General features: G+C 36.4%; 8 protein-coding genes, 2 long non-coding RNA genes and 1 other non-coding gene across 14 annotated transcripts; 8 read left to right on the top strand and 3 right to left on the bottom strand.

Annotated features, from left to right (window-relative positions):
* The first annotated feature begins 470 nt into the window (after window positions 1–470).
* LOC119993506 (receptor-like protein 13) lies at window positions 471–51,847 on the top strand. The gene is made up of 8 exons (XM_038840663.1): window positions 471–820; window positions 972–1,130; window positions 1,223–1,297; window positions 1,578–1,736; window positions 48,558–48,632; window positions 48,860–49,009; window positions 49,107–49,253; window positions 49,431–51,847. The coding sequence occupies exons 1-8, from the start codon at window positions 478–480 to the stop codon at window positions 51,545–51,547; spliced, it is 3,225 nt and encodes a 1,074-aa protein (XP_038696591.1). The 5' UTR covers window positions 471–477; the 3' UTR covers window positions 51,548–51,847.
* Window positions 10,800–17,534, top strand: LOC119993511. The gene is made up of 3 exons (XR_005466541.1): window positions 10,800–10,893; window positions 15,829–15,948; window positions 17,520–17,534. It is a non-coding gene; the product is annotated as an uncharacterized LOC119993511 (long non-coding RNA).
* On the bottom strand, window positions 22,481–23,900 carry LOC119993510 (DNA-directed RNA polymerase 3, chloroplastic-like). The gene is made up of 4 exons (XM_038840669.1): window positions 23,482–23,900; window positions 23,214–23,347; window positions 23,046–23,119; window positions 22,481–22,543 (listed from the first exon to the last, which is right to left on the bottom strand). The coding sequence occupies exons 1-4, from the start codon at window positions 23,599–23,601 to the stop codon at window positions 22,539–22,541; spliced, it is 333 nt and encodes a 110-aa protein (XP_038696597.1). The 5' UTR covers window positions 23,602–23,900; the 3' UTR covers window positions 22,481–22,538.
* A 1,721-nt stretch (window positions 51,848–53,568) lies between the features above and the next one.
* On the top strand, window positions 53,569–60,721 carry LOC119993508 (AUGMIN subunit 8-like). 4 transcript variants are annotated; one of them, XR_005466539.1, is made up of 7 exons: window positions 53,569–55,390; window positions 56,562–56,797; window positions 57,506–57,625; window positions 58,681–58,856; window positions 59,189–59,300; window positions 59,382–59,470; window positions 59,710–59,726. XR_005466539.1 is itself a non-coding variant. In XM_038840667.1 (7 exons), exons 1-7 carry the CDS (start codon window positions 54,307–54,309, stop codon window positions 60,700–60,702), a joined length of 1,803 nt encoding a protein of 600 aa, XP_038696595.1. In that variant the 5' UTR covers window positions 53,571–54,306; the 3' UTR covers window positions 60,703–60,721. The 4 variants fall into 4 exon arrangements, 2 of the variants coding, with proteins under 2 accessions (XP_038696595.1, XP_038696596.1); XM_038840667.1 differs by lacking the exons at window positions 58,681–58,856; window positions 59,710–59,726 and adding exons at window positions 59,760–59,865; window positions 60,652–60,721 and having other exon boundaries at window positions 53,571–55,390; window positions 59,184–59,300; XR_005466540.1 differs by lacking the exon at window positions 58,681–58,856.
* A 2,239-nt stretch (window positions 60,722–62,960) lies between these two features.
* LOC119992985 (cellulose synthase A catalytic subunit 7 [UDP-forming]) lies at window positions 62,961–67,727 on the bottom strand. Its single transcript, XM_038839846.1, has 13 exons — window positions 67,598–67,727; window positions 67,310–67,505; window positions 67,015–67,214; window positions 66,805–66,904; window positions 66,516–66,636; window positions 66,167–66,433; window positions 65,727–66,072; window positions 65,363–65,626; window positions 65,069–65,281; window positions 64,755–64,968; window positions 64,470–64,666; window positions 63,930–64,283; window positions 62,961–63,545 (listed from the first exon to the last, which is right to left on the bottom strand). Exons 1-13 carry the CDS (start codon window positions 67,670–67,672, stop codon window positions 62,961–62,963), a joined length of 3,132 nt encoding a protein of 1,043 aa, XP_038695774.1. The 5' UTR covers window positions 67,673–67,727.
* On the top strand, window positions 67,311–67,981 carry LOC119992987. The gene is made up of 2 exons (XR_005466468.1): window positions 67,311–67,440; window positions 67,583–67,981. It is a non-coding gene; the product is annotated as an uncharacterized LOC119992987 (long non-coding RNA).
* Window positions 67,982–69,917: 1,936 nt separating this feature from the next.
* On the bottom strand, window positions 69,918–72,180 carry LOC119992986 (heat shock 70 kDa protein-like). Its single transcript, XM_038839848.1, has one exon. It carries the CDS (start codon window positions 72,078–72,080, stop codon window positions 70,119–70,121), a length of 1,962 nt encoding a protein of 653 aa, XP_038695776.1. The 5' UTR covers window positions 72,081–72,180; the 3' UTR covers window positions 69,918–70,118.
* A 7,407-nt stretch (window positions 72,181–79,587) lies between these two features.
* Window positions 79,588–86,347, top strand: LOC119993277 (eukaryotic translation initiation factor-like). Its single transcript, XM_038840330.1, has 9 exons — window positions 79,588–80,006; window positions 81,170–81,241; window positions 81,484–81,579; window positions 81,838–82,029; window positions 83,122–83,219; window positions 83,949–84,036; window positions 84,136–84,486; window positions 84,580–84,822; window positions 84,919–86,347. The coding sequence occupies exons 1-9, from the start codon at window positions 79,818–79,820 to the stop codon at window positions 85,951–85,953; spliced, it is 2,364 nt and encodes a 787-aa protein (XP_038696258.1). The 5' UTR covers window positions 79,588–79,817; the 3' UTR covers window positions 85,954–86,347.
* LOC119993912 lies at window positions 80,639–80,744 on the top strand. The gene has a single exon (XR_005466606.1). It is a non-coding gene; the product is annotated as a small nucleolar RNA snoR103 (small nucleolar RNA).
* Window positions 86,348–90,048: 3,701 nt separating the features above from the next.
* LOC119993572 (MLP-like protein 329) lies at window positions 90,049–90,890 on the top strand. Its single transcript, XM_038840757.1, has 2 exons — window positions 90,049–90,307; window positions 90,427–90,890. Exons 1-2 carry the CDS (start codon window positions 90,124–90,126, stop codon window positions 90,684–90,686), a joined length of 444 nt encoding a protein of 147 aa, XP_038696685.1. The 5' UTR covers window positions 90,049–90,123; the 3' UTR covers window positions 90,687–90,890.
* A 12,304-nt stretch (window positions 90,891–103,194) lies between these two features.
* LOC119993055 (shikimate O-hydroxycinnamoyltransferase-like) lies at window positions 103,195–104,834 on the top strand. The gene is made up of 2 exons (XM_038839964.1): window positions 103,195–103,696; window positions 103,818–104,834. The coding sequence occupies exons 1-2, from the start codon at window positions 103,274–103,276 to the stop codon at window positions 104,706–104,708; spliced, it is 1,314 nt and encodes a 437-aa protein (XP_038695892.1). The 5' UTR covers window positions 103,195–103,273; the 3' UTR covers window positions 104,709–104,834.
* Window positions 104,835–110,932: the final 6,098 nt, after the last annotated feature.

Genomic DNA, 110,932 nt, shown 5'->3' with positions numbered 1-110,932 from the left:
TTATCCCACAATACAATTTTAACAAAAATAAAAAAAAAATCGGCCAAAATAAATAACAGTATTGATATTTAATATTGATTATTGCAATTTTTATTTAGTAAAATAACAAATCTTATCATAAAGATAATATTAATTTTAAATAAATTTTAATGAAAATAAAAATCAGCCAAAATAAAATAAAATAAAATTTAAAATCAATTACATTTAGCGCTTTTCATGTTTTAAACATTAAATGCTCTATTTGCATTAGCGCATTATGATATATTTGTAAAAGGAAAATAAAACAATGTTATTCGTACAATTAAAATTTTCAAATAAGTTAGTAAAGAAAAAAGCTCCTTGTATTTAATTTTTATTGGACACAAGTCAAAGTCATGGTCTTCTTAAATTAAAGTAATGAATAATAATTAGAATTCGGCACCTCTAATCAGTATAAATGAATGGATGAGCTTGTGTGGTCGATCAACATACAAAGAAATGGGACCAAAGTGGCTATGTATTTTGGTAATCATGTGGGTATCAATAGATGGTGGGTGGTGCCATGGGTGTTGGGAGCAAGAGAGAGTTGCTCTCTTGCAACTCAAACCTTCATTCAATCAGCTAAATTGGTTGGAGGGTGAGAAGACTTCAAACTGTTGTGAGTGGGAAATGGTTGAGTGTAGTTCTGACACAGGGCGAGTAATGACACTCGTCCTAGAAGGAAGTAGAGAATTGGACTCGCCGGTGTTGTATATCAATGCCTCTTTGTTTCTCCCGTTTGAAGAACTGAAAGAACTTCACTTGGAGTCCAATAATATAGTTGGTTGCACTGAGAATGAAGGTTCTCAAATGCGTATTTGGTGAAATTAATTTGATTCACTTTTACTATGTTATTTGCTTTAATTATTTTAGAATGTGCTCTAATTTTTGTTCCATTTTTTTATTTTTTATTTCTACAAAAGGTATTTTTGTGACTAACAACTTATTTACAGGATTTGAAATATTGTCAGCAAGGTTGAAAAATCTGGAGGTGCTTGGCTTGAGCGATAATGAGTTCGAGAACAATATCTTATTATCTCTGCGTGACCTTTCTTCCTTAAAAATTTTATATCTGGACTATAACCAATTGAAGGGAACAATCCACACCGATGGTGCGTATTCAATCATATGCTTTTTTATTGTGGAGGCTTCTGGTTTTCGTTCAATCATTTGTAGATTGAAAAGTGCTTCACTTTGTTGACAGAACTCAACAGTCTGAACAACTTGGAGGAATTAAATATGTACGGGAATAAGATTGAAGGCTTTGGATCTCTTCAAGGTATTAATTGAGAATGACTACTGAATATCGTGTTTTTTTCTAACGAAAGGCAATTAGTCACATGATTCTTCATCTGTGAATTCTTATGTACTGTTTCCATGCATGAGCTCTGGAAGAGCACTTTTACTAAATAACTTGGCGTACAATAATATAGATTGTTGCATTGGGGTCCAATAATGCATTTTCGGTGAAATTAATTGGATTTTCTTTTACTCTGTTATTTTCTTTAATTATTTTGGTTTACTAAATTACTTGGCGTACAATAACTACTTGCTTGCAGGATCTGAAATATTGTCATCAAAGTTGAGCAATCTGGAGGTGCTTCGCTTGGGCTCTAACAAGTTCAATAACAGCATCCTATCATTTTTGCGTGGTCTTTCTTCCTTAAAAGCCCTATATCTGGATTTCAATCAATTGAAGGGAACAATTCATAGCCATGGTCCGTGTTCAATAGGTTTCCATTAATCAAAAAGCATACAATTGTGGAGGCTTTTGGTTTTTGTTGAATACCATTTATACATTGAAAAGTACTTCACTTTCTTGACAGAATTTGAGGGTCTGAACAACTTGGAGGAGTTAGATATGAGTGGGAATCAGATTGAAGGCTTTGAATATGTTCAAGGTATAAATTGAGAATGGTTACTGTCTTACTAAATATTGTGCTTTTCCTAAAGAAAGCCAATATACTTTCCATGCATGGGTGCTGGAAGAGCACTTTTATTACATATGTGAATAAATTGGGCATTCCTAATTTGAGTGAATTTCTAATTAATATGTTAATAATTGCCTAACATTCTAATTAATGTTAATTGTTAATTTGATAGTTTTACATTTTCTCTTTCTTTGCAGGCAAACCAACTTTGAACAAGTTGAAATTTCTTCATCTAGGATTCCAACAGATCAATACAAGCATTCGACTGCAATCATTAGGGTCAATCCCAAACCTCAGGACACTTGATCTTTCAGGAAACTACTTAAATGGAACAACAACTACTCAAGGTATGTAAGCAAATCTTTGGTTACCTATATATTCTGTAATTAATTAAAGATTGATGTGTTTAATAAATTGGTGGTCTACCTACATGTGTATGCATAGAGTTGGGTAATTTGAGCGCGCTGGAAGAATTGTACTTGGATCGTTCTATTCTACGCACAGACTTTCTTCAAAGCATTGGATCATTGATTTATCTCAAAGTTTTGAGTTTGGAAAGTTGTGGACTCAAGGGAATCCTGCCTAATGAAGGTTTGTTTCTTTTATATATCAATTTCACATTTTTCTCCCTCAATTAATTAATCTTATTTCTTCTCCCACAATTAACATTTACAATGTTAAAATTTTTATTATAAGAAGCGAATGAATTCTTTAATCTGCAGGCTCAAATTTTTATTATAAGAAGTGAATGAATTCTTTAATCTGCAGGCTGGTGCGAATTGAAGAACTTGCAAGAGCTTCATCTCTTTTATAATAAACTTGAAGGGACACTCCCACCATGTTTAGGAAACTTGTCATCTCTTCGATATATGTCTATCTCTTCCAATCAATTCAATGGAAATCTTGCCTCCACTCCCATACCCAATCTCATTTCTCTTGAAAGCCTCTATCTTAGAGGTAATGACATTGAAGTCCCGATGTCATTAAAGCCATTGGCAAATCTCTCAAATCTTAAGGATTTCGATGCTGATAACATTGTTCAAGATCTTGATAGCCAATTCTGGATTTCAAGATTTCAACTACAGTCATTGAGTTTTTGGAGTTCTCTATTCAACAAATCAAAACCACATCTTCCCAATTTCCTCTATTATCAAAATGATTTGAGAAGTATTGATCTAATGGGTTGTGAGTTTGGAGGTGTGTTCCCAAATTGGTTGCTTGAGAATAACACGTCATTAGAAGAAATTGATTTGAGACGTAACTACTTTACGGGTCCATTGTTATTGCCATCACATTCCAATCTAAATCTCTCTTGGATAGATATATCTGACAACCAGCTACAAGGTCAAATTCCTACAAATCTAAGTGTAATTTTTCCAAATGTGAATTCCTTAGATATGTCTGGAAATTTTTTCCACGGAGAGATCCCTGCTAGCTTGGGTGAGATGGAGTCATTAACATATTTGGACTTATCTAACAATCAATTTTCTGGAGGAATACCATGGCAGTCTTACAAGCAGAGCTCCTCTTTGAGTTATATTAAGCTATCAAACAACAGATTGCATGGGCATATACTGCCTATCGATTTGAACTCTACCACATTACGGAGTCTTGAGTTGGATGGCAACAACTTTGCGGGAGAGATACCTCAGCCTAATATCTCAGCCTTTTCCTCTTTGGAACTATTGGACTTTAGCAATAACTTGCTATCTGGCAGGCTTCCAAGATGGTTATCAAACATCTCGTATTTATCCGGTATCGGAATGTCCAATAATTACTTTGAGGGAACTATTCCGTCGGATTTCTGCAAGATTCAGGGACTTCATTTTCTGGATCTGTCTAAGAATTATTTGTCTGACTCTATACCACCTTGCTTCAGCCAGTTACAGTCTCTCGGCCATGTCCATTTAAATAATAACAGGCTACGAGGTCGATTACCACATGATTTTCTTAACAAGTCTTCTATTTTGGTGGTAGACCTTAGATATAACAACTTCAGTGGCATCATTCCAAGTTGGATCGGCAATCTCTCAAGTTTGGGCATTCTTCTTTTGCGAGCAAACCAATTCCATGGTGAGATTCCCATTGGCTTATGCAATCTAAACCAATTAAGCATCTTGGATCTTTCGGTGAATAATTTATCGGGTCGTCTGCCTTCCTGTTTGAGTAATTTCAATTTTGAAACTAGAGAGGACAACCATTTGATATATGATTTTACGTCCTACAAGAAAGAAGTTGTGGAGTTTATGGTAAAGAGTAGCCCCCTTGAGTACTCGGGAAAGATCCTCAATTACATGTTCGGAATTGATCTGTCTTGCAACAAATTCTCCGGTGAAATCCCACCTGAATATGGAAACTTAAGCAATATCAAATCTCTGAATCTATCACACAACAATCTGACGGGACGAATCCCCGCAACTTTCGCAAACTTGAACCAGATTGAGAGTTTGGATCTTTCTTACAACTACTTAATTGGTCTAATCCCTCCTCAGCTTACAGAGTTGAACTTTCTAGCAGTTTTCATAGTGGCACACAACAATTTGTCAGGTCCACTTCCGGACAGGAAAGGCCAGTTCATAACATTTGATGAAAGTAGTTATGAGGGAAACCCTTTTCTCTGTGGACCTCCATTGACTGAAAGTTGCAAAAAAAGGGTTTCAACATTACCATCTCCAAATGCCTTTCTTGGTGAGGATGAAGATGATGGTTTCATTGATGCCAATGTTTTCTATGTGAGTTTTGTGGTGTCTTATGTTATGGTACTATTGGCAATAGCGGCAATTCTATACATAAATCCATATTGGCGACGAGCATGGTTTTATCGAATAGAAGTGTGCATCACCGCTTGCAATTATTTCATGGAGGACAATTTCTGGAATGTGTAGCTTCTTTTGATAGGATTTGATGAAGATTGGGTGGATCTCATTGGTTTCATCTTTTAGCTCATCGTCGATATGTTGAGTTGTGAAGTTCGCTTTTGATGGATTGAAAGATGGGATTTCGTCTATTTGTTTGGGCCTTCATCTATTTGTTTGGGCTTTAAACTTTTGTTGTCGGTCTTTATAGTTATAGGGCTACTTATTAAGATTCAAATATTTTAGTCCTTAAGCCCATTTGTCCATTGTATCAGTATTCAAAATTTTGTACCGTTCTTCTTTACAGGTCATCTTGTATTAGTATTAAAAAAATATTTATATGATAATCACTAGTGTGTATTTATGGGATTTGGAGCTCTGCAATTCGTTTAAAATTATATAATTTACAATTTGAATCCAATAGTTTAAGAGGTGTGTCACATTACACCACATGTTTATTTTTTTATTTTTAAACTTGTGTTACTTTTTATCCACCATTAGATCTGAATTATAGATTTTAGTGAATTGTGGAGCTTCTAAATTCGTATTATGCACATGGACACTCCCTGATCATATCTCTCCAACACACATCAAGATGGAAAGTAATGAAATCGGACAAGTTTAGGTGCAGATGTAATAATGATTATCATATAAATGTTTTTGAGACTACAACTAACAATATTGTAAGTAATCATTTCAGGTCTTTATAACAAAAAATTAATCTTTTTAGGTGGCGATTTTGATTGATCGCTTGTATGTGTAACTACCTTTGACTAGCAATGAAAGCAATAAATACCAACAATTCAATCACCTAGCTAGTTCATACATAAATTTTTCATGAATTTGTTTAACATGCGTGGTTTATGTGTGTTATTATGTATTGTTGACGAGTTTATTTAGTGCACACCTAAAGGATAATGATGACTTCGGGTTCCAAAAAAAATTGAGGAAATATTTGTAATTCTTCATAAATACTTAAAATAAGTATCGTGCTTATATCGAGTGATTGGAGATAAGCATCTAAAATATGCTTAGGCATATGGGTACATTTTTTCCACGTTTGTAACTCTAATTATTACTATTAAAATGTAAATTATGATTCCTAAATTGTAATGAAGATAAGTGCTAGATAAAAAAAGAAAAGAAAAGAAGGTAAGTGCACCTAGTCGTAAGAAAAATAAAATCATATTTTAAATTATCAATCAATTCACACTAGCGACGTCAAAAATACTCGTACGTGATGATACTCATCCCAAATTAGATGGGTACATCCAGTTAGTTAACGGGTGAAGACGGATTAGTGTATTTTTATGGGAAAATAACATGTACGGGTATGCTGTTGGAGTGAAGATTCAAATACCCAACGAGCATTTTAATGGGAACATGTAAAGATTTGTCTAAGAGATCCCCACCCGTTGACATCCATACTTCAAACTTATTTTAAGTAATTATAAATACTTGCCAAATCATACTATTAACCACACATTTTAATAGCACTAATTAGAGCTATAATCGCCAAACCTATATACACCCACATAAATATGAAATATGAAAAAAAATAAAATAAAAAATTATTGCAAAATAAAAATAAAGGAATAAAAGGGTGGGAGACGGGAACAAATCAGTCATTAAGATGGAATTTAGCAATAAAAGGTAGAAAAGCAAAAGTAATCACATGGGGGCTTCTTGAAGTAGGTGGCGCCAAAACAACGACCTCCTTATTTGTCTTTTGTCTACTGAAAAACCGCCTCTTTCCCTCAAAATCCCTTTCAACTCTTTAATTTCTTTTTTGATCTCTTACTAAAATTCTCTCCATTTAAATCCCTCTCTCTCTCTCTAATCGCGACCACCAGTATCGCTTGATCTTGGAGTCTTCTTCCATCCGATCATCGGCGATTGCTCATTAAACCTTATCTTCATCTGTGTTTGGATAGAAAGGTCTTTCGTTCGTTGAATTTTAAGATTCTTGATTTTTAATTGAAACAAGATAGTTTGGTTTGTGCGCGTGATTGGTGGAAGGTGAGAAATCCTAGGGTCTTCTGTATGTTTAGGTTAAAATTTTATTGACATTGATTTTTCATTTCTTTTGTTGCGAAGAATTGTGAATTGTTTTCTTAAATCAAATTTCCGATCCTATCTTTCCTTATGAACCACTGTACCTATATGGATAAAACAAAAGGGGATTTTCTTGGGATTGATTTTTCTTTTACTTGTTTTAGGGAGTTGAATTTATGAATTACTACCAAGTATTTCCAGATTCAAAGATTCAATGAATCGTATACTCTGTCTGCTTTTCTCGTCTTGTTATTTTTGAAAAGAGATTTACTTGAATAGTAAGATTACTCTCTCTATATATGTCCTCGAAATCAGAGACATGGCCCTGTCAAACACAGACATCGTGTAGGGTTTTGGATTCTTCATTAAAACCCTTATTCATTGGATTTTGGTATTCAAACCTCCTTTTTTGATAGATGCACCCACTCTCCTCTCAAATAACCATTATGACGTTTTATTTTTACAGACATTTTTTTTATTTTAAAATTTTTTTTCCCGTTTGAATGACAGACCAGGTCATTTTTTCCTTTGTTTATCAATGGGCCCATGTCTAATAACATGGATTGATAAATGCAAATTCGAAATTATTTGGTAAATAAAATTCTCTAAAATTTATTTACTATAATAAAGTAAAATAATTATTTTATTGAATCACATTAATACATGTTACATCCCTAATCTTCTAACACAATGTTTCAGGAGGGAACCTAAAACGAGTATGCTACATGTACGCATCAAGTTGTTTCATATAAGTCGTAGCCCATGTAGCTGCACAATCATACCAAAAGTGTTTCCATTGATACATAGTGGGAGGCATCGGGTAACCCTCTGTCAACGCAACCCAGATGTAATGATTATTATTTACGTGCCAAATAACTATAGCAACATGTTGATATAGAGGTGGAGGAGTTGATCGAAGTGGCAAATATGTCAAGCTCTGTAACTGACTAAGAATGTGCAGTATGACATTATACCTCGAAACAATCAAGAGACTCATGTCTGGCATTGTCATCCAGTGCTCAACCGGTGCTCCTCTGGAGGAGTTGATTGAAGTGGAAAATATGTCAAGCTCTGTAACTGACTAAGAACGTGTAGTATGACATTATACCTCGAAGCAATCAAAAGACCCATGTTTGGCATTGTCATCCAGTGCTCAACCGGTGCTCCTCTATCTGTTGCAAAGAAGTTCAATGAGTTTTGAATATGATATGCTCGCTCTTCACTGCCAAATATTGTAACATATTGATCCCAGAATGTGTTCAACTCTTCTATCAAGTTATATCGGATGGTGGCCCATGCATCTTCGCCAAGACAAAGACAGACAGCTATTGCTCGAAAGCCGCAATTTCCATCAGGTATTACATCTTCTACTTGTTAGATGTAATCTTGCAATATAAGTGGAAATTGAACATAGCCATCTACGGAGTAGTTTATCCTTTCAGACCTTGAACTCATTTGTGTAGGAAGCGATGATGTATTATAGAGAGAGCAGCTACTGTGTCTCGCTGGTTCCTGGCTATGGAGAAAATCATGCTCAATGAATCCGTATGAAGACAAATTTCCCTGACTCGATGTGCCTAACTTTAAGTTCGAGATAAGGCGTTCGTATGTATAACTATGTCTACCTGGTTCTTTATCTTGAATAACTGCCTTTTGCTTTGAGATGGGGTGTCCGTATGAATAACTGTGTCTATTTGGCTCTTGATCATGAATAACTGTCTTTTGCTTGGAATTCACCACCTTGTTCTTCATTGGTGGGCGTCCACGAGTATTTGTCTTAACAGTTAGTTCTTGAACAGAAGTTGTAGACGGTTTGATTATCTCCCTCAGCTTCCTTAGTAGACTGAATTTACCCTGCCTGGACTGCTTCTTAAATTGTTCTGTGAACATTTGTACCTCGATGGCACAATCAATGTCATCATTGAGTAGAGAAACACATGGCGACAAGTCAAGTTTCCTCCAAAATGCATCAATGGAAGCTAGTGGTATAAGTCGACCATCATTCACATGTTGCAGAGACAAACATCTCTTTATATGGTGTCAACCATACAGTTTCGATGTAATTAACCACAGCTGGATGGTTTTGTAAAATTACCTGCATATATGACAAGTTGCAGAGATACACTGACTCATTTTCTGATTCCAACAACGTTTTCCACATGGAGTAGAAAGAATTCCACAATTGCTTTTCTCCTAGCAATGACTTGCAGTTCTTGACGATGCTATTATAAATATGCCAGGTACAAAGTAGTTTCGTAGCATTTGGAAATACCAATGCACATGAGTTCATAAGCGCCAACTCCCTATCCCTGACAATAACTCTTAGATCAGTGCACTCTTCCATTGTTGACTGTAAACACCTTAAAATCCATGTGTAGTTCTCCTCTTTTTCTGAGTTCAAGTACACGAACGCTATGCAATATGTCATATTTATGGAAGTCACACCAACAATCTCAAGGAGAGGCATCCTAAATCAGTTTGTCTTGTACGTTGCATCCATCAATAACACATGCGGGAATGCGTGCAACTATTCCAACGAGCTTGGATATGCAAAGAACAAATTTTCGAGGTCATTAGTTAAAGCATTGGTACGATGATAGAAAATGTACCCATACTCGTGTAGGAAGCTCATGAGAATCTGCATTTCAGATCTATCAGCTTTCTCTGCCGTCTGAATCTTCTTGCGTGCATTGTATATAGGATCAATTGTGGATGCATTGTCGGGATCACTGTTCTTCAACGAATTCAAGATATTTCGGGGCATCACGAAATTTTTTGACATATCTACTAGTATCTCATTTTCAACAGCAGATAATCGACCGGTATACGGGTGTCCCTCCATAAATAATGTCACATCATGGTTATGCTTTCCACATATCACCTTTAACATCCAATCGTCATCTGTTTTCAATTTCACTCCTTTCAGTTTGAAAGGACAATCTATTTTTTTGGTGCCAATAAATTTCGTCGACGACGTCTTATTTTTGTATGTGCCACCACGATCATAATGTAACTGCAATTTGGGTCTCTTACCGAAGTATTGAGAATTCATCTAATAAATATAAAAATCATGAGAACAATATTGTATTTTGAAGAATATGCCACAATATATGCTTGCACCGTAATCCATACAGATAAATATAAAAATAAAAAACAAAAAGTCAAGAACCACATATAACACCAAAACCCAGATAGCTCACCGATCCAAAACCCATACAAAGAAGAAGATAAATACCATATCTAGAATAACAAAGCAGATCTGTTTAATGGAGACACAAAGAAGAAGATAAAGACATACAAGATCAAAATCAAGAATTAAAAAGCCTTGGAGAAAGAAACAAATAGTCGTTAGAGACAAATACCAGATCCAGATCTTCAGAGCCTTGGAGAAAGAAACAAATGTGTATTCTCAAAGGAAGAGATAGAGAGAGGATGAACTGACATATTTTTCAAGTTTGGAAAACTATTTAAAGATTTGAATAGAGTCGTTGAAAGAAAAAATAGCCGTTGATGAGAGCCGTTGGTGACCCGCCACAAATTTGATGTCTCTGATTTTCTCTCTCATTTGGAGGTATATTTGCATCCAGAAGCTTGAAGCATCAAATTGATGTCTCAATTTGATGTTTGCGTTGGAGACCTTAAAAAGCATATTAAGGCATCAAATTGGCAGTTAGCCAATTTGATGTCTCATTTGATGCTTCCGTTGGAGCTGCTCTTAGAGTAGGTGTATTTGCATGCACCCTTCTTCATTTTGAATGTGAAAAGTTCATTTCATATAATAATCTCTCTAGGAGTTATTGATTTTTGTTCCCAATAAAAAATGCCCTCCCAAACAAACAAAAAAAAATTCATTATTGTCTACCTATCTGGGAATCACTTTTTTTTAATGCAAAGGGTTGTACTTTAATCAACGTATTGATTGATTTAATTATGTGTTTATAGGGATGGACAATGATCTTCGTTGCACATGGTCTTCCATGTCTGTTCCATTATCCCCTTGTTGAATTCACTAGGTGACAAAAGAGAAAACAGAGGTAAGCATATGAGATCAACTTTCTGTTTAACCCAAAGATTATCTGCATTTCATTAATCACTAGTGGGACTCAAGTTGACATTTGAGAATTGAGATAACAATAAATTATTATTTTGTCGAGTGTTTTTGGGCATCAGTCAGTGTTCATTGAATTCCCTGTAAAAGGTAAAAGAGGGAGAGATGGAACGGGACAGAGTGGTGCGGTGTTATGATTTTGTACCAGCCGACCATGGCACTCTCGTGAGAAGGGACATAAGGGTGAATAGCCATAAAATTAAAGGCAACCCAGTTTCCATCTTCCATGTCCGTATCCTATGCACCCTTTTTTAACATGTACTATCTTATCCTACGGTCCTCCTCCCTCCCAGTCCACTCTGTATTTGCAACCAAAATCACAACCTTCACTAATGACCGTTAATACAAGTTGTGGCAGTCTCCGGAATTGCCTGTGACCCATCTTGTCCCATATGGTGTTTTATCACCCCTAAACCTGGTTGTCGCCTGATCTTCTTGGAGTTGGGCTTTCCCTTGATGAAATTATGACTCCCATTTGCGTTTACTCGTTGTAATTCTCAAATCAGATCTGAGTCTCTGTAAAGATGGGTTTTTTTTCGGTTTTCTTTTTATTTTTTTTTCACGGGTGTATATTTTACTTTTTTTGCGCTGCCGTGGTAATCTACTTTGTGGTTGTTGCGCATCTGTGGCAGATATATTGCATGGAAAAGGATCTTCTTTTTGAACGACTGGTTTTGTTATTTGAATGTGGGATGCATGAGAGTCAAGGCTGTCAAATGTTGCTTTATGGATGTGAAAAAATCCATCAATGTGGCCTGAGTTCAATAGTTTTAAGGGTTTAGTGCATATAGGTCATTGAAAGATACATCCGTTTACAATTAGGTCATGCAAAGATAAAAATTTCAATTTAAGTCACTCAATGTTCTAATTTTAAGCAATTCGGTCACTCGGGTTTAATTTCGGCCAATTTCTTACCGGAATTTGCTTACATGTCAATTATGTTACACATGTCAAACATTTTGATGATGTGGCTAATCCATATCATTTTCAAAATTTTTAAAAAAATAAAAATAAAAATGCCATGAGGCAAATTCTCCAAAAAACAAAAAATGTAGGAAAGGAAGAAAAAGAGAAGACCACCATCACCATCTTCCTCCAGAAACACCACCACCCCGTTGGTCCACCTCTGCAACCTTCCTCCATAGCCAGATCCGGAGCCACCACCACCCCTCTCGTCCACCACCACCATCTTCCTCCGGAAACACCACCACCCCATGGTCCACCTCTGCAACCTTCCTCCAGAGCCAGATCCGGAGCCACCACCATCGCCATCTTCCTCCGAAAAGACCACCACTACTGCCATCTTCCCGCCACGCCATAGTCGAGCAAACTTAGTCCAAACTAAAGTGAATCAAAACCACCTACTCCCTGAAAAGTGAAAACACAACCATTTTCGACAAAAACCCAAAAATCACAGCACCTTTTCTTGTTCAACACTGATCCTATGTTCACCGGGAAAACCAAGTCCAACGTCGACCCAGATGCCAAAACCACGTCATTACACTAACCATAAACTCAGTTTTCACCTTGGGGATTCGTTGAGTTCGAGTTCTATGGATCAAAAAGCGACGCTGGGAGAGGCGAAGAAGGAGAGAAGTCGAAAGAAATGTTTTTATAATAAAAATAAAAGAAAATTAAGGATTGCAGTTAGACTTTTGACCAATAATTCAGTGTTATTTAATAAAAAATCAGATTTTTTTATTAAAAAATCCACATCATTTTGGTCCACATAAGACAAAATCAGACATGTCAGTAAATTCCGGCGATCAATTGAACGGAATTGAAGCCTCATGACCTAATTGCTTAAAATTGGAACATTGAGTGACCCAATTTGAAATTTTTTTCTTTGAGTGACCTAATTGCAAACGAAGGTATCTTTCAGTGACCTATATGCACTAAACTCATAGTTTAAATGGATGTATGTGAACCAGAGAAGCACGCAGCAGTGGATACCCCAAGACCTCCCTTGTCTCCAAAGGAACAATGCAGTCACTACGCGGCGCCCTCGAACGAGGGAAGTTAGTTCCAGGTACAAATCTCCTTCTCCTTCAACCGCTTCAAATATCAGGCGTATCCCCTCTCCTAACCTCACCACGACAGTGCCTTCAAATCTCCTATTAAGGAGGAAATTAAGGAGGATATTAAGGAGGATATCAAGGAGCATGTTAAGGAGGATATCAAGGAGGATATCAAGGTGAATATATTATTGATTCCATTACCTTAAATGCATGCATAAATTAGGCAATGTTTCTAGTTGTTTGCCATTGTTTAGGCTTGACTTAGTGCTTTCTTCTCCTATATATATCACTAACATAGATGTAAATGAACATACAATTTTCTCAACACCATACACAATTCTTTTTCTCTGTTTTCTTGACATGGTATCGGAGCTTAGGCTTTCACCCTTGTTTACTCAAGACATTTCACATCTCAACCTCGAAGCAACTGGCAGACATTTTCACGAAGGCTGTAGGTGTCCCACAATTTTCCATCTTACTTAGCAAGTTGGGCATAGTCAACATCTATTCCAACTTGAGGGGGAGTATTAAGGAGGAAATTAAGGAGGATATTAAGGAGGATATCAAGGAGCATGTTAAGGAGGATATCAAGGAGAATATATTATTGATTCAATTACCTTAAATGCATGCATAAATTAGGCAATGTTTCTAGTTGTTTGCCATTGTTTAGGCTTGACTTAGTGTTTTCTTCTCCTATATATATCACTAACATAGATGTAAATGAACATACAATTTTCTCAACACCATACACAATTCTTTTTCTCTGTTTTCTTGACAGTGCCAAAGAGAGCCGTATCAGCCGAAAGGAAGCGGCCCTCCACACCACCCTCACCGCAGAGGCCGTCGACGCCAAATCGTGATTCATCTGTAGATTCCCAATTGTCATCACGAAGGATCTCAATTGGCGGTGGCCGGTTACCTGAGAGCTTGTGGCCCTCCACAATGCGAAGTCTTAGTGTTTCCTTTCAATCTGATAGCATTTCTATTCCTGTCAGTGGTATGAGCCAGCAATTGGAAATAGAAAATAAATGAAAATTGGCAATTCGAGGAGCCAATGCCTCCAGAGCTCTCCATAATTTGCTGATAAAATATGCCCCTTTCATTCCATAACTGCATAGCATATATACATGAAAGCAACAACTGAATTCCCTAAAGAAAAGCCACGTACAACTGAACCTCCAAGACACGTTGCACTATAGGCTGACCCATCCCACTATTAACAGAAACTACAACTAAATAAAACAACATTAAAAGATTTAAACAATAAACATCACACGTGCACATAACAGTCAGCAAGAAGGAAAAATCAGTTAACATTGCTTCCTCAGATCGCACTTTGAGGACATCTTCAAATGTAGGGCATAAGCAGGCTGAAACACCTTCCCGGGCACGCAAGCCTACTCCAGAGAGAAAGAGGAGTCCTCTTAAAGGGAGAAATTCACATGATCAGTCTGAGAATGCTAAACCAGTTGATGAATTACATTCTCGCTTGATAGATCAGCAACGATGGCCGAGTAGAATAGGTGGTAAGGTATCCTCTAGTTTTTTGAATAAAAGTGTTGATTTTACCGAAAAATCAGTTGGAAATTCAGCCATCCCCGGCCTGGGAATTGGGTTGTCTTCATTGAGGCGAACCCCCAAAACTGACAGTTTGGGGAACCCATTAAAAAAATCTGTTAGTGATGCTGGTGCGAGGTTATTATCGCTTCATGATATTGGTAGAGTAGGGTCTCAGGCGAAATCAATTGATGACAGTTCATTGCGGTTATCTGGACTTCACAAGTTTGTTTCTCCTAGTTTGTCAGATAGAACAATATTAGCTACCCCTGCTGCGAAATCTCAGTCATTGCCTACTACACGGTCTCAACCTGCATCCCCAAAAAGGACATCCGGAGTTTCATCCTCTGTTGTGAAAGGTGTCAGTCCATCTAGGGCAAGACCATCAGATCCTCCCTCTAGAGGAGTCAGTCCATCTCGGATAAGGCCATCTAGTTCTTCTGGTCAGGCCCCCAATTCAACTTCTGTGCTCAGTTTCATAGCAGATTTGAAGAAAGGAAAAAAGGGTGTGAGCTACAACAGATATTTGCAATGGAGGTTTGCTAATGCTCGAACAGAGGCAGTTCTTTACGTTCAGAAGATTAATGCAGAGGTAGGATTATAGAAAACCTTCTTCAGAAGTGGGCCATCTAATTTGTTAAGGATAAATCTGTTTACCTAGTATTTTACTACATGTGGTGTCTTTGTTGTTAGCATCTTCTACCTAAATGAACATACAGTGTATTTTCGCAACAATGCCAAAAAATTTGGGATGTTACAATTGCTTGCAAGCTGCATCCGTTGGCTTTATTTATGTGATGTGGTGGGTTTGTTTCATACGGTGGTTTTGAAAAAATAGGAAGTACTGGTGAAGAAGATAGCATATGATAAGCGTTTTTCAAAAGTACTGATACACATCCTATTGATTCTTCATCAATTAGGTTTCTCTTATTTCATCAACTTGAATTTCGGTTCCATTCCGAAGAATTTTAATATCATATATGTAAACCTAACAGGCGAACATGTGACCTAGTGGGAGTTCCGGAGGTGTAACCTAGAGGTCACAGGTGCAATTCTTGGAAACAACCTCTCCACATATTATGTGGGGCTAAGGTTTGCACACAACCTGTCTGTCTTGACCCTGCCCACTGCTCGGGAGTTGTTTATCTTTTTACCTATATGTAAACCTACTTTGCACTTCGCTCTTAGGAAAGGTATTGAGATAGAACTTCTACCAAAAGAAGAATTTCTCTGTTTGATTTTAAACCCATTTGATTATTTTTCTTATGGTATTTCTTATTTTGCAGGAAACTCTGTACAACGTTTGGAACACTACTCTAACTCTATGGGATTCAATAATCAGGAAAATAATCAACCTCCAACAGCTGAAGCTAGAGCTTAAGTTGAATTCGGTTTTGAATCATCAAGTAATACTTCTTCTTAATCAATGTTTTGTTGTTTTACATTTGATTAATTGCGCCTGTGAGTTATTTGGTGTTATGGATTTGCTTCTGCGACCTTCACCTCCCGCAGGTCGTACGGAGTTTTTTTTTTTTCCTTCTTCTGTTTTCCTTGTTGAAGAAATTATGTTGTTTTCCCTGAAAACAAAATAAGTCTGTTGCAGAATTATTTATAGGTGCAGATTCCCTATTTATATACACAATTGAATCGAGTATGGTGGGAGGCTCTTTAGGTTCTCATTGGGAGAAGCTTGCTTTGTTGAAACTTTACCTGATTTATTGCTGAAACAGAAAAAAGAAAATAAAAGTTCACCTTATTTTGCACGTATCCTTCCTTGCCGGCCAGAGTCTAGCTAGACATATTAACCTGCTTGAGCATGTTGGAGCCTGTAAGTCAATTATTTGGAGGTAAATTTTCCTGTAACGTAATTACAAAATTATATGTCACGTCTCAGATGAATACTGCAATATTTAAGGAAAGTTGTTTAATCGTATGAAGAATCCGAAAAGAAAAAAGGGATGAAGAAAGAAGCTCTAGTATACATTGTGATTGTTTGTTATTGATGACATAGTGAAGTGATAGCTAATCATTCTAGAGAGGGAGAAACCATTTTAGAACACGGGAAAAAGTGGTTATGGTATGTGTAAATGTGCAGCATCCACAAGGAAGGAGAAACTGAATCAGGTTGAAGTCGGTGTAAGAACTGGATCCATAGGAGCATAGATCATGGGTTTGAGGAAGTAAGAACGATTGGCAAATAATTTTGACAGGGATTGCATTTGATTGAGCTAATTAGCTAAATTACATACACGATTTCTCTGGCCCACTATAATAATGCTATCATGTTACTGTAAGAATAATTGCAAATTCGCTGTCATAATGAGGCCATTTATGGACTCTTTAGAAGGAGGGATGCGTTTTGCTATCTTTGAACTTCTTTCTTATTTAGTAAAAGTGAGAACACATACAATGCTTGCATCATGTCTAAAATGCAAATCCATAGGCTTATTCTTTTTAAAGGGTTTTATTTACAAGTGGCATCGATGCAAAGATTTTGTTTAGGATTTTAACTTCTTTGAAAAGGGCAATGAATTTATATATGTGAAGTTCCTTCATGCCGTTTTATGATCTGGACACGTGGCGAAAGCAATTCTCTTTTGGTCATTATTTAAGCATTGGAGACATGGAAGATTTTGGTCTACAAAATCAGGTTGTGGCTTAATTTAGTTACTTTTGGATGGTCGAAAATTGTCTTGTTGATTTCAAAAATATGAATTGTTGTTAAGAGCATCCTGGGACCTAGATCTCTTGCAAGGAAGATGCTGACGTAGTTCAGATCCACTGATGTTTTCTTAATTCTTGTTTTAATCTGGAAATGTTCACATGGATATGGGAACATGTTCCCTGGAAAGTTCGAATTATTGCTTAGATTGCTATTTTGATAGAGTGTCACACATCCTATTTATGTCCTGTTATTTCAATTTGAATTTCTAGTTGCAATACTTCTGTCATTATCTAAGTGTGGATGTGCAATCAGATCAGCTACCTTGATGACTGGGGCTTGCTTGAAAGAGAGCATATTAAGTCTTTATCTGGGGCTGTGGATGACTTGGACGCAAGCACCCTAAGACTTCCAGTGACTGAAGGAGCAACGGTATGCTCGGTTGTAAAGTCTTGTCGGCCTAATTTTGAAGAGCTAAGTTTTGGCATCATTTATAGATTTAAAATTTTACAGGCTGATATTGAATATTTGAAGATTGCTATCTGCTCAGCCGTTGATGTCATGCAGGCTATGGGGTCTTCCATTTGCTCATTACTTTCAAGGGTACGGTTATGTTTCAGTTTAATTTGGATTTCATTGTGGTGAGTGAATAATGCGTAATGTTATTTTAACTTTTCTTCATGCTTTGTTTAATTTAATCCTCAAGCCAGTATTTAATGAAAAGTCTATATTTTTTTTTTCCCTGGAATACATGTTACACCACAATGCTTTGACATCTTGCGCAATATTTTCATTTTATTGCCTTGTGAAGGTGTCATGTTCATCATATCAATGTGCACTTGTAGATACATTGCATGGTCGTGTTGACTCTGTTATTTATACATTGTGTGTGCAGGTGGAGGGAATCAACACTCTTGTCTCTGAACTCGCTGTTGTAGCTGCACAAGAGAAAGCCATGCTCGATGCGTGTGAAGCACTTTTGGCTTCAACTGCAGCCAAGCAGGTAATAATTGTTCATAACTGGTTGCAAAGCATAGAAGAAAAGTTCTTTCATTTGGTTCCTTATTCTGCATTAATTTTTTGAGGACCTTTACTTAGAATTGACTTAGAAAAGTCATTTAATTTAGAAAAGTTAATCTGCATTGATTTTCAGTGTCCGCTTCCAGACAATGAAAGGCCAGTCTGTAACCATTGATGAACGTAGTTACGAGGAAAACCCTTTTCTTTGTGGACCTCCATTAACTGAAAGTTGCAAAGAAATTGTTTCTGCATTACCATCTCCAAATGCCTTTCTTGGTGAAGATGAAGATGATGGTTTGATGGATACCAGTGTTTTCTATGTGAGTTTTGTGGTGTCTTATGTTATGATACTATTGGGAATAGTGGCAATTCCATACATAAACCCGTATTGGCGACAAGCCTGGTTTTATCGAATAGAAGTGTGCATCACTGCTTGCTATTATTTCATGGTGGACAATTTCCAGAATGTGTAGCTTTTCCTGCGGATTGTGGTGGTGAAGGTTCCCTGTTAGCCTATTGATGTTCCAACTTTGATTTTGGATCAATCAATCTGTATGAAACTTTGTCTACTGAATATCTTTCCTCTATAACAGCTAGTTAAGAAATTGTTTCAGTTCATGCAATATTGTATAGTTTATTTCTTGAAATTACCTAATGATACGCATTTCATCTTCGTAGACTGTTCAAGACTTCTCATTAGCAGAATGTCTTAAAAACACTTGAAAATATAGTTTGAGAAGCTAAACACTTGTTCTTTCTACCTGAGTTGATGAAAATTAATTCAAAGATGGATATTGCAACTTTTGGTGAAAAGAAGAAACATGAAGGAAGAAAGAAGTTATAACAAGTAAATTTTTTTTACGTCCTCCATTGGCTTATTTACACCCTGTTTTCCAAATATGACTGCCCTGAATCTTAACGATGCAGATAAGCACCCATAAATCTAACCGAATATTTTCTGCTCAGACTAACCCTCTCTCTGGAACGCAAATCCTCAAAATCCATCTCGGATTGATGGTGGGTCTCTCTGTGTGATATTGAAGGCATGGTTGGTGGCAAGAGAAGGCCAAGCAACAAAACAAAAGCGACAACAGAAGGATTAGCGGCCGCAGAAGCGGTGGACGCGAACCGGAGCAGAGGGAAAATATCCTCTAATCGTAGCAAAAACTCTCTTCGTTGTCAGTTGTTTATTGTCCGATTGGGCTCTTAAACCCTCTCTGGGTCCTGTACCCTCTTCTCTCTAGATATGATATGTGACTGTATACATGAGGTTACATAGTCTCTGTTTGGTTGCTTAGAAAAATGGAATGAGTGGGGAGTTTCAGCTATAATAAGCTTAATTTAGATAATTGCTGGAGATGGGTTGCTTGGGTTTCTGGGAAGCCAAATGCAGAGGGACATAGTATTTCATAATACCTTTCGCAAATAAGCTGGTGGAGATTTGTAATGTAAGGGACACATATCGTAAAGGAGCCTAGGGTACTAGCTAGGGAAGATTCGCTTGAAGGTGAGTGACACTAAAACCATATTTCCTCAATAACAGCTTAGCATATCTATATTTATATGTATCAACCTGGAATTTTACACTTGATATATGTTCTATATTTACTAGGTACTCTGGCAGGAAGTTTTTACTAGAGAAAGGTTTGATTTTGAACTGTGTATGGATCTTGTTGCAAATGGATATAGCAAGCTTTATACAAGCTGGTTTTATATCCTGGTATGGATTTCATATAAATGAATACTTTAGTAGAAAGAATTAACTGAAAAGGGCATGAAGTTTGAGATTGAAAGACTTTGCTCAAAACTGATTTCATATCCAGTATTTGAATATGTTTTCTTGACAAGTATTGACATGGATTTTAGAGGCCTATGTGATATTTATATTCAAGTACGACATTTTATGATGGAGTATGGGTCACAGAGATCAAGCAAGCCTCATAATAGAACATATAAACCGATTTAGATAAGGAAGTCCATCCCATTTATATGTCCAAAACATCATCGGACTTATTGGCCATAAATACAAGAAGTGCCCTAACCGTGTTTAAACGGAGCATCTAATTTCAGAGATGAACATGAGATCCAAAAGACACAGATATAAAATACTCATACAACAGACGTGGGGCTCACCAAAACAATGGAACAGTCCAATAAACTGAGGACAATCCTAGTCCTGCCGGATTAATACTATTTGAAAAAAAATATCAACAAAGGAGGCTTTAGTCACAAGACTCTGTGAATGAATAGTGACCTAAACAATACAAAGGGGACAAGTTGACTAAAGGAAATGGGTAATCATATGCCATACAAGTTAAGCGGATAATCAAATCATATGAGTCAAGCTAATATTCAAGTCATACAAATCAAACGGATGTCCAAATCATACTAGTCGAGCGGGTACAATGCATGTATTGGATAAGTGCCTATTCACTCACCTGGTTTGTGCAAATTCACTGATGCAGCTACCTCCCCGCATGACTGTGGATGTAAAATGGTGTCTCAAATTATTAAACAAACATTCATTGCCTCGTGCTGGACATTTCTTCCATGGCTTCAATGGAAATACTCTATTGTTCTCCGTAGTGAGTGTGTCAGTGGAGTTGGGAGTGCAAAAGCATGTCATGACAGTGCAAATTATGCTCAAAAAACTTTCTTCAATCCTCTTGATTCATACTGCCATAGCCATATAGCCAACGGGTGTCTTTGGATTTTTTTTTTTTAAAAAATGAAAATGTGTGTATTCAGAAACATGTGAATTTTTCATGGAATTTTCTAGTAATGGGATTTAAATGGGAAAATGTGGAGTGGAACTAGTCCCCACCAAAATTTTTACACTGATAAATTCAAAAGTTTTAAATTAAACAACTCAATTTTACTAATTAATTATTAAACAAATGGGTACTATAGAATAAATAAATAAATGGGTATGTCTACTCCAAAATGAGTTGCTCCTGGCTCGCTATGAACAAATGTCCTAAAATGAAGACCGAAACCGATCAATATTGTTGAAGACATAATGATGATGGGTGTTAGAGAATTTAAGAAATATTGAAATGATGGAGAGAAATTAGAGAGCTATGATAGATTGTAAAATTTGTGGTAAAAAATAGTATAGGTGAATGTCTACTCCAAAATGAGTTGCTCTTGGCTCGCTATGAACAAATGTCCTAAAATGAAGACCCAAACCGATCAATATTGTTGATGACATAATGATGATGGGTGTTAGAGAATTTAAGAAATATTGAAATGATGGAGAGAAATTAAAGAGTTATGATAGATTGTAAAATTTATGGTAAAAAATAGTATAGGTGAATGTAGGGGTGTACACCACGCTTTGAAACCCGGCCCAACCCAGTGTTTATCCGGCTGACCCGAAAATGTTTTTTTCGGACTGGGTCTAACCCGGACCAATAAGTTCTTAACAGGGCCAGGTCCTGGGTGTGATTTCTGGTAAAAAAATAAATATTAAAAATAAATGATAAATATATACTAGTTAGGGCTTCTATTTGTTGTTCTTCATCACTTTTATCGCCCTACCTGAAATCCTACTCTGGTGGGCTTCCCTCAACTCAAGGTGACATCGAATGTGCACCTCCTTTCCTGCGTTGTTGTCAATCTTTCTATTATGCATGTCAAGTCACCAAGTCTCGAGGGCAATTGCCTTGATTTGAGGAAGAAAGATTGTACGCCTCGTCAACATCTATATCTAAAAAATACTTGGCTTGTAAAGAAGACACATGAGCATCTATATTAATCCGTAGCATTAATATTTAAGACGTATTTCTTACACGACTAGAACTGCATTTGTGAGTTCAAGAAATTTTGGTCACGAATGATTTGGATGAAGCAAAAGTTGGTGTTAAGTTTCTGAGAAGGCACTCCAATTTTTCTTATGCCGTGATAATTGATTTTCTAATTAATGGGGCTCGGTTTTTATAAGAACAAGTTGTGTTATCAATTCCATTATCTAGATGTTGACAATTTGTATCCGAGTTATTTTCAAAGAGCTTTTGGTACATTTATAATTAAATTTCAATTATTATTTATCACTAATTTTTAAACTTTCGATTTTAGTGTTTTCTGTTCAACAGGGAAAAAAAGGAGAAGAAGATTCAAAAAAGCATTATCACTGATGCTTGCAAATAAGTTATTTTTTAACTACATTTGATTTTACAGCCACCCATTACATTCCCAAGGCAGACTTTGCTGAAAGAAATATGAAATTTATATCACTTCCAACTTCTATACCATACATACCCTCTCCATTTCTTAGGAGGCACCAGCATCGGCACATAAGGAATCAACATATGCTTAGCCTGCTTTAGAGGAAAGATATCAAACATAACTTCATTAGCAAAATGTCAAGACACAAAGAATATAATATTGATCTAAATATTTGGAACACAAACAACATTTTATCCATCTCACATCTTCAGCAGCACTTCCCTGCTCTAACAATTATCCGAGAATCAGGGAATAGCTACAGTACAAATCAATTCGCATCACAAATAAAAGATCAACTATTTTTGAATGAAAAATCACTTCACTTTACTCGAATAAGGACACCAGAAATAAAGGTAGCCTATGGCAAAGTCCTTTGAATTATTTGTTAAAGATAGGATACCTAAATGTTGTATTATAAGCTGAGGCAACTAAGAAACATTTTCATTGAAAATTGATTATTAATGGATAACTTTTTTGACAATTAGGTTCCAGGTGATTCCACAAAAAGTATCATAATTGAAACTACTTGAGCAACAAGTCAATGGTGCAATTTTATCATAAGGCAACTACATGGGAAAGAAAGAGATTCTTAACTCACAGATCTATCAAGCCCAGTAAGAATAAGGGGATCACATTCTATAACTCCATACTTCTTTGCCATTCCCTGCCTGCAAGGACAAAAAGATGATTCAGCAGACAGACGTGCAAGGTATTAAAAAGTAAGTAAGATATTTTCTTTCATGGAAAGAATATAAGTCTCACCCAGTATTCTTCCCCAAGGTTTTCAATTTGTGCCTAAATGCAGGTCGAACATCAGGTGGAGTATCTGCTGACTGATTAACTGGAGGTTGTACAAAAGCTGTGTCAATCAACAGTTCAATCGGACGGCTCCCGAGCTGCACAATTGCATTAGGCAGGGCCGAGGAGGGGAGTCGGAGGAAGATATTTTCATTATTGAGAACAAAAAAAAAATCTATAGAAATAAATGAAAAAATCCATTCCAAAAGGTAGAAATGCGGAAACTGCATACCTTAGCTTGTGTATCTCTACCCCAAGGTTTAGTTTCATCATTTTTCACTAGCTTTTGCACTTCAGTGAGTCTTTTCCTTTTGATTAAGCTTTTCACGCTTTTCACACGTTTCCTGACCATCTCCTTGTCCTTTTCCAGACCATCTTGAGAATTGATTATTGTATTCTTCTTTAGGTAATCCTTAGTTTTATCCAGGAAACTATGAATCCTAACCTGAGATAAGAAATTAAAAAGAGAGAAAAGTCTTTAGAAAAAAGAGACATTCTACACAGTCCCTAAAAGCAGCTGGCGCTAGTTGGCATATAACTTCACCTTCTTCAACACTTAATTCAGTACTGGTTCAGTAAAGTCAACTTCGACTACCGAACTTAAAATTGAGTTAGGCATTGCTTATTTTCACTTGCTTTGCCTATTTGCTAAGCCAAAACAGTGTTTTTTAAAAAAAAATAGGTAAAAATAAGCAATGAAGAATTCAACCATGGTAAGTAAAACTCATTGGGCATGTTTATAATTATTACTCGGTGCAAAGACGAGGAATTAGTACATCATTCAAGGTAGAATAGATGAGCATTCATCCCAAGAAAGAATCCACCCATCTAGTAGAGTACTATTTACTACAAACAAACAAAAAAAACAGACAGGTATACATACATTTATCACATCTGCATAATCAAGGAACTAATAGCAGAAGTTGGATTGAGACAAAATTCTATGTATTTTCCCAATTATGACAATCCCATAGATAAGACAATGGATGAATGGTACTAGGAAGGAATCTTAGAAATAGGTATCTTAAAAAATGAGACAACCTTAAAAAATAGCGTTGATTATGTGCAACAACTCATGTACCCATTAGGCCCATGGCTTAGTTGGTAGCATATGGTGCCTTTGGCCCTATGTTAAAGGGTGTGTGAGATCGGGGGGTCGAGTCTCACCATCAACAACCCGCCTGGGGAAAAGGAGAGGGGTTGGGGGTAGCGGCCCATGGGTCCGGCTTGGAGATGGGCTGTTACATTCCATGAAGTTCAGTCAATCTCTCTCCTATATAAAAAATATAGTGGTGTGGATATATTCCATTATTATGAAAATAAAAGCATAAACACACATGCTTTCAGTTTTTGTTTTCAATTTTTGTTTTCAGTTTTAAGTGTTCAACCAAACAAGTTTCAATTTTATGTTTTATGTTTTTGTTTTTTATTTTTGTTTTCAAAATTTATAGAAGTGATATCAAACACAACCTAAGAGATTCATTACTAATTACAATTTACAAAGGTGGGCATTAGTTGCAATTACAAACCTAGTAAATGTAAGAGCAAAAAATTGCCCTGGCCCAACAATTGTCAGGAGCCCATCAAGGGCCCAAACCGAAATTGGGCCAGACAATTTGGGTTGAAGACTCGTGTCTTTGACTGTCGAAGAGTCGGAATAATAATTGTTGAAGTCGAACAATCTAGCCATGACAGTATTATTTTCTTGGTTACAAAGTCCCATTGTTTTGGTTCCTGATCTTTTGACGTCTGTAAATCCTGCAGGACGTACTGCAGGGATCAACCAAATCAACCCACTTCTGACACAATAAGATATCCTCAACTTTCCTCCTGTCACGCAAGGGCATAATTGGGATAATTCTTTACACACAGAATTGTCTTACGTCTTGTCATAGGTAACACGTGGATAACTTGGCAACATGTCTCCAAGGATAACTTGGCTCGAGATCGAACAAAACACAAGAGGACACATGTCCCAATGACTACAAGATAAATAGCATAAATTAACCAAAGGCAAGGATCTTTTCCCCCCCCTCTCTCTTGAAAGCTCTCTCTTTCTATAGAACTATGCTCTACTGACTCTCGTCGACCTAAACTCTACGACAGAACCATCCTAAGAATTATCTTCATTGCTCACTTGAATTCTTTACTATTTGCTATTGCTTACTTCCATCTTCAATTAATTGTCATTGAAAGCCTTCGATCACCATACTAACTTCAGCGTTGGAGTGTCTTTGGTACGTACCCCATCGATGCTCAAATCTTACTTCGATCCTTCTATCTGATTTGCAGGTTGCTAGTGGCCCAATGATACAAATCTTTGATTGTATATTTTACCCTCGACAAAGCCCTAAAATATATAAACCAGTAAAAAAATTCAACTCAAACTCATACGCACATATAGATAAGCACCAACATAAGAAATGCATATTAAAACTCATAAAACAACTCTTTGAACCTACGTTTAGGTCACTTGTAAGGATTAACTAAAAACTTACCAATTTAGTTGTTATCAACATATATATATTCTTTGTCTTACAATTTAGGTCATGAATTGTTGGGCTAGATTTTAGCTACATTAGGAATTCGTTCGACGTTACAATTGAAGTATATGGCATTTTCGTTCACCAAAATATTTTCAAAATTTTTACAAAAATTATAAATAAATTTATTTTAATATTGTGAATATAATAATTATTTGGGTCATTTTGGTAAATTCATATAATTACGGGGAGGAAAAGGAGAACCTGGATGGCAAGACCAAGAAGTCTTGCCACTTGTTTGGTGCAACGGAATCAAAAGCGGTTCCACTAAGGCCATCGTTGTGCTGTTCCGCTACACCAAACAGTGTAGGGAACCGCTTGCAGCGGTTCCGCTGCAATATGAGAAGGCGGATCCGCCTAGTATTTTTTAATTATGGGGCCCACGTAATGATTATATTTTAAATTTTTATAATAATTAATGTGAGCCCCACAATTTTAATAATATATATACAGTTTTCTACTTAATATTATATATTTTGCTACTTAATAAAATTATTTTCAGTTTTGATATAAAAAATTTCTAATATACTCAATTTTTTTAATAATAATAATATTTATTAAATTAAATTTAATGATAAAATTATAAATTATTGATACAAAAACAATTTTAATAAAAATTATATTTATTAGATGAATTATTAAAATCATAAAATCTAATATTATAATACTTTAATTCAACAGTTTTTCTGCTAGCGTCAGTTTTTACTTCACCAAACACCTCACAACATATTTGACAGCTTAAAGCTCAGCTATTTTTTTTACAACTTTTCCGCTAACATTGAAAATAATCTTTTTGCACCACCAAACGGACCAGTGATCTTTGAATTAAGAGTCCTTGAATACCCAATTGACGAATTGGGATGGAGCGTACCCTGTCATCACTTCCAGAGACAAAATCAGTACTGCAAATCCTTCACCTGTAAGACTTGAGTTCTTGAGCTTCTGTTTCTCTCCCTTCTTTTTTTCTTTGTTTGGACTAGCGTCTTCAAGAGGTCTGGGGTTTAGGCTTGGGCATTCTTCAGCGTTATCGGCGTTCCCATCGCTGCCGTCATTCTTGCTCTATATCGACATTAATAACCCCAAGTGAGTGATTTTTAAGTTCGCATGGTATATAGGCTTCGTTAGAACTCTCTTACCTTGCATTCAATCGTATACACACCATATTCATTTGATTTAGTTTATGTTCTTCTTCCAGTATTTGTTGAGATTTGTTCGAGTTTTTGTTTATTGATGTTCTAGTATTTTTGTAGATCTGTTCGAGTATGTACTGATAGATGTTCGAGTGAGATATGTTCGAGTATATACCGATATATCTGTTCGAGTATTAGTTGAGATATGTTCGAGTATTTACCGATAGATGTTCGAGTTTTTGTTTATTGATGTTCGAGTATTTTTGTAGATATGTTCGAGTGAGATCTGTTCGGGTATTTACCGATATATCTGTTCGAGTATTTGTTGAGATCTGTTCGAGTATTTACCGATATATCTGTTCGAGTATTTATCGATATATCTGTTCGAGTTTTTATTTATTGATGTTCGAGTATTTGTTGACTTCACAGAATGATAAAGGAAATATTTGATAAAAATTGACATTAGGTGAAATAAACTCTAACGTGCCCATGTAAGGATTACATCGTTTATGTCATTCATTGCAGTTCCAACATGGGCTGCAAGGTCCAAAAGGGACTCTTGTAGCCGATAAGCATTTTGGCCTCGAGCGTGACCCCATGCATTGTCACGAATTCTGATCAATGCATCCCTCACAGAACGGAGCACGTCCGTGTAGGACTGGTTACGTTCATATTCGTTCTGAAGGTTGCTTTCGGCTTCCTTCAGTAGTTCTTTCAACCCTTCAATGGAGTTCTCAGGATTTTCTCTATATAACTCCTCAGATACAGTGAATATGTCGACGATAGGGTCTTGAGGCTCCTCGGTGTTCGTCGAAGTGGAACCTTTCTCTTGGACCCCTGTCTTCTTTGAAGAAAACGGGTCTTCAGTCTTTGCTCTCTTTGGAGGAATGGGGTCTTCCTCTTCATTTATTGCTCTCTTTGAAGAAGTTGGATGAGAAGAACTCATTTTAGATCGAGATGGGTGATCTTTGATTTAAGAGGATAAAGGATGACCTTAAACAGTTTCTTCCTATGTCCTATTTATAGTTGAAGGAACAACGTTCTAATAAGTGGGTAGTTATTTTAAAAGAACGTGGGGAAGCTAAAACGGTTACTACTCGAACTCTTCAAATTCTATGAATTAAATTTGAACCTAAATGATTCGAGTAATATGTGATATGTGTTCGAGTATTTTGTTACACATGTTCGAGTAATATGTGATATGTGTTCGAGTAAATTGTTACACATGTTCGAGTATCTTTCATATGTGTTCGAGTATTTTGTTACATATGTTCGAGTATTATTTGATATATGTTCGAGTTTTATGTGATATATGCTCGAGTATTATGGATGTGTGTTCGAGTAAATATTTCAACAGGTTAAATATTGCAACAGATATTAAATGAAACAAATAATGTAACGGAAATATAAATTTTATTTATAAAATTTTTTATTACAACCTAACTCCAGATGTTCAATTTTTCACTTATTTTATCTAAAACCTCGTTGATCAAAACAGATAGATCAAGGAGGGAGTCCTGGAGTTTATGGGTGTCCTGCTCCATAGCTCGCTTCTCAGCTAGCTCATGGAGCTGGGACAATGAACTCCCAGCAGATTGGAGAGCTTTAGTAAGCTCTGCAATCTTAGCTTCGTGATCTTCCAGGTCTTCATATGCCTCCTCCAGTTCCTTCCTCAAGGTGTTGACAGCAGTCCGAGAGGATGTCATATTATACAAAAAGGAGATTTCTCTTTTCGGTTGATGTATATCTTTCCCGTAGATAGTGCTATATATATAGGAATAATCCTAAGTATTAACTCCACTGTATTTAATGCTATATATATAGGAACATATCTTTTAATTCCTTGTGTTCTCCGTACTATACGAATGAGGCCCTAATGTTAGCTTATGCTGAAGCTATATACCCAGTAACTATTGAGGATCAACGCAAAGTTAGCGAGGACAACGTATTGCTCCCACCGGCGACTAGACGTCAAGGGGGGAGGCCAAGACAACGAAGGATCCCATCATCTGGTGAAACTATAGCAGTGAGGATATGTTCCCGGTGTCGACAGCGAGGTCATAATCGTCAAACATGCAAAGAGCCAATCGCATTGACTCCAACATCATAGATGTAACATGCATTGACTCCAACATCATAGATGTAACATGCATTGACTCCAACATCATTAATGTTATGATTTTTGATAAATTCATTAATCAGTTAACTGTATTACTCGAACAGAATCAATGTATTACTCCAACAGTTAAATGTTTTACTCGAATAGCCTGGACAATTACTCGAAATGGGCCATCATTTACTCGAATAGACTCAACAAATACTCGAACATGTGCCACCAATTACTCGAATAGAACCAAGAAATACGCTAAATGGTACACCTATATACTCGAATATACTCAACAAATGCTCGAACATGTGAATTACTCGATCATTTAATAGGTTACTCGAACATGTGAATATTATATTACTCGATCAAATAAGAAAAGTACTCGAACAAATATACATTATAGTATATTACTCGATGATAATAGGTAATTACTCGAACAAATGTACCTTGCATTACTCGAACCAATATTTGTATTACACTGAGTTATATACAATTTAATAGGATGAAAATAAATATTTACAAAAGTAAGTTAAAAATGTTGTCCGTATGACTCGATTGCGAATTTCCTCCTGTAAAACATCATGTCTGTCTGATTAATAAGTTGTATTGGCATTCCTGCACTCAATACCTCTATAAATTTTATTGTGAACATCCCACAATCTCCCCTGTAAAACATAAGATAGCATATATGTTACAAAAATATATAAACATTAACCACCATGAAAAATTTATCTAACACTGGAAACATTTACCCGGTCTCTTGCTGAGGAACAACTTGCAATCTATGAGCAGGCCATGGGGCGACTCCTGCATCAATCCCACCCAAACGAAGGATGTATGGCAACATAGTCCTCAACGGTTTCATATGATTATTGCAATCCTCCTTGCTGGTGATTGAAATTTTGGGATCATATACATTGATCCATTTGTTGCCAGCTTCAACCTCAATTGCAACCCAATGGATATTTCTCCAGTTCATGGGAAAGTAAATGTAATCTACACCATTCAATGGTATGGACCCTTCAGGGTTTTTTCCAGAAATATAGTGCTCAAAGACTTCATGTTTGTCCCATTCTCCAACATTATGAGGATCTTTAGTGAACTCATTAAAGTGAGATTCAACTGATACCTGTAAAATGTACTATATTATTTTTTCTCAAATACTCGAACATCCGACTAAACTACTCGAACATGTGAATTAAAATACTCGAACAACTGACTAAAAAACTCGAACATGTATCTTAAAAAACTCGAACATGTGAAATAAAATACTCGAACATATGAAATAAAAATACTCGAACATCCGACTAGAATACTCGAACATGTGAATTAAAATACTCGAACAACTGACTAAAAAACTCGATCATGTATCTTAAAAAACTCAAACATGTGAAATAAAATACTCGAACATATGAAATAAAAATACTCGAACATCCGACTAAACTACTCGAACATGTGAATTAAAATACTCGAACAACTGACTAAAAAACTCGATCATGTATCTTAAAAAACTCGAACATGTGAAATAAAATACTCGAACATCCGACTAAAATACTCGAACATATGAAATAAAATACTCGAACATCCGACTAAAATACTCGAACATGTGAACTAATATACTCGAACATCAAGTTCAACAACTCGAACATCTAACAAACATACTCGAACACACATATAAAATACTTACAGTGAATATAGTGTCCAGCAGCACAACCTTCTTCTTGAATATGGCAGGGTATTGCTTGATCCTCTTCATGAGGAGGTACATTGCGACGTCCATATGCTTCAAAATCAAAGATAACTATAAGTAACTATTACGAATAATTTTTTTTTTAAATATGGTTATATATATGTTACCTGGTCTGTCAACCAGTAATCGGGTGTCATTGCGTTGATAAACCAATTTTTGTATAACTTCTTTCCACCAACAACCAAATAAGATGTATCCTCAGCCCTGTTTCTTACCCATGCTTCCAATCCTTGTTTCCAAAGAGTCGAATACGACCTCTTTAAATTGATTGGCCAAGGACCATCAATATTTTGGTTGGTGCTTCTCTCTTGTGATTGACACTCTGTTCGCATTGGATTATATATATTTACACGTCTCGATGTGGAACCTCTTTTTCTTCCCCGTGTAAATGTGTACTTGGCTTTTGGAATCTCTTCAACTCCAATTGAACTTTTGTCTGTCATTGGCTGTTCAAACACTTGTTCTGTGAGATCCATCAATCCAGCAACTACGGCTGCATCCTCAACATCATCGGCATGTCTAACAGGGGAAACTGTCTTTCCCTCATTGTCCTCCTCCTCTTTATCCGCATCATGCGTTTCCTCCTGGTCCTCTTTTTTATCCTCATCATGCGTTCCCTCATCATTCTTTTCACCCTCATCATCCTTTCCCTCATCATCCTTTTCACCCTCATCATCCTTTCCCTCATCCTCATTCTCATCCTTTTCATCCTGATTTCCATCCTTATCCTCCTTTTTCTCCCAATTTCCTTTTAACACTGCCAGACCTTCGTAAATTGCCTTGGTAGTCTCAAAAAAACCAGTAATGCTTTCAACAATTTCTTTTTTCATGTCCAAAAGTTGACCACCATGCTCTCCCAACTTCTGCTCTATAGCATCGAACTTGGCCTTCAATATCAAATTCCCTCCAGCTTTATGTGCATGTGCATGCTCGATGTGATCATCCCTTCTCTTTGTTCTTTTCTCTTTTCTCATTTTTTCTTCAACATTAACATTATAATCCCTCCTTCTCTTAGTTCTTCTCTCTTTTCTCTGTTTCTCTTCTTCATCTTCTTCAGACTTATCTCTGCTTCTTTTAATTTCTCTTTTCTTAATTCTCTTCATAACCTCCCTAACATAATCCTTCTCCAGCTCAGCCTCCGTTGGCACTAGAGCATCATGAACCTCAATCTGAGAAGATTAAAACAAAGTGATGAGTGAAATTAGAACACCAAAATACAAATACTCGAACATCAACCTACAACTACTCGAACATGTTACTATAAATACTCAACTATAAAACTACAAATACTCGAACATAAGACTAAAACTACCCGAACAACAAATTTTATTAAACATTTTAACTTCACTGACCTTTATCAGTTCAAATACATCTGACACGATGTCATCTGAAGTAGGGGTTTGATTCCCTGAGTACTTGAGGATTCTGGGGTGTGTTTCACCACATTTGGTGGCATACCTCTGGGCTATAATGGGTACAATTTCATACGCCCAAATCTTCAAATAATCAAAAAAAATATTGGTAAACTATTATTACAATAAATAATAAACAGAACACAAATAGAATGATCTATTTTTTTTTTACCTGGAGTACTATTGGCATTCCATAAAGGCTGTATGTCTCCTTTGCCTTACCCTTACTCAAGTATTTTTCAGCCCTTCCAATCATGGCACATGCAAGAGAGGTAGCAGTACGTTCGTAGCAAACGCTTCCCCATGGATATTGGTTGAAGGCATCCAAATCATCCACAAGTTGGAGCCACTTAATATTAATGGCATTTCTTCTCTCTCTAGGCATCAATACAGACTCAACAAAATACACCAAAGCTAACTTCAAAGCATCATGAGCATTATCACATTTATCGAATGCCTCTTCCAGCTCAGCTCTGCTTACATTGGTCCCCTTCCCCTTACCCTTGCCCTTTCCACATTTTTCTTCAAAATAAAGGGATTTTAGCCTATTAACAGATGTATCAACCAGACTTGACACATCGGGCACAGATTCTGTACATAATAGTCCGGTGATAATCGTAAAATCTTCAATACCAAATGTGCACTTCTTTCCACCAATATTGAAATGCAATCTTTCTCCAAAATCACCCTGGGGAGAAACAATTTGACGTAGTAGAAGCTGGTGTATCAGTTGTGAAGAACAACTGATGTCATGTACATCCAGCATCATGCCAAAGCATGATTGCCTAAAAACCTCAAGTTGCTCCTCATTCAACTTCAATTTAATTGAAGTGGTAACAACTGATATGTTTGAAAAGGTGGTTACCCGGGCGGGGAAATGTTGCTCCTCACTTATCAGATAGTCTGCATGGGACAATTAATTAAAACACAAAATTAATAATACTCGAACAGCCAAACTAAAATACTCGAACAATAAATCATATATACTCGAATAGTCAAACTAAAATACTCGAACAGTAAATCATATTTACTCGAACAATCAAACTCAAATACTCGAACAACAAACCATATTTACCCGAACAATCAAACCAATATTTACTCGAACAATCAAACCATATTTACCCGAACAATCAAACCAATATTTACCCGAACAATCAAACCAATATTTACTCGAACAGTCAGTCAAATAAAAATACTCGAACAGTAAACCATATTTACTCGAACAGAACAGTCAAACCCAAATCCCCAAACAGGATAATCTATTTACCCGAACAGTCAACCCAGAAAACTCGAACATCAACCAGAAAACTCGAATAGTAAACCATATTTACTCGAACAGAACAGCCAAATACTCGAACAGTCAACCATATTTACTCGAACAGAACAGTCAAACCCAAATCCTCAAACAGGATAATCTATTTACCCGAACAGTCAACCCAGAAAACTCGAACATCAACCAGAAAACTCGAACAGTAAACCATATTTACTCGAACAGATCATTCAAATCCAAATATATAAACAGGATAATCTATTTACCCGAACAGTCAACCCAGAAAACTCGAACATCAACCAATAAAACTCGAACAGTAAACCAAATTTACTCGAACAGAACAGTCAAACCCAAATCCTCAAACAGGATAATCTATTTACCCGAACATCAAATCATAAAACTCGAACACCAACCTATCATACCCAAATCCACTAACAACATACTGGAAACCTAAACCCATAAACGCTAATGAAATATGGAAACCCTATAGCAGGAAAAACTAAAACCCTAAGCACCCACCACTGATAAAATCAAAAACACAAACCGTGATCACTGCTTACTGGAACGAAACACAAATACAACACTAAATAATACATAACATACCCATGCTGTACCAGGTCGAATGTGGCAGAAATCGTATATGACAGTGTATTCGAGAATGGAGACTATCGGAAATCGTCGAAAAAGAACGTTAAAGAAGAAAGAAGAAGGTGAAGGATGTCGCGGGAAGTGGAGGCCGGCCTTTGAACCAAAACTATGTCGTTCCAATGTGGAATAAGGGTATTTGGGACAATTCCTTTAAAAAAAGTGTTAGATTTCATGTTTTTAAAAAAGTGGGTTAGTTTTCAAAATTTGGTTTAAAAAAGTGTTACTTTTCCGAAAAACCCCTATTATTATAGGATTTCACCTTCATGAAGATGCCAAATCCTAAGGGGAAATAAGTTCAATGGTATGGATTTATAACTGATAAAATTATGGAATATGGAATAGTGGGTTTTGTCTGATGTTGTGTCTTCCCAGCACTTCTTTAGACACTATCTCATGATAGGTTCAAATGGCAGTAGCCTTGCTCAATTTTGTGAGTCTTTTTTGTCTTCCTAATGATATTTCTTGTTTTAGTTGTAGCCAGACCTGTTTTCGGTATGTTTTGTTTTAGCTTCAAATGATTTTTCTGAGTGGTAGTCAGATTCAAATTGTAATAACCTTCCTAATTTGTTTTCTGATTGATTTCTATTTCAAGTTACAGCAAAATTGGTTTCTAATGCGCTTTTTCAGGAGTATGTGCTTGCTTATGTTTTAATTGGCTTGACTTGCAGGATTCTTAGTTCTTGATAGATTTAATGTTAATGAGACCCAATTTGCAATGCACTTTTATATGGTTGAGTTCTTGGCAACTCATGCTTAGAAATTCTGATAAGAAGTTGGTTGTTGTTTTGAGTCATTGATTTGCAAGTTTTTCTGAGTTCAGGTTGGTTTGCCGTTACCCGTTAGTGCTTGGATTACCACTTAAGTGAAACAAAGTTGTGCAGAGATTAGTTTTCCTTTATAGGTTTTTGATGAATCACTGATTATTAGCTCTCAAATTTTGTTGCAAATTTGAAAATTTTTGTTTTTTTCATTTATTATTTTGCTCGATGGCAATTCTGTCGTTAATTTTCCATCGTAAATTCGATGGAAATTATGTAGCTAAAATTCGGTCATAATTTTTTTTTGTCGTAGATATTTTTTGCGGTGGAATGTCCTTACTTTATGATAGAAAATTCTTTCGCAAATTAAGTGTTTTTTGGTAATGAACAATCATCTTGAATGTAATATGTGTGGGTGTGAAAAGCGACGGTCATAAAGTTATCGGGCATGCTACTAAATTACTCATATTTTAACAAATAGATCATCTGTGAACTTTCAATACAGATTAAAAAAGACTCTAGATAGATTGTCATTTATTCATTTTAACTGATCATATTCCTTTTCATTGGCGATAAACCATCGCTTCAAATATCAATATAGATCCATGAATCAATCTTAGTGTAATAACCTCGAGTGGACGGGCCCAAGCCTCCAACCTTACAAGCTAGCTTTTGGGGTGTGGTTCTGTGATGCTCTGCTCTGCGCCGATTGAGGGGCGGGTGGTGGGGGTTACTGTTCTAGATGAAATCCCACATCGGCCAGGAAAGGTCATTGGGTGCAGAATATAACACGCTACAGACTTAAACCATTGTCCAATCTTTTCTGGTATGGGCCGGAAGGGGTTGGGAACTGCCAAGCTGGGCTTGGTATGGGCCAAGTCCAGTGGTTGGTGGGGAGATTGGGTCGTGGTGGGTCGGGCTGTTACAGTTGGTATCGAAGCCAACCTTGGTGTGTATGTGGGTTTCGTCCCCCGCGTCTATCCAGGGTGAGGTGCCCGTGTCTGGCTCGACCCACGGGGACGTGGGCTCCTAAGGGGGGGACTGTGATGCTCTGCTCTACACCGATTGAGGGGTGGGTAGTGGGGGTTACTGTTATGGATGAAATCCCACATCGGCCAAGGAAGGTCACTGGGTGCAGAATATAACACGCTGCAGACCTTAAACCATTGCCCAATCTTTTCTGGTATGGGCGGGAAGTGGTTGGGAACTGCCAGGTTAGGCTTGGTATGGGCCAAGTCCAGTGGTTGGTGGGGAGATTGGGTCATCGTGGGTCGGGCTGTTACAGTTGGTATCGAAGCCAACCTTGGTGTGTATGTGGGTTTCGTCCCCCGCGTCTATCTGGGGCGAGGTGCCCGTGTCTGGCTCGACCCATGGGGACGTGGGCTCCTAAGGGGGGTGGACTGTGATGCTCTGCTCTGCGCCGATTGAGGGGCGGGTAGTGGGGGTTACTGTTCTGGATGTAATCCCACATCGGCCAGGGAAGGTCACTGGGTGTAGAATATAACACGCTGCAGACCTTAAACCATTGCCCAATCTTTTCTGGTATGGGCCAGAAGTGGTTGGGAACTGCCAGGCTGGGCTTGGTATGGGCCAAGTCCAGTGGTTGGTGGGGAGATTGGGTCATGGTGGGTCGGGCTGTTACAGTTGGTATCGAAGCCAACCTTGGTGTGTATGTGGGTTTCGTCCCTCGCGTCTATCCGGGGCGAGGTGCCCGTGTCCGGCTCGACCCACGGGGACATGGGCTCCTAAGGGGGGTGGACTGTGATGCTCTACTCTGGGCTGATTGAGGGGCGGGTAGTGGGGGTTACTGTTCTGGATGTAATCTCACATCGGCCAGGGAAGGTCACTGGGTGCAGAATATAAGACGCTACAGACGTTAAACCACTGCCCAATCTTTTCTGGTATGGGTCGAAAGGGGTTGGGAACTGCCAGGCTGGGCTTGCTATGGGCCAAGTCCAGTGGTTGGTGGAGAGATTGGGTCGTGGTGGGTCAGGCCGTTACAGGTTCTCCTAAGGTTCATATCAACAATTATATGTTGTAACTTCAGTAGGTAACAATTATATGGTGAACACTGAAACATTTTGTTGTCAGAAGGGTTTCCTTCAAGATTCACTTGTCAGAAAAAAATTGTAGACAAATATTTGGATGAGTCATGCCCCATTGTTCTAGTTGATTCCGACGAGAACCAAATTGTTGCTTATTTGGACCAAACACCGCAATCAAAACCTCAAATTGTGGAATTTTCTTATGATTATGGTTCAAGTTTTGTAATGGGTACTATCGGATCAGGAGAATTCAATAATAGCCACCTGTTGATATTCCAGCCCTCCTTCTCCTTTCAAGACTTATTTGAAAGAGAATTCAATATTTCTGCGTCATGAATAGGTCGAATCATCTCGTGAATATCTTTGCTTCAGAACAAAACATTTACAATTAGACCCAATCAATTAGAATGTGTATTATCCATATAGGGGATCCTCCACTTGAGAAGATCCATCGTGATAGCTTGGCTCGGGGATTGGGGTTCACATTATTAAAAATTAACAATGTTGAATAGAGTTTGTATTGATTTTCTTGGATGGTTAATCAACGACAAAATGCTCCAAAATTATATAATTGTTGGGGGAATTATGACCATTTCAAAACAAAAAAGCAAGTACCAAACCAAGCAAGCGGGGCTGGTCCTTTTCGAGACAACCTATGCGTCAGGCCTAGTGGGCCAAAAATCCCAACCCAACCTGTTAAGGAATATTGGGCTAGGTCGGGCCGTTTATGACTAACAGGCCTTCCATGCCTTTGACACCTCTAAATGCAAATATGATTGACAGCAATTAGAATGTACTAACAAATATGATAAAACGAAGCAACACGACACATTGTCAAAGGTTGGTAAAATACTAGCACTTTGGACCCGAACGAGAGTCCCACCCCCATATCCATAATAGACCAGTTGACGTACAGTCTTAATTATGACAATCAAGTCATTTTAACAAACACGACAGGTTGACAAAGTCAATGCTTTGAATAAACAAGTCGTTACATGCTAAACAAAAGAATACCAAGAAAATAATGTATGGCTTGTAAAGAAGACACATGTGCCTCTTCAACATTTATATTAATCAACATCATTAATATCTAAGACATATTTCTTACATGACTTTAGAAGTCAAGAACTGAATTTGTGAGTTCAAGAAATTTTTTGCCATGAATGATTTGGATGAAACAAAAGTTGGTGTCAAGTTTCTGAGAAGGCACTCCAATTTTTCTTATGCCATGATAATTGGTTTTCTTATATTTGGTGCTTTGTTTGTGTATGACTCATTTGTCTTACCAACTCCGTTATCCAGACATTGACAACTTGTATATGATTTATCTTTATAGAGCTTTTGGTACATTTATACTTAAATTTCAATATAACTTATCAATCACCAATTTTAACCTTTTTTTTTTTTAGTGTTATTTTTTGTACTTTCAAATGTATAATTAATAAATAACTCAAAAACAAATAAAATCATGCATCTGCACCTAGTAAAAAAAAAACCGCGGTAACCGTGAAAGCAGTTGGGAGCTACTTATGCTTTAACACACCATTGACAGTATAAAATATTTTATTTTGAATATTGTAAATGTTAAGCTATAACTCAAGATAATTTTAAACTAAACATGTCAGATAAAGGTAGTTTCTTTTGCCGTGATAATTGATTTTGTAGCCAATCATTTTTTATTTATATTTACATTCTCCACAATTATTTATACCTATAATTATGACCAAGTCAAATTTGTGGAATACATACAGCAAATCTGGAGAATGCAAATATGAGTGACAACAATTAGAATGTCCAACAAATAATATGACAAAACCAAACAACACGACACATTGATAAAGGTTGGAAAATGACTAGAACTTTGAACCCAAAGAAAAGTCATTTTAAGTAACACGGCATGTTGACAAAGTCGTTGGTTGCTAAACAAAGGAAGACCAAGAAGAAAATGCATGGCTTGTAAAGAAGATCCATGTGCCTTTCAACATCTATATTTATCCACAACATTGATGGAGCAACTAATTTTCAATATATTATGGGCAATAGCCTAAGACCTATCTCTTTCATTCATTACTTTAAAAGTTAATAACTACATTTGTGGAGATAGATCATTTCCATTAATCCATGTGTGAACCAAGAAAAAAAAACATCAAATTAAAATAAATAAAGAGAAAATACTTCCAAAGCCTGAACTATAAGTTTAAGAATTTCAATGTCATTCTGGACGTCACACTCGAACCCAGTGTGGAAAATTGAGTAAAGTCAGTATGGAAAATTTTGTAACCCAGTATGGAAAATTAATTTCAAAAGAATCACAATTTAGGATATTTTGCTTTGGATGCCATATATGTTAATTATAAATTCGAATAAAGGAGTGTTGGATGTTAAATGAGTCATACATTTGTATTTGTAATCAACATTTATTTCACTTGTCACATAAAATTGGAGGTAAAATTGGGGTCTTAGTTTGGATGGATGTAGCATTACTCTTATAATTCAACACAATATATTAGGTGAGGGTAGTTATTTTTGCCATGAGGATTGATTTTGTAGTTTCTTCAAATTTACGTTCCTCACAATTATTTGTACCAATAATAAATGTGACCAAGCCAAATTTGTGGAATACATACAATAAATCTGGAGCACGCAAATATGATCGACACCCATTAGAATATCTAACAAATAATATCAAAGGGATAAAGAGGGGGTAATGGGTTAGAAGGGCTTTCATCAAAGGATTAAAGAATATGAGTAAGAGTAAAAGATTTCTCACTTGTTGGGCTTTCAGAGAGTTTTTTTTATAGAGTTTTTGGTACATTTATACTTAAATTTCAATTATTACTTATCAATCACTAATTTTAAACTTTTGATTTTTAGTACTGTTTTAGTACTTTCAAATGTATACTTAATAAATAACTCAAAAATAATTTTGAGGCCCCTAGTTGCCTTTGCACACCTTAACATAAAATCATACATCTGCACCTAGTAAAAAAAAACCGCGGTAGGCATGAAAGCATCTATGAGCTGCTTATGCTTTAACACACCATTGACACTATAAAATATTTTATTTTGAATACCATAAATGTTAAGCTATAACTCAAGACAATTTTAAACTAAACATGTTAGGTAAAGCTAGTTTCTTTTGTCGTGATGATTGATTTGTAGTCAATGATTTTTTTCTTTATATTTACATTCTCCACAATTATTTATATCAATAGTTGTGACCAAGTCATTTGTGGAATACATACAACAAATCTGGAGAATGCAAATATGAGTGACAACCATTAGATTGTCCAACAAATAATATGACAAAACCAAACAACACGACACATTGATGGAGGTTGGAAAATGACTAGAACTTTGAACCCAAAGAAAAGTCATTTTAAGTCACACGGCATGTTGACAAAGTCGTTGGTTGCTAAACATAGGAAGACCAAGAAGAAAATGCATGGCTTGTAAAGAGGATACATGTGCCTTTCAACATCTATATTTATCCACAACATTGATGGAGCAACTAATTTTCAATATATTATGGGCAATCGCCTTAGACCTATCTCTTTCATTCATTACTTTAAAAGTTAATAACTACATTTGTGGAGATAGATCATTTCCATTAATCCATGTGTAAACCAAGAAAAAAAAACCAAATTAAAATAAATAAAGAGAAAATATTTCCAAAGCCTGAACTATAAGTTTAAGAATTTCAACATCGTTCTGGACGCCACACTCGAACCCAGTGTGGAAAATTGAGTAAAGTCAGTGTGGACAATTTTGTAACCCAGTATGGAAAATTAATTTTAAAAAATCACAATTTAAGATATTTTGCTATGGATGCCATATATGTTAATTATAAATTCGAATAATGGAGTGTTGGATGTTAAGTGAGTCATACTTTTGTATTTGTAATCAATGTCTATTTCTGTCACATAAAATTGATGGTAAAATTGAGGTCTTAGTTTGTATTGATGTAGCATTACTCTTATAATTCAACGCAATATATTGGGTGAGGGTAGTTATTTTTGCCATGAGGATTGATTTTGTAGTTTCTTCAAATTTACGTTCTCCACAATTATTTGTACCAATAATAAATGTGACCAAGTCAAATTTGTGGAATACATATAATAAATCTGGAGCACGCAAATATGATCGACACCCATTAGAATATCTCACAAATAATATCAAAGGGATAAAGACGGGGTAATGGGTTAGAAGGGCTTTCATCAAAGGGTTAAAGAATATGAGTAAGAGTAAAGGATTTCTCACTTGTTGGGCTTTCAGAGAGTTATTTTTATAGAGTTTTTGGTACATTTATACTTAAATTTCAATTTTTACTTATCAATCACTAATTTTAAACTTTTGATTTTTAGTACTGTTTTAGTACTTTCAAATGTATACTTAATAAATAACTCAAAAATAATTTTGAGGCCCTTAGTTGCCTTTGCACACCTTAACATAAAATCATGCATCTGCACTTAGTAAAAAAAAACCGCGGTAGGCATGAAAGCATCTAGGAGCTGCTTATGCTTTAACACACCATTAACACTATAAAATATTTTATTTTGAATACCGTACATGTTAAGCTATAACTCAAGACAATTTTAAACTAAACATGTTAGGTAAAGGTAGTTTCTTTTGTCGTGATGATTGATTTTGTAGTCAATGATTTTTTTTTCTTGATATTTACATTCTCCACAATTATTTATACCAATAATTGTGACCAAGTCAAATTTGTGGAATACATACAACAAATCTGGAGAATGCAAATATGAGTGACAACCATTAGAATGTCCAACAAATAATATGACAAAACCAAACAACACGACACAGTGATAAAGGTTGGAAAATGACTAGAACTTTGAACCCAAAGAAAACTCATTTTAAGTATCACGACATGTTGACAAAATCGTTGATTGCTAAACAAAGGAAGACCAAGAAGAAAATGCATGGCTTGTAAAGAAGATACAAGTGCCTTTCAACATCTATATCTATCCACAACATTGATGGAGCAACTAACTTTCAATATATTATGGGCAATAAGCCTAAGACCTATCTCTTTCATTCATTACTTTAAAAGTTAATAACTACATTTGTGGAGATAGATCATTTCCATTACTCGATGTGTGAACCAAGAAAAAAAACACCAAATTAAAATAAATAAAAAGAAAATATTTCAAAAGCTTGAATTATAAGTTTAAGAATTTCAACGTCGTTCTGGACGTCACACTCGAACCCAGTGTGGAAAATTGAGTAAAGTCGGTGTGGAAAATTTTGTAACCCAGTATGGAAAATTAATTTCAAAAAAATCCCAATTTAAGATATTTTGCTTTGGATACCATATATTTTAATTATAAATTCAAATAATGAAGTGTTGGATGTTAAGTGAGTCATACTTTTGTATTTGTAATCAATGTCTATTTCACCTGTCACATAAAATTGAAGGTAAAATTGAGGTCTTAGTTTGGATTGATGTAGCATTACTCTTATAATTCAACACAAGATATTAGGTGAGAGTATTTATTTTTGCCATGAGGACTGATTTTGTAGTTTCTTCAAATTTACGTTCTCCATAATTATTTGTACCATTAATAAATGTGACCAAGTCAAATTTGTGGAATACATACAATAAATATGGAGCATGTAAATATGATCGACACCCATTAGAACATCTAACAAACAATATCAAAGGGATAAGGACAGGGTAGTGGGTTAGAAGGGCTTTCTTCAAAGGGTTGAAGAATATGAGTAAGAGTAAAGGATTTCTCACTTGTTAGGCTTTCAGGGAGTTATTTTTGTAGAGCTTTTGGTACATTTATACTTAAATTTCAATTATTACTTAGCAATCACTAATTTTAAATTTTTGATTTTTAGTACTTTCAAATGTATACTTAATAAATAACTCAAAAATAATTTCGCGGCCCTTAGTTGCCTTTGCACACCTTGACATAAAATCATGCATCTGCACCTAGTAAAAAAAATACCGCGGTAGCCGTGAAAGCAGCTGGGAGCTACTTATGCTTTAACACACCATTGATAGTATAAAATATTTTATTTTGAATATTGTAAATGTTAAGCTATAACTCAAGATAATTTTAAACTAAACATGTCAGATAAAGGTAGTTTCTTTTGCCGTGATGATTGATTTTGTAGCCAATCATTTTTTATTTATATTTACATTCTCCACAATTATTTATACCAATAATTGTGACCAAGTCAAATTTGTGGAATACATACAGCAAATCTGGAGAATGCAAATATGAGTGACAACAATTAGAATGTCCAACAAATAATATGACAAAACCAAACAACACGACACATTGATAAAGATTGGGAAAAGACTAGCACTGTAAACCCAAGGAAAAGTCATTTTAACCAACATGGCATGTTGACAAAGTCATTAGCTGCTAAACAAAGGAAGACCAAGAAGAAAATGCATGGCTTGTAAAGAAGACACATGTGCCTTTCAACATCTATATTTATCCGCGGCATTGATGGAGAAACTAATTTTCAATATATTGTGGGAAACAGCCTAAGACCTATCTATTTCATTCATGACTTTATAAGTCAAGAACACATTTGTGAAGATAGATTATTTCCATCAATTCATATCTGAACGAAGAAACAAAAAAAATCGAAAAAAATAACACTAATTTATAATAAAGAGGAACTATTTCCAAAGCCTGAATTGTACGTTTGAGAATTTCAAAGTCATTTTTGACTGTCACACTCGAACCTAGTGTGGAAAATTGAGCAAGGTCAGTGTGGAAAATTTTGTAACCCACTATGAAAAATTAATTTAAAAAAAATCACAATTTAAGATATTTTGCTTTGGATATTCGAATAATGGAGTGTTAGATGTTAAGTAAGTCCTACATTTGTATTTGTAATCAATGACTATTTACCTATTTCACTTGCCACATAAAATTGGAGGTAAAATTCATGTCTTATTTTGGACTAATATATAGCATTACTTTTATAATTCAACACAACATAGTAGGTGAAGGTAGTTATTTTTGTCGTGACGATTGATTTCGTAGCCAACTGATTTTTCTTCATATTTACGTTCTCCACAATTATTTGTACCAATAATAAGTGTGACCAAGTCAAATTTGTGCAATACATACAACAGATCTGGAGCATACAAATATGATTGACAACCATTAGATTGTCCAACAAATTATCAAAGGGAGAAAGACAAGGTGGTGGGTTAAAAGGGCTTTCATCAAATGGTTGAGGAATATGAGTAAAGGTAAAGGATTACTCGCTTGTTGGGTTTACATGAAGTAATTGAAGGGGTTGTTCAAGGATTGGGTGATTGTCATAGAAATCGTCCCACCAGAACATGTGAACGCTGTCTCCTTTGACTATCTGTTTGTAATGCTTCATTCTTTGATGAAATGCTTCTGGATTGTACCTCACACGACTTTCTAGGCCTTTCTCTTTCCGAATGGATTCAGTAACACGGCACATTCAAAAATATTGAGAAAAAGACGAGGACTTTGAACCCAAAGGAGAGTCCCACTCTCATATCCAGAATAGACCAACTAACATGCATTCTTATTTACTGCAACCAAGTCATTGTAACCAATACGACACATTGATAAAATCTATGGCGTGTAGAAGGAAGTCATTAGCTGCTAAACAAAGAAAGACCATGAAAAAATGAAAATGCTAAACTTCCACACAACTATTTATCAATAAGTATCCATAATCCTGACAACTAGATATATATGAAAATAATAAGAGTCTGCAACAATGTAATAAAGGCTGAAACAACATAATAAAGGTCTGTGCACAGCTGTCGAATTCGTCTGAAAATCCCCGACTTGGATCTTGCTGAATTTTTATTTTCCGACGACACTGAGAGTAGATTTCGACTTGTCTCACTACCTTGAGCTTGATTCCAATGAGTTTAGCTTGCCACAGACAATTTGGACGCTCCTATAAAGACAATATAAAAGAAGTCTGGTTCATTGAGAAACTAATGTAATAGGTGACCGAGATAATGTAATAAGAGTGTGAAACAATGTAATAAGAGACCGAAATAATGTAATAAATGTTCATGTTTTTATTATTTCAGTACGTAATAAAGTACGATCAGACAAAAAATATTGACAATGGATCTTGTTAAAAAATGTTTTACAATTTAAGAACAGTATTTGTGAGATCAAGAAATTTTTGTCAAGAATGATTTGGATGAAGTAAAAGTTTCTCAGAAAGCACTCTTTTTTCTTCTGCCATGATAATCGGTTATCCTTCTCGTCACAATCTTTCAAATATTGTCATTTCTAGCTTTAGGGAAAATGTCTCTGCAAATTTCCCGGTCCACTAAGCTTTTATAAAAGCTTATCCAAACATTGACAACTTGTATACGAATTTCTTTAGTACTAAAATATTGAAAATTTTAAGTGCCAAAATAATATAGTTTTAATTTTTTTTCATTAATATGACATAATACACTACTCGATTGGTTCATTTCAACAGGACTCTATAAATAATATTAATTAAATTAATTTCAATCAATTAAATATATTTTTTTAATTAATCAATTTCTTGAATTTATATTTGAAAATAACTACCAATTAGATAAGATTAAAGAATTTTAGACAATTAAAGCCTTTATTTTTCTATTCAGTTCCTTTCATAACTTCGTTATTTTTAATAATAAAAAATATCTAAACCATTATTTTTTAATTAAATTAGGTTAAATTTTTTAAAAAGAGTTTATTAGATGCAAAATTTTAAAGATTATATTTAACATTTATAACTTTATAATTATAATTATTATTTAGTAAAACAATAAACATTATCACAAAGATAATACTAATTTCAACATTTATCCCACAATACAATTTTAACAAAAATAAAAAAAAAAAATCGGCTAAAATAAATAACAGTATTGATATTTAATATTGATTATTGCAATTTTTATTTAGTAAAATAACAAATCTTATCATAAAGATAATATTAATTTTAAATAAATTTTAATAAAAATAAAAATCAGCCAAAATAAAATAAAATTAAATTTAAAATCAATTACATTTAGCGCTTTTCATGTTTTTAACATTAAATGCTCTATTTGCATTAGCGCATTATGACATATTGGTAAAAGGAAAATAAAACAATGTTATTTGTATAATTAAAATTTTCAAACAAGTTAGTAAGAAAAAAGCTCCTTGTATTTAATTTTTATTGGACACAAGTCAAAGTCATGGTCTTCTTAAATTAAAGTAATGAATAATAATTATAATTCGGCACCTCAAATCAGTATAAATGAATGGATGAGCATGTGTGGTCGATCATCATACAAAGAAATGGGACCAAAGTGGATATGTATTTTGGTAATCATGTGGGCATCAATAGATGGTGGGTGGTGCCATGGGTGTTGGGAGCAAGAGAGAGTTGCTCTCTTGCAACTCAAACCTTCATTCAATCAGCTAAATTGGTTGGAGGGTGAGAAGACTTCTAACTGTTGTACGTGGGAAAGGGTTGAGTGTAGTCCTGACACAGGGCGAGTAATTACACTCTCCCTAAGCGTAAGTAGAGGATTGGACTCGCCGATGTTGTATATCAATGCCTCTTTGTTTCTCCCGTTTGAAGAACTGAAAGAACTCTACTTGAGGTCCAATAATATAGTTGGTTGTACTGAGAATGAAGGTTCTCAAATGCGTATTTGCTGAAATTAGTTTGATTCACTTTTACTCTGTTATTTGCTTTAATTATTTTGGAATGTGCTCTAATTTTTGTTTCATTTTTTTTATTTTTTATTTCTACAAAAGGTATTTTTGTGACTAACTACGTGTTTACAGGATTTGAAATATTGTCAGCAAGGTTGAAAAATCTGGAGGTGCTTTACTTGGATGATAATGAGTTCGATAACAGCATCTTATTATCTCTGCGTGGCCTTTCTTCTTTAAAATTTTTATATCTGGGAAATAACCAATTGAAGGGAACAATCCACACTGATGGTGCGTATTCAATCATATGCTTTTTTATTGTGGAGGCTTCTGGTTTTCGGTCAATCATTTGTAGATTGAAAAGTGCTTCACTTTGTTGATAGAACTCGACGGTCTGAACAACTTGGAGGAATTATATATGTACGTGAATAAGATTGAAGGCTTTGGATCTCTTCAAGGTATTAATTGAGAATGGCTACTGAATATCGTGTTTTTTTCTAACGAAAGGCAATTAGTCACATGATTCTTCATCTGTGAATTCTTATGTACTGTTTCCATGCATGGGCTCTGGAAGAGCACTTTTACTAAATAACTTGGCGTACAATAATATAGATTGTTGCATTGGGGTCCAATAATGCCTTTTTGGTGAAATTAATTGGATTTTCTTTTACTCTGTTATTTGCTTTAATTATTTTGGTTTACCAATAACTTGGCGCACAATAACACTTTTATTACATATGTTAATAAATTGGGCAATCCTAATTTGAGTGAATTTCTAATTAGTATGTTAATAATTGCCTAACATTCTAATTAATGTTGAATGTTAATTTGATAGTTTTCCATTTTCTCTTTCTTTGCAGGCAAACGAACTTTGAACAAGTTAAAAGTTCTTCATCTAGAAGACCAACAGATCAATACAAGCATTCGACTGCAATCATTAGGGTCAATCCCAAACCTCAGGACACTTTATCTTTCATATAACTACTTAAATGGAACAACAACTACTCAAGGTATGTGAGCAAATCCTTCGTTACCTATATATTCTGTAATTAATTAATTAAAGATTGATATGTTTAATAAATTGGTGGTCTACCTACATGTGTATGCATAGAGTTGGGTAATTTGACCACGCTGGAAGAATTGTACCTGGATGGTTCTATTCTACGCACAGACTTTCTCCAAAGCATTGGATCATTGACTTCTCTCAAAGTTTTAAGTTTGAGAGATGTGGACTCAAGGGAATCCTGCCTAATCAAGGTTTGTTTCTTTTATATATCAATTTCACATTTTTCTCCCTCGATTAATTCAACTTATTTCTGTGACTAACTACTTGTTTATAGGATTTGAGATATTGTCAGCAAGGTTGAGAAATCTAGAGGTGCTTAACATGGGCCATAATGAGTTCGATAACAGCATTCTATCATCTCCGCGTGGTCTTTCTTCCTTGAAAGTTTTAAATCTGCGTGTTTTTTTTCTAACGAAAGGCAATTAGTTACATGATTCTTCAGCTGTGAATACTATTTCCATGCATGAGCTCTGGAAGAGCACTTTTACTAAATAACTTGGCTTACAATAATATAGATTGTTGCATTGGGGTCCAATAATGCCTTTTTGGTGAAATTAATTGGATTTTCTTTTACTCTGTTATTTGCTTTAATTATTTTGGTTTACTAAATAACTTGGCGTACAATAACTAATTGCTTGCAGGATCTGAAATATTGTCATCAAAGTTGAGCAATCTGGAGGTGCTTCGCTTGGGCTCTAACAAGTTCAATAACAGCATCCTATCATTTTTGCGTGGTCTTTCTTCCTTAAAAGTCTTATCTCTGTATGACAATCAATTGAAGGGAACAATTCATAGCCATGGTCCGTGTTCAATAGGTTTCCATTAATCAAAAAGCATACAATTGTGGAGGCTTTTGGTTTTTGTTGAATACCATTTATACATTGAAAAGTACTTCACTTTCTTGACAGAATTTGACGGTCTGAACAACTTGGAGGAGTTAGATATGAGTGGGAATCAGATTGAAGGCTTTGAATATGTTCAAGGTATAAATTGAGAATGGTTACTGTCTTACTAAATATTGTGCTTTTCCTAAAGAAAGCCAATATACTTTCCATGCATGGGTGCTGGAAGAGCACTTTTATTACATATGTTAATAAATTGGGCAATCCTAATTTGAGTGAATTTCTAATAAATATGTTAATAATTGCCTAACATTCTAATTAATGTTAAATGTTAATTTGATAGTTTTACATTTTCTCTTTCTTTGCAGACAAAAGAACTTTGAAAAAGTTGAAAGTTCTTGATCTAGGATACCAACAGATCACTACAAGCATTCGACTGCAATCATTAGGGTCAATCCCAAACCTCAGGACACTTTATCTTTCAAATAACTACTTAAATGGAACAACAACTACTCAAGGTATGTAAGCAAATCTTTGGTTACCTATATATTCTGTAATTAATTAAAGATTGATATGTTTAATAAATTGGTGCTCTACCTACATGTGTATGCATAGAGTTGGGTAATTTGACCACGCTAGAAGAATTGTACTTGGATCGTTCTATTCTACGCACAGACTTTCTTCGAAGCATTGGATCATTGATTTATCTCAAAGTTTTGAGTTTGGAAAGTTGTGGACTCAAGGGAATCCTGCCTAATCAAGGTTTGTTTCTTTTATACATCAATTTCACATTTTTCTCCCTCAATTAATTAATCTTATTTCTTCTCCCACAATTAACATTTACAATGTTAAAATTTTTATTATAAGAAGCGAATGAATTCTTTAATCTGCAGGCTCAAATTTTTATTATAAGAAGTGAATGAATTCTTTAATCTGCAGGCTGGTGCGAATTGAAGAACTTGCAAGAGCTTCATCTCTTTTATAATAAACTTGAAGGGACACTCCCACCATGTTTAGGAAACTTGTCATCTCTTCGATATATGGATATCTCTTCCAATCAATTCAATGGAAATCTTGCCTCCACTCCCATACCCAATCTCATTTCCCTTGAAAGCCTCCATCTTGGAGGTAATGACATTGAAGTCCCGATGTCATTAAAGCCATTGGCAAATCTCTCAAATCTTACGGATTTCTCTGCTGATAACATTGTTCTAGATCTTGATAGCCAATTCTGGACTCCAAGATTTCGACTACGGTCATTGAGGTTTTGGAGCTCTCTATTCAAGAAATCAAAACCACATCTTCCCAATTTCCTCTATTATCAAAATGATTTGGAGAGGATTTATCTATACGGTTGTGAGTTTGGAGGTGTGTTCCCAAATTGGTTGCTTGAGAATAACACATCATTAGATGATTTTATTTTGAGTGGTAACTACTTTATGGGCCCATTGTTATTGCCATCACATTCCAATCTAAATCTCTCTGAGATATATATATCTGACAACCAGCTACAAGGTCCAATTCCTACAAATCTAAGTGTCATTTTTCCAAATGTGGAGTACTTAGATATGTCTGGAAATTTTTTCCACGGAGAGATCCCTGCTAGCTTGGGTGAGATGGAGTCATTAACATATTTGGACTTATCTAACAATCAATTTTCTGGAGGAATACCATGGCAGTCTTACAAGCAGAGCTCCTCTTTGAAGAATATTAAGCTATCAAACAACAGATTGCATGGGCATATACTGCCTATCGATTTGAACTCTACCACATTACGGAGTCTTGAGTTGGATGGCAACAACTTTGCAGGAGAGATACCTCAGCCTAATATCTCAGCCTTTTCCTCTTTGGAACTATTGGACTTTAGCAATAACTTGCTATCTGGCAGGCTTCCAAGATGGTTATCAAACATCTCGTATTTATCCGGTATCGGAATGTCCAATAATTACTTTAAGGGAACTATTCCGTCGGATTTCTGCAACATTCAAGGACTTCAATTTCTGGATCTGTCTAAGAATGATTTGTCTGACTCTATACCACCTTGCTTCAGCCAGTTACAGTCTCTCGGCCATGTCCATTTAAATAATAACAGGCTGCGAGGTCGATTACCACATGATTTTCTTAACAACTCTTCTATTTTGGTGGTAGACCTTAGCTATAACAACTTCAGTGGCATCATTCCAAGTTGGATCGGCAATCTCTCAAGTTTGGGCGTTCTTCTTTTGCGAGCGAACGAGTTCCATGGTGAGATTCCCATTGGCTTATGCAGTCTAAACCAATCAAGCTTCTTGGATCTTTCCTCGAATAATTTATCGGGTCGTCTGCCTCCCTGTTTGAGTAATTTCAATTTTGAAGCTGGAGAGAACCACCATTTGGCATATGATTTTACGTCCTACAAGAAAGAAGTTGTGGAGTTTATGGTAAAGGGTAACCCCCTCAAGTACTCGGGAGAGATCCTCGATGAAATGTTCGGAATTGATCTGTCTTGCAACAAATTCTCCGGTGAAATCCCACCTGAGTTTGGAAACTTAAGCAATATCAAATCTCTGAATCTATCACACAACAATCTGACGGGACGAATCCCCGCAACTTTCGCAAACTTGAAGCAGATTGAGAGTTTGGATCTTTCTTACAACTACTTCATTGGTCTAATCCCTCCTCAACTTACAGAGTTGAACTTTCTAGCAGTTTTCAGAGTGGCACACAACAATTTGTCAGGTCCACTTCCGGATAGGAAAGGCCAATTTATAACATTTGATGAAAGTTGTTATGAGGGAAACCCTTTTCTCTGTGGACCTCCATTGACTAAAAGTTGCAAAGAAAATGTTTCTGCATTACCATCTCCAAATGCCTTTCTTGATGAGGATGAAGATGATGGTTTCATGGACAATGGTGTTTTCTATGTGACTTTTGTGGTGTCTTATGTTATGGTACTATTGGCAATAGCGGCAACTCTATACATAAATCCATATTGGCGACGAGCATGGTTTTATCGAATAGAAGTGTGCATCACCGCTTGCTATTATTTCATGGAGGATAATTTTTGGAATGTGTAGCTTCTTTTGATAGGATTTGATGAAGATTGGGTGGATTTCGTTGATTTCATCTTTTAGCTCATCGTCTATATGTTGAGCTGGGAAGTTCGCTTCTGATATTCATCCGTTTGTTTGGGCCTTCATCTATTTGTTTGGGCTTTAAACTTTTGTTGTCGGTCTTTATGGTTATTGGGCGCTAGTTATTAAGATTCAAATATTTTAGTCCTTAAGCCCATTTGTCCATTGTGTCAGTATTCAAAATTTTGTACCGTTCTTCTTTGTGGGTCATCTTGTATTAGTATAAAAAAAACATTTATATGATAATCACAGGTTTAAATGGGATTTGGAGCTCTGCAATTCGTTTAAAATTGTGTAGTCTACAATTTGAATTCAATAGTTTAAGAGGTGTGCCACATTACACCATATTTTTCTCTTTTCATTTGTAAACTTGTGTTACTTTTTATCCACCATTAGATCTGAATTATAGATTTTAGTGAATTGTGGAGCTCCCAAATTCGTATTATGACACTCTCAATCATACCTCTCCAACACACATCAAGACGGAAAGTAATGAAATTGTACAAGTTTAGGTGCATGGTAATAATGATTATCATATAAATGTTTTGCAGACTACAACTAACAATATTGTAAGTAATCATTTCAGGTCTTTATAAACAAAAATTAATCTTTTTAGGTGGCGATTGTGATTGCTCGCTTGTATGTGTGACTACCTTTGATTAGCATTGAAAGCAATAAATACCAACAATTCAATCACCTACCTAGTTCATACATAAATTTTTCATGAGTCTCTTTGACATGCGTGGTTTATGTGTGTTATTATGCATAGTTGATGAGTTTACCTAGAACACACCTAAAGGATAATGACTTCGGATTCCAGCAAAAAAAATTGAGGACATATTTGTAATTCTTCATAAATACTTAAAATAAGTAGCGTGCTTATATTGAGTGATTGGAGATAAGCACCTAAAATATGCTTAAGGTTTGTGTAACAGGTACGGAGATGGACAAAGAGATCCCCATCCCGTTGACATCCATACTTCAAACTTATTTTAAGTAATTATAAATACTTGCCAAATCATACTACTAACCACACATTTTAATAGCACTAATTAGAGTTATAATCGCCAAACCTATATACACCCACATAAATATGAAATATGGAAAAAATAAAATAAAATAAAAAATTATTGCAAAATAAAAATAAAGGAATAGAAGGATGGGAGACGGGAACAGATTAGTCATTAAGATGGAATTTAGCAATAAAAGGTAGAAAAGCAAAAGTAATCACATGGGGGCTTCTTGAAGTAGGTGGCGCCAAAATAACGACCTCCTCATTTGTCTTTTTGTCTACTGAAAAACCGCCTCTTTACCTCAACATCCCTTTGAACTCTTTAATTTCTTTTTTGATCTCTTACTAAAATTCTATCCATATAGATCTCCCTCTCTTTCTAATCACGACCAGTATCACTTGATCCCGGCGTCTTCTTCCATCCGATCACCGGCGATTGCTGATTAAGCCCCATCTTCATCCGTGTCAAACTGTCAAACACAGACATCAAGTAGTGTTTTGGATTCTTCATTAAAACCTTTCTTCATTTTTATTGTGAAAAATTCATTTCATATAATAATCTCTCTAGGAGTTACTGATTTTTGTTCCCAATAAAAAATGCCCTCCCAAACAAACAAAAAAAATTCATTAATGTCTACCTATCTGGGAATCACTCTTTTTTAATGCAAAGTGTCGTACTTTAATCAACGTATTGATTGATTTAATTATGTGTTTATAGGGATGGACAATGATCTCCGTTGCACATGGTCTTCCATGTCTGTTCCATTATCCCCTTGTTGAATTCACTAGGTGACAACAGAGAAAACAGAGGTAAGCACATGAGATCAACTTTCTGCATTTTCATTAATCACTAGTGGGACTCAAGTTGACATTTGAGAATTGAGATAACAATAAATTATTATTTTATCGAGTGTTTTAGGGCATCGTGTTCATTGAATTCCCTGCAAAAGGTAGAAGAGGGAGAGATGGAACGGGACAGAGCGGAGCAGTGTTATGATTGAACCCCAATTGTACCAGCCGACCATGGCACTCTCGTGAGAATGGACATAAGGGTGAATGGCCATAAAATTAAAGGCAACCCAGTTTCCATCTTCCATGTCCGTATCCTATGCACCCTTTTTTAACATGTACTATCTTATCCTACGCTCCTCCTCCCTCCCAGTCCACTCTCTAGTCTCCCCCTCGTAGGGGACCCCCCACTCTGTTTTTGCAACCAAAATCACAACCTTCACTAATGACCGTTAATACACGTTGTGGCAGTCTCCGGAATTGCCTGTGACCCATCTTGTCCCATATGGTGTTTTTATCACCCCTAGACCTGGTTGTCGCCCCCTGATCTTCTTGGAGTTGGGCTTTCCCTTGATGAAATTTCGACTCCCATTTGCGTTTACTCGTTGTAATTCTCAAATTCATTCTCAAATCAGATCTGGGTCTCTGTAAAGATGTGTTTTTTTTCGGTTTTCTTTTTATTTTTTTTCATGGGTGTATATTTTACCTTTTTTGTGCTGCCGTGGTAATCTACTTTGTGGTTGTTGCGCATCTGTGGCAGATGTATTGCAGAGAAAAGGATCTTCTTTTTGAACGACTGGTTTTGTTCTTTGAATGTGGGATACATGAGAGTCAAGGCTGTCAAATGTTGCTTTATGGATGTGAAAAAATCCATCAATGTGGCCTGAGTTCGATAGTTTGAATGGATGTATGTGAACCAGAGAAGCACGCAGCAGTGGACACCCCAAGACCTCCCTTGTCTCCAACTGAAAGGAACAATGCAGTCACTACGCGGCGCCCTCGAACGAGGGAAGTTAGTTCCAGGTACAAATCTCCTTCTCCTTCAACCGCTTCAAATAGCAGGCGTAGCCCCTCTCCTAACCTCACAACAATAGTGCCTTCAAATCCCCGATTGGTGCCAAAGAGAGCCGTATCAGCCGAAAGGAAGCGGCCCTCCACACCACCCTCACCGCAGAGGCCGTCGACACCAATTCGTGATTCATCTGTAGATTCCCAATTGTCATCACGAAGGATGTCAATTGGCGATGGCCGGTTACCTGAGAGCTTATGGCCCTCCACAATGCAAAGTCTTAGTTTTTCCTTCCAATCTGATTGCATTTCTATTCCTGTCAGCAAGAAGGAAAAATCAGTTAACAGTGCTTCCTCAGATCGCACTTTGAGGTCATCTTCAAATGTAGGGCATAAGCAGGCTGAAACACCTTCCCGGGCACGCAAGCCTACTCCAGAGAGAAAGAGGAGTCCTCTTAAAGGGAGAAATTCACATGATCAGTCTGAGAATGCCAAACCAGTTTATGGATTACATTCTCGATTGATAGATCAGCAACGATGGCCGAGTAGAATAGGTGGTAAGGTATCCTCTAGTTTTTTGAATAAAAGTGTTGATTTTACCGAAAAATCAGTTGGAAATTCAGCCATCCCCGGCCTGGGAATTGGGTTGTCTTCATTGAGGCGAACCCCCACAACTGACAGTTTGGGGAACCCATTAAAAAAATCTGTCAGTGATGCTGGTGCGAGGTTATTATCGCTTCATGATATTGGTAGAGTAGGGTCTCAGGCGAAATCAATTGATGACAGTTCATTGCGGTTATCTGGACTTCACAAGTTTGTTTCTCCTAGTTTGTCAGATAGAACAATATTAGCTACCCCTGCTGCGAAATCTCAGTCATTGCCTACTACACGGTCTCGACCTGTATCCCCAAGTAGGACATCCGGAGTTTCATCCTCTGTTGTGAAAGGTGTTAGTCCATCTAGGGCAAGACCATCAGATTGTTACGTGCACGTCCCACATCGCCCAGATGTGGGAGTGAAGTGCAGAATATAAGGGGGAAGTATGGGCCTCCCCTTGCAACCAAGGTTTTCTTGGGTTCAGGGCAATGGGCTTAGGGCTCCCTGGGCTCCGGAAGGCCTTGGCTACAGCCGGCCCATTAGGTGGGTGTCGGTTGGGCTTTGGTTGTAAGGAGATCCTTATCATTTGGTATCGGAGCCACCCAGCTGGGCGGCTGTGGGATGTGTACGTGCTCCTCTGTCCTGGTATGGGCCGGGCGGGGCTGCGTTCACGGAAGGGGCGACCTGTCTTAGGGACAGCGTGGGCCAACGTGGGCGTTGGCCTTGTAAGAGCGGTGGTATGTTACGTGCACGTCCCACATCGCCCAGATGTGGGAGTGAAGTGCAGAATATAAGGGGGAAGTATGGGCCTCCCCTTGCAACCAAGGTTTTCTTGGGTTCAGGGCAATGGGCTTAGGGCTCCCTGGGCTCCGGAAGGCCTTGGCTACAGCCGGCCCATTAGGTGGGTGTCGGTTGGGCTTTGGTTGTAAGGAGATCCTTATCATTGCTCCGATACCAAATGATAAGGATCTCCTTACAACCAAAGCCCAACCGACATCCACGGCCCGCAGGCACACATGGACCGGCTGTGGCCAGAGTCTCCAGGGAGCCCAGGCCCTAAGCCCAAGCCCAATGCCCTGAAAACTCTGGTTGCAAGGGGAGGCCCATACCTCCCCCTTATATTCTGCACTTCACTCCCACATCTGGACGATGTGGGATTTATGCACGTAACATACCCCCGCTCTTACAAGGCCAACGCCCACGTTGGCCCACGCTGTCCCTAAGACAGGTCGCCCCTTCCGTGAACGCGCCCCTTCCGTGAACGCAGCCCCGCCCGGCCCATACCGGGACAGAGGAGCACAATGCATAACCCACAGCCGCCCAGCTGGGTGGCTTCGATACCAAATGATAAGGATCTCCTTACAACCAAAGCCCAACCGACACCCACCTAATGGGCCGGCTGTAGCCAAGGCCTTCCGGAGCCCAGGGAGCCCTAAGCCCATTGCCCTGAACCCAAGAAAACCTTGGTTGCAAGGGGAGGCCCATACTTCCCCCTTATATTCTGCACTTCACTCCCACATCTGGGCGATGTGGGACGTGCACGTAACACAGATCCTCCATCTAGAGGAGTTAGTCCATCTCGGATAAGACCATCTAGTTCTTCTGGTAAGGCCCCAAATTCAACTGCTGTGCTCAGTTTCATAGCAGATTTGAAGAAAGGAAAAAAGTGTGCGAGCTACATAGAAGATGCCCATCATCTACGGCTGATGTACAATAGATATTTGCAATGGAGGTTTGCTAATGCTCGAACAGAGGCAGTTCTTTACGTTCAGAAGATTAATGTAGAGGTAGGATTATAGAAAACCTTTTTCAGAAGTGGGCCATCTAATTTGTTAAGGATAAATCTGTTTACCTAGTATTTTACTACATGTGGTGTCTTTGTTGTTAGCATCTTCTACCTAAATGAACATACAGTGTATTTTCGCAACAATGCCAAAAAATTTGGGATGTTACAATTGCTTGCAAGCTGCATCCATTGGCTTTATTTATGTGATGTGGTGGGTTTGTTTCATATGGTGGTTTTGAAAAAATAGGAAGTACTGGTGAAGAAGATAGCATACGATAAGCGTTTTTCAAAAATACTGATACTCATCCTACTGATTCTTCATCAATTAGGTTTTTCTTATTTCATCAACTTGAATTTCGGTTCCATTCCGAAGAATTTTAATATCATATATGTAAACCTAACAGGCGAACATGTGACCTAGCGGCAGAGTTGCGAAGGTGTAACCTAAAGGTCAGAGGTTCAATTCATGAAAACAACCTCTTCACATATTATGTGGGGCTAAGGTCTGCATACATTCTGTCCGTCTTGACCCTGCCCACTGTGGGAGTTTGTGCTCAGAGTTGTTTATCTTTTTACCTATATGTAAACCTCCTACTTTGCACTTCGCTGTTAGGAAAGGTATTGAGATAGAACTTCTATCAAAAGAAGGATTTCTCTGTTTGATTTTAAACCCATTTGAATTTTTCTTATGGTATTTCTTATTTTGCAGGAAACTCTGTACAACGTTTGGAACACTACTCTAACTCTATGGGATTCAATAATCAGGAAAAGAATCAACCTCCAAGAGCTGAAGCTAGGGCTTAAGTTGAATTCGGTTTTGAATGATCAAGTAATACTTCTTCTTAGTCAACGTTTTGTTGTTTTATATTTGATTAATTGCGCCCGTGAGTTATTTGGTGTTATGGATTTGCTTCTGCGACCTTCACCTCCCACAGGTCTTACGGAGTTTTTTTTCCTTCTTCTGATTTCCTTTTTGAAGAAATTATGTTGTTTTCCCTGAAAACAGAATAAGTCTGTTGCAGAATTAGTTATAGGTGCAGATTCCCTATTTATCTACACAATTATATCGAGTATGGTGGGAGGCTCTTTAGGTTCTCATTGGGAGAAGCTTGCTTTGTTGAAACTTTATCTGATTTATTGCTCAAACAGAAAAAAGAAAATAAAAGTTCACCTTATTTTGCACGTATCCTTGCTTGCCAGCCAGAGTCTAGCTAGACATATTAACCTGCATGAGCATGTCGGAGCCTGAAAGTCAATTATTTAGAGGTAAATTTTCCTGTAACGTAATTATAAAATTATATGTCACGTCTCAGATGAATACTGCAATATTTAAGGTAAGTTGTTTAATCGTGTGAAGAATCCGAAAAAAAAAAAAGGGATGAAGAAAGAAGCTCTAGTATACATTGTGTGTTTGTTATTGATGACATAGTGAAGTGATAGCTAATCATTCTAGAGAGGGAGAAACCATTTTAGAACACAGGAAAAAGTGGTTATGGTATGTGTAAATGTGCAGCATCCATAAGGAAGGAGAAACTGAATCAGGTTGAAGTCGGTGTAAGAACTGGATCCATAGGAGCATAGATCATGGGTTTGAGGAAGTAAGAACGATTGGCAAATAATTTTGACAGGGATTGCATTTGATTGAGCTAAATTACATACACGATTTCTCTGGCCCACTATAATAATGCTATCATGTTACTGTAAGAATAATTGCAAATTCGCTGTCATAATGAGGCCATTTATGGACTCTTTAGAAGGAGGGATGCGTTTTGCTATCTTTGAACTTCTTTCTTATTTAGTAAAAGTGAGAACACATACAATGCTTGCATCATGTCTAAAATGCAAATCCATAGGCTTATTCTTTTTAAAGGGTTTTATTTACAAGTGGCATCGATGCAAAGATTTTGTTTAGGATTTTAACTTCTTTGAAAAGGGCAATGAATTTATATATGTGAAGTTCCTTCATGCCGTTTTATGATCTGGACACGTGGTGAAAGCAATTCTCTTTTGGTCATTATTTAAGCATTGGAGACATGGAAGATTTTGGTCTACAAAATCAGGTTGTGGCTTAATTTAGTTACTTTTGGATGGTCGAAAATTGTCTTGTTGATTTCAAAAATATGAATTGTTGTTAAGAGCATCCTGGGACCTAGATCTCTTGCAAGGAAGATGCTGACATAGTTCAGATCCACTGATGTTTTCTTAATTCTTGTTTTAATCTGGAAATATTCACATGGATATGGGAACATGTTCCCTTGAAAGTTCGAATTATTGCTTAGCTTGCTATTTTGATAGAGTGTCACACATCCTATTTATGTCCTGTTATTTGAATTTGAATTTCTAGTTGCAATACTTCTGTCATTATCTAAGTGTGGATGTGCAATCAGATCAGCTACCTTGATGACTGGGGCTTGCTTGAAAGAGAGCATATTAAGTCTTTATCTGGGGCTGTGGATGACTTGGAAGCAATCACCCTAAGACTTCCAGTGACTGGAGGAGCAACGGTATGCTCGGTTGTAAAGTCTATTCGGCCTAATTTCGAAAAGCTAAGTTTTGGCTTCATTTATAGATTTATAATTTTACAGGCTGATATTGAATCTTTGAAGATTGCTTCTGCTCAGCTGTTGATGTCATGCAGACTATGGGGTCTTCAATTCGCTCATTACTTTCAAGGGTATGGTTATGTTTCTGTTTAATTTTGATTTGATTGTGGTGAGTGAATAATGCGTAATGTTATTTTAACTTTTCTTCATGCTTCGTTTAATTTAAGCCTCAAGCCAGTATTTAATGAAAAGTCTATATTTTTTTCCCTGGAATACATGTTACACCACAATGCTTTGACATCTTGTGCAATATTTTCATTTTATTGCCTTGTAAAGGTGTCATGTTCATCATATTAATGTGCACTTGTAGATACATTGCATGGTCGTGTTGACTCTGTTATTTATACATTGTGTGTGCAGGTGGAGGGAATCAACACTTGTCTCTGAACTTGCTGTTGTAGCTGCAGAAGAGAAAGCCATGCTCGATGCGTGTGAAGCACTTTTGGCTTCAACTGCAGCCAAGCAGGTAATAATTGTTCATAACTGGTTGCAAAGCATAGAAGAAAAGTTCTTTCATTTGGTTCCTTATTCTGCATTGATTTTTTGAGGACCTTTACTTAGAATGGACTTAGACAAGTCATTTAATTTAGCAGAATTCAGTTCTCTCTCTCCTTTTTTTCTCCGTCTTTCATAACACAAACACCAAAAATCGTTGCTGATGCGGCATCTTAACCTAATTGAACAAGTCTGTTATTCTGTGGCATTGGGTTTGTCTGTCTGCTCTGGCTTCTTGTTTGACCCTCTCTCATGAAAGATCCAATCAATGACTTTCTATGTAATAAATCCGAGAGTGCCTCTGCTACAACAGTCTTGTTTTTACAGTCTCTTGTTTGTATTGGGTCCATGAAGGAAATAACTAGTTTAGTTGGTTGTTCAATGCAGTGCCAACATTCTTAGATATTAAGGTGGTTGAGGTCAAATTAATGCCCTGTTTGTCTATGGCAGTCATTATTCTCTTCTCATGTGCATGGTGGGGCTTTGTCATGTATCAATTGAAACACATATGAGCAGTCTAATGTGTCTTGTTTTCAAATTGGCTGGCCAAAAGCAGGCCATCACTGCCCACATGGCCTCAAAGGAACTTCATCGGTCTGTAAAATTGTCCCTTTTGCACTTTGCGAATTATGGGCTCACTCAACAAAATCAGAATTGTCATTTTGAGATGCAGTCTTTCTTGTTACAGACAATTTTTTATCTGTTACCGGTTTCTTTGTCGTGCATTCATGGACTTTACATTGATTGCTTTGAGCAGGTAGAGGAGTACAGCCTTAGGACTCATCTGATACAGACGAAACAAGCTTGACACTAACTAGCTGCTGCTAAGCTAAGGTAACAATTCACCATGTCTGTCACTTAGAAAGCGGAGATGAGTGACCGGTCTTCTCGGCGAAGTAAATGTAAATTGTTTCTCCTTTTTTTCCTTCTTTAATTCCTTTTCTTTTCCTACTTTTATTTGCTTTGTCTTTCTATGATGTAATTTTTACAGCATTCAACTGGAAAGAAAAATGCAGCAGCAGCAAAGCATATTGAAATTGGAAGTAGAAGCACAGAATGTAGAGGAGAAAGGAAAGGAAATTTAGGACTTTTTTTCTGTGTGTACGTATGGATGTCAGTTTTGTACATGTGAGGTTGATTAGCTGTCATATTTGCCATGGTGTGGCTGCTTCACACAATCAAAGCTTAGTAGCTTATGGCCTTATGCAACTGCAAAATGCAGAGTCTCTATGCCTAATATGGCCACGATGACAATTCATCAATTTCAGTATGAAATTACCACAAAGTAAAATAAAATGAAACGACAGAAACAGAATTCGTAATTTGCTAAGAATTCCCGCCGTTTCAAATTGAATATAAAAGCGTGACTTGGGCCGTTTAAAAACCAAACCTGAACGAAACAAACAGCAAAAGGATAGCAAAGCCGTAGCAACTCGCAAGCACCACCACCACAGCACCTTGTAGCCGTAACCTCTTTCTTTGGCTTCTGAACAGAACCACCTCTCTCTCACGCTTCTGAAAGAACCACGCTTAACTCCTCCTCCACGGCTTCCAACATGACGTCGCGACTAAGCAATTCACAAGCCCTTCGATTTCAATGCCACGCGCCAAGCACGCTGCCTCTTCCTTTCGGTTCCAAGTCCCAGGCTTTTCCTCTTCAACGTTCTCATTAAAGGTTTCTCTGAGAATGGGTTGTATTCGTCGTCCATTTCGCTTTTTACTTATCTGAGACAACGAACTAATCTCAAACCTAATAAGATAACTTGCACGTTTACTGTGTGTCAGCTGTGTTGAGTTTAGGGTATGAGAAGATCGCTGTTTTGGTACATGGGCAAGCAATAGTAAATGGGTTTGGATCGGATTTATTTGTTTGTTCTGCATTCGTTGATTTCCACTTAAAATTTTCACTTGTCAGGCCAGCTAGGGAGGTGTTCGATGGAATGCCTGAGAGAGACACGGTGTCATACTGCAATGAGTTTCTATCTAAGATTACATAGATGATTATTGTGGTTAGGGATGCTAATAGACTTCATCATTTCATTAGTTCTTGCGGTGGCTATTGGTGAAAATTTATCCTCAAAATGGGTTGAGCATTAGTGTGAGATGAACATTTCAAATGTTTTTCGAAATATAAAAGAACTCTTATTAAGGTGGCGCAGTGCAACCCAAATGGATACTGTTTTCATGAATTGTATTTACTTAAGATTCTTGCTGGAAGTTAGTAGTCGCATCCCATGTCTTTTGCTGGCATTGCTTGTTATGTTCTGTACTTGAGGAATTATCTTCTCATTTACATGTTCTCAGCAATTGGAGATATTTAGGATTTATTGCTGCTGGAAATGATTAATAGCTCGTAAGATTTTAATTACATTCCTCGTGATGTAGTCATTGAAGGGTTTGGACAGACATAGAATTTCATTGCTGAACATTTTGACTAATGATGTCCAAGGGTGGCATTTTCAATGAGGACAAGGAGAATATATCACCGCTGTCCTTGTGAAAGAAAACGCTTGAGGTACAATACATCTTTCTTGATCCTTAACTTGCCACAATTTTGAAGTTTGTCATTGGACCTTGTAAACTCTTATTAGTTTATGCTCTTTTCTGTATTTTTTGTCTCTATAAACATTTATGTATTTCAGATTTTTATTTTTTTGCCTGTCAACATTAGTTTGCTTCCTTTTCTTCTTCTTTTTTCTCTTTTCTAGCATGTCTTATTTGGATTGTTTTGTTGATGCGAACGGTTTGAAACGGGATCAGAAAATCAGATATCTGAAAGGAAAAGCTGCTATTGTTTTTCCATTCAAAAAAAGGGATAAGCTGCAATTGGATTGTACTTTTTCAAAAACCTTGCAATACAAAAAAAAATACCATAAGCACCACTGCATACCTTGATTTAAAGTACAAAACTAGGTATGTTCATTCTAGTACAAAAAATGCTTCGACTAACTTTATTCTTTCTTGTGCATCTCCATTTTGTTGGATTGAACAATGAACATCAATGAGATAATACTTGTTACATGTGTCTTCTGGATGTGCACATTTTTTTAATAGGAAACCAATTAATCAGCAATTGATTCCACATTGCTTGGTGTCAGGTCCCTTGCTCTTCATCACAAAAGGGTCAATTCGTACCCAAAGCAATGAGAAGATTGAAGCCAGGAGAACTGACCATATAACGACAATAGTTGGTGTCCTGTTCTGCCGCCCCATTAAACCTTTGAGGAATGGGTAGAGATGGACAATGACCCAGAAGGCAAAGAAAAGCTTCCCAAATAGAGTTCCCCATGACTGGTACCCATTGTTGATGGCATCTGATACTCCAGCAACGACTCCAACAAGGTTGATGATTAGTACAGTCGTTGGAGGAATCAGTAAGGTTGTCCACTTAAAGGCATAGAGGTCTCCAAACTCATCGTCATCATCCATTGCCTTTGATGTGACTGTGAAGTTAGTATTCACGCCAGCCAAAACCTTCAGAAGACCTTGCACAACAGCAAAAAGGTGCGCTGAAACTCCACCGATGACCCAGAATTGCTCATTTCTCCACCATTCCTCAATGCTTACTCCACTCCACCTCAGCTCAAGAATGCCGGTTACAATAATTGAGAGAAATAGAGCTATGAAGAAAAGACTTGCAAAAGTGCTTATCTGAAATTGCACAGCAGAATGGTTTGATCAGTGGATCAGAAAATTGCGCTATTACCATGTGGCAAATAGATTCTGAGAACAAGATTTTCCAAACTCTACAAATTCCGAATGAGCCTCTGTGGTTGCATGTATGAGTATAATTTGAGATAAGAATGATCTTTCTAATATTTTGTGCCTTGTAGGGTAGTGGACTAACAGAAGTGTGGAACAGCTTCATCTTCTAAGTTAGTAGTAACTAGTAAGTACAATCTTGCTAAATACTATGTGCCTTCTCATGAAATGGATTGAATGAACAGTGGAATAGGTTTATTTTATTTCTTCTCTGACTATATCCTAATCATTATTTTCTATGTGCAGCTAGAGAGAATAAGGATATATAATTACCTGTGGCATGATGAATTTGTCTGTAAGCAAGCAGATGGCAGGGAGGATACAGTATGCAAGGAGTGGCAAGGATGTAAATGGATAAACAGTTGTGTTGACATACGCAAATCTCTCAAGCCACTTGAGTTTTCCTCCCTTGTAACCATAGCAGAGGGGGCTATGACGACTAAAGAAGATCTCAACGGAGCCAAGTGCCCACCGAAGCACTTGATTGAGCCTATCAGACAGGTTGATAGGAGCTGAACCCTTGAATGCAGGTCTCTTTGGCATACAGTAGATAGACCTCCACCCACGGCAATGCATTTTGAAGCCTGTCAGGATATCTTCTGTAATTGAACCATAAATCCAACCCAGCTGCACATCCAAAAACAAAAGGAAGTATTCAGGTGATAATGTCTCTAAATTTGATACAATTTCAACATTAATTATACACAAGATAGTTCATTCTCAGGTGTAATTGACAAGTTTGATAATGTCTTTCATGTTCAGGGAATCATGAAGTCTAATCGATCTGTAGGATCTGGGGGATAGTCACATTACCTCCATTCCCCATTCAGTTTTGTCCTCATAGCCACAACTGATGACGTGAATGGCTTCCTTAAGCAAGGCTGCTGGACTTGATGAAGGGGGAACACCTCCTTCTTCCATTAGAGTTGAAGTCACAAAAATTGCTGATTGTCCAAATTTCTTCTCAAAATTCATCTCGGACATCAACAGCTCCTTGTCGTCCTCCATTCCTGCTCAGATGATAAGTGTAGATGTGGATCAGAATATGAGATTAGATCAGAAGACAATTCAGTGATCAAAATTTGATGTTTGGTGAACCTTGTAGGTTAGCAGCATCGCCAATTGCACCATCCTTGGAATACTTCTGATGCTTTCTGCGGCGACCAAAGCAGGGGCAGCAGCCACAGGTTACCATCTTTGGGCGCTTTGGACCCTTTGGAGGTTCATAGCCGTACAAAGCGTGTCTTCTGAAAACACATCCTGTGCCCACATACACAGGGCCCTGAATTCCATCCAGGCCTTTCATGTTAATCTGCAGGGACAGTCGAAAGAAACATATATTCAGCTTCTCTTTGGACAAACTCGGCAGAAACATGAGTACATAAATAAAACCTCTTATCGGAACAACTTACATCAAAGAAGACTGTGTTTCTATTGGCATAACGATCATTTCTATCGATTCCATCGAATCTTTGAGGAAATTGGACGTAGCAAACTTTCTTTCCAATTTGGTGGTCCATCAAGAAACACATGGCCTCTCGCACAGCCTTGCTGTTATTAATGTAATGATCACAGTCCAAGTTCAGCATGAAAGGAGCATTTGTGAGTACCCCAGAGACCCGAACCTGGAAATTTACAAATAAATATGTAAGGTATCATATAACAATGGGCTCTCGCAAGGTGAAGTAAGTACTTGAGGACTTTACCAAGGCATTCATGGCGCCAGCTTTCTTGTGATGCTGGAAACCAGGCCTCTTCTCACGAGACACATAAACAAGGCGAGGGAGCTCATTTCCTTCTGCATCAAGGCCTCCACTATGACCGAGAAATACTTGAATCATTCCAGGGTGGTCTTTGGTGTTGTTTCCTGGCCATGGTGTTCCATCTTGCATGATCCACCCCTCTGGAGGTACCTTCTGTGCTTTTGCTACAAGTGCATTTATCCTCACCTTGAATTCTTCATATTCTCTCTGCGAAAAGTCAGATTCAATGCAAACTCAATTTTTTTTAAAAAAAAAGTGTATATATATGTATGTAATCCTTATGTAACAATGATAAATCAGTACAAACCTTCATTGCTCTACGTTCTTTGACAAATGTAGGCTGGACTTTGTCCTTGAGATAGTCAACCTTTAGAGTGAAGTACATTTCAGGAGCTCGAGGCTCTATGCAGAACTTTTTGCAGAATGGAACCCATTTTCGAGCAAACTCAGCTGCTTCGGACAGCGATTCAAAGGTGAGCATTGAAGCACCATCATCAGATATGTAACATGAGACTTTATCAACTGGATAATCCATGGCCAAGATGGATAGAACAGTGTTAGCTGTAACCAGAGGAGGTTCCTTCATAGGATCCACAGTACTAACAAAGATATCCACTGGAGCAAGCATATTCAGTTCGCCATCCCTCTCATACCTACATTAAAAATTTTTCAGCAACTGCTAAACTTTGGTAGTTCCTTGTTCTTCGATAAAGATGACACCGTAATTTCAGCCACTATAAACCCTACCTGAGAGAGAGGCGATCAAGATAGGTTTCTCTGTCAATTGGGAACCATTTGGGGAACTGATCGAGTATCCAAGAAAATGCAAACCAGATTTCACAGATGATGGATGTTAGCCAAAGCCCAAATGCATCATGCACCGGGTGCAAAATTCTATAGCGGAGGAAGAAGCCCAATATGACAAGCCGAGCAACAATCACCATTCTGTATGGGTTAATCTTGCTAGATGCAATTGGTACTTTCCTCGAGAGCGGCTGCCTTGCCTCATCAATTCTGCATTGTTTTATGTATTCTGTCAAATACAAGCTAAGTCATTGTATATAAAGTAAGAAGGATTAATGTATAAGTTACAGACATGGCCATGTCAGCATCATTTGCATCATCTGGTTCAGGTCCAAGATTTCCTTGCTGCATCTTCCAGTCATCCATCCTCTCTTTCCACCGTCCCTCTTTTTTTTCATCCCATCTTGCACTCCCTGATTTATCACAAAATACAAGTGGAGAGGTATGTAAATGTAAATAAAGAGCTTTCTGCTTATGTAAACTGCAATTATGATTTCTTTTTATCCCAATAATGACTTTTAAATTACTTCTCTTTTTATCCAACCCTGCTTATCTTTCTTGTGTTGTAAATGGTTTGATACCTGGTTCAGATACAGGATATGGATGCACTCGTTTGTGAAGTGAAGAAGATAACATCTGATCTCCATGGCCATGAGATGCTACTGAAAATTCCCCACTCACCTGCATTAAGCAAAGTACCTTAGTTTACTTGCAGTGAAGAAAGATCAATTATTGAAGTAAGGCAAGGTGTTCTGACTTTTCAGGATTAGCAAGCTCCCACAGTTCCTTACCGGCATGGATCGAATACCAGCAATAACTGGTGGGAATTGGGGATTTTCATCGTCTTCAGGGCCTCTTCCGTAGCTCATCTTCCCGTAAAGCAATGCTTCTGCAAGATGCTTTTGCTTGTGCTGTTCATCTTCAATGTTGAATTCATGTTCAATATCATCAACATCCTCTTCCTCGTCATCTCCCTCCACCCTTGGACTCCCTGATCACAACATTTGAGTGAGAAGGAAAAACAGTAGAGTCAATCCACCATGCAAATGTCTGCAATGGCACTTGTTTCACCAAAATTTTTGATACCTTTGAGACGTTTGTATCTAGTCTTGCACTGAGGGCAATGTTGGGTGCCTTCTCTCCTTTCATACTCGTAGCAAGGTCTACACACCGGAAAACCACACTCGTTGCAGGCGACGAAGAGATCTCCATCCACTGTAAGTCCAATCTCATCACCGCATATCTCACAAACTTGACCATCCAAGTTCTTCAAAGCCTTAGGCTGCACCCAAAAATAAGAACACTTGCATATTAGTCTAATACATATATATATATTTTCACTGTTTCTTGTTGTAAGAGATGTTGAGTCAGTACCTCTTCATGGTTATGAATTACAACAAGCTCGTTGCGGTTGTGAGACCCTGCAACTAGTCCGGCACTAGCTTCCATTGTGGCCGGGGCAAAGGAGAGAATATTGAGATAGAATTGATGAGGAGTTTGCACCTTATTGTAGTCAGGGAGTTGTTTTTATGAATGGGAAGAGTAGGGTCTCTGAACACTATCACCTAATCTTTCCAGGTCAGGTGATGTTGTGTTGGTTGCAGAGTCTCCATTGCCTTGAAGTTAAGCTTCCTCTATTTTTCAACTACCATGACCACCTTGGATTTTTTTTTTCCTTCCAACGACCATTTCTGTGTCTAAAACTAGAATACATATGTATGAATTGATATATGTGTATGTATATGTATACCTTTTATATATCTTAACTAGCAAGATAGAAATGAAAGCCAATTGAACAGAAGTAAATAGGAAAACTTGTCTGTTAATTGAATAGTATGTGAAGCTATAAGTTAATTAATTAGTGCACTTGCATAATTCCAAGCACTCATGTTTGTGATAGTTTAGCGGCTGCATTATTAAAAGTAATGTAACTTGGTACAGTATGGGATCATATATTTATGTTTCTGTCATTTTCTCTAAACAGGAGCATAGTGTATTATCAGTATACGCTAAGGTCCCTTTTGGCATACAAACTATCGAATGACATTTTTTGGGTTCAAACTCCAATTTTCGGACAATTTATGACCCATTTGCAAATTGTTTTATGTTAAAGCAACTTTGAGAGCAACACAACAACTCATTTTTGTTAGGAAAATATTATACATCCCTAATAATTTCTTTCATAATCGTCTATAACAATAGTACGATATCTAATTACATTGAATTTCGTTATTACATTGAGTTTTGTTATTACGTTGTTTAATTATATGTTTAGGACGATTATGGACGTATTTCTTAGGGATATGTAACATTACCGTTTTTGTTAGGATCAATTTTTTTTTTTTATTTTAGTACTTCTAGGAATTTTGGGAATGAAGAAAGTTGGGTGGGTTTGGGTTTTTGGCTATTGTTTTGGAAAGGCTAGATTGGAGGATAAGCAAACAGTGATATTAATTGGCTAATATGTCGTACTTTCAAGAAGGCAAAAGCCAGTTTTGTCCGCCAAAAATAATACTGTTTTTTTTGATAACCGAGAATGATAATATACAAATTTGTCCGTTAGACATGTGATATGAGTCTAAATCCGAACTAAATTTATCCTTTAGACATCCGATATGGGTTTAAACTCGAACCTCTCACCCAAGTAATTCAAAATAATCAACAAGGGAAGCATACATTGCATACTATCTGCCAACCGTAACACTTGGTGTAGTATAGACCTGTTGCTTTCGGGAACTGGAACAGAAAAATACATGTGATGGGAAAGCATGCTTGGGATGCAAGTACTTAAAATACAAGTAAAATCAGTTAGGTATGTGAGTTGTAGACTCTCCATCTGGATAGTGTAGCCTCTCCTATATGAGAAAGGAACACCTTTTCAGCTCAGACATTGCTTCCTTGCATATTCATCTTCATTCACCAATAGCGATTCCGACATTCTAGAAATCAAACCTTCTCTACTGATTTCAACCGGATTAGGGTTGCCTTCCTTTCAGTGTCCGGAAAGCAACTCATTAAATATTTCCCTTAGCTTAAGTTATTCAGTGTGCAACATGAAACGCAGAAAAATAAACACGCAACATATATGTTAGAATGTGATACAGGGTTGAAATTGGCAAAACAGAAAGTTTCAGTTAATTACCATTTGTACTAGTTAGTAGAAATTATTAACTATTTGTACTAGTTAGTAGTAATCAATTTTGAGTGTGGTTTTGTCCAACTGAAAAATTTTACAACATCGTGCGATTTCGATGAAATTTGATTGGCTAAAGCGAAACGACATTCTGAACCAAACCAGGAGCCGCTAGCCCTTGACCCCGCCCTCGTTTCGCCAAATTTCATTGTTTCGAGCCTCAAACTGACCATTTTCTGTTTTTAAGGATAATTTTATAATTTTACTTTTTGACTCATATTAGATTGTAACCGAATTATTTATCATTTTATCATACTTATCAAAACCTAATGAGTTTACTCTCAAATTTTTGATGGATTCCAGTGTTTTGCTTTCGATCAAACGTTGGTTTGATTCGTTCGTTGTTCTCTCTGCGTTAGAATGCTGAAATTATATGAAGAAAACCTCGCCTCTAATACTGAAGATGTACAGAACATTTTCTAATACTGTTTGTAAAACCTAGAATACTATACAACATTCAAGATCCTAAACTGCGTGAGAAGTATAAGCAAAAATTGCATCCATTAGGTTCATTTGTTTAAAATACGTGGCTTTTATTACATGACACTACAGCAACAGTTGCTAGTTTACTTGTTTACTAGTTTACACACACAACAAAAGGCAAAAGCAGGCTTTACAAAATACAAACTGAACACCAAACAAAAGACAGGACACACAAGAAACAGAGCAGCAGCCACCCCATTATTTCCTCTTGATTCAACTTCAATCAACCTCCTCAATCTTTGGGCCTTGGCCACCACCACTTCCAGTAGAACCACCATCGTAGTCACCACCCATGGGCATATCACCGCCAGCAGCACCTACACCGCCACCCTGGTACATCTTAGCAATAATGGGATTACAGATTCCCTCCAGCTCTTTCAGCTTGTCCTCCAATTCATCTACTTCAGCCAATTGGTTCTTATCCACCCACTCTATAGTCTCCTTCACCGCCTTCTCAATCTTCTCCTTGTCCGCCGGATCTAATTTCCCTGAAAACTTCTCATCCCTCACAGTATTACGCATATTATACGCGTAATTCTCCAATGCATTCTTCGCCTCCACCTTCTTCTTCACATCCTCATCCTCTGCCTTGTACTTCTCTGCATCCTTCACCATCTTCTCTATATCTTCCTTGCTCAGCCTCCCCTTGTCGTTGGTAATTGTGATCTTGTTCTTCACACCAGCAGTCTTATCTTCAGCCGAAACGTTCAATATCCCATTCGCATCAATGTCAAAAGCAACATTGATTTGAGGCACACCTCTGGGTGCTGGAGGGATACCAGTGAGCTCAAATTTCCCAAGGAGGTTGTTGTCCCTTGTTCGAGCTCGCTCTCCTTCATACACTTGAATCAAAACGCCCGGCTGATTATCGGAATAGGTCGAAAAGATCTGCTCCTTCTTGGTTGGAACTGTTGTGTTTCTTGGGATCAAAATAGTCATAACACCACCAGCAGTTTCAAGCCCAAGACTAAGTGGCGCGACATCGAGCAACAACAAGTCCTGCACCTTCTCATCCCCTTCCCCAGTAAGAATTGCGGCCTGAACCGCAGCACCATACGCGACAGCCTCGTCGGGGTTAATGCTCTTGCAGAGCTCTTTCCCGTTGAAGAAATCCTGCAAGAGTTGCTGTACTTTGGGAATTCTAGTTGAGCCACCGACAAGAACAACCTCATCGACCTGACTTTTATCAATCTTTGCATCCATCAGACACTTCTCCACCGGCTCCATACACTTCCTAAACAAATCCATGCACAATTCCTCGAATCTTGCACGAGTAATCGTAGCATAGAAATCAATACCTTCATACAGAGAATCGATCTCAATTGTAGTCTGTGTAGTTGAAGACAGTGTCCTCTTCGCCCTCTCGCACGCGGTCCTTAACCTTCTCAAGGCTCTCGCATTTCCGCTGATGTCCTTCTTGTGCTTCCTCCTGAACTCTGTCACAAAATGATTCACCAAACGATTGTCAAAATCTTCACCTCCAAGATGCGTATCACCTGCTGTTGCTTTAACCTCGAAAATCCCTTCCTCGATCGTCAACAGAGAAACATCGAAAGTACCACCGCCGAGATCGAAGATGAGAACGTTCTGCTCGCCCTTTCTCGACGCCTTTTTATCGAGCCCGTAAGCAATCGCAGCCGCAGTCGGTTCGTTGATGATTCGCAAAACATTGAGCCCCGCAATCACGCCGGCGTCCTTCGTGGCCTGTCTCTGCGAGTCGTTGAAATAAGCAGGGACAGTGACAACGGCGTTGTTGGTGCTTCGCCCCAAGAACGCATCTGCGATCTCCCGCATCTTCGTCAATATCATCGCAGATATCTCCTCAGCCGAGAACCGCTTCTCCTCTCCCTTATACCTGACCACGATCATGGGCTTATCGCCTGGGCCTGGAATCACCTTGAAGGGCCAGAGTTTCATGTCACTCTGGACAGATGGATCCGAGAACCGCCTCCCGATCAGTCGCTTAGCATCAAACACGGTATTCTCCGGATTCATCGCGACCTGGTTCTTTGCCGCATCGCCAATCAAACGCTCGGTGTCAGTGAAGGCCACGTAGGACGGGGTGGTCCGGTTACCTTGGTCGTTCGGTATGATCTCAACGCCGTCGTTTAGCCAAACACCGACGCAGCTGTAAGTTGTGCCTAGGTCGATGCCTATGGCCTTTTCTGGTTTTGCCGCCATTTTCAAGAACTTGAAACGCAGAACTTTCAGAAATAGAAAACAGTGAGTTTCAGAGAGTTGGAGCTTGAGAATAGCATTTGACAATGAAAAATCTAACTACAGTTCGTAAGATTTTATAACCTTACAAGCGTTTTCTTCTATAGAGTTCTAGAAAGCTTGAGAGTAATCTAGGCATGGTAGAAACTAGAAAATCAAAAACAGAGACTTCCACATGCATGCATGCACTTGAGGTTTCTGGAGACAGGGTTAGGATAATGGTGACAAAAAATGGGTCTCAATTATGACAAAATTACGAAAATGCCATGTTACGGTGAGAGTAATTGAGATAAAGATTGGAGGGTATTTTGAGGAATTCGAGTAATATACGGGCGGTGCATTTGATGGAAATTTGGCTGTTTGAGGTGAGGGGAGATGGTTTGAGGTGTCAGGTAGCTTGGAGGTTTGATTCCACGTGGCGTGCTGTTGAGGAAGAAGTGAAGTGACTTTGTTAAAGCTTTTCCACGTGGAACAGAGATGAAATTAACCTTTTATTTCATCAAAAACTTTTTATTTTGGGGTTCCCTTGCTTCCTGATGCGAATTTGCTAGGCTTTGGGCGGGCTCTCTTGGTTTTGTCCATTTTGAACTCGTTTCTCCAATTGGGCTAGAAGTGACAAACGGGCCGGCCCACATGAGGTCCACCAGTTCCATGCACCGATTACCGAATCGCCTGCGAAACTTAAAAAGGAAGGTCTGGTCGGTAAAGTATTTATCATGGGTAGGGGTGTACACCGGGCTCACTTACCCGGTTCGACCCGAAGAGTCGACGTAAATCGAGACTGATCGGGTTGGCCCGATGTATTTTTTATTGTTTCGGATTTGAACAAAACTAGGTCTTTCCCCGCGCTCGCGCGGCATTTACTTAATTATGTGGTTTATATCAATCAATTTGTATTCATGTACATTATATAGCTCAAAATTCTAAGTTAAATTTACCTAAATAATTAGAATTTTGAGTTTTTTTTAATCCAATAATAAATTAATTAAATATTACATTTTTTGTTTTGTTGTTTATAAACCGAAGGTGAATAGGACATTATGTCCATAATTGACTAAAGATCACTTCCACCTTTACTCTCATTCTCATAATCGAAAAGGTCATTAGAGGCCCTAACAGAATACACATGGTTCAGTGTATTAAAAAGATGTCACATCACAAAGAGTTACACACCACAATTGAGATTGAAAAAAAAAATTGAATTGAAATGGCTCGGAAAGTTATATGCACCATGACGTTTACTACACCAAATACTCCGTTAGCAATCCGAATTTTGGTTACCCATTAAGGAAAAACCACAAGGACACACATCTATTTTCTGAGAATAATGAATTAGAATAAAACAATATTACCATTAAGCAATCCGCAAATTGGGTAAAAATCCGATGGTTATTATTAAGATTAACATGAAATAATATCCAACGAAAATGTTTAAACAACAGACCCTATTGCCAATTCATAAAGAACATAAATATTGTTTCCTCACATGAAAACATCCCCTCATATATGCTTTTTCCACCAGAACCTACAAAGGAAATTTAAAATCTAATTAATCATAAGGAAATGCAAATCCCTAAGTTGCTGAAATATCAACCAAAACAAACTTAATCTTTATAATTTACAATGAAATTCAACAACTCATTTTAAAAATGATTTAAAAGAATTAATATAATATTGACTGCACATAGAGATAGATATCAAGTGGTAAATAGCTCTAACCATGACGTCGATATTGCTCGAAAATAGTCTCTACATAGCCTCTATAACTTTCAGTCAATCTCAAATAGACATGTCTTTCAATCTGCGTGCAGAAAATTGCAAGCACATTGTTCATAAATCTAGAAATAAAGGGGATCGGAGGATGTGAAGACATATCACCACTTGCCACATTAAAATGCAACAATGAGTCAATAATTTCAACTTAAAAATTCTTAGACATTTAACGACTATCAATGGCTAAACGTAAAGAAATAAATAGGGGAATTGAAGAGTGTAAACAGCATTCAAACCCCTAACCACAGTTTGATCTTATTTAATTTTATTTAAAACAATAACAAATAGACATTATTTTTGTATAAGTGCATAACTTTGAATTTATTTGTTTTAATTTAATCTTTATCATAATTCCACATGGCAATCATAGAGCTAGTTAAGGAGCTGATGTGGCTGCACAAAAGCATTAAAAAAATTTTCAGCGTATCAGACATAATGATACGTTGTATGAGAAAGAATTAGTTTAGGCGTTGAGAAAGTTGAAGAGAACACAAAGATTTTCTAATTTATATAGGTTAAGCAATCATAAAAATTAATAAATATTTTGTATTAAACATCATAAATTCAAACAAATAGAAATGACAAACCTCAGAGAATTAAACATGGCACTACTTTTGAGAAATAACAGTTACAGATGGGGTTGGTCTATCAAATATGGCCGTTTAGTGTTACAAATGAGTGTGAATGTATATGGAATAATGACTCAATTAATGGATTAAATTATATGATAGACGTTAAACAATAATGTGAGAAAGGAAAGAAAATCAATTGAAAAATTGAAATAGGAATGAAAGATTTAAGCTCTTATGTGTCAACGGCATGATTTCTTCTAATTAAAGACACACACTTTTATAGTTTATAAAAGGTAACAGAATTAATTAATCACATTAAATTGATTAAAAATTTGGAAAAATAATTAATACATGTTATTTCTGTGTTGGAATAAAATAATTAATATGCATTTTAATCATTTTCATTAATCCACATGACAATTGTAGAATTTATCTAGAAGCTGATGTGGCTGCACCAAAGTCATTTGCTTATTCAGTAATCATGTAATGTATATGATCTTATCATGGTCGAATTCTAGGTAAGGAATTTTGCATCATCATATTTGACCCTTTGGAATAGGGAAATGCATATCTGCCAAAGGGAATTTATTGTTTAGGAATAGAAACGAACACGAGATCGTGTCCAGACCTTCGGATGAGGGAAGGGGTTTGAAGGAGAATGAAGGCTTTGAGGAGAGTGGTTTAGGTATAGAGGAGAGACGCCGCGGACCTGACAGAAGAAATAGGAAGACGGGTGGTCGAGAGTGATAAACATATCTCATGATTTCTTGAAATAAATACGTGTACAATGGCATACCGAGTTTACGGGGACTTTAGGTGAATTCTAAAAAAGGAATCCTCTAAATTTGTTTTTGTCGTGATTTTCATATAATTCTTAAAAGTTTAAACTCTAAAAAAATATATATTATTTAAATATAACTCGTATAGTATTTTGAGATGCAAAATCACTAAATATGTTAGTATAATCAACATTTTCCGTTAAATCACTCTCAATAGACAAGATAGCTAACCCATTTAACCTTTCCTACGACATGGTAGACCAAAGATATTACCTGTAACAATGCAACTCTCAAGGCCCCCTCCTCCTTCTAGTTCCAAAATCCCAAATGGGAAACCAAATCCATGTAAGAGAGAACTTAGTAAAATCAAAGATTTAGAAATAATTATAATTATAATTGCTCAATTGCACTAGATAGTAGAAATGAAGCGAAGTCGAAAGTCGAGGACTGAAAAGAACAGGGAATAAGGAATAAGGAATAGTGATTAGTGATTAGTGAATGAGCCAATGAGGCCTTTTGATTATTCTCTTTTTGCGGATTTTAACGTTAACATTTTTTAATGGGTTGGTATTGATCTTTTTAGTTGGGTCTCTCCTTCTCAAATTTTCTTTATAGGAGATTTGTGGGTCGGTACACTAGAGTCTACTTATTTGTAAAAATGTGCAACCATTAAAACATCCTTTCAAAAAATCCAATGGAGACCTGTTTTTACCAAAATAACCTCATATTTCATTTTCTCTCCCACAAATCCTTCTTTCTCATAACGTGATTTTCTCTTTCCACCTCATCACGTTTTTCTCTCTCCACAAAAAAACTATCGATTTTTGGACCTTAAAACCTCCATTTTCAGAGATTTCACATCCATAATGACGTTTCTTTCTCAATCTCGAGAGATACTATACTGATTTTCTAGAAAATGGTTAGTATATTACATACCCAAGACTTTTTTCGGTTAATTGATACTTTGGCGATATTATCTGAAATGTGTGCACCGAAAACCTTTGTTTGTTTTCAAATCATGTTTATATGTCTTGATTTTTGAAAATTTTAGTTAATTTCTGGCACATTTGCTAGTTAGGGTTAGTTGGAATTTGTTAGGGCTTTTGATACAATATTGATACTTTTGTGCATTTGAGGCTTTCATGTGGTTAGTTTTCATCTATTTTCCCTCAATATTTTCGAATTTTGGTTTGAATAATATTGTTTTTGGTGCAGAAGATACTTTTTTTTTGAAATTTTGGTAAACTGATACTATAGTGAAACTTTTGTAATTGCAGCAAATGATTGATACTATAGTGATACTAAATGTGTATTTCATTAAATTGATATCAACAATCAATTTGTGGGAATGTAAGTGGTTGAGGGATTTTTGGCTTGCTTACTGGTGAATTTTAGTGTAGATATGACATTTTTCTTTGGTATTTTGTTGATATGATACAATAGTGATACTTTTAAACAGAATATCCAATTTAGTGTTCAATTTATATATTTTCCTCATAAAATGATGATACAAATGTTGGAATGTAAATTTGATTGCATTACATGTCTTTATGGTTCAATAGTATCATTTTAGTGGATTTTTTGTGTTGGTGATACTATAATGATACATCTTTGCACCTGTAAATGTTTTTCCAGAACTAGCAAGAGAGGTAACCAAGAAAAAAAAATCAAGAAAGGAAAAGTAATTAGGAAGAGGAAGTATGCATACTGTTTCAATTGTACCATTTTAGTGGATTTTTGGTGTTGGTGATACTATAGTGATACATCTCTGCAACTGTAAATGTTTTTCCAGAATGAGCAAGAGAAGTACAAACCAGACAGAGCGAAGAAGGAGAGGAGAGAACGAAGCATAACCCAAATTGAGCAACGAAGCATAGTCCAGATCTGCCAAAAACGGAGACAAGAGCAACAGATGAAGAGAGGAGAAGCTCGGTCAAAAACGGAGAAGAATGCAACGAAGAACAATTCGGATCGAGAAGAAGAAGAAGAAGCAGAAGGAGAGAAAGAAGGAGATAGCTTTTAGATCGAGAAGAATGAGAGAAAGAAGGAACACATTGGAGTTGGATAGTTGGAGAGAGGAGAAGAAGAAGAAGGGTATTATAGGTATAAATCAAAAAATATCTTAAGTTAGATGACCAAATTACCCTTAAATTGTACTTTTTTACAATTTTAAAAAGGCCCATGACCTTTTTACAATTAAGTTGTACAAAGTGCTCTTAGTGTCAATTGTCTGTTTCTTTGTTTCTTTATTTCTTTATGGGGTTTTAAAATGGGCTGGGAGGATAAATGGACTACGATATATAACTAACATTATTAAAAATTAGGGGCCCAAAAAATTTGTGGCTCCTGGGCGGCAGCCCAGCTCATCCAGGCCCAGGGCAGCCCCTGACGTGCAGGCCTAAGGAGGATCCAAAACACATAATACATTAGCTGGATTGAAATATCAGGGTAAGAAAGCCCAAATTCTGCATACACTTGGTAAATTGGGTACTCACTCTCTCAAACTAAAGAGGAGCTGAGTTCTAACAGTGGTGGAGGTGGGATTATTTTATGAAACAAGTCTGTGAGGGGAGTGTAGGAAAGTCCGTAGTTGATACCTTGGATACAAAAATATGCATTCACATATTGATTATAGAATTTTAGAGTCAAATTTAGTTATAACCTAGAATTCCCAATCAATTCCTACTGCTCAACATGTATTATTATAATTAAAAACATTATGTTCGGACACCCTAAAAACCCGAATAAAATTCATTTGTCATCGTTGAAAGACGACTCTGTTATAACTCTGTTACTTTTTGTTCACACGTTATGATTTGGTAACTTATCTTACATGATCATTTATCGATTAGTTTTTGACTAATCTTGGATAGTCAATGCATTGACATGACATTTTGACCGAACGAAAATATATATGTTAATATGGAAGTACGGTGCTCCTATGTGTTTTGTTATTGTTAAATATGTTGTTATGGCTTAGGACAACACTAACAATTGATGCATAGAAACCAAGAAAAGCGGAGACTAAAATCAAAATTTTCTTTTGAAACCCTAAAATTTAATCGTCTTCACAGTTCTTTGAAGGAGATCCAAATCTAAGAGAAACCTTAACACACCCTGGCTAGACCAAATATTTATCTATTAAGGAACACCCTTGTATTCCCAAAGTTCATTCCTCCAACAGATAAGGAAGCCCAAAGACATAACACCGTCATCAACAACTAGGCGCGGGAAATGGTGTTGGTTGTTGCCGATGAGATGACGGCGCCGTCGATCGTAGAATGATGAATTCAGTTTAGAGAAGTACCGAAACGTGAATATATAGAGGAGAAAAGAGCGAGGTAACCGTGAAGGAAGGTCGTCCCCGGAGATTGGAAGCCATAAAACATGTTATTGACAGATTAGAGGATGCCACCAATACTTTGAAGATAATGATATAAGTTTTCCCGAAATAAATTGTCACATAAGCAATTGTTAGTCTAGCCAAGCTAAAAAAACGTCTTCCTAAACATTTTGATGCGGGTGGCGGGGCTCTGCTGTAATTTTATTACAGCAGGCCCCGCTATAATAGTAATTTAAGAAAAAAAAAAATTTTATTTTATTTTAAAAAAATTATAGATGTGTAGTTCATGGTCTAACGAATCCAACGATATATTTTTTGTTCAAAACAAAAATCATATGCTACATGAAAAATGCTTAACAATTTTAGACCGTCGGATATAAACTCAAAACATTCGGTGTCTGGATCAAGATGAATTTGATTTTTGTTTCAAACAAAAAATATATCGTTGGAATCGTTGGATTCGTTAGATCATAAACTACACATTTATAATTTTTTCAAAATAAAATAAAAAAATTTTGTTACCCAAAACATCTACAGCGGGGTCTGCTGTAGTAAAAACTACAGCAGACCCCTGCCACCCATTTTGATGCCATGTCAATCCATCGATTGCCCGAGATGAGACAAAAGGACCATATACAATTATGTAAGATCAATGATCAAACAATAATGTTTGAACAACGAGTGACTTATTTGTAATAGAAATTATGTCTTTAGTGATTAAAAGTAACATTTTACCCTTGAAAACCAAACAATCTCAATAACTTGACAACTTTGAGTTTATTAAAAAAAAGAAAACAAAAGAAAAAGACCTTCACAAGTTATTAGTAGGAGGGCTAAATTGTCAGTCCAGGCGCAGGAAATCTAATTCGTATCATAAAGAACAAGGACACCAACGTAATTACACTAAACTGCGGGATATTCTGAATCTGATTTCCTAAAACGCACCGTTTTAAAGGGGAAAAAACCCATATGCATATGCTGTAGGGTTTGTATTCTGTTCCACCGTCCGTCCTTACAGGACACAAAACACTTCTCTTCTCTGCTCCTCCGCAGAAGAGAAAAATCCTATATAACTCCTCATCTTTCCCTGTCTATCTCTGTAATACACAAAATTTTATCTATCAAATCCTGATTCAGCGTCTCGCATCGCTGAATTTATATACGTATCTTTGTTTTCGTCTGTTTTTTTTTTTATTCGACGGCGGAGATTTTATCCGGAGTGCTAGATCGAGGTATGCAGCAGAGTGATCAGACGGTGTTGAGCTTGAGACCTGGTGGTGGTCGAGGGAGCAGACTCTTTGGTTCTCGCTTCGATAACTCTTCGTCATCATCATCGTCAGCTGCCGCAGTTGTCAATCTTGCTTTTGGCGATCTCCCTCTATTAAGTCCTTATGGCGGCGCCTCTCCTTCTTTTTCGATTAAGGTTTTATAAAATCCGTCTCTCTCACAATGGATCTAGGACTTTTGTGTGTAGACACTTGTTATTGATTGTATATGGATTCAGTTTTTTGTTTTATGGCTTCTTCGAATGATGGTACCGAAGCTGCTACTGTCTGAGGTTTCTGTTTTTTATTTGAATGACTGGAGTTTTTGGGTTCTTTTTTGGACTCTAATAGATCCGGTCTTGGTGAAGATTTAATATTGGTGTGGTTTTTTTGATTGTTGTGTTGGTAACCACAGATTTAGGAGCATAATGTTTTAGCTGGGCGTGTATTTGTGTTTTCTACCTTTGTCCTCCCGTGTTCAGTAAGGATTTTAGTTATATGTGAACAGATAAATATGCTCTGATATAAAACTTGATTCCTTGATGTTTCTTAATTTATTTTTTGAATTAGTTTTTGCGACATTTCGTATTCTTGAAATATCTGCTTCCAAAGTTGGAATACTTGACGGCATGATGCATTTCAAATTGAGTCTCTGCAGTTTAATTGGTGATTTGACTTGGTCCGCTCATACAGAGTTTGATTATGTTAGTAAGCTTTGTGATGTTTGGACCTTAACAGAGCAATTAACACTTCAGGGATTGTAATTCAGTGTCCTAGTTCTTGGTGGGGCACTTAATATGTGCGCCTGCTGTAAATATGGACAAACAGGAATATGTAGGCTTTAGGTGGGCTTTGTATTAAGTTCAAGATTGCCCATAAAGGACCTACAGAAATTAAAGTTATTTTTTTTTAATCCTTGCCATATTTTACTCAATCTGTACTCATGGTTGAATGATTTACCGTTTTTCTGTTATGCTTTTCATGGTCCCTTACTCAAGTATTTGTCCGGGCTTCTGCTGCTGCTGTGATGAAGTTTCCATGATGTGGTTCAAGAGCCGTGCTTTGGACATTATGTCGTTTCCTCGGACCCGGATAATATTTGTTTATACTCAGCTTCTTTGTTTGTGCCTTTTTGTTGTTGAGTAATGTTATTTTGGCGGTCATTCTAGACATAGGAGCACTACTGTGGTCTGATTATGCATGATTTTGTTCAACTCTATTGCTGTTTTTTTTTCATTCATGCTCTATGATGATTTGATTCTGAATTTGTCATTCATATTATATGTTAGGGTTTTGACTTTGTGGTGGTTTTGTTGTTTAGACTGGAGACTCAAGGTTTGAGGGCCGCGATCGTGCACGTTACAGTAGAGAGCAGCTGTTAGAGCTTAGAAAGGTGAAAAATTGAATCACGTGATCTGATGTTTAAATATGATGTAATGCAATACAATTTGGAATTGAGATGAACTGAATCAATTACTTTAAATATAGTACTATAATTGAGTTTTGTTCTATATATTGATGTTTCCTCATATTATGTGAGCGTACGATTTGCGTACATCTTTCCTGTTCCTGACCTCATTCACTGCAGTAGTCTTGTGCATGAGAGTTATTTACCCTTATTGATGTTTCTCATAGGATATTGAAGTTTCTGAAGAGATTCTACAAATCAAACGAGAAATTGATGTTGAACTTTTTGGTGAGGAACAAAGTTGGGCCACGGGAGAAACCAATGTGAGTTGCTGTCCAACTCTGATCTGGCAATTTGTAGCTTGTTTATTATGTCTTCTAAAAAAATTTGGTGTGTGTCAATGCATAATTGAACTTGGCGTTTGGATTTTAATTATATCTCTACACGTGTGTTTATTCCTGGTAGGTTTCGGTTAACGGTTGGAGTTTTGTTGCATTACTAAAGTTGAACTACTTGTTCTATGTTCATCTTTCTACTTAACTGTGATGCCTTCTATGACTAAGTTTATTCTCTCCCCGCAGCCTCTGAATCAGTCTCAAAGCCATAATTCTGAGCCTGATAATCGTGACTGGCGTAGTCGTTCTACTCCATTTTCTACCTCTGGAGATGACAGATCCTGGGATTCCATTAGAGAGAACAGAGAGCTCGGTTTTAATCGCCAAGACCAACTCAACTCCCAATTTTCAAGGGCACAAATCTCTGCCAACCAAACGGTGATTCATCTGAATCTCTTTAGTTATTTATTTTGTGTGTACTTTAGCTGTATATGACTAATGTTTTGAATTTACCCATATAATTGTAGTCAAGTTCTCCTTAAAGAGAGTTATTTGCAGGGAACTTGACATTGTTGTTGTGGGTGTTTATTGATGTTCCCTTCTGGAATGGATCCAGTGATGTTATCTGGATAACCTGTTGCCATATAGATGGAAATGCTGAAGGATAATTTGTTATGGATAACCATTTCTTTCTAAATTTTTTTCTACTACGCTCTGCCACGCATGACTCATCTCATAAAAAGAGCGCTGAAGTGAATGCATGATTATAGTAGTAGAGTTAGGATAGAAATGAAGGTAAATCCATGGTCAGATCAGAGTCTTAAGATCAACTATGAAACATATAATTATCTCGGTGAAGTGTATCCTTGTCTTAATGTCTAGATAGAACGTGGTGGTGATCAAAATAAAAGGTCAGCCTATGTCTGTTTTACAGGTAGTGAAGGGAAAAGAAGAATGAATATTTAAAGAAAGTTTTTTTCCCGAATCTCTGGAAAATTTATTTTACAAATCCTACTGCTGGAAGTTTTAAAGTGGCATTATTTTCTTCGCCCCCGCTTGTGAGGTTCAGTTTGATGCATCCATACTGAAATACTGAATAATATGGAAAAGAACTATGGGCACATCCATCTTCTTCTTCTTCTTGTTTTTTTTTTTTTTTTTCTCATGTAGTGTATATTCTATCACTTAATTTAGAAGGCTAAAAACTGTCATCGTGGTACAAATTTAAGAAATTTATTTCATGGCGACCCAGTTTTTTGGTGGATTTAGTGTTAGAACTTTATATTGCATATCTCAGTTTTTTTGTGGTTGTTTTCCGCTTCAGTTGATTCTCTCTGTTATTTCTGGATAAAGAATCTAACCTGTATTTTGACTTATTTGTCTGAATACTTCTTTTTTTTTTGCTTTTTGTGTCAGTATCTTTGGGTGTGTATCTTCAAACTTATAGTGGCCTTGTATTTCATTGATTCATCCTCTTGCTTCTTACTCTTTTTGGGCTTAGTGTAACAGATGTTTTCTGTGTTAAAATAGGGAGGACCTGCTCCTATTTTAATAAAGGCCGAGGTGCCATGGTCAGCTAGAAGGGGGAATCTATCTGAAAACGACCGTGTCTTGAAGACTGTGAAAGGGTAAGATATGACCATTATAATTCAGTATGACTGTTCAAATTCTAATTGTTAGGCTAATGGCATACCTGATCTTCGTATGCATAGGAAACTCAATTCAACTTGCTAAATAGCTGTTTTCAATTTCTGCAAGTTCTAAATGAAGTCTCTAGAATGGCGAAGAGTCTAAATACTTGTGTTTTTGTTCATAGCAAATAATATACAAGATTGATGATAAGATACGCATTCGGTTGACACTTAATAACAAAAGCGAACACATGTTTACATTATTAACTTGCGGCATCATGTTATATCTCGAGGCTTAGTTTTTCAACTTAAGAGCCATGCATTGAATTTTCATTGTTGAAAATGTGTTATATTGTGTACATCAGTATGCGTTGTGACTTGTTATGTGATAAGTATGATATTGCAAAATGGTGAACATGAAATTTTTTAATGTGATTTAGAAGTGTTAGCATGTCTAAAAATTTGTATATAATCCATGTTACCAGTCACGGACAACAGTCAACAATGAACTCAATCACAAACCACTTTTTGTTTGATTAATGTGCCACATCACGCTTGTGTTTTGCTACTTGCCTACTTGTATTTGTAAATTTGTAAATTTGCAACTTTGGGGGATGCACCCCATTTTAATTGTCTGAGATACTTATGTTTTTACACCCTTGGTTTTAGGAGGTGAGTGAAATTAAGAGTAGTAATGTTTATTAATATAAATCGAAATCATTGCAGGATATTGAACAAGCTTACCCCTGAGAAATTTGATCTCCTTAAGGGCCAACTTATTGATTCTGGCATTACTTCAGCTGATATATTGAAGGTTATATATTTTACACCTCAACCTGCCTTTGCCTAAATATTTTGTTCGTTAAAAGTTTTGGAATCATCAATTGAACTCTCAGTTGGCTTTCTGATGCAGGGTGTTATATCATTAATATTTGATAAGGCTGTTCTGGAACCCACATTTTGTCCCATGTATGCGCTTTTGTGTTATGATCTTAATGAAAAGCTGCCCCCCTTCCCATCTGATGAACCTGGTGGTAAAGAAATCACCTTTAAGCGAGTCCTCTTGAATAACTGCCAGGAGGCATTTGAGGGTGCTGACCAGCTGAGGGAAGAAATGAGACAGATGAACGCTCCAGAGCAAGAGATGGAGCGCCGAGACAAAGAAAGAATCATTAAGCTCCGTACTCTTGGAAACATCCGTTTGATTGGGGAGCTACTGAAGCAGAAGATGGTACCTGAAAAGATAGTCCATCACATCGTTCAGGTTATTATAAGAGCTCCTTTGTTTAGCTATTCTGCAAGCAATGAAACTGGATATATCTCTGATGTCATTCATTGTTACTTCATACGTATGCAGGAGCTCTTGGGACAGGATAGCAAAACTTGTCCAGCGGAGGAAAATGTTGAAGCCATCTGTCAGTTCTTTAACACCATAGGCAAGCAACTTGATGAGAGCCCAAAATCAAGGCGTATAAATGATATCTACTTTAGCCGACTGAAGGAATTGACTACAAATTCCCAACTGGCTCCACGAATGAGGTTCATGGTTCGTGATGTGCTTGATCTGCGAGCAAGTAATTGGGTTCCTAGGCGTGAAGAGGTAACTGAAACAAATTTTTGCTTGGGTTTTTGAGCATGTGTGTGGGTGTTGCATGAAGCAATTCTTAAAATCTCTTACCTTCTTGTATCTCTGCAGGTAAAAGCTAAAACCATTACTGAAATCCATTCTGAGGCAGAGAAAAATCTCGGCTTGCGTCCTGGTGCCACTGCAAGTATTAGGAATAATCGTGGTGTAATATCTGGGCCCCCTGGGACTGCTGACCCTGGGGGTTTTCCAATGAACCGACCAGGATCAGGGGGAATGATGCCTGGCATGCCAGGTACTAGGAAAATGCCTGGGATGCCCAGAATTGATGATGATAATTGGGAGGTTCCAAAGACCCGGTCGATGCCAAGGGGTGATGGACCAGGTATGCAGGCTGTAGGCCGTGTACAAGCACCATTGGTTAACAATTCATCATCAGTGAATGCTAGGCTGTTACCTCAGGGTAGTGGTGGGGTCATCAGTGAGAGGAATAGTGCCTTTTTGCAGGGTATTGGTGGCTTCCCCCCTTTTCGACCATCCGACTTTGCTGTAAGCACTGAGCCTGCAGAGGCGAAACCTTTTCTTGCTATGTTTGTGCCTCCTGTTATGGAGAAATCCTCGGCTTCAGTTGCAAGGTTGAATCCAGATGAACTTCGGAGAAAGACAGTAGCGCTCTTGGAGGAATATTTTAGTGTCCGAATTTTGGATGAAGCATTCCAATGTGTGGAGGAGCTAAAGACTCCTGCATACCACCCTGAGGTGGTCAAGGAAGCTATCTCCCTTGGATTGGAGAAAAGTCCTCCGTGTATCGAACTAGTTGGGAAACTTATGGAATATTTGTTCACCAAGAGGGTTCTTACAGCGAGAGACATAGAGACTGGTTGTCTCCTATATGCCTCGATGCTAGATGATGTTGGAATTGATTTACCGAAGGCGCCAAATAATTTTGGTGAGATAATTGGAGAACTAATTTTGGCAGAAGCATTGGATTTTAAGGTTGTGACTGAGGTCCTTAAGAAGATGGAAGATGACATGTTCCGGAAAGTGGTGTTTGATGGAGCGATGAGGTTAGTTGCTTCTGGTCGTGGGCAAGCACTGTTGGATTCACAGGCATCAGATATCGAGGCTTGCCAGAGCCTGCTGTAAGAGGCATTCCGTTTGCAAGAGTGTTTGAAACTTCCAATGCTTATTTTCACATCTCGACAACGCCCTCTTAGCCGACTTTTTTTTAGGCAAGCAACTTTGTATTCCGTCATAAGGTGGAGCTCCTAAAATGGGTCATTTTGATTGAGTTGTATATCTTTCGATGTTATAGCAGTTTGTTATTGACTAAAGAAATTGAACCATAATACCCATGGATTTTGCTCTCGATTCTTGGCCAGGTAAATGCCTGAATGATCGAGAGGGTGACCCTTTTATAAGGGAACCAGCTCCAGCTGTGTTGTATTTGATTAGTTATTTTGCCATCTTTTTTTTTTGTTTGAGACTGCGTTTGAACCGGTTTATTATTGAATCATCGATACAGAATTTGGATGCTCTACTGTGTTGTATTTTTCTTTTGGAAGCTTGTTTGTTCTTCAAATGGATTAGTTCCACTTATTCTAGATTTGTTCTTCTTTCCTTGTGAGGAAACATATTTTAACATGGCTTGTGAATGGATTATGGTGGTATGACATTTTAGTTTTGCTTCTTGTGTTAGTGCTATTATTGTTGTGTCGATTTGTATAGCTAGTAGTTAGCCTATTCATCATCGGGGATCAAGGGTACGGTACGTCTAGTGCTCCAAACCATTATTATTTTTTTCACAAAAATATAATACATTCAAAATTTAAACAATTTGAACCGTTGGTTTTAAATTTATCATTAAATCTCATAAAAATAAAAAGATTTGTTACCTAACTCTCATCCTATAACTCATATTTTTTATTATTTTAAAAAATAATTAAGTAGTTTTTCATAAAAAATAAATTACATCATTAGATTCACCATAATAACTATATTTTATCTATAAATTTTGTAAAAGAAAAAAATTGATTTGGTGCATAACGATTAATGCCCCGGACTTGCCCCGATGGATTCATCGGTGGTTGATGGCGGAAGCCAAGAGGCGAAGGAGTGAGAAATGGATAATTGTCAGCTATATATGGAAATAGCCGCACCTTGTAAAGTTTTCTTCTGGAAAGTCTGTTCACGACGAAATCTCAAGAGAATAAATCAAGACTGACATTTGCCCTTGCCTTTTTGAGTTGGCCAACCAATTAGTCCGAGTTTTTTTTCGATATGGCATCCGTACGTATTTTTATTAGGCATATAACGCACAGTTTAAACTTTTTAGCATTCTAGCACCTTGCCGCTGTTCTCAATAGCGGCATTAGTTTGTCTTTAGTGATGCCGCTGTTGAGAACAACGACTATGTTAAATTTAATTAAAGCCGTTGTTTACAACAACGACAATGGTAAAGACAAACTAATGCCGCTATTGAGAACAACGACAATGAGGATTATATAATGCCGTTGTTACTAATAGCGGCATTTACTAAGATATAAAAAAACAAAACAGCGGCATAGGTTTGGGTCGTGGGAAGAAAGCAGAGTTGGGGGCCGCCGTCGGAGTCATACAGAGCCAGCACTGCGCCACCATCCACGCCGGATTTCGACCTCAGCTTCCCCTTTTCCGGTTTAAAGGTGTGCACTGATCATACGGGTTAGAATATTTCGACCTCAGCTTCCCCTTTTTCATGCCATAGATTAAGAGAAGTCTTACCTCTAATCAAAGTTGTTTGATAAAGAAAATCAACCGGTTATAGTTATGTATGCTTTGACATGAGGATTTATTTGGTTTATTGATTGGATTATAGGATTATCGGGTGTTTGGATAACTTTTTATAATATTCGGGATAGTATAACTTTATACAAAAGTGGTTCTTATACAATGTCGATCATATAATATTAAAACACCTCAAACTCGTTTTTATTTTATACGGAGCGCTTTGTATAAGAAATAACATGTCAAATGATAAAAAAAGACACTCATTCTCACTTTAATTGAGGGTAATCCATATATTTTATCACAAATCTTATACTATACAAGCCTAATATCATATTATTTTCAAACATCGGATATGATTAAATTATACATCGACTTATACAATGATTAAATTATATATTGAATAGGAAAATTATACTATCTTATACAGAGTTCCAAACAAAGCCTCAAAATTTAAACAATTTGAACCGTTGGTTTTAAATTTATCCTTAAATCTCATAAAAATAAAAAGATTTGTTACCTAACTCTCATCCTATAACTCATATTTTTTTATTATTTTAAAAAACAATTAAGTAGTTCTTCAAAAAAAAACTACTTAATTGTCAACTATATATGCATTACACGCGTCCGGTTGATAAAAAAAACACCTTTGTATTGTGTTAATGTTGCTTGTGCAAACAAAAATTCTTAAGCAAAAGGTACACAGTATGCCAAATACTTTGTATACATTTATAACATTTAATGAAACACCCAAACATAAATACAAATTTACTTCAAATTATGCAAATTTACTTGGAAAGCAAATGAAGCTGTTACACGTTATGTCAAATACTTTATAGAAGTGATAGAGATCCCAGTAAAAAGCATCCCAATCATTCCAATAATGAATGTTTCACTCTCTGATTCAATCACAAGGTTTTGTAGACCCCTACACTTACATCAATCAAGGGACAAAATCCACTACTGAGATAATTTAGATGTTTTTTACTTGGATCCCTAATATTTTTGAATACTTTATTGTGTAAACGATTTTAAAAAATCACATAATATCTATACATTCAAAAAGTTTACCAAGTATTAATAGATTCATATACATATAGACATTAACTACATTATTGATTCATGGATCGTTACAATGTCCCAACAAACAATATTCTAAATGTCCTTGAATTTGACTGATTCATTAATCATGTTGTTAAATCCCTAAACCCTACAACTTATACATGCACAATTCAAAATAAAAATACGTAGGCTATAGAGGATAGAATAGAATAGCAAAGGTGATGGAAAAAAAGTTTCCACAAACCACTTTGAACGACAACCATCGGAATTGGTTGTACATATCAGTTAAGTAACCTTCAACATTGCTTCTATAAGGTTGAGATAAGGGTACAAGTACTTTGATATCACTTCTTGAGGGTTAATTGTTTGGACACATGTCGTTTTCACGGATGCACTTTTTTTTTTTTTATAACTTTTAAAACGTGCATACTATCATAATGATCTCTTCAATAATTGAAGTTCTACATTATAGAATATAGATAATGAATGTGTGGGTATATATATTACGAAATTATAAATATATTCATGTGGTCTTGTCTCAAAGTTTAGCGGGCCTTTCAAAAAAAAAAGTTTAGCGGCCGTGTGTGAGAACAATTGGCCCGACCATTAGTGGGATAGGGATAGGGATTGGGATGGACTATTTTGGTAAAAAAAATAGTAGCCTCACCTTTTCATCTCTTCCTAATACTTCATCCGTCCTATTTTATTTTTTCATCTTTTTATTCTGAATTATTTTAAAATTAATGTCGTTTTTCTTCATTAATTATTAATTTTGTTAATTTATTTCAAAATTAGTCTTATTACTTTAAAACACCAAACTTGACGAAAAAAAGTTATTTTAAGTCCATAAGGACAAATTTGAAATAACATAGTTATTTTATGTAGTTAAATTATATTAAATCATGTCTCCTTAAAAAGTTAGATTTCCAAAAAATGACAAGACAAATTGGGACGGAGGGAATATATTAGAGAAATGACCTAATTAACTTCTTCATGCTAATAATTAACTTGTTTAAACTTACATATCTATAAGTATCATTTCAAATTAAAAAGTCTCAAAATTCAATCCAAACACATCAAAGTGATATTGTCCGTTTTGAACTAATTACTCACACGATTTTATTTTCCTCGGCCCCAAAATATTTAGGCATAGAAAACACATCACTTGTATAATAGCAACTCAACATCTGCTTATATTCAATATACAATTGGGTTATGCCCATTCGACGTAGACAGTATTGACATCTCCTTTTCTTATTTTGTTTACAGGGCCCATTTTCATGTGAAATCGAGAGAAAGTTGTGTTAATCATTTGCGTGCAATTATGGCAATAGCCAGTAAGGGGTGTGATGTGTTGAGCTGTCCACGAGAGGACTAACACTGTACTACTTAATTTTTTTTTTTTTATTTAAAGCGAAGAAGAAAAACCTCTCACTCCAGACCATCTGAAAAGATTCATTGTGTCAAGTGCAGTACTGCTTTATATAAATGGCTACTGAAAAGATCGAAGCCGATGTGGAGATCAAGTCCCCAGCAGAGAAGGTGTATGGTGTTCTCAGGAGCCAAAATCACGTTGTCCCAAAAGCTGCTTCCGACAAAATACACCATGTTGAGGTGCACGAAGGAGACTGGGAAACTCATGGATCAATCAAGCTGTGGAAATACACCATAGGTAATGTTACATCAACTGATCTGGTTTTTCTTTTCTAACTAAATTGGAGTGACAGTTGGTAGGAATGGTAAATAAATAGTTGGACGTATCGCTATATATGTCTATATATATATGTACAGATGGAAAGGCTGAGGTGTTGAAGGAAAAGGTGACATTGGATGACGAGAAGGAGATTGTAACCTTTGCTGCTGTTGAGGGTCATTGTTTGGATCTTTACAAGACCTTCAAGGCCATCTTTGATGTAAATCCAGGTGTGGTCAAGATTGTAATCGAGTACGAGAAGCACACCGTGGACACTCCCGCTCCAAATAACTACTTGCAGTTTCTGGTGAATGTCATCAATGATATAGATGCTCACCTTCTAAATCCAACAAATTAATGCATACATACATACATACATATATATATATGAAAGTTGTGATGAATAATGAGTACATGACCGATGTACCTCTTCTGTGTGCGATAGTGTTCTGCTTATCCTTGTTGTATTATCAACTTATAATATGGTTTGGTGTATGGTGTGCTACTTCTGTATTATTAATCTTTACAAATGGAAGTCAACATAAGTGCGTTATTGTTGTAACATTTGTTCTTTTTTTTTTCTCATACATCTAGATTCAAGATGTCTTGGTGGTGAAATGGTAGACACATGGCTCAATTAAGCATCTATATCCCTGGACATTGGTCCATGATTTCAATGCTATAAAAAACCTCACTGAACACTGCACGCGATTACTTTTAAGCATGTGTGGAGAGAATACAACTCGGTAGTCGATGCTCTCGCCAAGCAGGGGGCTGCTAGACAAGACTTGTATTCCCTCATAAGGTGGAGCTGCTAAAATGGGTCATTTTGATTGAGTCGTATATCTTTCGATGTTATAGCAGTTTGTTATTGACTAAAGAAATTGAACCATAATACCCATTACGGTTGTTCAAAAAAACCACCTAAACCGAAACCGAAATGATTGATCGGTTTTTTATAATATAAAGTTGCATATTTCTCCATTAAAAACCGAACTGAACTGATCAAAACAGAAAAAACTGATCGTTTAATCGGTTATTTTCATATCAAAAAAACCCCAAAAAACCAATCGATATCGACCGCGAACACCCCTAACACCCATGGATTTTGCTCTCGATTCTTGGCCAGGTAAATGCATGAATGATCGAGAGGGTGACCCTTTTATAAGGGAACCAGCTCCAGCTGTGTGGTATTTGATTAGTTATTTTGCCATTTTTTTTTTGTTTTTGAGACTGCGTTTGAACCAGTTTATTATTGAATCATCGATACGGAATTTGGATGCTCTACTGTGTGTTGTATTTTTCTTTTGGAAGCTTGTTTGTTCTTCAAATCAATCGGTTCCACTTATTCTAGATTTGTTCTTCTTCCTTGTGAGGAAACATATTTTAACATGGCTTGTGAATGGTTTATGGTGGTCTGACATTTTAGTTTTGCTTCTTGTGTTAGTGCTATTATTGTTGTGTCGATTTGTATGGCTAGTAGTTAGCCTATTCATCATCGGGGATCCCAGACTCCAAACCATTATTTTTTTTTCACAAAAATATAATACATTCAAAATTTAAACAATTTGAACCATTGGTTTTAAATTTATCATTAAATCTCATAAAAATAAAAAGATTTGTTACCTAACTCTCATCCTACAACTCATATTTTTTATTGTTTTAAAAAATAATTAAGTAGTTTTTCAAAAAATAAATAAATTACATCATTAGATTCACCATAATAACTATATTTTATCTATAAATTTTGTAAAAGAAAAAAATTGATTTGGTGCATAACGATTAATGCCCCGGACTTGCCCCGATGGATTCATCGGTGGTTGATGCCGGAAGCCAAGAGGCGAAGGAGTGAGAAATGGATAATTGTCAGCTATATATGGAAATAGCCGACCTTGTAAAGTTTTCTTCTGGAAAGTCTGTCCACGACGATAGCTCAAGAGAATAAATCAAGACCGACATTTCTCCTTGCCTTTTGTGAGTTGGCCAACCAATTAGTCCTTAATCGTAAATGGGAAACGTTATAGGTCCATAGACTTTTGTATGATTATGTGACATGCCACATATAATACTTTCAGTAAAATATAAAAAAATAAGAGACTTTTCTCGCCTCTCTCTCCTCTTAACTTTTCATTTTTCCTCTTTTATTTTTTTTTTTTTTGGAATCCATTCTCTCTGGTATATCCATCTCCTTATTTCCAAGCTCACCATTGTCCACATGACATATTTGTCGTCCAGTCACCATTCGTGACATGGTTGGACTCAAAAGAACTAAAAAAAGATGAGGAACAATACCCAACAAATCTCAATGAGTTTCATCCACTGTAGTTGCCGAAAACATGCTAGAAAATCTGTAACCACTTCGAGAAAAATCTTCTAATTCGGACTATTCGACTACCTTTAGAGGAAACTGATACCATCAATAGACACATCTCGATGAAGACTATCTAACCCACATTTATTCCGGCAAAAAATGTCTTCGAATTCCAATGATTCGTGTAGGACGGATGCAAAAAATGTCGTTGGATTCCAACTTTTTCCTTTTTGTTTTGTTGAGGTTCACATTTTTTGCTAGGGTGCTCTTTTTTGCTTTTCAATTTTTGGGTATGGGTCTATATCGGTTAAGGTTCATTTTTTATTAATGGAGGTTATTACCAGTGTAATAAGTCACACTTATGATTACGCTACAACAACTGCACTGTAACAGTTTTAGGACTGATATTGCCTTATAAAAGTGTAATTTATTTGTTTACTGCAACAAGACTAGGGGTCGGCATCGAGCGGTCTAGTTTTTTCAGACCCGGGCTCAGCCCAAGCCCAAATCCAATTTTGAGAATCGGGGCTTCGGATCAGGCTAGGTCCTCAAAATAAGACCCAAGCCCGGCCTAGGGCCTTAAGGTTCGGGCCTAACCCGATTTTTCCTATACTTTAAACTATTTAATATTTATATATCTATTATATATATGTTTATGCATTATGTGTGTGTATATATATACGTGCAGTCTGTGTGTGTGTATACACACACACATAGAGACTGCACGTATATGTGCGTATGTGTATATATATATATATATTATGTCAGACTTCGGGCAAGCCCAACCTCAGAAATGGAGTCCAGACTCACCAAAGGCATCGAGTCGGACTACTCAGACCCGATATAATTTCTGGCCGGGTCTAGGCCCGTGGGTCAAATAGTGACCCCAAAAAAAAAAAGGGTCAAAGTTATGGCATGTGACTATGTGAGTATGGGAATGTATTACCACAAAGTGTAATAAACCACTGTTACATTTACCCTATCACAATTACATTGTCATTATTAGACTATTCCATTTTGACAGTTTAATAAATCACTATCTTCATTTTGGATTGTTATGTAATGGAGACAATGCCTAGTTACATTGCCGCTTTAGAAAGTATGATTAATTATATTGCCCAACACTCTATTTTACCAAAGAAACTTAATAAATGATTACCATTATTTTACCAAAATTATAATTATATTGTTAGTCTTGACAATGTAATAACACATTACAATGTTACATAACAAAAAAAACACCTGTAGTAACTGGTTTTCGGCCGGTCAAAAAATACAAAAATATAAAAAAAAATATATAACAAAAAAAACAAAAAAGATAAAGTGGTGGAAAAGAAAAAAAAAGGGGAAGAGAAAAAGGGGAAGGAAATCGGTGGAAAAGGAGAAGAAAAGGAGAGAAAAGGTAGGGGAGAAAGAGAGAAAAGGTAGGGGAAAATTGGGGGTAAAAAAAAAAAGAAGAAAAAAGAAAAAGAAAAGAAAATAGGGAAGAAAGGGGGAAGAAAAAGAGGAGGCAGCCGGGGAGAAGAGAAAAAAAAACAAAAGAGGAAATTGGGAGAGAAAGAGGGAAGTTGCCGGCATCGGGAAAGAAAAGGAGTTAAGATCGTCGAAGAAATCGAAGAAAACGAAGGAAGGAGAGAACGGGAAGAAGAAGGCCATTGGACAACAAGGAATCGAAGGTAATATTTCGTTCATCTGAATCTGATTTCGTTTTGGTTTTGTTATCTTGGAGTCTTGTCTTGCATATGATGGCTGCCATGTCTGAGATGATAGATAGTTTACATATCCTTCTATCCTTCTTGATTTTGATATCTAATCTGGTAGTTTACTCAGCCTTGGTTTGAATCCCTGTTTGTCTACTCTGTTGATATTGGTTTTCGATATCAAATCAGAATAGGTATTTTTGATCTCTGTGATAATCCGACTTTGATACATTGGTATATCCACTACGATTGATGCTCGATTTATGGTTCATTTGTCTACGAATGATCAGGAATGTGAACTGCCATATTAAATGTGTATATGCTGTGTATCTATATATTATGTATGTGTGTAAATACGTGTGCAGAATGTGTGTGTATGTATACGTTATGTGTTTATATATATATATATATATGTATGTATGTATGGTGTGCGTGTACATGTATATGTGGTATATGAGTGTGAGTGTGCATATATATATATACAGTGTGTGTGTATATTTGCATATTCTGTAGCTATGTTTGTATGTATACATCTCGTTTTGTATATTTGTATATGTGTATTTGAATATTTGTGTTTGTATATGTGTGTTTATAATGTATATGGATTTAATTTGAGTTTCAATGGCATTTGAGCACAATTTTGACCCATTTTTGTGTTTGTTTGTTGGGCTTGGACCGGGTTTGAGGACTTGGGCCAAAAGGAATACTTAGAGGATTTGGGCTGGATTGGAGCAATGGGCCTCGCGGGTGATATTGGATTTTTGTACATTTTATTATTTATCATACATAATTGTAAAGTGTAAGCCTTGTAATAGTGTAACAAAAATAGTGGATGTAAAATAGAAAATGCATACATGATATTCTAGGATGTTAGAAGCATATAGAAATTAGAAATTGATTTTGTGAATAATGATTGCATTAGAATGCATGCTTAGGACTTTGATTTCTCACACTATGCCATGATGCTTAGATGTATGTTAGAATTGTTTGAATGTCATGAAAATGAATGCAACGCGTTAGTCATTAGAATTAATCCAAGCCGTTTCACCTTAATAAACACACCAAGATTAACTTATGGAACCTTTATGTTTTGTTTAAATACCAAAAAACCTTCAAGATATTGGGGTTCCATTGGCATTCATCCAAAACATTTGGATTTCGTGGACCCGGAAAGCAAATATGTTTTTAGGAATTAGGAGAATTTATTTAAGGACCCAAAGGGGGGTTTAAAGATATTAGGCCCGTCCGATGGGCCTTAAATGGATTCTTTATTTTCTCATGAAGAACATAATTGTGAGTAAGGCTTGAATTGAATCTTTTTCATTGATTGTGGGCCTTTTTGGTGCATCAACCAAGTTCCCAAAAATCTCTTCTCCAAAACCATCAAAACTCATTCCCATGTTTCTATCCAAATAGCCTTTTTTCTAAATCATCCAAAACATCAAAACCCACTCCGATATGGACCTTTTCATCCAAGACCAAGTAAAACATTTTCGGCCAAGCCGGGAATGGCCGTAGTGATCCCGTGCACCCTTTTTCTTTTTTATCAAAGACCACTTCAAGTGGAGTTTTTAAAAATATTTTTGGCCAAGCCGGGAATGGCCATAGTGATCCGGTGCACCCTTTTTCCTTCTTTTTTATCAAAACCCATAAAAATAAGATTTTTAAAATCAAATCTTGGTCTAACATTAATGGAACATTTCCACCCAATTGATAATACATGATTTTCCGGGCATATGGAAAACTCATTAAAACATTTGGGACATACAATTTTTTCCTCAAAACAAAGTAGAGTTAAATAGGAAAACATTTTTGAAGGTAACCGTTTTCGGGAGTTGTGGGGTGCCTAACACCTTCCCCATGCTCAATAGACCCCTTTACCAATTTTTCTCGCAGACCAAAATTGATGTCCAATTGCATCCTAAAAATCAATTGGTGGCGGCTTCATTGTTTTTCAAGCCGGTTGCTTCAGCACCCTTAGACAGAGAAGCAAGATTGACACCCAAGTCAAGATCCCAAAACCAGTCACAATCATAAATCAACAGAAGAACTACCAAATCATTCTCTAAAAGATCAATAGACCCAACAAAACAGAGGGAGCAAAACATGAAGCCCAACTCCCTAGATAAAACAAAAACCAAACCAAGCAGCATCCACCCAAGCAAAATGAGAAACCCAGCTCTAGAGACAATTTACAAAAGCCCGAAGCACCAGAAATCAGTTCGTCCTCTCCTAGTGGAGTCTATTGGGGCCTTGGTGGTGTTAGGTTGTCAAATCAACACCGGAATCAGTTAGATCGGTTCTTTGGTGCTTTTTTTCTTCGGTTATCCGCGACTTCATGGTGGATTTCGAACAAAATTAGAAACTGTTGATGAAAAGTAGTGATTGGGCTTTGCTCCTAGTGACCAGACGCTTCTTTTGGTGTTAGTGATAGTCAAATCGGTGGCTGAACGACAGAGATCCATCGTTGGTCGTGAGAGAGGGAGAGATAATGTCGTTGAAGAGAGTGGAGATGGATCGGAGAGAGAAATAGAGATTTGAATCCCAAGAGAAGAGAGTAGAAAGAAAAGACTAAGTTTTGTTTTGATATTTGATTTTTTGAAATTTGAAAATTTTGTTTTGTCATCAGTTGACATGGCATGTCATGTCATTATGTATTGTTATGGATATCATTATTATGTATGACTATCACTACCGATAATAAATATTTCTCTTAAAGGCGTAAACTTTTTACTTTCTTATATATGCATGATCCAAAACTTGAAGGGATCAGTATGCATGACGTCTCCCTATATATTGGTCGGTTTGTTGTATTTTGACGTACTGTAGTGATGTGAGATGAGTTATAACTGGTCATAGCACTAATTACATTATAAGGTATTGGTAACGTGTGCCTTACAATATATCACAGTATGTCATCTGTGATAAGCACTCTCTCATCTAATTCACTTTTTCATCTTTATCTAATGTTCTAAGGACACACATTACTATTTTCCTAGTTTTTATTGGGATTGAACTTAAAATAATAAATAATATAATTAAATTGCACATATCTAAGGCAACATCTAGGAATTTTCCTATGAGGTCTTAAAGTGAGATCCTGAAATGATGTCATAATTTTTAGGATTCAAAACATTTTTGTTAGAACTTGAAAAAAGTATATTTATATTTTGATCGGTCTTACAAACCCAACGATATTTTTTTGTTCCAAACAAAAATCAAATTCAATGTGAAAAATTCATGATAATTATGGATCGTTGGATATAAAACAAAAGACATTTCATACACTTTTCAGGTTGCATTTGATTTTTGTTTTGAACAAATGATATGTCATTAGATTCGTAAGACCGATCAAAATACAAATATATTTTTTTCAAGTTTTAACAAAAATGTTTTGAACCCTAAAAGTGAATCCTAAAAATTAGAACCTCATTTTAGGGCCTCACATTAGGACCCTATGGGAGAATATATATATACTCTCACATAAGGGTTAGGATATATCAGACCCAATAATTTATATATCTATATATGTTAACACTCTCCTGCACTTGTAGGCCGGATATACCAGATCCAACAAGTGAACTATACGAGTTAGGATTACTCCTGGGTGGTTTATCCATTGGACATCCGAAAGGCCCAACAGGTGACCCAAACGGGTGAGCTGGCTCCGATACCCTATTATAAATCCACAGTACCCCCATACATACCAACAATATTGTCCGCTTTAGGTTGTTCGGTTCCTGTGGATACATCAGACCCGTACGATTTTGCCTTTCCTGAAGGTCACTCATCCCAATAATGCTATAGCAGAAACATGTTTAACTGCGGAGTTATTACGGGATGTTTTCTTTTAGACAAACGCGTTGTTGTTGGTTTGGAATTGTAATAATCTATATATGTTAACATTGTAACTAGCATAAATATTTTTGGCCAGCCAAACAAGCATATTTGGGCACGTAATCGGAGATAATTTTATCAACATATTATGCTAGTTTCAAAATACTATCAATTTGAACAATTTTATACCATTTCCATTTCTATTTCTTTTATGTCCTTAGTATTTCATTGTCATTCTCATTTTATCCTTCACCCCATTAATTAATTAATTATCTTCATTTAATAATATTTGGGTTCGTTTGATAAATAATTCTGAGTGTTTGACAATAACATATACAATAGCAGATAATGTAGTAGATATATTTTTCCTCAAGTGCAAACAATTTATGGAACTTTAATAAAGTACGTTGTTGTTGACAATAAATTGCATCAAATGTGTAATATTTGTGTCCATTGAAAAGTGTGGTGTATATGTGTTGAAATGGGGACTGGGTGGTAAGAAACAGAGTGTCGTCATTCGTGTCTCATCTTCTTTATCAAATACTTATGACCCCATTTCAAAAACAACATGTAAGGACCAGATAGATGACTAATTTATTAAAAATATTAGGTTTAGAAAGTTCAATTCAATTTAATTGAATTAAAAAATAATAATATAGGTTCAAAAATAAACAGGTTAAGATAATTTCATATAAAGATAATTTATATTTGGATCGGGCCTGTTCAAGGCCACTGTCGATGCACTCTTTTTTTCGGTGAACCCCTTCAAGAACGGTACTCTAAAACGTTCCAAAATATTTTTTAAAATTTGTATGACTTTTTCTTCATCATTGGAGAAGAATTGTAGACTCTAGGGAATTGTGGAGCCCCCAAATCACTCTAAAACCTTCCAATTTTTTTTTTTTTGAACATTAATTTGTCGGTAAACCTCCTCAAGAATAGTACTCTTTTCTTTCAATAATTGGAATCTCAGTTATTTCTGTTATTGAGATGTAGGCACAGAATTTAATGTACACATGGAGCCGATCACATGCACATTAAATCTTGTGCATACATCTCAACACCTAGGATCAACTAGGATAAGTAATTAAGATAACTTGAATCCCAATTATTGGGATCTTTATCTTTTTCGCAGCCTACAAGCCAAGGGGACCAGGGCCTTACTCAGAGACTCCTTAATCACACCAGCGTCGAAGAAATTCGAATAATCATTAATATTGGCCCTGTAAAAGTAGACGGTGGAGGCATGGACCCTTGGAGCCACAGCGCCTAGGTTCGAGCCACAGGGACGTTTTTGGTGTATCATGTGTAGGACGTACAATTGTTGACTCAATCACTTGAATCTCCATTTATCAGTTTGGTTTGATCTATGCTATATATGCGGTGGTGAGGGATATAATACTATTCTAGCTCTTGCTCTCTCTTATATAGAGTGGAATTCTCGAATGAGGTTTTGATCAGTTTTTTACAAATCCAACGACATATGTTTTGGTCGAAACAAAAATCAAATATAACCTGAAAAAAATGTATGGAATGTCTTTTATTTTATAACCCCACTTTCTCTCTTTCTCACCACCCATGAGACGGAGCCGCCCCCCCCCCCTCATCAGACATCCATGCTCCAACTCTATATATGTATATGTCCATAGCCTCTACTCTCTCACACTCTCACACAGCTGTCTTTCTTTCAACACTCACTCTATGGCCCCTCCTCTTCATTTATCTTGGTAACATCTGCGTTTCTCTTCAGTACTCCACGCCATTATAAGGGATGCTAAGGCTTCTACAATGGCAATATCTTTCCTCAAAGTTCGTCATCGTCTCTTTGATCCAGAAAAAAAAAGGACTTGCTTATGCACTAAGTGTTTGTTTATTTTTTTGTTTTATCTCTAACAGATGATGAAGAGGGGATACTAGCAAAATGGGCTATAAGGGACGAGGCCATGTCGGTCGAGCCATCTACGTACGTACATTTGTGTTTATTTTTATTTAATTTTTTTTATGGTTTGACATGAATCATGAAATTAATATGGCACACTAGATACTTTCATTTATTGGTTAAGATATTATATATGTCCTTAGACTATCATATTTTTCTCGATTATGTCCTTAAATTTTAAAATTTATTTATTCTATCCTTAAACTATTGTTTTGTAAATCATTTCTGTCATGAGTAAGCTCTCCGGTGTTGACTCCTGTGAAAATGCTTACGTTGCATTCAAACTCCGGCAAAAATGTCATGTGGATTAGTTTTTAATTGATTTAATTTTACATGTCACATGGAACTTTAAAAAAATAAAAAGAAAACCAACGAAAATTAAATTCTAAATGAAATAATCTCGATGTCGCAATCCTGTACATTCTGATCTCACACAAAAAAATTGAAATTAAAATGAAATCAAACAACAACAATCCCAATCTCAAAGAAAAGTCATGCTTCACTATCCCCACAAATCTCAGGTATGAGTGCGTAGCTACATGAGTTTTACCGTATATGGAACAACTTGATATATACATGCAGCATACTCGTTCTAGGTTTCCTTCTGAAACTATTGTGATAGAAGATTAATAATGTAACAAATGCTATTATGCTTAAATAAAGTATTTGTTAGTGGACTCTGATGTGAGTGCTTTAATAGATGGAAAATAAAGATTTTTTTTAACGTCAAAAAATGGTTTAAATTAGTATACCAAAAAAATATAAACACTTAATAGTATTTGATTGATTGAAAGGAAAACAATTTTAATTGTCAATTAAAAATTGCAACCACCATATCTTTATTTAAGTGAATTATTACATATAATGATGATATTGGAAAGTTGATCAATCTCAAAGATGACTCTATTAGGACCGCCATTAATACAGGTTGTGAGGTAGGTTTCTTCAGTCTTCAACTCTTCTTTTTTTATTTTTTTTAAATTTCTAATATTAATTAACATAATTAATTATATGAGTAACTTTCTTTTTCATGAGATCTTGTATTTTTTTAACAAAAAAGTAATGTGGGCCCCAGTTTTAATAATATATATTTAATAAATTAATTAGTTTATGGAACAAATACACTTAAATATAAAATTAAATTTAATATTTGTAAAAAATTAAAAATACACCTAAATATGATAAAAGCTCATATAATAAATAAAAATGTAATGACAAAAAATTTAATATATTTTTAAATTCGATATTTATAATTTATGTTTAAAATTAATCTAATAATAAATAAATTTATTAGATTAATTTTATTAAGTAAACACAATATTTATTAAATAAAAAGGGTTGTATTTAAAGTAATTTATTACAAAAGTACTTTATTGAGAGAAATGGAGACAGAGAGAGAGAGGGATTGTGAGGTTTTATGTGGAGGGTTATTGGGAAACTAAAATCCATGTCAGGACACGATAATCAAAAACTATGTGTATTTAATAGAATTTATATGCATTTAGCATCACCCAATGGAGAGCTGAAACGCCATCAACTAAATACGGTGTATCCCCAACTCCAAGGTACAGTCCTGCACATTTGAAAAATGTCACCTAAATTCAATAGGACTATATCCAAAAATATCTTTGGTGTGAACATTCTTCCCCATGTTATCTTCTCCCACAAAAATCTCAAACATTAGAGATTAACCCGGTCAAGTCCAAATTCTCTTTGAATTTATCTGCCAATTCCACAACATCAACTGATGCGTTAGAAGTATGTCGATCAGCCTCACATGCTTTGACAATTTCGAACATGAAACCCTCATATTCTCTATCTTAGTAAGTGATTCTGATAATGTGCTTCTCATCTGAGAACCCAATCTTCTCTGAGAATTTTCTACCACATATCGAACTGGAGTACCGACCTGCACTCCAATTGATTTTCTCATCTGAAGCACTACCTATTTCTGAGACCCCGAAACACCTATGGTATTGACGATATCACCCTGCAACCAAAAATTTTGAAAAAATTATATGATGTAGTATTTAGCATAAAGAATCTAGCGATATATTTTTTTGTTCAAAATAAAAATCAAATTCATTACAATCGAGAATGAAAATTCTAAATCGTCAGATATAAAATCAAAACATTTGATTTCTTGATAGCAACGAACATGATTTTTCTATAATCCAACAAAAAAATGTGGAAGGATTTGTTAAGATAAATCCTACACATTTTTCAAAATTTTTGTCCACCATATGACATGTGCATTCCTTCCCCACTACCCCACGCTTTTCTTTTCAATGGACAGTATCACATTAATGGAACTTATTGTCCACAACAACATTATTCAAGTTGCATAAATTGTATGTCCCTCAAAAAAAAAAGTTGCTAAGTTGTATGGACACAAATTTTACACATACTCATCTGCAGGTTTGCCACCCGTTTCTAATGAAAGTTTAAATCAATTTATTGTCAACAACTTCTTTATTCAGGTTACATATATTGTTTGTAAATATAAAACAAAAACACATTCCATACATGTTTTCAGATTGTATTTGTTTTTTGTTTCGAACAAAAAATATATCATTAGGTTCGTAAAACTGATCAAAAAACAAATATATTGTTTTCAAATTTCAAAAAAAAAAAGATTTGAATCCTCAAAATTAAAGATTTCATTTTAACATTTGATAGGCGAATTCCTCTATGTATATGGAGGAAGAGATAGGATAGTATTATATCCATCACCATTCACCACAGCTTATACAACATAGATCAAACAATTTTATGTCTGGCACATGATACACCAAAAACGTCCCTGTGGTGCTCGTTTATGACACGTAACTTTGAATGGAAAATTATGGCACTAAGAAACAGCTACCCAAGAATCATGAGTAGCCACACGCATTCCTGTGTATGATATATCTTATAAAAATCTCGAACTCGAGCCTCCCACCATCGCATTTAATATATAAAAAAAGGAGCTACCCAAAGTACATCTCTATTATACTTCCATTAAAAAAAATATTAATACTGTACCTATACGTAGCGAGAGCTAGGATAGTAGTACATTCATAGACCACCACATATTTAGTCTATATATAGCGAGAGCTGGGATTCACAGATCACCAAAGCATAACATAGCATAGTGATAGATCAAACCAGATTAATAAATGGAGATTCAAGTGATGGAGTCGACAATTGTACGTCCTGCGCAAGATACACCAAAAACGACCCTGTGGTGTTCGAACCTGGACGCTGTGGCTCCAAGGTCGCATGTCTCCACCGTCTACTTTTACAGGCCCAATACGAATGGTTGTTCGAATTTCTTCGACACTGGTGTGCTTAAGGAGTCTCTGAGTAAGGTCCTGGTGCCTTTCCATCCGATAGCAGGGAGATTTGGATTTGACCAAAATGGGAGGATTCAAGTGGAATGCAATGGTGAGGGAGTTTTGTTCATTGAAGCCCAAGCAAGTTGTGATATGGATGATGTTCTCGACTTCATTAATACTCCTACTTCACAAGTTAAGCTGCTTGTTCCTTCTGTTGACTATTCAAAGGAGGACATCTCTTCATATCCTCTTCTTCTCTTACAGGTAAATTAATACCTTGCCTTGCATGTATCCTTTTAAATTAATTCAACGTTCGGTGACCGGATTGTATGAATTTGCAATACATTTTTTTTCATCCTTATCTAAATACCTGAATTGAATTTAGGTGACGTCTTTCAAATGTGGAGGGGTGTGTCTTGGAGTTGCGTTACACCATATTTTAGTTGATGGCTCTTCAGCTCTCCATTTCATCAGCACATGGTCTCACATGACACGTGGCCTACCCCTCACCCTTGAACCTATATTTGACCACGAGCCGCTCCGTGCTCGGGTTCCACCCACTCCTTCATTTGACCATCTTGAATATGAATATTCTCCTTCCTTGTCTACCCCCCAACAAAACAAAGAATTACAATCAAGTCCCCTAGACATTTCCATAGCTAACCTGCAAATCACACCTCAACAACTCAACGCCCTGAAAGCCAATGTGGAAGGAAATTTCAGTACCTACGAAGTCCTGGCGGCCCATATTTGGCGCTGCATGTGCAAAGCGCGTGACCTTCCTGATAATGAGGTGACAAACCTATATATTCCTACAGATGGACGGTCCAGATTAAATCCACCGCTGCCACGTGGTTACTTCGGAAATGCAATCTTTAAAGCCAGATTGCCAGTCTGTGCTGGGCAGATCCAATCGGAACCGTTGATTCAAACAGTGGAGAGGGTCCACAAAGCAATAAAACGAATGGACGATGATTACTTGAGATCAGTGCTTGACTACCTGGAACTCCAACCGGACATAAACCTTATGCGTCCGAAGCAGGTTTTTATGTACCCAAATCTTCACGTCACAAGTTGGGCCAAGCTGCCAATATATGATGCTGATTTTGGGTGGGGCCGGCCCATTTTCATGGGGCGAGCAAGCATTTTCATTCAAGGCATTGCTTATATTCTGCCTAGCCGAGTCAATGATGGGAGCTTGGCGTTAATAATTGGGTTGGAGAGCGATCGCATTCAACTCTTCAAGAAGTATTTTTATGAACCACAAACCGTTTAGGTTTGTGAAAATTTTAAATTTAATATTCAATGAATAATGACTTCCGTTGTTATCTAATAATTATATTTGTAATGGAGCTATCCTTTTAAATTTTGCATCTGATTATAATAAGGCCGGATTGGTTTACTGTCTTGCGATAGTAATAAGATTCTCATTACATCTTTATCCTACACATTGAAAGATGTAGGGATTATTTTTTCTTTATAAAGATAAACTCACTTTTTTACAATCATCTAAGCATTTTCCCTAACTTGATGAGTTGGTCTTGGTTTATTTGTTTGGCTTGGAGAAACAAAATCGTGTGAGTTTGATGTATTTACGGGACGAGAATCGGACAATAATTACACAAAAAAAAAAATTGTGAGAATTGGATTACTTGTTAATCTTATTAAGTTGTTTGGTTAATAAGATGTAATTGTACTGTGATATGTGGTATTTTACAACATTGTCCCTAAATATATTAAAGGTGAATAAGTATGTGCGCATAAGAGTTAATACAATTTTTAAGTGCACATTTTAATTGCGTATAGGATAATTCTTGTATAATGTGTATGCCCAAATATTTATATGTTTATTGGGGTTAATACAACTTTTGCTCATCTAAAAGATTTTTCAAATTCTAAAGCAATCATCGAATGATCAAACGTTACAACCTAGTAACATTATGTTCGAATTTGTTCTAATATAGTAACTCGACAGAGTTACTATATTTTGAGACGATAAATTAAACTGTTTACATGGCAGAGAAACAACCTCCAATGGTCATATCTCTCGGTGTGAGAGACCGACCTGGGGATATAGAAATTAGGCTTTTTGATATCTTTCAAATTCTTTTAAGTTGGATGCAGAGTTCACAAGATCACGGCTCGTCAAGTTTTCAAACCCATACAACATTCAGAGGTAAGGGTCAGGTCTTTAGCAGAGTTACTTATGTCAAGCTCTGTGAGCTTGGGGAACAAGAAATGAGAAGGAACCCCTGTGACACTAATGCTCCAGAAAATAAAGAAACCACAATGTAATACCTGAATTTTATCCGGATCGATTTTTCATTAAATATCATTTTTTTTATTTTTTACAAGTATATACATTATGTGATTTATATGGATTCAATTTTCTCTTAATCAAATTCAAAATCAAAAAAAAAAAAAATCCAATACCTAATTCATTATTAGTCCAACCTATTTTGCCCTAACCCAAAGCCCAACTAATTCAACTCTACTCAAAGCCCAACAAATCCAACCCAAGACCCAATTAATTCTCAAGTCAACAAAATCAAAACCTAAAAACCCCTAAAAGTTCTTAACCTAAGATAAAAAGGGAACTTCCATTTGCAAGAGTATTTGAAACTTCCAATGCTTATTTTCACCTCTTACCCGACTTTGTCTTTAGGCAAGCAACTCTGTATTGTGAGGAAAAATAGCGCAATGGATGAGAACTAAAAATAACACGACAAGATTGTTAGCGTGGAAAATCCTCAAAGATGTAAAAACCACGGGACCTATAGGTCACTTAAAACTTCCACTATGTAAATAGGATTACAAAATTTCACCTGTAGGTGGATCATTCACACAATACAACAATTATATAACTTCACTCTGTGGATATGCCTCACAAATAAGTTCACTCTCCTTTCTTCTTAGGCTCACTCTCTCTAAGGTTTTATTTTCTCCTCTCAAAGACACACTGCTTTAGGGCTGTCTTTCTCTCGTCAGACTACTGCACTCTTACAACTTGTGATATCTCTTACAAGTTGTTTTGTCTCTCTTACTCTCTTTCTCTCTTTCTGCTATCTCTAACACAACATTTATAAGACAAGAAAAGAACACTTATCTTTCACGGCATGCAAAAGATTGTCTTTCTTGCATGTGTGGACCCCATGAGCATGCCATGCTTGTCAACTCGTGGACTAATCAAATAAATGCAAAGATGAGGCATGCTAGCATTTATTGACGCATGGTAAAACTTATTCCTTGAAGATAATGGATAACCCAATGTGGGACATCCTAATAATAAAGGCTTGTCGACAAATTGTTCACCAACAAGAAGAGAGTCTGTCGGCAGTGATTAAAATGATAGTTTGCTCACTCCAGCGTCCACATCAGTTTTTCAGGTTCCTAAACTCTTTTGAGTTTTTCGTTCTTTGAGTGATTAGTTTGGGGAAAAAAAGTCTTAGGGCTGGGTTAAATATATATATCTTTCAGTGAACAAATGATAGTTTACGCAGATCGCGAGCGACAAAAACTTGTGGACTTTCTAAAAATCTCAATAGCTGCCCTACCACGTTAAATAACTTGGCCCGATTGCCATAGCCCTTGGAAGGAGTTGTTCCTCATATAAGAAGATGCCAAAGGTCCACCAATCCACTGCATTACCATGACCTCCTCCCCTAATGATCTCTAAGGCTACTGTGCCAACAAATGACATGGAATGAACATTTGTATGTTTGCGAGTAACTGGAGATTAAGAGAAGATGAGAGGCGAGGAGAGAATAGAATGATTATTTGTATAATAAATTTAATTAAAAATATTAGAGTTACAAATTTAATTAAATTTAATTTGGTTGACAAAAATGAGTGTAAGGAGTAGATAAGTTTTAAAGTAATTTCATATAAAAATAATTTAGTAAATTTAAATCTTAAAAAATGTGTGTAGTGAGTCAAAAGTGTGCTCTATACGATTTTTCAATTGAGGAGAAATTATCTATCATCATGTATGTGATGACTTGATATGATAAGTTGTGTGGATGCATTACACAACTACCAGGTTGATGAATGCACCTGTAGTTTGTTTTGAGGGTTGTAGAGTCTGAAGAACGATCGTGCCCTTATATGCTTTGAGATGGTGGAGTTTCATTTCTCTTATCATGTTTATGAGATAATTTGGAATATCTCAACATATCCAGGTCTCATGGATACCAATGATAATTTGCATGATCTGAATGGGAGAGCTTGTGAAGATTTAAATTGGACTTACTCGAACCCGACATGCATGGGTTTTACAGTGGGAAACTTACAACAAGTGGTAAATATCTAAACAGAGGTGATAGAGATCCAAGTAATCACAGTAATTAATCATGTCCTTTGATTGATGTAAATCAAGTTTTGTGGGTCCTTACACTTATATCAATTAATGACCAAGATTGATTACTGGGATGACTGAGATCCCATTTACTGGATCCCTAACATTTTTGATATCTAAATGATTTCATGTTTATTTAAATGATCAATATTGAAATTACTTTATATATAATGTAAATTTATTATACATGCTATTTTGGCATTGACTGTTGGGAAGTTTACCCCATATCTTCCTTAACAGAAATATCACATGATAGTAAAGAAATCAAAACTGAGACAACAATACAATCAACACAAGAATATACGTGGAAAACCTCCAAACCGAAGGAAAAATCACGAGCGTTGTCAAAAGACAACCAAAGAAAATTCACTATGTAGAAAATTGTTACAAACACACACTCAATTTTCTCTCACACTTTGAACCCAAGAGATTTATCATAAAGTTATGCCCCAACCTTGCTCTCTCACTCTTAGTCGCCTCTCAAACCCCAAAGAAATTTACAATTGAAATTAGGGTTAAAAAACCTAGAAACAAGTATCTTATTTATACTAAATAGATAGTGCAGCCCAACACCCCGTCCGGATGCCTCCCCGAACTTTCCGGACACCTAGTCTTTCCGCTGCCTCTGACTTGATTTCCAGCATATGTGTTTGGACATCTACCCCTCCTGTCTGGACACCTTGTCCAGTTTCGCCATTTTTTTGATCAAAAATTACAGAAGTAAATAAGAAAAATGGGCCTAATAACAATAAAAAATGAATAAACTTGATGATGTAAATAAGAGAAATAGGCAAAATAAGAACAAAAAAATGAATATGCTTGAAGATGCCGTAAATGAAGGAAAAAGGCAAATAAAGAAAACAAAAGATGGACTGCAGCACTCTCGAATCAAACTCAAGCCTAAGGGAAAACCCACCAGCACGCAGACTATCAGGCCAACAAGCCTTTTTGGCTATATATATATATGTACTAACTGTTTTTTTTCAAAATCCAGGCCCTTAGTCTCTCTGTATCTCCGGCGCCCCCTGTGATACACACCATCCTTACCACTCCAACGAGTGGCTCAAGTGTGGGTTATGTTATTCTTGACCAGTGCATGCGTGAAAAAGATAATTATTTGGAAGTTTATGCATTAAAAAGTTACTGACATTTAAGAATGGCCTAGGAAATACAATGCATTTTCTAAAGAAAATGACCCAAAAAAAAAACTTGTTCCCAATACCCTTCACCTTCTTTGAGAAATCTCTTACTCATTCTATCATCCTCTCACGTCTCTGTTATTCCTTTCGACAATCTTCTTTACCCACCCCGGGAGCTCCCTCATCAAAGCCTCTGGAGTTTTAAGAGACTGGCAATACTGCTGCCATAGAAACAACACGGAATTTTCACTACAATCAACCCCTATTTCTAAGCCTATTATATTATCAAGTTTCATTGTACACTCTTTGATCATTTAAGAGTCATTTTGTACCCACCATTTAAAAATAATTTAGTAAATTTAAATCTTAAAAAAATGTGTGTGCAATGAGTCTGTGTAAGGACGTTGTAGTATTTAGCATAATGAATCTAACGATATATTTTTGTTTAGAAAAAAAATAATCAAAACCATTGCAATCAAGCATGAAAACTCTATATTGTCGAACATAAATTCAAAACATTTGATATTTCGATGGCATTGATTATGATTTTTGTTTCGAACAAAAACATATATCATTGAATTTGTTATGCCAAATACTATTATATATTTATGAATTTTTTATTCAAAAATTTTTGTGCACCATATGACCTGGGCATTCCTCCCCCAATCCTTTTGTGCAAATAGTGTCACATCAACACATATCCACCACACTTTTCAATGGACACAAATATTACACACTCATCTCTGGGTGTGCATTAAAATGATAGTATTCCAGTCATCTGTATGGTCCTTACATGTATTTAAAATGGAGTCATCTATCTGGTCCTTACATGTATTTAAAATGTGGTCATAAGCGCAGAAAAGGAGAGGATGTGAAAGATGACAAGGTGCCTGTTTGGCACAGCGGCCCACTTTGCGGAATCGTTGTGCCAAATGACACAGCGGTGCCAGCGGTTCTGCTAGCACTTCATAAGCTGGCAATGGGAGTTTATGAAGGAGGAAACGCCTGTATTCATTTTGTTTTTAAAAGTTAACATGGGGCCCACACTGGCCCCACATGTTTGTACTTAAATAATAGTTAATGTGAAGCCCATACTGGTCCCACTGTTTGTAAGAAAACTTTATTTAATAATTAAAATATATTTTATTAATTAATATTTTAATTATTAAATTTGAAGATATTTTTATAGTTAAGATTAATTTTAATAAAAAATTATATTTATTATATTAAATTTTCCATTAGCATTTTTCACAACTTTAAGCTTAATTTTTTTCCCACGGCTTTTTCATTGACATTAAAAATTAATCTTTCTGCTCTATCAAACAGATCCAAACTGTTCCGTACCACCTCGTTCCCATTTCAAAATTTGTTTATTGAGAGAAACTAGGCACCCGAAAAAAAAATTTAGTGTTATTTATTGAAAAATGATTGACAATAAATAAATATCTATATAATTATTAAATTAAGTATATATTTGTATAGTCATTAAATTATACATTACAAATTAAATATATAAAAATTCAAGATAATAAAAAATAATTATTTAAATCGTGCTAAACAATTTATTTGTGGACTTTCGGGAAATCTCAGGTTGACCTACTACGTTAAATAGCGTGGTGCGGATTGCTATGGCCCTTGGAAGGAGTCGTTCCATGCAACATCTCATATAACAAGATGTCAAAGGTCCACCGGTCCACTGCACTACCATGACCTTTTTCTCAGGCAATATATTTATGTGTGCCAACAAACCACATGAAACCAACATTTGTAGGTTTACAAGTAATGGGAGATTAGGAGAAGATGAGAGGCGAGGCGAGGAGAGGAGAGAATGATTATTAAAAACAATAAATTTAATTAAAAATTAGAGTTACAATTTTAGTCAAAATTTAATTGTATTGAGAAAAAATGCGTGTAAAAAATAAATAGATTTTAAGGTAATGACATATAGGAATAATTTGGTAAATTTAACTTTAAAAAAGTGTGCATGTAGTGAGTCCAAGTATGTGT

This window comes from Tripterygium wilfordii, chromosome 23 (genome assembly GCF_013401445.1).
Source record: "Tripterygium wilfordii isolate XIE 37 chromosome 23, ASM1340144v1, whole genome shotgun sequence".
NCBI lineage: Eukaryota > Viridiplantae > Streptophyta > Magnoliopsida > Celastrales > Celastraceae > Tripterygium > Tripterygium wilfordii.
This window is presented reverse-complemented; position numbering and strand designations above follow the sequence as displayed.

Coding starts and splice junctions, on each gene's coding strand:
- LOC119993508 (XM_038840667.1), top strand. CDS start 54,307: ATGGATGTATGTGAACCAGAGAAGCACGCAGCAGTGGACACCCCAAGA. Junction 59,301..59,381: donor CAGTGACTGGAGGAGCAACG/GTATGCTCGGTT, acceptor ATAATTTTACAG/GCTGATATTGAATCTTTGAA. Junction 59,866..60,651: donor CTTCAACTGCAGCCAAGCAG/GTAATAATTGTT, acceptor TGCTTTGAGCAG/GTAGAGGAGTACAGCCTTAG.
- LOC119993277 (XM_038840330.1), top strand. CDS start 79,818: ATGCAGCAGAGTGATCAGACGGTGTTGAGCTTGAGACCTGGTGGTGGT. Junction 81,242..81,483: donor AGCTGTTAGAGCTTAGAAAG/GTGAAAAATTGA, acceptor TGTTTCTCATAG/GATATTGAAGTTTCTGAAGA. Junction 84,823..84,918: donor GGGTTCCTAGGCGTGAAGAG/GTAACTGAAACA, acceptor GTATCTCTGCAG/GTAAAAGCTAAAACCATTAC.
- LOC119992986 (XM_038839848.1), bottom strand. CDS start 72,080: ATGGCGGCAAAACCAGAAAAGGCCATAGGCATCGACCTAGGCACAACT.
- LOC119993510 (XM_038840669.1), bottom strand. CDS start 23,601: ATGGTCAGGAAACGTGTGAAAAGCGTGAAAAGCTTAATCAAAAGGAAA. Junction 23,348..23,481: donor GTAGAGATACACAAGCTAAG/GTATGCAGTTTC, acceptor GCAATTGTGCAG/CTCGGGAGCCGTCCGATTGA. Junction 23,120..23,213: donor ACCTTGGGGAAGAATACTGG/GTGAGACTTATA, acceptor TTGTCCTTGCAG/GCAGGGAATGGCAAAGAAGT.
- LOC119993506 (XM_038840663.1), top strand. CDS start 478: ATGGGACCAAAGTGGCTATGTATTTTGGTAATCATGTGGGTATCAATA. Junction 1,131..1,222: donor GGGAACAATCCACACCGATG/GTGCGTATTCAA, acceptor CTTTGTTGACAG/AACTCAACAGTCTGAACAAC. Junction 48,633..48,859: donor AGGCTTTGAATATGTTCAAG/GTATAAATTGAG, acceptor CTTTCTTTGCAG/ACAAAAGAACTTTGAAAAAG.
- LOC119993055 (XM_038839964.1), top strand. CDS start 103,274: ATGGAGATTCAAGTGATGGAGTCGACAATTGTACGTCCTGCGCAAGAT. Junction 103,697..103,817: donor ATCCTCTTCTTCTCTTACAG/GTAAATTAATAC, acceptor AATTGAATTTAG/GTGACGTCTTTCAAATGTGG.
- LOC119993572 (XM_038840757.1), top strand. CDS start 90,124: ATGGCTACTGAAAAGATCGAAGCCGATGTGGAGATCAAGTCCCCAGCA. Junction 90,308..90,426: donor GCTGTGGAAATACACCATAG/GTAATGTTACAT, acceptor ATATATGTACAG/ATGGAAAGGCTGAGGTGTTG.
- LOC119992985 (XM_038839846.1), bottom strand. CDS start 67,672: ATGGAAGCTAGTGCCGGACTAGTTGCAGGGTCTCACAACCGCAACGAG. Junction 66,073..66,166: donor CTTGATCGCCTCTCTCTCAG/GTAGGGTTTATA, acceptor TTTTTAATGTAG/GTATGAGAGGGATGGCGAAC. Junction 65,627..65,726: donor AAGAACGTAGAGCAATGAAG/GTTTGTACTGAT, acceptor GACTTTTCGCAG/AGAGAATATGAAGAATTCAA.